This window comes from Rattus norvegicus, chromosome X (assembly GCF_036323735.1).
Source record: "Rattus norvegicus strain BN/NHsdMcwi chromosome X, GRCr8, whole genome shotgun sequence".
Classification (NCBI taxonomy): domain Eukaryota; kingdom Metazoa; phylum Chordata; class Mammalia; order Rodentia; family Muridae; genus Rattus; species Rattus norvegicus.
In genome coordinates, this window is record NC_086039.1 from 145,221,279 (window position 1) to 145,365,457 (window position 144,179).

General features: G+C 37.6%; 1 protein-coding gene across 2 annotated transcripts; it reads left to right on the forward strand.

The window, feature by feature from the left end:
* Positions 1-9,268: 9,268 nt before the first annotated feature.
* Spanxn4l (SPANX family, member N4 like) lies at positions 9,269-70,924 on the forward strand. 2 transcript variants are annotated; one of them, XR_010061287.1, is made up of 6 exons: positions 9,269-9,593; positions 37,968-38,010; positions 40,147-40,474; positions 65,093-65,269; positions 70,176-70,387; positions 70,553-70,924. XR_010061287.1 is itself a non-coding variant. In XM_039100222.2 (2 exons), the coding sequence occupies exons 1-2, from the start codon at positions 70,232-70,234 to the stop codon at positions 70,844-70,846; spliced, it is 450 nt and encodes a 149-aa protein (XP_038956150.1). In that variant the 5' UTR covers positions 69,801-70,231; the 3' UTR covers positions 70,847-70,924. The 2 variants fall into 2 exon arrangements, 1 of the variants encoding a protein (XP_038956150.1); XM_039100222.2 differs by lacking the exons at positions 9,269-9,593; positions 37,968-38,010; positions 40,147-40,474; positions 65,093-65,269 and having other exon boundaries at positions 69,801-70,387.
* The last annotated feature ends 73,255 nt before the right edge of the window (positions 70,925-144,179 follow it).

The window sequence follows — 144,179 nt, forward strand, 5'->3', positions numbered from 1 at the left end:
CTTTAAGTTTCTCCCCATTTAATTTGATATTGGCCATTGGCTTTCTGTATATTGCCTTGATCATGTTTACGTTTGTGCTTTGAATCCCTTATCTTTCAGAGAGTGATTTCTTTCTAAAAGTATTTTTTCCAGCACTTAATGAGATGGTCCTGTGGGTTTTTTTTTCCAGTTTGTTTATATGGAGGATTATGTTAATAGATTCTTGAAAGTACACTGATGATACTTTATAATTTTTAATTTTATTTTTCTTGAATATTTTATCTATTTACATTTCAAATATTATCCCCTTTCTCCCCCTCCCATACCCCCTTCTCCCTCTTCCAGCTTCTATGAGGATGCTCCCATCTACCCATCTACTCCAATCTCAACGCCCTGGCATTGCCCTACATTGTGGAAACAAGCTTTCACAGGATCAAGAGCTGTTCCTCCTATTCATGCTGGGCAATGCCATTCTCGGCTTCGTATCTAGCTGGAGTCATGGATCCCTGTATGTCTACTCATTGGTTGGTGATTTGGTCCCTGGGAGCTCTGGTGGGGTCTGGTTGGTTGATATTGTTATTCTTCCTGTGGGGTTGCAAACCCATTCTGCTCCTTCCCCTGCATGCCTGAAATGAAGCCTACTGTGTCATGGTGGATGGTGTCTTTAATATGTTGTTCTTGGATTGGGTTTGCTAGTATTTTATGGAGTATTTTCATACGAATGTTCATAAGAGAAACTAAAATTGGTCTGAAATCTCTTTCCCTGTTGAGTCTTTGTGTGATTTGGGTATCAAGGTGAGTATAGCCTCATTGAATAAGTTTGACAATGTTTCTTATGCTTCTGTTTTGTGGAATAGTTTGAGGACTTTTAGTATTACCTCTTTCTTAAAAGTGTGGTAGAATTTTTCATTAGAACTACCTGGCCCTGGGCTTATTTTATTTTATTGTATTGTTGCTGCTGGGAGAATTTTAATGATGCCTTTCTTTCCTTAGGAGATATAGAGCTATTTAGATTATTTTCTGATTTTAATTTAACTTTGGTAAGTTGTATCTGTCTAGATTATCATCCATTTCATTGTTTAACATTTGTTTTGGCAAAGTTTTCTCTTTCTATGGTGATTTTGCTAGGTACAGAAGACTGGGCTGGTATCCGTGATGTCTTAGAAACTGTAAGACATCTGCCCAGGTCCTTCTGGATTTTCAAGTGGAGAACTCTGGTGTAATTCTCATAGATCTGCCATTGCTACTTAACCTTTAGTCCTTGCAGCTTTTAATATTCTTTGTTCTTTACATTTAGTGTTTTGATAGTCATGTGGCAGAAATATTTTCTTTTTGTTTCACTCTATTTGGTGCTCTATAAGCTTCTAGTATGTTTATAATTTATAGGTATTTGTTTCTTTAGGTTGGGGAAATTGTCTTTTCTTTAAACATATCTTCTTGGCCTTTGTTAAGTTAGTAGTCTTCCTCTTCTATTCCTGTTATTTGTACATTTGGTTTTTCCATAGTGTCGCAATTTTCCTGGATGTTTTGTGTCAGAAACTACTTAGCTTTAGCATTTTCTTTGACCGATGTATCAATTTCTTCTATGGCATCTTTGATGTCTGTGATTCTCTCTTCCATCTCTTGTATGCTGTTGGTGATGCTTCTGCCTGTTGTTCCTGTTCTCTTTCCTAGGTTCTTATCTCCAGGATTTCCTCAGATTGTTTCCTTTATTGCTTCTATTTCCGTTTTCAGGTCTTGAGCAGTTTCATTCATTTCTTTCACCTGCTTGACTGTATTTTCTTGTATTTATATTTATCCATTTCCTCTTTAAGGTGCTCTACCTATTTTTATTTTCCTGTAATTCTTTAAGGGATGCATTCATTTCCTATTTAAAGGCCGCTATCATTTTCACAAGATTAGATTTCAGGTCATTTTCTTGTATTAGGTGTGTCAGGATTTTCAAAGACTGCTGAAGTAGGATAGCTGGGTTCTGGTGGTGCCATATTGCTCTAGCTTTTGTTGATTGTGTCTTTATGTTGACCTTTAGCCATCTGGTTGTTCCTAGTATTGACCAGCCTGATAGTCCCTGACAGAAGTAGACCACTGGAGCTGCAGGTAGAGTTGGTAGTCCTTGACGTCAGCAGGCCTCTGGTATTGTAGGTAGAGCTGGTTGTCCCTAGAGATAGCAGGTTTCTAGGGATGCAGGCAGAATTGGTAGACCATGATAACTTCAGGCTGCTGGTTGTTCAAAGTGGGGCAGCTCTTCAGGAATACAGGTAGAGCTGGTGTTCCCTGATGGTTGCAGGGCTCTATTTGTCCTAGATAGCAGCAGGCCTCCATAGTTGTAGATGGAGTTGTGACCCAGGTATCGAGTACAGAAGGGGCAAGGCAGAGCTCAAAGGAGCTGTTAGGAATTGGATTGGGGGTAGGGGTCTTATCTGGTGGTCACTGATGGCTGAAGATATGTGGGATTGTGGTTAGATGTATGGAACTGGCAGATGGAGCACAAAGGCATCAGGGCAGATCTCAAGGATGCTGGGCTTACCTAGGGCTCTGCAGGCAGGCTTTTGAAGCTTGAAAAACTCGTCTGGTTGGCCCTGGATGCAGTCAGAGCTGTGCTCAGGGAAATTGAGTGAAGTCTCCTTATTACATGTAAAAAACACTATCATGCATCAAGCTTTATGGCCCTGTGATTCTTACAGTCCTTTCATCCCTTCTTGCACACCATTCCCTAATTCTTAATTTTTATGTTGTTTTATACTACACTTGATCTTAGCCAAAAGGCTGAGAAGCGATTTTATGTTGTTTTATAGAGGTATCAATTGGAGTAGAGCACCTCATGCTTGTTAATTTTCTTTGTTTTATATTTTGACCTGTTGCTAATATAATGCTCTCTGCTGAGAGAGAAGCTTCTTTCATGAAGGGTTATGGTTACACTTATCTGTAGATGTAAGGATAAGTATTTGAAATGAAGTTAGAAGTTATACTGGCTTAGGAAAATTATAGTAGTAGGTTTTCCTCCAGGATACACTGCTTCATTAACCATACATAGGGGATTAGGTTTACAGTACCAAGCACAAATTCTCTCCTTTTGAGTAGGCATTAAATCAAATTATCTGGCTGTTGCTTACTTTGAGGATATAATTGTCACTATTGCATATCTTCAGGTATCTTGCTGTTCTTGTCATTGTTGTGAAAGACCCCCGGAGCGGGGAGATCCTCACTCAAGTCTCCGGATGACATGACCCCCCAAGACCTCACTTAAGACCATCCTTGCTGTAATTTACACGAGGTTTATTGATAAGAACCAGTGCACTGGGGTTGAGACTCATATCCCACACGGGGGCAGTGGAGTTAAACCCCCAGTAGCTAAGAGAAGGGGAATTTAAAGGAAGAAACCACAACCCAAGCGGGTAGGGAGGGCTTCATTGGAAAATGTCGAGAATACTAGTGAAAAATCACAAGGAGGAGCTTCCTGTTTCTCAAGATTGTTTAAGTTTATGGTCTACCAGTTCCTGGGAGAAGCTTCCTGTTTCTCAAGATTGTTGTCTAAGATTTTAATCTAACTTTATGGTCAGCTAGTTCCTGGGAGAGAATTGTCGAACCGGCTGATGTAATTGCCCATTCTATGGTCCTAGGAGAAGCTTCCTGGAACATACAATTCCAGGGAGGGCCTAACCAGTTTTTTTCTTCTACTCTGAACCTTTGTCTAGGGGGGAGGCAACCTTAAAACTTCTACCTTTCAGTTGTAGTTCATAAGTATTACAACTGGGTAAAACTTCATGGCTTTCCTCCAATGGCAGATTGATAAGTTCCCTCTGGTATATGAAAGCTAATCCTAAGTGAGGAGGTGCCCTGTTATTATATTTTTCTGCATCATTTGAATTGTGATCACTTTCTTTTGAAAAACTGTCAGAGTTTTTGTTATAGCTTATCTTGACTTTTACCTTTTCTCTTTGTCTTTGTAACTGAAACCCTTCCAAGCACCACTTCAATATATTCCCTGTTCACTCATTAGTTCTTAGACTACCGTTTTGTATCTGTGACCTTCCATTTTATTTCTAATATAAGTCAACATGTAGAAAAACCAACATGCATCTCTAGTATTTCTTCTTTTCTGAGATGGAAAATAATATCTTCTAGCATATCATAGTGTCCTGGTTTCTGTTGCTCTGCTAAAGTGTCTGGAGCATAGCAACTTGGAGATGGAAGGCTTTATCTGGTCTATGCTTTTACATCACAATTTATCAAAGGGAGTCAGGCCAGGAACTCAAACAAAGCAGGAACCTGTGGGCAGGGGCTGATGCAGATGGGTGCTGCTTACTGGCTTTCTTTTCATGGCTTTCTCATCCTGATATTCTATATAATCCAATACCACCAGATTACAGATGTTCCCATCCACAAATGCCTTACAGCCAGGTCTTTTCGAGTCATTTTCTTAATCATGGTTCTCTTCTTTCAGATGACTCTAGCTTGGGTCATGTTGATATAAACCACCATATTCACCAACATTATAAATACCAAATTCATTCTTTCCTCAACTTGCTCTGTTCTATCTTTGGCCCTGAGCCTCATTACTTTTTTTGTGTTTTCTACCTCCATCAGTGGGGAATTCTCAAAATTAAGTTAACCATTCAGACTTGGTTTTCAGCCTCTATTTATTCTTCCTATTCTTAAATATTTGGTTACTGTATTATTTTGGAATTGTTACTGGGACAAATTAACATAAACTTCCCAGTTTGCAGCAACAGAAATTTGTCACATTAAAATGTAGAATATTAAGAATAAGAAATCTGAGCCTAGCATAACTGAGACTTCATCTAGCTGCTAATGGAAAAAGCACAGAGACTCACAGCCAAACATCAGGCGGTGCTCTGAGAATGAGGGATAAAACTGAACAAGCCAGAGAGGTCAAGGATACAATAAAAAGACCTACAGATTCAACTAACCTTGTTTATGAGGCTTGACTGAGACTGAACCACCAAAGAAAGACCGTACAGGGGCTAAACCTAAATACCCTCTACATTTTAGTACATGTGCAGCTTGGTCTTCATGTGGGTCCCCTAACAATTTGAACAGGTGCTGTTCTTGACTCTGTTGTTTGACATTGAATCCCCTTCCCTTATCTGGACTGCCTGGTTGGGCCTCAGTGGGTGAGGATGTGCTTAGTCCTGTTGGGTCTATATGTCCTAGGGAGGGATGATACCCAAGGGAGCCTTACCCTTCTGTGATGAAAAGGGAGGAGGTAATAGGGGAGGGATTTTTAAGGGTGTGTTTAGGAGAAGAGTAGGGAGGGGGCTGTGATCAGGATGCAAAGTAAATGAATGAATGAATGAATGAATGAATGAATGAATGAATGAATGAAAAATAAGAATAAGAAATTAGGACCAAAGGATAAAACTAAGGCATTAGTATGGCAGTGTTTCTTTATGAAGGCTCTAAGACAGAATGTATTTTCTAGATTCTTCCACATTCCTTGATTTGTAATCAAAACATGCAATGGATGGAAGAGCCTTTCTCATATTACACAATTTTACTAATCTTTCATAGTCACCTATCTCTCTGACTCTGACTTCTTGGCTCTCTTCCACTCTCTAGGACTCTTGTGATTAAACTGGGCCACATACAGATAATCCAGAAGGTGTCTTTCTATTTTAAGGTCTGCTCATTTGAAATTTTAATGCAATCTTCCATCTAAATTCACTTGTGTACTTAAGACAGTATCTGTACTGATTCTGAACCTCAGACTGCAGACAAATTTAGGGGATCATTATTCTGCCTAAGCTAGTCATCAGGTCCTGTTTCAGTATCAATTCTTGAATGTTTCTTACTCTGTTGTTATTGTAGCATTAATACAAACTCTATAATTTGTCACTCATATTAATGAATTGCATTACAAACTAATACGTGTTCATACCTCTGACATCTTTTACTTTTTTCTTCTGTGAACTTTCAAGGATTCATATACTGGAATAAAGAGTTGGGTTATACTCATCCCTGCTTGAAAACTTGTAGGAGAACATAGAAAACCATTTTATGACACAGTATCTGTCATCTCCATTGCCATCAGTCATATTAAAACCCCTACCTTTTCTTGAGTGTACTATGCTTTCCTATACCCTTCACTTTCTTACTGTACTTCCCTGAAATCAAATCCCTGAATTTCCCAGTAACCCTATTCTGACAGTGTTTTCTTATCTACTACCAATATTTATTCTTACATGTGCTCCTACCAGTTGCTAGATGTCTCATCTGGGCTCATCCTATATTTTATACTAATTTATTATTTTATGAATCTATAATAATTTACCTTTACTAACCTATGATGTTCTCAGAAACCATGCTTAAACAGATACTTTAGGCCATTTTGCTGAATTTACATTATATATTGGATGCTTCACTGGGTTCAAATTGATATATACCTGTGTGTTTTCTGGCATGAAAATGTACATACACATATGACTAGCCTCAGAGGTCAAAAAGAGGACATCAGATCTGTTTAAATTGGAGTTATATGTGGTTGTGATTAGCCTGGCGTGCATGCCAACAGCACATTTCTGGTTCTCTGAAGAAGAACAATCAATTTAACTGCATTACCCTTTCTTCTGTCCTCACTGAGCTTTTTGAACAGTGTTTATATTGATTAACTTAGAATTTTGAAGATTAATATTTAAGCACACACATGATAATTAATTATTAATTGATTAAAAATAAATTAAAACATTAAAGGAACTAATTAGGGGACAGCTTTCCATTTTTTTAATTTCAAGTGATAAAACATCTGCATATTTTCAATCACTAAAAATATATTCAAACCTATGAATCTCAGAAATATTTCAAATAAATCAAGTTGAAATTGTAGGAAAAGGTCAAATACCCATCACATAATGTGAAAACAGGAAATAAATAATAAATAGTAAAATGACAAATTGGGTCTTATGAATTAATGCCTTAAATCTAAATTATTTAGACATGACAATTAAAATGCAGAGATTAGAAAAGTAGATTAAAAAGCTCTGTCCAGCCAGGCGATTTAATTTTAGCATATACGAGGCAGAGGCTGGTAGATCTCTGATTTTTAGGCAAATCTAATCTTCTAGGACAGCCCCAGCTACACAGAGATACCCTGTCTTGAAAACAAAACAAAAACTCTAATTCAGGTACTCATGAGAGACATACAGACAACAGATATATCAGATATGCACATCAGACAGGATATAGACAGGACAGGAACAGCAAAACTACAGACATAAAGAAGAGACATGGACAGAAGTATAGAATTCAAATTTAGGGTCACTCTTGGTCAAAATACTCTAAGAGGGAATTTCTGTTTTCATTCCTTAATGTAACTGATATATGCTATAGAATGGCATCTAACTGTAAAAAGAATGAAATCCAAATATTATGACCAAATGAAAGAACTAGGTTCTATTAATCAAAATAAGCCAGGCATAGAAAGAAATGCACCACATTACTTTTTTATGTATGGAATCTAAAAAATATAATTTTATAGAAGCTGAAAGTGAAAGTGTATCTTTTGACAATTTCATATATGTATACATTGTGTTTTGAACAGATTCACCCCATTGTCCTCTCTGTCCATGTCCCTGTATTCTTGAACTCCTATTACATTACATCTAGCACTCCTCCTATTTCCAGAACGATTTTTATTTATTCATTTACTTTTATTTTTAGTGACTCCCTGTGTTTCTTTAATATTCCTGTATGAACTTGGGTATTGGTTTATTGACTGGAGCATGGGTTATTTGCTGGTGGCTATCACTAAAGAACACTGATGCTCTTGCCCCTGTAGACACTAATTTCCAATAGCCCCTTATGCAGACTTATTTTATTGACAGTTTGACACAAGCTAGAGTCAACTGGAAGAGAGAACCCCAATTTAGGAATTGATGAAGAATTGAGGGGCTTCATTTTGTATAACCAGCCAAAACTCTGGTGGGTTCATGACTACAACAGCCATATTTTATCGAAAGCATACTATTTCACAGTATTTTCCATAAATGGTACAATTATAAGACCTTTTACATTATTAAATCTATGGAGAAGTAAATAATATGGCCACTTTACCTGCCATTTGCCTAACACAATGATATCTATATATTGCTGATAAACTACCTAGTAAGATACTAGACAGTTTGAGTTATTAGATTTGACTATAGTTGTGCATTTTATTACTTGGCTAAGACATACAATCTAATTTACCCTGGTTTTCTTGTTCTCTGTCAAATATGCTTGGGTTTTTTCCTCTCAAGTTAGAATAGCCCTAATTTATACCTGAAAATGTATGTGTTCTACTCAGGATCATATACATGGATATTAAAGTTCCTGGGATGTTATTTTTTACCATAATTGTGCCCCTATTTTGAAAGATGTCAAGAATATTTTAACAGGAGCTCTAAAGCCCACTTCTTTTCCATATTTGCTAAAGAAAATTATGTTTAAAAGTTTCCCATTTGCTAATAGCAGGTAATAGGAACCGCAGACTTTCCCAGAAAGCACAGGCACCCTTTCCTCTTTTACTTCTTCAGCTAGATCAGCAGTTCCTGCTCTACTTGAACTGTCCAGGGCTAATAACCCTAGAGATGAGGAAGAAAAAAGACACCTTACTGTTTAATAGCACTCACTGTCTGATAATCACAAAATGGTTTCTGGGTCAGTTATGTGTCCTCAAGGCAAGACCAAAATGCCAGCTCAAATAACATGGCAATTGGAATGCCTTAATAAAGTTATTTCGATAAGATGCTCAGAGCCACCTGTCTGAAAAATTGCAGCAGATTTTATCTCAGTTCCCACCTAAACTAAATGCCTTATGACATGTATTAAGTTAAGAATTGTAACTGAGTTCCATTAATGTCGGTGGTAAGTAGAAAAGTTGATAGTCCCCATAAGGATGAGTACTGTTAAGCAACTGGCTTATGAGGATGTGTGCAAAGACTACAGATACTCTGAATATGGCTTTAGCTTTGAGGAAGTTCTATTGAAATCCCCATGCCCATGGAGCTCTACTAAAAGAAAGAGTTTCAGCTAGAAATCTCATCTTAGAATTAAAGAATCAAAAAGATGGGTATGTTTTGGTTCCTTTTAATTAGCTCTCAATGCTGATGCTTACAGTTTAATGAAGATTGTTCCTTCACTTACTTTTCTGCAATTCACTGACTTAAAAACTTTGAAATAAAAGAGATTCTTTAGTAGATATATTATTTACCAGTCAACTCTGAATTTGCAGAAGGGACAACATTGTAAGCTCCCTGAAAGGCTTCTGAGGACTTGGATTTTCCTACTTAGGGTATGGAATTTTTTTCCTACTTTGATTGGGGAAGTGTTTATAAGAAAAACACCACAAAGCTATGGAATAACTAAATGTGTCTAAACAGTTAGCCTTTACTCAAGTCCAATATGTAAAACCTGTCAATATGCCTCATGTATTTAATTATAGTTCAGAGAGTGTCTATAGAACTGTGATAGAAGTTTAATAAGAATATTCTGAAGAATCATCCCCTCTCTTTTATTTTATGAGACAGGGTCTTATTTTGTAGCCTAGGCTGGCTTCAAACTTACACCAACCCTCCTGGCATCACCAGACGTTACAGGAATGAGCTACTACAATGAAGGTTAGTGATAACCTAGAAATTACAGTGTTATTTTCTTGTAGAAAGATACAATTTTATATCCAACCTAATTGTTTTTACTTTGACATTTTTCTAAACTTTTTTATCAAAAATTATCCTACTTTTAATTTTATCTTATCTTTGAACTACCTCCTTTCCATTTCCAACGGTTTCTATAGTAATTATTTAAACAATAAAACAAGTTACATATAAATATTTTAATAACAATAATAACAATAAGAAGAAGGAGAAGGAGAAGGAGAAGGAGAAGGAGAAGGAGAAGGAGAAGGAGAAGGAGAAGAAGAATGAAAGGCCCAAGTCCTTATTATGGGCAAAGTTCCCTGAATGATAGGATTATAGCCTAACCTTCAGAATCACCTATTACCAATGATTCTAATATGGGCTTGCTTTTCTGGTTCTGCTAAAACATGCCAAATTGTCTCTCATCTTACAGTCATTCTAGCTTGCTTTCCACATATCTAGAAACTCCCAAATGTTAGATTTCCATTAGAATTCATTAGACATATTTCAAGGATATTTGCTAAAATGTAAACTTCTCATAGTTGACCACCATATCCAAAGTCACAAAGAAGTATATCTTACTTAATAGGATTTTTGAAGAATTTGAATTATATGTCCATGTATGTCCATATATGCATTTTGGAGTACATGTGATGTGCCCTTGGAAGCTTCAGGAATCTGATGCTTCGGATCTGCAGTTACAGGCAGCTGGGAGCTTCCAGTAAGTGTTGGGAGTAGATTCCTATGGAAGACAAACAGAATTCTTTTTTTTTACTATCTTTTTATTAATTTTCAATCAATTATTTTATTTATTTAGATCCCAAATGATGATCCTCTCCTGTTCCCCTATTCCAGAGTTCACCCCCACCTTTCACCTCTGAGAGTGTCCCTCACCCAGGCATCTCCCTTCTGGGGCATGAAGTCTCTGCAGACTTAGGGAAATCCTGTCCCACTGAGGCCAGACAAGGCAGTCCTCTGCTAATATGTACTGAGGTCCTCAGCGACCAGAGTCCTGCTCTAAGCAGAGACACAGGAGGCCAGCCCAAACAGCACAGGAGGCTTACTCTAACCCAGGTCACATAGCTCTACCTGACTCCCAAGAGGCCTGCTCCAGTTCAAAGCTTGGAGAAAGGCAGGTATAAAAACATAAGCAACAGAAGCCAGTGTAATTTGGTAGCATCAGAACCCAGTTTTCCTACCACAGCAAGCCTTGTATATCCTAACACACCTGAAAAGCAACATTCTGACATAAAATCCCATCTCAAGAAGAGATAGGTAACTCTAACCAAGTCAGAGAAATATTTGTATGACAGGAACTTCAAGTCCCGGAAGAAAGAAATTGAAGAAGATATGAGAAGATGGAAAGATCTCCCATGCTCATGGGTCAGTAGGATCAATGTAGTGAAAATGGCCATCTTACCAAAAGCAATCTACAATTCAATGCAATCCGCATCGAAATTTCAACAAAATTCTTCACAGACATGAAAAGACATGCGATTTCTCAAATTCATATGGAAAAACAAAAACTCAGGGTAGCCCAAACAATTCTCAAAAATAAAAGAATTTCTGGGGAAATCACCATCTCTGACCTCAAGCTGTACTACAGAACTAAAACCCCATGGTATGGGTACAGAGACAGGCAGGATGATCAATGGAATAGATTGAAGAACCAGAAATGAACCCATACAACAACAGACACTTGATTTTGATAAAGAAGCCAAAATCATACAGTGGAAAAAAGGAAGCATCTTCAACAAATGGCGCTGGTCTATCTGGAGGTCTACATGTAGAAGAATGCAAATTGATCCAAATTCATCACCTTGCAGAATTCTTACATGCTGAGCCATCTTTCTAGCTTCCAAGATCTTGTATAGTTTTCATTTTTACTTACTTCATAGTGCTAGGATTAAAAGTATGTGGCCCAACAATCATTTTACTTTTTCATACATACTTCATGATTAAAAGGCATTTAGAGTGAATGCCAACCACTAAGATTTTAACATGTATCATTTTATTAATATATTCACAACAGTGCTCACTGTTTTCATACTCCTTTGATTGTAATTTAGAAACATCTGTCTTATGCACTATTTACAATGACACTTGCTATTTAGTTGTAGATCAAATTGCTGGTATTGGTAATTCAATCATTTCATCATTTCCAGCAGACCAATATATTGTGTACCTTCTATGAACTTTTTACATGGATTACATGTTGGTGATCCTTATGCATCAAGCTCAGTGGTTCATGGAGTTCCAAGTACCTATGTCATGAAGCTAACAGTGATTGCACTTGCAACTCCACGGCATCCAACACCTCCTCTGAACTCTTTAGGTATCAGCACTCACATACACATATCAACTCACAGATGAAAATACTGGAATTAATATATATATATATATGATGAAATTTTAATATGTCAGATAATACAGCATTAAAAACTAATTTATAGAGATGAGTGAAAGAGAATTATCATATGCAAAGGGGATAAAACTTTTTATTTTACCTCATTGGTAAAATGCTACAGAAGTAGGTAATTACTTATTCAATTAATCAGTAAAGTGATGACAGCTGAATTGACTAAACAATAATGTGATTACAATGCCATTGTAGGAGTCCTACTTGAATTTGTAAAATAAATAATAAATCATTACTCCATTCTGAATCATTGTACTTGTTCTGCATAACATTTTAAATGAAACAAATGTTAACTTTTTGTCATAACGATGTGTCAGATTAATTAACGATGGTACTGATAAATAGATGCCATAAGACCATTATAAAATAATTCCAAATTATCTACTTTAAAGAAACTAGTAAGCAGTCACATAAGAGGAAAAGTAGTTTGTCACATGGAACTTATAAAGCAATTTAAATTAATTAACTATATTTTTGTTGGTTTAATTTTCTGCATTACAAAAGTCAAGTGCCGCATGTTTGGCTATCATTTTTGAAAATAGTGTGTTTGGGGCTGTTGCAGACTTCTGAATTAACAGAAAGCATCCCTGTACATTGCAAGAATATTGTATGAAATTTCCTGTATAAGTATAATATAAAATAATGACATGCATCAGTACATTACTATGCTGCTTTTAAAAAACACCTTCAGGAACTCTCTGGTTTAGCGAAATTTCAAAAGTCAGGAGGTTGTTTGTGTAAGGATTGCAGTGGAGCAAGAGCCTCTCCTGTAAGTGATACTGTTTGGGTTTTGTAATTATAAGACCACTTTAATGTAGTCACTTGGCAATACTAGTAAAACATACTCCTCCACGGGGTCAATTTTATTCTGAAGTAAACATTTTACAGTTCTATAGAAGACTGGGGTGATTTCATAATAGTGTAGATTTATGTGGTTTATATGTTGATGAAGTGACAACTGTCCAGTTAGATGATTCTCGGAGATCACTTAGTATAACTCCTTTACTTTGCATATGCAAAAGTATACCCTGTTCAGGGAAGAAACTTTAAAACTGCAGTGTATCTTGGGAGATTTCTGTGAAGAAAGATATGTAATATCTATATAAATTTATAATTATATTCAGACTTGTCCAACTCACAGTAAGATATTTAGCAGAACCAGGTCACTAGTCTATTTTTTCCCATTGTGAAAACTGTACGGTATTTTCTGGGAAAATAGTACTCTGGTGGGAACAATATATTTTATTTATTTGAATTAAAAATTTTAATCTTAAGGATTCAAATTAACTGTCCTGAATTATTTTCTTCTGAATTATTTATATGTTTAAAATGAGAGTTTAATTTTATGTATTTCAGCTCATTTAAGTGAATTATATTCCTAGATAAATTCTGCTTATATTAGTTTTATAATCAGAAATTGGAAATTATCCATGACACCATTATTAAAAATAGAAATTGAACTAGTTTTCCCTCTCCTCATGGACCTTTATAATTTCTCTCAACCTCAGTGGGAATTTTCCATTGTGTTCTTGAAAAAAGTGGGCTAATTAAGAACTACTCTAAGAAATACCTTATGTTTTATGACATGCTTTGTTTTACATTTAAATATATATTAACAACCATAATTTTCTGATTACTGAAGTCACAGATATTCATTATTCTAAGTGTTGCAAATACATAACCCAACGAAAGTGGAAATAAATAAACTCCTTATATGGATGAAGCTTAAACAAAATCTGCTGTCCATTTTTGTAACTCCTTTATTATACATCAATCATTGCTACAATTTAATAGGTTCTAACCCTGTGATATATTTAATGATTATATTTGGTCATAAAATGTCATGGTTTTCCTATAATAAGTTAATATTTCTCCATAATTGTCAAAAGCTTCATATGAGGATGCCTTAATTTATATTTGAAGAAGACAAAGCTAGGAGTACAAATGAGCATAAGAAACGCTGAATGTTGTCCTTTGGTTAATTGGAAGGACAAGCTCAAGTTGATGATAAATGCAATAATTTTTTGTACCCACTAGACCATGAATACAAGAGACTTTAGGTTTTCATGTTTCAAGTCCACTAACTAGAAAGGTCAGATAAGTGCTAAAAACATCATATTTAACCTTAAAAGACAGTATTAGTACTCAAAAAATCATTCTGAAGACTTATTTTTTATAAGCCCAAGTTCCAAAATAATGTTTGCATTTATGGTATTTTCTTCTGAGCCTACATTTTACCACCAACATTTAAATAAGAATTTATTTGTTCATGTATTTATTTTAAATTGTATTTTATTAATTCTTTGAGAATTTCATATAATGTATTGGGATTAGAACCACCCTGTTCCACCTCCTAATTCTTCTCAGATGTACCTCACTTCCTTACCCACCTAACTTGATGTTCTCCTTTTTTCTATAACCTATTTGAGTCCAATTTTGCTTCTCATATACTCCTAGGTGTGGAGCCAAGTATTGGCATGTAATGGACGTGTCAGGAGCCATACCCTTAAGAAAAGTGGTCCTTTCTTTCCCAGAAGCTATCTTCTGTCAATAGGCGCCCTGTTACAGAAGGGTCTTGTAAACTTTCTCTCACTGCATCATAGATTGTTGACTGCCTTGAACTTGTGCATCTTCGTGTCATGAGTGGAGTGGTACATCAAGTCCAGAAGGCACTATTTCAGTCCAGTTTTTTCTGACATAGGTCTAGGAATCTTTCTACTTCTTTTTCTGTGCTAGATACTGAGCCTTGGTTGGGGAGTAGAGTGATACAGATGTCCCATTGTAGTGGACATCTCTAATGACAGTTTACTTTTGTCAGTGTAAGTTTCTGTATTTGATCACATTCACTATACAAAGAAGCTCCAATCATTGTGTACTGCAAAAAAGGCTTCTCTCTTGAGAGCAGCATTACTTTGTGGATTTAGAAATACAAAGTTAGGGAGGATTTTATAGTATGAATCCACATCTCTAATTGGTACTATTAATTTTTGATTTATAACCAGGAAAGTATGCTCTTAGCTATGGAGAACTACCTATGAATTAATAATTGTTTATTAAACCAATGATATATTTTGAATAGGAAATTGCTGTCAATATGTTCCTTTCTTTTTTTCTTTTAGCCTGACTCCAGCCACTTCTGAAGCTGAAGCAAGTATATGTTTCTAATACAAAGCAAGGCTGTGGTGAAAATGCTGTAAAAACAGACTCATGCATAAATCTGATTATTTCTCTTAAATGACCAACTCAGAAAAGGCTGAGTTAAAGGAATTACATAATTTTAATGTGTTTGATACATGCTGGGAAGCAGTTTACTGTAGTTGCCTTATCACAAGATTCTTTGTATGCTTGAATCTAAAAGTGTAATTTTTACTAAATGACCATTTTAAATGTAAGCAAATATGTATTTTCTTGAGCCTCTTTAAATTTTGTTTGTTTGAATTACCACCATATGAGAGGAGTGTACTAAAATCTCCAAGAAACTTACCAATTTACTTATTTATATATAACGTTTAGTTAAGTAATGTCCAAACTATTCTATTAAATGTCTCCATATCATTTTATATTTCTTTTCTTTTCTTGATGAATTGTTGGTGTATTATGTCCTTTTGATCTTCACATTGAAAGGTTTTGCCTTTTTCTTTTACCAATTCACCATTTCTCAGATTACCTTTCTTGTCTTTCATTCCTTTTCAATAACCCTTTTTTTTTCTTCCAAATGTGTTTACTGTAGGCAGTATCTTGTTGGATATTTGTTGATTTTTGAATTAATCCAACAATAAAGTCTTTATTTAATGTTTGTGGAACAGATGTTGCATGCCATTTCTATATAGGGCCAGACAGTAAACATTTTCATCTTTGTGAGCCATATGGTTCCTTTCCCTCAACTATACAATTGCAGGGTAAGAACACCCATAGACAAAATGTAGATAACATTTTGCCTATAAGACATAGTTTCAAAATTGAACCCTAGGCATATTGAACCTGGTTTGAGAGTTCAATCTGTTTACATTCATTTTAGTTACTACCATATTGGAACTTATTTCCATCATTATATTCCTTTTTTCTATGTGCTCTGAATATTTTGTTTCCCTCTTTCCTTTCATCTAGTTTGAAATTATATTATGTTCTTATTTGCATCTGTTTCTCAACATTTTTGATAGTGTTTTACAATTACTATCTCGTATGACATATCTTTTATCTTTGCAGTGCTTCATTTGTATGTTTAGTACACATAAATAGCCCATCTAACATATTCCATTTATGTTTACTTAAGGATATTTCCATCTTTATTATCACTATACTTCAATATATACCGACACCTCCATTTCACTTTTATCCACATTTCCTTCTGTTATGGTTTGAATGAGAATTTTCACCCACACTCTCAGGCATTTGAGTATGTGTTTCCTAGTTTAGGGCACTATTTAAGGAGCCTTAGGAGGTGTGGATTTGTTGGAGGAGGTGTGTCACTGGAGGTAAGCTGTGAGTGTTTAAAACCCATGCCGTCTTGAGTTTAGGCTCTCTGCTTTTTGCTTTCAGTTCAAGCAAGATTTATGAGCTCTCAGCACCCTGCTTCTGCTACTTTGCTACTATGTCACCTCACCATGAAAAATTCTTTTCCCTTTGAAACCATAAACCTAAATAAAAATTTCTTCAGTAACTTGCTTTCATGATGGTGTTTTATCACAGCAACAAACACGTAACTAATAGAGTAGACTTTGGGAGCTTAAGGCATTTCTTCTGCTTTCTGCTACACTTTTCTCCCACCAGGGAGTCTTAACCCTCTGGAACCAAAATGCCCAAATGAATTCATTCGTGGTCTTGATTCAGCCCTGGGTTAAAAAAAAAGGTAAAAAGATAAAAACCAAATGAATTCATTCTTACACAAATTACCTTTGTCCTGGTGTTTTTATCATGGCAACAGAGAAGCAATTGATACAGAGGTTTGTACCAGGAAGTGAGCTATTACCTTCAAGAATGTTACAATGTATATTTTTTGGACTAGTAGCTATGGGGCCAGGGAATGACATGTGATTTGAATAAGGTCCTAATCTTTGTGCATCAAAGTCTCAGGCATTGAGTGCTTGGTCCCTAGTTGGTGCTGCTGCTTGTGGAGGATTTGGAGGTATGGCTTTGCTGTTGAAAATACGACATTAGGGGTGGGCTTTAAGAGTTTAAGCACTTGCCTACTTTCAATTTACTCTGTTTGCTTCCTGCTTGGAAGTCAAAATGAGAGCCCTCATCTTCCTACTCTTGCCACCATAGCTGCTTCTTGCTTCCATGTTTCCCAACCATGATGGACTACTAACCTCCTGGAACCAAAAGCCAAAATAGAATTTTCCATGAGTTGTCTTCATAATGGTGTTTTTAGCAAACAAATAGGAAAGTAACTAATACACATTTTAAAACAAGTTTTATGATTTTATGTGTATGGGTGTTTTTGTCCTGCTTGTGTGTCTCTGTATTATATACAATCCTGGTGGGCACGAGAACCCGAAGAGAGCATTAGATTCACTGAACATGGAGCTACAGATAGTTGTGAGCCAACATCTGGGTACGGAGAATTGAGCATAGGTATTTACAAAGGTAACAGTTGTCCTTACTGCTTTGCCATCTTTCCTGACCAAATATTTAGGATTTAAAAAGAAAAAAATACGATACGTTTACTTAAAGATTCTGTTCTCATTCAGTAGATGTTTGTTGGTGTCTAGTCTCTTGAAATAATTGCTCAGGAAAACAATGGCTTCATGAAATTCTTAGGCAAATACCCAAGACACAATTCACAGATCACATGAACCTCAAAAGGAAGGAAGACCAAAGTGTGGGTGCTTCAGTCCTTCTTAGAAGGGGGAACAAAATACTCACAGGAGGAAATACAGGGACAAAAAGTGGAGCAGAGACTGAAGGAAAGGCCATCTAGAGACTGCCCAACCTGGGGATCCATCCCATATGCAGTCACCAAACCCAGACACTACTGGGGATACCAAGAAGTGCATGCTGACAGGAGCCTGATATAGCTGTCTCCTGAGAGACTCTGCCAGAGCCTGACAAATACAGATGCAGAATGTGGTTATATTTAACTTACAGGTGACTTACAGCTTGCGTGTATTTGGAAATTATATTTTCTTCTCCTTGGTCATCTCCCATTTCTGTCCACTACTTTTAGTTTTACAATTAAAGATATGTTCAATATAAGTCTAATTTTTAAAAGTGACTTTTCCCTGCTAAAGTTACTTTTTCTTTTTTTTCTTTCTTCTTTTAAAATTAGACATTTTTTATTTACCTTTCAAATGTTAAGCCCTCTCCCGGTTTCCCTTCTATAAGCTACCTACCCTATTCCCTCCCCTTCTTCTATGAGGGTGTTTCCCTACCCATCCACCCCGCTTCATGCCTCCCCACCCTGACATTCCCCTACACTGAGACGTCTACCCTTGGCAGGACCAAGGACTTCTCCTCCCATTGGTGCCAAACAAGGCCATCCTCTGCTACATATGCAGCTGGAGCCATGGGTCTGACCGTGTGTAGTCTTTGGGTAGGGGTTTAGTCTCTGAGAGCTCTGGTTGGTTGGTATTGTTGTTCTTATGAGGTTGCAAGCCCCATCAGCTCCTTCAGTCCTTTCTCTAATTCCTCCAACAGGGGTCCAGTTCTCATTTGGGTGGTTTCCTGCTAGAATTTGCCTCGGTATTTGTCATGCTCTGGCTGAGCCTCTCAGGAGACAACTATATCAGGCTCCTGTCAGCATGCACTTCTTGGGTTCATCAATATTGTCTAGCTTTGGTGACTGTATATATTTGGGCTGGATCCCCAGGTGGGGCAGTCTCTAAATGGCCATTGCTTCAGTCTCTGCTCCAAACTTTGTCTCCATATCCTGTCTTATGAATATTTTTGGTCCCCGTTTTAAGGAGGACTGAAGCATCCTCTCTTTGGTCATCCTTCTTCTTGAGTTTCATGTGGTGTGTGGATGGTATCTTGAGTAATCTAATACTCACTAATGTACACTTGTCAGTGAGTGCATACCAGGTGTGTTCTTTTGTGAATGAGTTACCTCATGCAGGATGATATTTTCTAGTTTCATCCATTGGCCTATTAAATTCATGATGTCATTGTTTTTGATAGCTGAGTAGTACTCCATTGTGTAGATGTGCCATATTTTCTGCATTCATTCCTCTGTTGAAGGGCATTTGGGTTCTTTTCAGCTTCTGACTATTATAAATAAGGCTGCTATGAACAGTTTTCTGGATATTTAAAACATCAGAATATCCCGAACCTTCTTATACAGTCTCAACTTGCACTGAAATAAAAATCTTCCTAATTCTACCTCCAAAGTGATAGGATCTCAGATGTGTATTGCTACTCACTGACTACTCCTTAGATTTTCAAAGTATCACTTAGTTCTATTTTTGTTTGTGGTCTATGGGTTTCTTTTGCTAGTATGTATGTGGTACAGGAAAGTATATGCACATTTACATATAGTTGTGCACATACATGTGTGTAGGTACATATGTATGTGTGTGTGAATGCACACGAATGCCTGGCATTGACATAGGCATTTTCCCTTGATTTCTCTAAACATTTCTGTTGATACTGGTTCTCTATGTGAATCCAGTGTCCTTCATTTAGCTACTATAGTTAGATAGTTTGCTTCAGGAATCCCTTTCCTCTGCCTCAGCAGTGTTGGGATTACAGGCAGGCAGCCAAATTTGGTCCATATTTATGTAGATGCTTGGGATCTGACTATGATCCTCAAGCTTGAATAGCAAAGACATTTTCTACTGAGCCATATCCTTAATATACTGTAACCTATCTTTTAAGAATTTTCTTCTGCTTGATCATTTGGTTAAATATTTAATTTGATTAAAAGAATTTGTGCTTTATATTGTATATATGAGTATTTTCCCTATATGTGTATCTGTGTATCATGTATATGCCTATTAACCATGGAGGCCAGAAAGAGAACAGCGGATTCCTGAAACTGGAGTTACAGATGGTGGTGAGTCACAATTGGGTACTGGGAATAGAATATAATTCCTCTGCAAAATCAATGGCTCTCAACCTCTAAGTCATCTCTCCAATACAAATGTTTAGTTAAAAATATATGTGTATACCTACACACACACACACACGTTGGATGTGTGTGTGTGTGTGTGCATGCGTGTGTGTGTGTGTGTGTGTGTGTGTGTGTGTGTGTGTGTGTGTAGGAAGAAACATATTCCCTGTAGCTGAAGTTAGATGGATTTTAGTGACTTTATCATGGTTGCTGGGGATCAAACTTGGTAATCTAGAAGCATAGTACTGCTCTTAACCATTGACCCATCTTTCCAGCCCTTCATTTGATTTAAATCATCTCAATTTCTCCACCATTTCATCAACTGATTTTTAAAATTTACTTATTAGACTTCTATACACATATAGAAACCATTATGATCATATCCACTCCTATTCCATTAAGATGTCTTCTAGCCCACTCCAAATCTCAAGTCCTGTTTTTTATTCCATTTTTTGTAACTTGATTAGTTCAATCTGTATGTAATTATAAATTTAAGGTTGTCCACTGAATCATGTGCAACAGCTATTCCCCAATAGCCATCAACTGCCAATGTCTCCCCAACTAATGGTGGGGCCTTCTAAGCACCTCTCCTATCCATGTTGGAATATTAACTAGCTTGATTTTATGCAGGTCTTGTGTACTTATCTACAGCTGCCAGTGATCTTGTCACAGCCATAAGACACTTTTACCACAATCCTCTCTGACCTGTGGCTTTTGCAAACTTTTTACTCTGTCTTCAGTGATGGTCCCTGAATCTTGAGGGCAAGAGGGGAGGGGTGATAAAGATGGTCCGTTTGAGCTGAGTGCTCCACTGACATTTATTCTCTGCACTTTAGTCACTTATGAATTGGTTTTTAAATTCAAAGCGATTATTTTTGTTTCACAGTCTTACAAGGCTGTAATGGAGAACATTTAAGAGTTTTTGTTATTCATGATTTTTGATAAAAAAAAAGACTAACAATTTTCATCCATCTCTTATAGCTAGTACCCTCTTGGTTCTATTAGTACTGTTAGTACTTTTAGTCCTATTAGTCTAGCCAATAGTTAACTTTAAATTATTACCTTTTTCTCTGCTTAAGCATAGATATTATTTTCAGAGATTAGATAAAGCTACATGATTTGCCTTAAACACTATTAACCTGGTTAGTATTGCAGGGCATACTATACTATGTCCCTTTTACAGGCCATCAAGCCTTCTTGTGGAAGCAGTATAATGTATCTATTCTTTATAGGTAAAGAAGTCTCAAAGTCCCCCAATAAACTCAGAAAGCAAAGGGCTAGACTGGGTGCTGACTCCATCATCTTGTATAGGAGTGTTCACAATGATCTTCAGGCTTGTCTTTCCAGTGAATATCCCTCTAAAGTTTGTAGTTGGTCGTCAGACTCCAATATGATCCACAGAACAGCAAAGTCAGACTTTATGTGGTGGAAATTTCCAGCACAGCTGTGTCTTAGGTTTTATTCTTTCCCTCCACAAGATCTTTTGATGTAGCAGCAGTATGATAAGAAAGTTAGATTTGTAGGTGTATTAAAATTGGATGATGAGATATAAAGATGTGTTTTAAATGGGCATTTCTCTGCATGATTTCCCCTAGTTCCTTCAACTACTCCTTACCTAACTTCCTCACTCCATAGATGCCCACAGCAGAAACCAAAATGTATGCAATAGACTACAAAACCAATGATAAGTTTGTCTTCAAATAGTTGGGCATTCAACTTAGATGTCATTATTTGAAATTAAGCTTTCAAGACCAAAGTTGTTTACATTTCTTGTGAACAGAAACCCTTTTATTCATTGTAACCCTAATTGTATATAAAGTTTTATTATTGGTGTCCTTTTTTCATTAGGGAAGGAAATTTTTCGTTTCAGGTAAGCAGCAGGTAAGCTGATTTTTTTTTCTCCAGGGTCCTAGAAATGAAATAAAATAGACTACAAATGTTCAGAAGAGAAAAAATGAAAAATGCCTTCTTTCAAGTAGTAACATAACTATCATATATAGGAAAAATCATAATAGACAAATAACACATATCTATATGGTATCTTCAACCATGAAATTTATTGTTTATATTTGTTGGAAAGCTTTCAAAGAATGAGTTTGTTCAAATTATCTATTTCTCAAAAGTAATTTTCTAGTGTCCACTGTAATGTCAGGTCACCTCTCCCTTTGCTCCAAATGTGTTAGAATAGTTAGCTGATTTACAGCTATTGTAACCACAACTTGAGGATTTTTCTAGAGCAATGTTCTCTGATATCACACAAGTTCTGCAGGACTAGGCTTGGAAAGGTGAATGGCCCGGCACATTTGAATTTCATTGCTGAATTTCTCCAAGGTGAAAGAGGATGAGCACCTATTACCTAGGTGATGAACAGGTGATGGGCTTCAAAGCTCTGCACCACTTAGCAATTCCTACCATGTCAAATGACCTGCCTGCTATGAAAAACTAGTCTTGACAGCAATTTAGAAAGGGAGTTAATTTGAATAGGCAGTTTAGTCTCTAATGTCTTACTAAAAACAGATTCCCTTCCTGGTGCTATCTACTCTGACTGGCCACGGTGAAAATAATGTTTAATCCAAATTATAAAAACTTGGAATAAGTAAAGGCCAGAAACCATTAAAAGCCTATTGCATTTAACATAACATTTGATTTTAATGCTCTTTTGCTTCTTCTCATTTAACCTCTTGGGTGACCTAATGTGCTCGGGCATATCAGAGTAACCAAGAGAAAAAAGAATACTTAATTGAAGTTCATAGAAATGTATATGAAAAAAGACATTTTCAAATTTTATACTTTATTAATTTTTAAATATATCTTGTTTGCATTTCATTTAATTACTTTTGTAGGACTATGTTAAGGCCAGATTTTTCTAATATACTATATGAGGTTGTGGTGTCCATTACAGCAGTAAGCAAACACATATAGCTATTATACACTTGAAATGTAGGTATCTCAAATAAAAATGTGCAAGTCTACACTCTAGCACAGCACTTGCTTGCTATGTGAAATGCTCCATGCTCCATGTCAGTAACTACATGAACAGAAGTACACTACATATATCTGAATTTGAAGACTCAATATAAATAATAGATAATTTGATATTTATATCATTTATATCTTGACATGATAATATTTCCTATATTGGATTACTCAAGTATATAGATTATATTAGTGTTGTAGTTTATCTTATTGTGGAAATTTAAATAATTAAAATTGTATTATCAGATTACTAGTCAATGCTTACAAAGGAAGATGCCTGGACATAGAGAGAAGGTTGATCAAAAGCTTTTGCTGTTACTACCCTGTCGAATGGACTTTCAAGTAATACTCCAATAAAGCTAGTTAGCTTCTAGCCCTCCATCAGGAAAAGGAGTATTGGTGTGCTGTAGTCAAACCCTAGGTCATATTTTACTGTTCATAACTTACTGTGTCTGACAAATATTCAATGCTCCATAAATATTTATTGAATTAGTAATGACTTGCAGTTGTTATATTTCATTAGCCTAAGAGCCAGAAATTTTGTCATTCATTTCAAGCTCTACAAAAATTACCTCTGTGGTATGATACAAACATTTTCATTTTTTTATTCCTGAATGATTCTTTTGCAACATTCAATTTATGATGGTAAATGAAGAATTTTGAACTCTGACATGTTTTGGTCCTATCATGTGACTCACTGTTCCTAATCTACTTGACAGATAGAATGCTAATCTCTAAGATGGCACAAGGTGCTGAGTTTAGTAAAGATGAGTTTACTATGCAGTTATATAGATACCAAAATTGATTATTTCTTTTTCATAAATATTCTAATTTGGCAAGGATTTTTGAAACACATAGGACTCCATATGTAATCACCATTATATGTGAAAATGCCCTGCCCCTTCTCTTTCTCTCTCTTCCTCTCTTTTCCCTGTTTAAAATTGAACATTTTATCAATCACTGTTGATAAAATTTATCTTTGATTTTACATCAAATGTCATTAAACCATCATGAGAAGTGCTACCATTCTAGATCAACATGTTGGGTCTTTTAGGAATGTGATGGATTATTAGACATCATAAAAAGCCTGTCAACACTTGATCCTTTCTCTGGGTTATTAAGTTCATAATGCTCTGTAAGTTCCTGCTTACATGTGTAATAGAATGTCCTACTTTAGCTCCCATAGTTTTAGTTAATGACAAAGGCGCTTAATAATATATGATAAGAAATAGATATCTTTAGCCCATTTAACATACTTTCTAGTTTTGCATTTGTGTTACAATCCTTACTGTATTTATCAGCTTATTCATACACTCTGTAGCCCTGCCCTTTATCCATTTATTATTCTATTAGTAAAGAGGCCTATAAATACTCAAGTTCTCCAAGCAGTTCCAATTGTTTTATGTTATATACTGAATACTTATTTTTGACCTCATTAAATTAGATTATTTCCTCAAAGAACTAAAAGATTACTATGGATGTGACACAACTAAATGTAACTATAAAATTAGGACATATATCATACATAAGATAAAATTCCACTGGAATTTAGAAAAGGCAAGCTAGCAGCATTTAGCATTAGAGAAAACCTTAGAGTACATCCTCACTGTCTTTTCTGTTACATTAGCACTTAGATATGGTTAAAAAGGGCAAGCAGGATGAGTACTACAAAGCCTGCTATAAAGAAAACTCAGAAGTCAAGTGAAGGAAACATCAGTACTACGCTAAGGATTGCTTTCCAGACCAAAAGTTCATAAAGTATATTTTTCAGATTATTCTCATTGTAAGGAAACTTCTGTGAGAATCCCTGCACATTGAAAATATATGAAACATGTAACTAAGTTTTGTATTTTAAGTGAATGGGCGAAAGTAAGTGACTTTCAGTAATTCAAGCACTTACTTATACATAAAGTATTGTAAAGGGCACAATTGATGTAAGAGACATCAGTTTGACTCAGGGGTCAAAGCCACTTACTGTCAAACAGTTGTCATTAAGCTCAATGACCTGAGTTCAGTTCATTTGTTGAAAGGAGAGAACTGACACATGACCTTTACTCACACTTTGGTATGTGTTCACACACACACACACACACACACACACACACACACACACACACACACACACTTTTCCAATTTAATCAAATGTAAAAAAGAAAATGGTACAGTTGAGGAATCATTTAAAGTAATATTTTAAATGCCAATACAAAAATATTGGATTGAGTACATAAATACAAGCAGACTATGACTGATTACTCCTAGTGCACCTGTGCCAGGGTTACAATCTTACCAAGCTGGTCATTATTGCAATTTACATGGTTCATAGCCTGGCAAATATGAGGATTGCTTTTTCTCCTCTGGTAACATTTGCAGCACCTTCCAGTACTGTGAAAGATGAAACTTCTTGATTGCTTAGTTTCATTATTTTCCATGACTTAAGTATGTAGTGTCTTCTTCAATAGTATCTCCTCATTAAGTTTTAGAGAAATGGTAATAGCTGCAATGACTGGAGTACCTATGGGACAGTACCAACCAACACCTCCAAAAAGTAACAATGCCCAGCACAAGCCACTTTATTTCATAGGATATTCTGTTTAGAAGGGACAATGCTCACACCCAGCATTTCGTCTGCTTGTCTGTCTGTCTGTCTATCTATCTATCTATCTATCTATCTATCTATCTATCTATCTATCTGTCTATCTATCTATCTATGTATCCATGTATCTATCTATGTATCTAATTGTATGTACATATATGTATATATGAATATGTGTGTGTGCGTGCACACATATGAAGCATCAACAGTAGTAGATTTACACATGATTGTCTAAAAGATTTTAGTATTCATTATCCTCCCTCCCCACACTGCCCCCTCCATACTGCCCTCCTATCTCCACTCCACCAAATCCTTCTTGCTTCATCATTCTCCATTCATCCTTCATCCCACCTGCATTCCACCGATTTCTTTACCTCCCTGCACGTTCCAGTTTAAACAGACATGCAAAGATTTGACACTAACATCATGTACAAGAGAGAATATCTGATGTTTATCTTTCTGGGTCTATGTTACCTGACTCAGAATGATTATTTCCAGCATCATCCATTTACCTGTAGATATTATAATTTTATTTTTCTTCGCAGGTTAATAATATTCCATTGTATAATGGAATTATACATTATCATTATACATTGATTAGTTAGTGGACATCTGACAGTGTTTCAGTATCCTGACAACTATATAAAGACCAACAATGAACAAGGACAAACAAGTACCTCTGTGATAGGAAATAGGGCCCTTTATGTATTTTGGTAGCAGCAGTGTACCTTAAACTTATGGAAGATGTATTTCTAGCTGTTTAAGGAACCTCCACACTGATTTCCATGGTGGCTTCCCTAGTTTTCATTCCCAACAAGGGGCAAGTGGCATGTTTACTTATATTCTCTTATTTTTCCTCTAATTTTCAAGTGTGTTCCTACCGTCTTCTCATACTCCCAAACTATATCCCTATAATAATCCTGGATTGTCCTAACATGATGAATTTTTTATTGAAACATTTCTTTGGGAGCAATATATTCTGGACTTCCCTATGTAAAACAGTTCATCTTCATGTATTAATAAATCCTACTTTCTTACCAAACTTAAATGAAGACTTACAGCATTGATACCTAATCAGTTTACAAATGTGTATGTGTGTTTCTGCGTGTGGTTTTACGTGTATCATGTCAAAATGTTATAAAAAAATAGGCAATGATTTCTTATGAATATGTGAGGTTTGAATTATATAGGCTATCATTGTGAACTTGACCACATATATAAAATGGATATTTACCAAAGAGACTAAAATCCTTAACACAATCCAAATTAAAGCTGCCAATCTTTTGAAACAAAATGTTAAGGATTTTTAATTACATTACGGTGAGTTGACATTGTTGACAGATTTGAAACACTTTGTCTTTGTGATGCCAACCACTTCAAAGTGTTACTTCTCCTTTGCCTTAGCTACTTTAACATGCAATGAAAAGTACAAAATAAACTGGAAATGTATTTCTGCACACTTTTAAAATCCACTCTGAAGAAGACAGCCTAACACTTCATCATGACTCACATCCTACTTGCGTCAGTGAAGAGATATCATATATTAAATTATCTGTATAATTCTATTGTATGCGTTCACCTTCTGTACAGTAGTAATACAGTGCTCATAGTTTCTTTTTCTAGTGGAATGAGTTAGCAGCTATGTTTTCACAGTAATGCCTTGTAAAGACATTGAAAACTAATGTTACAAAACAATAAATAATTTCGTCTATGTGTGAGGCTCAACTTCTATAGTCTAGTACTGCATGTGCATTATCACAACATGGAACAGTGACACACATCATATGTGTCATTCTCGTCCTCACAACCGTCTGTGAGCCAGAACATGTTTCCAAGGTAACAATGGACAACAGCAAACAAACACTTGCACTCAGTCAATTCTGAAATTGATTTAAGTTTATAATTGGCATGCTGCCAGTTTCTTAATATTCTTCCATAGCACATCAAAAGGTTACAATTCAAGTGACAAAGAGACATATTTTGACACTTTATTAAAGAAATTGCAAAGACGTATGATAAAAGAGTATATTCAAAAATGGGTATTGTATCCATTATAGCTATTCCTACATAAGATGATACTGGTTTTGTTGCTCTTGTGTTTTGTTTCATTTTGTTTTGTGAGTTTATTATCATTTATTTTTCCCATTAATTAATTATTTATTTACTTTACATCCCATCACAGCTCTTTCTCCCTCCTCTTTTCCCAATCCTTCCCTCTCTTCTCCCTGTCCTTTTCTCCTCAGAGAAGTGGACCAGCCCCATGGATATCAACCTGCCTTGGCCTATCAAGTTGCAGTAGAACTAGGCAGATCTTCTCTTGAGGCTAGACAAGGCAGCTCAGTTTGGGGAAAGGGATCCAAAGGCAGGCAACAGAGTCAGAGCAGAGCCTGCTCCTGATGTTAGGCATCACACATGAAGACTAAACAGCATTTCAGTTACATATGTGTAGGGGTCTACATCCAGCCCATGCTTGCTCCTCCATTGGTGTTTCAGTCTCTGTGAGCTCCTATGGGCTCAGGTTAGTTGATTCTGTAGATTGTCTTGTGTTGTTCTTAACCCCTATGAGTCCCTTAATCTATCTTTTCCCTCTTCCACAAGTTTTCCCATGCTCCACCTAATGTTTGTCTGTGGACCTTTGCATCTGTTTCCATCAGCGGCTGGATGAAGCCTCTCAGATGACAGTTATGGTAGGCTCCTGTCTGCAAATAGTGTCACGGATGGGATCTCTCTCATGGCACAGGTCTCAAGTTTAGCCAGTCAGTGACTGGACATTTCCTCAATTTCTGTTCCCTCTTAATCCCTGCATATCCTATAGGCATGGAAAATTGTGGGTTTAAGGTTTTGTGGCTGAGTCGTTTTTCCCATTCCACCCTTTGGACATCTTGCCTGGTTATAGGAGGTGGCTATTTCAAGTTCCATATCGCTTGTCTTAGTCAAAGATTCACTTGGATTCACTTAGTGAAGGATTTCCTTCACTAAGCATCATAACAAAGCAGCAAATTGGGGGAAAGGGTCTATTCAGCTTACGCTTCCATATCGTTGTTCATCACCAAAGGAAATCAGGACTGGAACTCAAGCAGGTCAGGAAGCAGGAGCTGATACAGAGGCCATGGAGGGATATTACTTACTGGCTTGCATCCCCTGGCTTGCTCATCTTGCTCTCTTACAGAACCCAGGACTACCAGCCCAGGGCCAGCACCACCCAAAATGGGCTGGGTCGTCCCCCCTTGATCACCAGTTGAGAAAATGCCTTACAGCTGGATCTCATGAAGGCATTTCCTCAACTGAGGCTTCTTTCTTTGTGATGACTCCAGCTTGTGTCAAATTGACACATAAAACCAGCCAGTACATCCTCTATTGCTAGGAGTCTTAACTAGGGAGACCATCATAGATTCCTTGGTATTTCTGTCATCATAGGTTTCTAGCTTTTCACAGAGATGCCACCCTCATTGGTTCCAGTTCTCTCTCCTAGATCTCTCTCCCTCCATCCTCCCCACTCTTATCCCTCCTGTTCCCCTCCCCTCTCCTTCTCCCTCTCCCAACTAGTTCCTTGCTTTCATCCACCTCTGTTGTTTACTTTATTTCCTCTTCTCAGTAAGATTCAACTATACCCCTTTGGTTACTACTTGTCACTTAGCTTCTTTGAGTCTGTGGATTGTAGCAAATTTATCCTGTACTTTATGGGTATCCACTTGAAAGTGAATACATACTACATTTGTCTTGCTGGGTCTGGTTACCTCACTTGGGATGATGTTTTCTGATTCCATCTGTTTGCCTATAAATTTCATGATGTCACTGTTTTTCATAGCAGAGTAGTATTCCATTGAGTAAATGTACGATATTTTAATCCATTCGTCAGTTGTGGGATATCTAGACAATTCAAACAATTACTGGCTATTATGAATAAAGTTACTATGGTTGAGCAAATGTCCTTTTGGCATGATGAAGCAACTTTTGGATATATACCCAAGAGTCTGTGTCTTGAGGTAGGGAGAAATAGCTACATTGATTCCCAAAGTGGTTGTAAAAGTTTGCACTCCCTCTAACAATGGAGGAGTGTCCCCATTGCTCCGTATCCTTGTCAGCATGAGCTGTTGCTTAAGTTTCTGATCTTAGTCATTCAGACAAATGTAGGGTGGAACATTACTTTAGATGCTTCCCAATCATTAGAGGCTGCTGTGTCAAAAATTCTCTTTAGATCTCTATCTCATTTTTAATGGGGTTATTTAGAGCATTGATGTCCAGTTTCTTGAGTACTTTATAAACTTTGGATATAGCCCTTTGTCAGATATAAGGTTGGTGAATATCTTTTCCCACACTGTAGTCAGCTATTTTGTAATATTCACAATGTCCTTTCCTTACAGGGACTTTGTAGTTTTGTGGGGTCCCATTAATTATTTATGTTAGTGTCTAAGCTGTTGGTGTTCTGCTCAAGAAGTTGTGTCCTGTGTCAATGAATTCAAGTGTATATCACCCACTTTCTCTTCTATCATATTTAGTATATTTGTATTTATTTCAAGGTCTTTTATTGACTTTGGCTCGAGTTTCTGCAGGTTAATAGATATGCAATTATCTGCGTTTTTCTACATGGAAACATCTAGTTCGACCAGTAGTATTTGAGGAAGATTTTTTCCCTTTGTATAGATTTTAATTTTTTTCAAAAATCAAGTGTCCTTAGGTGTGTAGGTTTACTTCTGGGTCTTCAATTCCATTTATCAACCAGTCAACTTTTATGCTAATACCATACAGTTTTTATTACTATGGCTCTGTATTACCACTTGAAATCAGGGATGGTGATAATTCCAGAAATTCTTTTATTGCCCTGTATTGTTTTAGCTACTTTGGGGGGTTTTATTTCTTCATATGACCTTTAGTACCTTTCTTTCAATATCTATAATGAGTTACATTGGAAATTAGAAGAGAATTGTGTTGAATTAAACAATTAAGTAACCTGGCCCTGGGCTTTGTGCATGTGCATGTGCCCAAGCATGCATGTGTTTGAGAGACTTTTACTGACTGCTCTAAAATCCTTAGGGGATATTGGTTTATTCAAATTGTTTACTTGAACTTGATTTAATTTGCTAAGTGATATCTATTTAAAAATCATCCATTTTGTTTAGATTTTCTAATTCTGTGGCATAGAGGTTTTTGAATAAGACCTAATGGCTATTTGGATTTCCTTTGTCTATTGTTATGCCCCCTTCCATTTCTGATTTTGCTAATTTGGATATACTCTCTACCTTTTAGTTAGTATGGGTAAGGCTTTGTCTATCTTGTGATTTTCTCAAGGAAACAATTTTGGTTCTATTGATTTTTTTGCATTGTTTTCTTTTTTATAATTGGTTGATTTTGGCCCTGATTTTGATTATTTCCTTCCTTCTACATTTCTTTAGTGTGGCTGCTTCTTTTTTTTCTGGAACACTCAGATGTACTTGTAAATTTCCTGTATGAGAACTTCTATTTTCTTTATGGATGTGCTTAGTGCTATGAACTTTCTTTCCTCTTAATACTGCTTTCACTGTGTCCCATAAGCTTGGGTGTGTTGTACATTCCCTTTTATTGAATTCCAGAAAGCCTTTAAATTCTTTCTTATTTCTTTCCTGACCCAGTCATCATTGAGTAGAAGGTCATTCAGTTTCCATGACTATGTAGGCTTTTTCTTGTTTCAGCTTTAATTCATGGTGGTCTGATAAGATAGAATAGGTTGTTTTATTTTCTTGTGTCTGCTGAGATGTGCTTTGTAACTGACTGTATAGTTAGTTTTTGGAGAAGGTTCCATGAGGTTCTCAGAAGGTATATTCTTTTGTGTTTGGGTGAAATGTTCTGTAATATCTGTTAGGTCCATTTCAGTCATGATGTCTGTTAGTTTCATTATTTCTTTGTTTAGTTTCTGTCTGGATAAGCAATCCACTAGTGAAAATAGCACATTGAAGTCTTTCACTATTAATATGTGGGATTCCATGTGTGATTTTTAAGTGTAATAATGTTTCTTTTATGAATGTGAATGCTCTTTCATTTGGGGAATAGATATTCAGAATTGAGATGTCATCTTCATGAATGTTTCCTTTGACAAGGATGAAGTATCTTTCTCCATCGTTTTTGATTAATTTTGGTTGAGAATCTATTTTTTGGATATTAGAATGGTGACCCCAGCTTGCTTCTTGTGTCTGCTTGGGAAGCCTTTTTCCTGCCCTTTAGTATAAGGAAAAAAATTTCTGAGGCGTATTTCTTTTGGGCAGCAGAAAAATATTTTCTGGGACTTGCTGTTAGGAAACTTCTATTTCTTCTATTCCTATTATTCTTAGGTTTGGTCTTGTCAGAGTGTCCCAGATTTCCTGGATATTTTGTTTCAGGAATGTTTTAGATTCAACATTTTTTTAAACTGGTATCTCAATTTCTTCTATTGTATCTTCTATGTTTGAGATTCTTCCTCCCATTTCTTGTATTCTGTTGGTGATGCTTGAGTCTGTAGTTCCCAGTTCCCATTCTCTTCCCTAGGTTTTCCATCTCCAGGATCCCTCTGTTTGTGTTTTCTTTATTGCATCTATTTTCATTTTCAGGTAATTTTTATTTTATTTTTATTTCAGTCTTATTCATTTCCTTCCTTATTATTTTCCTGTATTTCTTAACAAAATTTATTCATTTCCTCTTTAAAGGTCTCTGACACCTTCATAAGATTTTATTTAAGGCCATGTTTCTTGTTCTTTAGCTGTGTTAGGTTATCCAGGGCTTGCTTGCTATGGGAGGTTAACTGGTTTCTGGTGCTGCTATATTGCCTTAGCTCTTGTTAATGGTTTTCTTATACTCAACTTTAGCCTTCTGTTTGTTCCTAGTGCGGCAGGCCTCTGGGAATGCAGGTAGAGTTGTGGGCCAGAAAATGGAGTGTAGGAGACAGGATGCACTTTGCTGCTCTGGATTTGCCCCAAAAGTACATGACAAAGCAAGTGCCCTGGGGCAGGATAAGCCTGGTTGTCTATGTTACTGGTAGGCCCTTGAGTTATACAAGCAGAGCTGTGGGTTGGAAAATGTAGCTCAAGGGAAAGGGTTCAGCTTATCACTGCTGAGTGTGCTTATAGGGGAAACTGGCAGGCAGGGTACTCGGTGTGAAGGGGTCTCAGCCTGGATGTCTCTGGTGCCATCAGGCCTCCAGGAATTCAGGCAGAGATGTGGGCCAGACAATGGAGTGTGTAGGGGACAGAGCACCACTCACTAATGCTGGTCTTGCCCCATTGGATTAGGATACAGTTTTGATACATAGTAACTAGTGTCCTGCAACTTGTATAAAAGGATGTAAAATTGGTACAGATAAAATATAAGCTAAAATATATTGCTCATATATGTTTATATACATAGTCTATTGCTTTTAAGTTCTTTTATGCACACATCTAAATATATATTCAAATTTTGCTAAAAATTGATTGTGGAAATGATTAGAACAGTTTCCCATACTAGTGAATATCACAATTTTTCACAGTAATTTTACTTCAAACAATAGCTAAACACTAGTGTGGGCTTATTGGCATTTTTATTTATCAGAATAATGCTAGACCATAGCTAATCAGCAACAAAATTATGTGTCAATAGCATAACAACAAAGGGTTGTTTCTTTGCAAATCAATATTCAATTTGGATGTGCAGAGAGTCCTCTGCCATGCCTGAATATCCTGTTTACTTCTTTATTAACACAGGATTTCAAGGTCATTGAAATAGAAGACAAGGATGAAAACGCTATAAGAAAGCAAAGCTGTTTCAGACTAGTAGTGACATATGTCTCTTTTGCTCCCATTTCATTGCCCAGAGCTAGTCATAGTCTTGAACCTATCCCAATCTAATTATGAGAAAAGCTATAAAATGTAGGGAAATACATAGAATCTTGGTGAGAACTCCCTATGACACATCTTTGAATCTGCATATTTGAGGGCAATTACCTTTATTGGTTATACTATTATAACGTTTTCTTCTCATTAATCTTTTTGAAAATGTTCATGAGTGGTATTAATGTGAAAAAAGATTTTCAAAGGTATTAAGACCTATTATTTTCAATAAACTTATATAATTTTTCAATTTTCTTTTAAACATTTTATATGCTTTATGATAACCTAAAATTCCTAACTATATTGGGTTAGATATATTAATCATTTATTTTGTGGCTCTGCCTTTGGAATCATATTTAGAAAAGAATATATAACCACCCATGTTATCTTTTCATGTTTTATTTTATTTGAAATACTTAATTACTTCTGTGGGAAAAGATCCGCGGATCACACAGGACTGCAGACATCCCGAGGCCGCAGGACAGACTGCCACCTTTGCACTCCTCGGCCCACATCCCTGGTCCAAGGGGAAACTGCACAGTGCCTCTGGACACAGGGATATAGGAACAGATAGCCGCAGGTTCCCTTCGTTCTGGTCTGTGCCCAGGACCGAACTGATTCGGCCAAACAGCTCCCTGCACCCAAATCCCATGGGAGAGAGAGCTGGAACCTCAGAAGTGTGGATACTCCTGAAAAGTCAGAGAAGAATACCCTCTGTCCATAGTCCAGACCAAAGAGGGAATCGTGTAGTGCCAAATGTGCCTGCTGGGTGCAAGGACCTATAAGAGCAATCGGGGCAGGAAACTTTGATTCCTGCCCGCACCTAGAGCTGGAAGACAGTCTCCAGGAGCGCTGCCACAGCTGAAATCCAAGCACCTGTTCTCAGTAAAAGCTGAAAGAAAGCAAGAAAACAGTTCTACAGGAGTGCTGATACAGAGGCCTACAGCAATCTCAAGTCACTCTCAGAAGCAGCAAGACAAGCAAACATCAGAGACAACCCAATGGCTAGAGGCAAGTGCAGGAAACTAAGCTACAGAAACCAAGACTACTTGGCATCATCAGAGCCCAGTGCTCCCATCAAAGAAAATACTGGCTATCCAAACACACCAGAAAAGCAAGATTTAGATATAAAATCACATTTTTTGATAATGATAGAGGACTTTAAGAAGAGCATAAAGAACTCCCTTAGAGAAACGTAGGAAAACACAAGTAAACAAGTAGAAGCCCTTAGAGAGGAAACACAAAAATCCCTGAAAGAATTAGAGGAAAACACAACCAAACAGATGAAGGAATTGAAAATGGAAATAGAAACAATAAAGAAAGCACAAAGGGAGACAATCCTGGATATAGAAAACCAAAGGAAGAGACTAGGAGCCGTAGATACAAGCATCACCAACAGAATACAAGAGATAGAAGAGAGAATCTCAGGGGCAGAAGATACCATAGAAAACATCGACACAACTGTCAAAGATAATGTAAAACACAAAAAGTTCCTAGCCCAAAATATACAGGAAATCCAGTACACAATGAGGAGATCAAATTTAAGGATAATAGGTATAGAAGAAAGTGAAGACTCCCAACTGAAAGGGCCAGTAAATATATTCAATAAAATTATAGAAGAAAACTTCCCTAACATAAAGAAATAGGTGCCCATAAACATACAAGAAACCTAAAGAACTCCATCCAAATAGATTGGACCAGAAGAGAAATTCCTCACATCACATAATAGTTAAAACACCAAATGCACAAAACAAAGAAACAATATTAAAAGCAGTAAGGGAAAAGTGGCATATAAAGGCAGACCTGTAAGAATTACACTAGACTTCTCACCAGAGAGTATGAAAGCCAGAAGATCCTGGAAAGATGTCATACAGACCTTAAGAGAACAAATGCCAGCCTAAGTTACTGTATCCAGCAAAACTTTTTCAATTAACATAGTTGGAGAAACCAAGATATTCCGTGACAAAACCAAATTTACACAATATCTTTCTACAAATCCAGCCCTACGAAGGATAATAGATGGAAAAATCCAACAAAGGAGAGAAACTAAACCATCCAGAAATCAGGAATATAATTTCCTTGCAATGGAACCAAAAGAGAGACAAACATAATTCCACCTCTAACAATGAAAATAACAGGAAGCGGCAATCACTATTGCTTAATATCTCTCAACATCAACAGACTCAATTCCTCAATAAAAAGCCATAGACTAACAGAACGAATATGTAAAAAGGACCCAGCATTTTGCTGCATGCAGTAAGCACACCTCAGAGACAAAGACAGACACTACCTCAGAGTAAATGGATGGAAAACACCTTTCCAAGCAAATGGTCCGAAGAAACAAGCTGGAGTTGCCATTCTAATATCAAATAAAATTGCCTTTCAACCAAAAGTCATAAAAAAGATAAGGAAGGACACTTCATATTCATCAAAGGAAATATCCACCAAGATGAACTCTCAATCCTAAATATCTATGCTCCAAAGGCAAGGGCAACTACATCATAAAAGAAACCTTACTAAAGCTCAAAGCACACATTGCACCTCACATGATAATAGTAGGAGATTTCAATTCCCCACTCTCATCAATGGGCAGATCATGGAAACATAAATTAAACAGAGACTTAGAAAAACTAACAGAAGTTATGAACTAAATGGATTTAACAGATGTTTATAGAACATTTCATCCTAAAACAAAAGGATATACCTTCTTCTCAGCAACTCATGGAACCTTCTCCAAAATTGACCATATAATTGGTCACAAAACAGGCCTCAACAGATACAGGAAGATAGAAGTAATCCCATGCATCCTCTCAGATCACCATGCATTAAGACAGGTCTTCAATAACAACAATAATGACAGAAAGCACACATATACACGGAAGTTGAAAAATGCTCCACTCAGTGACAACTTGGTCAAGGAAGAAATAAATAAAGAAATTAAAGACTTCTTAGAATTTAATGAAAAGGAAGATACAACATTCCCAAACTTATGGGACACAAGGAAAGTAGTACTAAGAGGAAAATTCATAGCTTTGAGTGTCTGCAAAAAGTAACAGGAGAAGCAGAGGGAGGGGGTGTGTGTTCAGGGAAACTGGGAGGAGGGCTAACATTTGAAATGTAAAATAACCAATAAAAATAAAATAAAAGATAAAAAAATTGAATTTCAAAGCAGGAGGCAATGTGTGTCTCAGTTCAACAAGAGGCAGAATATAGCTTTTTCTCTGCCTTCTTATAATGTTTAACCCTTCTCACAGATTGAACACGACCATCCATAATTGACAAAGGAAGGACTCTATTTCATCTACTGATTCAAGTGCAAATATTTGCAGAAACATTCTCATAAACTCATTCACGAATATCATTTCACCAAAGTGATATGGATATCTTTTAGCCCAATCAGATTGACACATAGTACGGAACATCACAGGAGGTGATTACACTTAGATGTGAATGTTAAGAGATAACAATCAATGAAAAGAATTTTAGAATTATCATAATTTTTAAAACAGAGGCACTAAATTTTATCAAACATAATACAGTAATAATGAATTATTTTGAAGTATTCCTGACCTGAATTTGAATATATTTTATTCATAAATGAGAATATCACTTCTTACAACTTTAAAGAAATGTATATTTAACCATATTAAAGAAATTCATGAAATTAGAAGTTCAGAAATCATCTAGCCCATGAAAAAACAAGAAAACTGGCAGACCTTGTTAGAATAAGCCTTTTTAGAACTCTGGAGACAACCAAGCTCAGACATTATTAATCTTTGAGCAATTAGATCCTTGTTTCTGACCCATGAGAGAGAAAATTCAAGTATGAACAAGAAACCCAGGGCTTTGTAGAAGAAGAACTGGAATTAAGGCTATGCTTTCGGATTCTAATCCATGCCTTGTCCCACCTCACTTCACTAACCACTGAAGAGTGTGAATGAGGTTATAGAAACATTCCTTTAAAGCCATAGAACTAACTGTCATCTAACATGTTGTGTATGATTTGTCAGTTAAGATCACTCAATGGGAAAAAAGTTCTTAACCATTACAAATAATAAGTCCTTCTAAAATGCTTAAGGGAGTGCGTAAAACTGTAAATACAGACTTTAGAGAATAAAGAGTTGATATTAAAACCTCTGAGTTTTTTTTTACTATAAAACAACATTTTATATTTTCTAAATATATGATAAAATATGAAGTTTTTAAAGCCACTATGTGTCAAAGACTTTCCTGAAATTTTGTAAAAACATTTCATAAAGACAAAGAATACAAATAATGCAAATAACCTCAGTTCTTTCAGATTGTTTGGTAATCATAGACGCACTCTATTCCTTCGAACTTGGTAAGTTCTTTAAAACTCAGTTTGCAAAACATGAAAGCTGATGGATATTTTAAAGTTTAATTAAAAATATTGCTTAGCTATGTAGAGTAGACAAAGTATATTATCTAATGATGCAAGCACCACAGAGACCAACAATTTCCCTTTTGTTTTACTTTTCATCTGAAGTATCCAGAGCTGTCTTCCAGAAGCTAATGATGTCGCCATCCATGTAAGAAACCCATGATTATTTCAGAAAATAAAACTTCCCTTCAATATCCCAAATGTTTTTCAAAAGTCTCTATCACTTATCCTGTAAATCATTTGTAAGAATTTAGTTGTAGCTTTTATTGCTCTTTTAACTATTGCTAGTTATTCAGTCAACAAACAAGTCACTTATTCTTAGACCCTTTCTCAGTAGAAATCCTACTAACTCATCAGAGTGCATACACAGGTAGTACATGGTGATACTCCAGTGTCATCATCTCTTGAATCATCCCAAGAAACTTGGTTTTAGAATTCTTGAAGAATCACAGAAGTTCTGTTCAGTTGCTCTAGTGTAATAAGCCCAAGATTGGGCTTCTGATTTTCAATGAACTCCATTTGCAAAGCTATGAGTTTGAGAAAAAAATGTGAGGAGGAGAAAATGGAGTTTTCTGGAACTCTCTGAGCTTCACAGTGAATTAGGCAATCAGGCATTTTGAGCTTTGATTTAGGTCTTAGATGAGTGAAGTAAAAACGTTTCAGATGTAAACTTCAGTTGATAGGTATAACCCCCACCAGGCTCCAAAACAATAACACCCTTTCCTGATTACCTTCCAATGTTGTTAGGTTTGAGAAAGAAGCTTAAAAATTATTAAATATTATCCATTTTCCAGAAGCTGTCTTTATATTTATCTGTCTAGGTAGGCCAGTATTTTGCGACTATCATTATACTAAGAAAACACAGATCCAGATTCTGAGTTATTGACTAGGTAATGGAAGACAACCTGAGATTAGTGTAATAATGGAGGAAAAGAGTATTTTTTTACCTGAGGGTGATGATAGGGGTAGGTGTACAGATCTCTTAGATATGGTACCCAGTTCTTTCTTAGATAGGTGGAAAGGCTTAGAGACACATAGTCTATTCCTGTTTGCCTGTAAGTATTGGACTCCTTGATAGAGGAAGAAGATAGAAGAGCAAAGCCTCTTCAAGTGAATTACTTTCGTGTCACTTGTACAGACTTTCAGAAGACATTTGAGACAATTAAACTTCCTAGATAAAAATATCTGAGTTTATGCAGCGTTGGTTCATAGTAGCTGTCTGATCTCAACTAGCTACACAACTTCTGTAAGCTTCAGCTTTCTTTGTGAATTAGGGATAGTAAGAGTACCCAGTTGGCAGAGCTTTCTGGATTAATTAATACAACAGTATTTAATAGTTTGTTTGACATATAATGAAGTGCTAAGACATGGTAGCTTATTGTGTTTACTTGGTGTTTCAAGTTGCTTAAGACAAGATTTTATTTAGCTTGTTTCTTCTCCTTGCATTCTGCAATTTTTCATGTTTCCAAACATATCCTTAACTTCTGAATGTACTAAATAATATGCATTACAGATTTGTAAAATAATTAATGCATAAGCTTGTAGTCAAATATTATTTTAATGTTAATTTTAATTGATACATATTTGTTTCTATTTATGGCACCAAGTATGACAGTTTGATGTATACAATATCAGAGGGTCAAATGAAGGTAATTCCAGCGTTCTACTAAAATGCTTATAATTTCAATGCACTGGTCATGTTAGATCACCTTTAGTTATTTTGAAATATATATTAAAATGTTGAACACCATAGTTATTACTTTTAACTAAGTGTTTTTTATGTTTTTTCTTTAACTTTTTCTTAAAATCTAACTTTGTACTAGCATTAACTATAAACCATATTAAGTGACAATGGAAATCCCAAAGGAGCAGCATTTGAAACATAATCAACACTGAATTATGCTTGTAATTCAGGCTTTCAAGGAATCCTCACATTAAATAGCTTGCTTTTTGTTTTTCTTCTTCATTCTAGAGTGAGAAAGAACTATATATTTTCTACTAGTTAAAGGTGTTAGCTTTCAGTTTTTCAAGCCTGCCATTTGACTGAGTTAGACACACAGAGAAAAACTTGCCAAAAGTGACAGAGAGGCCGAAAGGCTTTGTTCTGGTTGCTCATGTCTCAAAGGGAAATGCTGTTCAGTAGCGTTACTCTTTAGAGTTGTATTTCTCCAGTCAGAACTTTTGAAAGTTTTTGCTTTTGTTGTTTATTTTCTTTGCTTAATCAGTCTACCTAAAAGTATCTGTAGCCCACTGCACACTCATCTGCACCATCCTCTGACTACAGGATTAAGAAAGGAAATGCAACAGGAGCAGCAGGTCTCCTGCCTCTGAGACACCGCTGGAACCTGAAGGGACCGACCAGATAAACAGTTCTCTGCACCCAAATCCCGTGGGAGGGAGAGCTAAACCTTCAGAGAGGCAGACACGCCTGGGAAACCAGAAGAGACTACACTCTGCCCACATCTCTGACTCCAGAGGAATACACCAAACGCCATCTGGGACCCGGTGCACGGGGGCTCCTGGAAAGGGCGGTGCAGGTCCTCCTGGTTGCTGCCCTCGCGGAGAGCTCATAAGCAACACCCCAGGAGCAAACTTGAGCTTCGGGACTACAGGTAAGACAAACTTTTCTGTTCCAAGCGACCTGACTGGTGGCCTCAGGACACACAGAGGCAAAATTCCTGTAGGACCGGACACTTCCAGTTTTTAGCTGGATTCCCAACCTCGCGGAACCCTGCCCACAGCAGCTCACTGCTCCCAAACCACGTGGGAGAGAGAGCTCACCACCCAGACAAGTGGGCACTCCTGAGACTGGAGAGCGGAAGAGACCACCAACACTGCCCACCCCTGCCCACATCCCTGGCCCAAGAGGAAACTGTATAAGGCCTCTGGGTTCCCTTGGATAAGGGCACAGGAGCAGCAGGTCCCCTGCATCTGAGACACCGACAGAACCTGAAAGGACCGACCAGATAAACAGTTCTCTTCACCCAAATCCCGTGGGAGGGAGCGCTAAACCTTCAGAGAGGCAGACACACCTGGGAAACCAGAAGAGACTACACTCTGCCCACATTACTGATTCCAGAGGAAGACACCAAACGACATCTGGAACCCTGGTACGCGGAAGCTCCCGGAAAGGGCGGCGCAGGTCCTCCTAGTTGCTGCCCTCATGGAGAACATACGCAACACCCCACGAGCAAACATGAGCCTCAGAACCACAGGTAAGACCAACTTTTCTGCTCCAAGCAACCTGCCTGGTGAACTCAGGTCACAGGCCCACAGGAAAAGCTGAAGACCTGTAGATAGAAAAAAACTACATGCCCGAAAGCAGAGCACTCTGTTCCCATAACTGGCTGAAAGAAAACAGGAAAACAGGTCTACAGCACTCCTGACACACAGGCTTATAGGACAGTCTAGCCACTGTCAGAAATAGCAGAACAAAGTAACATTAGAGATAATCTGATGGTGAGAGGCAAGCGCAGGAACCCAAGCAACAGAAACCAAGACTACATGGCATCAGTGGAGCCCAATTCTCCCACCAAAGCAAACACAGAATATCCAAACACACCAGAAAAGCAAGAATTAGGTTTAAAATCATATTTGATCATGATGCTGGAGGACTTCAAGAAAGACATGAAGAACTCACTTAGAGAAATGCAGGAAAACATAAATAAACAAGTAGAAGCCTACAGAGAGGAATCACAAAAATCCCTGAAAGAATTCCAGGAAAACACAATCAAACAGTTGAAGGAATTAAAAATGGAAATAGACGCAATCAAGAAAGAACACAGGGAAACAACCCTGGATATAAAAAATCAAAGGAAGAGACAAGGAGCCGTAGATATAAGCTTCACCAACAGAATACCAGAGATAGAAGAGAGAATGTCAGGAGCAGAAGATTCCATAGAAATTATCGACTTAACTATCAAAGATAATGTAAAGAGGAAAAAGCTACTGGTCCAAAACATACAGGAAATCCAGGACTCAATGAGAAGATCAAACCTAAGGATAATAGGTATAGAAGAGAGTGAAGACTCCCAGCTCAAAGAACCAGTAAATATCTTCAACAAAATCATAGAAGAAAACTTCCCTTACCTAAAAAAGGAGATACCCATAAGCATACAAGAAGCCTACAGAACTCCAAATAGATTGGACCAGAAAAGAAAATCCTCCTGTCACATAATAGTCAAAACACAAAATGCACAAAATAAAGAAAGAATATTAAAAGCAGTAAGGGAAAAAGGTCAAGTAACATATAAAGGCAGTCCTATCAGAATCACACCAGATTTTCGCCAGAGACTATGAAAGCCAGAAGATCCTGGACAGATGTCATACAGACCCTAAGAGAACACAAATGCCAGCCCAGGTTACTGTCTAATGCAAAACTCTCAATTAACATATATGGAGAAACCAAGATATTCCATGACAAAACCAAATTTACACAATATCTTTCTACAAATCCAGCACTACAAAGGATAAGAAATGGCAAAGCCCATTATAAGGAGGCAAGCTACACCCTAGAAAAAGCAAGAAACTAATCGTCTTGGCAACAAAATAAAGAGAAGAAAAGCACACAAACATAACCTTACATCCAAATATGAATATAACAGGAAGCAATAATCACTGTTCGTTAATATCTCTCAACATCAATGGTCTCAACTCCCCAATAAAAAGAGATAGATTAACAAACTGGATACACAATGAGGACCCTGCATTCTGCTGCCTACAGGAAACACACCTCAGAGACAATGACAGACACTACCTCAGAGTGAAAGGCTGGAAAACAACTTTCCAAGCAAATGGTCGGAAGAAGCAAGCTGGAGTAGCCATTCTAATATCAAATAAAATCAATTTTCAACTAAAAGTCATCAAAAAAGATAAGGAAGGACACTTCATATCCATCAAAGGAAAAATCAACCAAGATGAACTCTCAATCCTAAATATCTATGCCCCAAATAGAAGGGCACTTACATACGTAATAGAAACCTTACGAAAGCTCAAGACACACATTGCACATCACACAATAATAGTAGGAGATTTCAACACCCCACTCTCATCAATGGACAGATCATGGAAACAGAAATTAAACAGAGACGTTGACAGACTAAGAGAAGTCATGAACCAAATGGACTTAACAGATATTTATAGAACATTCTATCCTAAAGCAAAAGGATATACATTCTTCTCAGCTCCTCACGGTACTTTCTCCAAAACTGACCATATAATTGGTCAAAAAACGGGCCTCAACAGGTACGGAAAGATAGAAATAATCCCATGCGTGCTATCAGACCACCATGGCATAAAGCTTCTCTTCAATAACAATAAGGGAAGAATGCCCACATATAAGTGGAAGTTGAACAATGCTCTACTCGATAACCTGGTCAAGGAAGAAATAAAGAAATAAATTAAAGACTTCTTAGAATTTAATGAAAATGAAGGTAGAATACCCAAACTTATGTGACACGAGGAAAGCTGTGCTAAGAGGAAAACTCATAGCTCTGAGTGCCTGTAGAAAGAAACAGGAGAGATCATATGTCACTAGCTTGACAGCACACCTAAAAGCTCTAGAACAAAAAGAAGCAAATACACCCAGAAGGAGTGGAAGGCAGGAAATAATCAAACTCAGAGCTGAAATCAACCAAGTAGAAACAAAAAGGACCATAGAAAGAATCAACAGAACCAAAAGTTGGTTCTTTGAGAAAATCAACAAGATAGATAAACCCTGAGCCAGACTAACGAGAGGACACAGAGAGTGTGTCCAAATTAACAAAATCAGAAATGAAAAGGGAGACATAACTACAGATACAGAGGAAATTCAAAAATTCATCAGATCTTACTATAAAAGCCTATATTCAACAAAACTTGAAAATCTGCAGGAAATGTACAATTTCCTAGACAGATACCAGGTACCGAAGTTAAATCAGGAACAGATAAACCAGTTAAACAACCCCATAACTTCTAAGGAAATAAAAGCAGCCATTAAAGGTCTCCCAACCAAAAAGAGCCCAGGTCCAGACAGGTTTAGTGCAGAATTCTATCAGACCTTCATAGAAGACCTCATACCAATACTATCCAAACTATTCCACAAAATTGAAACAGATGAAGAGCTACCGAATTCCTTCTATGAAGCCATAATTACTCTTATACCTGAACCACACAAAGCCCCAACAAAGAAAGAGAACTTCAGACCAATTTCCCTTATGAATATCGACGCAAAGATACTCAATAAAATTCTGGCAAATCAAATCCAAAAGCACATCAAAACAATCATCCATCATGATGAAGTAGGCTTCATCCCAGGCATGAAGGGATGGTTTAATATACAGAAAACCATCAACGTGATCCATTATATAAACAAACTGAAAGAACAAAACCACATGATCATTTCATTAGATGCGGAGAAAGCATTTGACATAATTCAACACCCCTTCATGATAAAAGTCCTGGGAAGAATAGGAATTCAAGACCCATACCAAAACATAGTAAAAGCCATATACAGCAAACCAGTTGCTAACATTAAACTAAATGGAGAGAAACTTGAAACAATCCCACTAAAATCAGGGACTAGAAAAGGCTGCTCACTCTCTCCCTACTTATTCAATATAGTTCTTGAAGTTTTAGCCAGAACAATCAGACAACAAAAGGAGGTCAAGGGGATACAGATCCCAAAAGAAGAAGTCAAAATATCACTATTTGCAGATGATATGGTAGTATATATAAGTGATCCCAAAAGTTCCACCAGAGAACTATTAAAGCTGATAAACTACTTCAGCAAAGTGGCTGGGTATAAAATTTACTCAAATAAATCAATAGCCTTCCTCTACACAAAAGAGAAACAAGCCGAGAAAGAAATTAGGGAAACGACACCCTTCATAATAGACCCAAATAATATAAAGTACCTCGGTGTGACTTTAACCAAGCAAGTAAAAGATTTGTACAATAAGAACTTCAAGACACTGAAGAAAGAAATTGAAGAAGACCTCAGAAGATGGAAATATCTCCCATGCTCATGGATTGGCAGGATTAATATAGTAAAAATGGCCATTTTACCAAAAGCGATCTACAAATTCAATGCAATCCCCATCAAAATACCAATCCAATTCTTCAAAGAGTTAGACAGAACAATTTGCAAATTCATCTGGAATAACAAAAAACCCAGGATAGCTAAAACTATCCTCAACAATAAAAGGTCTTCAGGGGAATCACTGTCCCTGAACTTAAGCAGTATTATAGAGCAATAATGATAAAAACTGCATGGTATTGGTACAGAGACAGACAGATAGACCAATGGAACAGAATTGAAGACCCAGAAATGAACCCACACACCTATGGGCTCTTGATTTTTGACAAAGGAGCCAGAACCATCCAATGGAAAAAAGATAGCATTTTCAGCAAATGGTGCTGGTTCAACTGGAGGTCAACATGTAGAAGAATGCAGATCGATCCATGCTTATCACCCTGTACAAAGCTTAAGTACAAGTGGATCAAGGACCTCCACATCAAACCAGATACGCTCAAACTAATAGAAGAAAAACTAGGGCAGCATCTCGAACACATGGGCACTGGAAAAAATTTCCTGAACAAAACACCAATGGCTTATGCTCTAAGATCAAGAATCGACAAATGGGATCTCATAAAACTGCAAAGCTTCTGTAAGGCAAAGGACACTGTGGCTAGGAGAAAACGACAACCAACAGATTGGGAAAAGATCTTTACCAATCCTACAACAGATAGAGGGCTTATATCCAAAATATACAAAGAACTCAAGAAGTTAGACCGCAGGGAGACAAATAACCCTATTAAAAAATGGGGTTCAGAGCTAAACAAAGAATTCACAGCTGAGGAATGCTGAATGGCTGAGAAACACCTAAAGAAATGTTCAACATCTTTAGTCATAAGGGAAATGCAAATCAAAACAACCCTGAGATTTCACCTCACGCCAGTGAGAATGGCTCAGATCAAAAACTCAGGTGACAACAAATGCTGGCGAGGATGTGGAGAAAGAGGAACACTCCTCCATTGTTGGTGGGATTGCAGACTGGTACAACCATTCTGGAAATCAGTCTGGAGGTTCATCAGAAAATCGGACATTGAACTACTTGAGGATCCAGCTATACCTCTCTTGGGCATATACCCAAAACATGCCCCAACATATAAAAACGACATGTGCTCCACTATGTTCATAGCAGCCTTATTTATAATAGCCGGAAGCTGGAAAAAACCCAGATGCCCTTCAACAGAGGAATGGATACAGAAAACTTGGTACATCTACACAATGGAATATTACTCAGCTATCAAAAACAATGCCTTTATGAAATTCATAGGCAAATGGTTGGAAGTGGAAAATATCATCCTGAGTGAGGTAACCCAATCACAGAAAAACAGACATGGTATGCACTCATTGATAAGTACCTATTAGCCCAAATGCCTGAATTACCCTAGATGCCTAGAACAAATGAAACTCAAGACTGATGATCAAAATGTGAATGCTTCACTCCCTCTTTAAAAGGGGAACAAGAATACCCTTGGCAGGGAACAGAGAGGAAAAGATTAAAACAGAGACTGAAGGAACACCCATTCAGAGCCTGCCCCACATGTGGCCCATACATATACAGCCACCCAATTAGACAAGATGGATGAAGCAAAGAAGTGCAGGCTGACAGGAGCCGGATGTAGATCTCTACTGAGAGACACAGCCAGAATACAGCAAACACAGAGGCGTATGCCAGCAGCAAACCACTGAACTGAGAACAGGACCCCTGTTGAAGGAATCAGAGAAAGAACTGGAAGAGCTTGAAGGGGCTCGGGACCCCATATGAACAACAATGCCAAGCAACCAGAGCTTCCAGGGACTAAGCCACTACCTAAAGACTATACATGGACTGACCCTGGACTCTTACCTCATAGGTGATCCTAGTAAGATCACCAGTGGAAGGGGAAGCCCTTGGTCCTGCTAAGACTGAACCCCCAGTGATCGTGATTGTTGGGTGGAGGGCGGCAATGGGGGGAGGATGGGGAGGGGAACATCCATAAAGAAGGGGAGGGGTTAGGGGGATGTTGGCCTGTAAACTGGGAAAGGGAATAACACTTGAAATGTAAATAAGAAATACTCAAGTTAATAAAAAAATTAATAAAAAAAAAGAAATGAAATGCATGTAGGAACTAAAACTCAATCTTCCTATATAAACTAATATCAAAGCCATTCAAAATTATAAATAATTCCATAGGTTTTGTTTAAATATGTACTCTAAAAATTATGTATGACAGCAGTAAGTAGATTGCTAAAATACAAAGTGAATCTACCACATTAGAACAATGTAACCATGGTTATAGACATTCAACTTTGTAAAGTTATTTATGTTTCTTCAAATGAACTGAAAACTCTCAAAATGTCATTGATTATTTTTGTTTGCTCCAGTAACAGAAACATGATTATTTAAATGCACAATACTTGGTACACAGTAACATCACTGAAAACATTGGGGATCATGACGTCTAGGATTAGCAGACTAATTCAACATTAAGTACAGAGGTTAAAAAGATATGCACTATTACAATATATACACAGGGAATATATTAATAAGTGCATTCTCTTTACTCATGAACACACACACATACAAAACTAAATGTAATTTCACACATCATAATCTTAATGTATTTCCAAAGGATGAAGTTGGGGCAGAAAATGGTGAAAAAAATATAAGTGGGCTGATTTGGGTTTAAAAAGTGCCCCCGTTATTTTTCACATGAAGGAGTAATTAAATACACAAATTCATCCTCAAATAAAAGCCACAAAAGAAGTAGAAAATATTGGCAACAATCATTTTTATTACTTATGACAATGGCAAGACTATGCAGGAGAAGACAATGTTGACTACAGGGCTGAAAGCACAGGATGTAAATTCTCCTTTCCTATCCGGAAACCGTTTTTACACTATAGCCCAACCCAAAGATGAATAACCCCAAAAATAATTCTGTGATTTTATTTTGCTGAAGATATAGAAAATGGAATTCATGTATATGAAATTATTGCAATTCAATGAGCAGGTAATAGGAAGGAGACATGTACAAATGTAGTTGTGGATATGTTCTTTCAAACCATTTGAATCTTTGGCTGACTACTAATCAACTTGCAGATGACTTGCAAAACAGAATGAACATGAAAATTAATACAAAATAAAACAGAAAAATCAGAAACAAGGAAATTATCTCAAAAGTAATTCTAACTTGTTGCTTGACATGTTAATATATTCTACATGTTTTTCATTTTTTTATTGGATATTTTCTTTATCTACAATTCAAATTTTATCCCCTTTCTGGTTTCCCCTCCAGAAACCCCTTATTCCATTCCCCCAACCCTTGCTTCCATGAGGGTGTTGCCTCATCCACCCACGCCTCTTGCCTCCCTGTATGGGTATTCCCCTACACTGGGGCATTGAGCCTTCACAGGACAAAGGGCCTCTCCTCCCATTGATGCCCTAAAAGTCATCCTATGCTACATATGAAGCTGGAACCATGGGTCCCTCTATGTGTGGTTGGTGGTTTAGTCCCTGGGAGCTCTGGGCTGTCTGATTAGTTGATATTGTTGTTCTTTATATGAGGTTGCAAACCCCCTCTGCTACCACAGTCCTATCTCTAACTCCTCCATTGGTGACCACGTGCGCAGTTCAATGGTTTGGTTACAAGCATCTGCCTCTGGCAGAGCCTCTCAGGAGACAGCTATATCAGGTTCCTGTCAGCAAGGACTTCTCAGCATCCTCAATAGTATATGGCTTTGGTGTCTGTATATGGGATAGATCCCCATGTGTGGCAGTCTCTGGACGGCCTTTCTTCAGTCTCTGCTCCATACTTTGTCTCCATATTTCCCCCTTTTAAGAAGGACTGAAGCATCTGCATTTCAGTCTTTCTTCTTCTTGAGCTTCATGTGATCTGTAAATTGTATCTTGGGTATTGTGAGCTTTTGGGCTAATATCCACTTATCAGTGAGTACATACCATTCATGTTCTTTTGTGGCTGTGTTACCTCACTCAGGATGATATTTTCTAATTCCATCCACTTGCCTAAGAATTTCATGAAGTCATTGTTTTTTATTAATTAAGTCTTTAATGTGTTTAAAAATAAAAATATATAAAGCAAGTTAGAAAGTCATAAAAATCTATCAGTTGGGCTCTGCCTTATACAAACTAATGAATGTGTTTACCCTGACATAACTGAAATTACATATAATATATATTCTGTTATATCAGTGTTTCTTTTTTGTTGGATATATTTCTTTATTTTCATTTCAAATTTATTATTACATTTCAAATGTTATTCCCTTTCCCGGTTTCCTGCCATTGTTTTTAATAGCTGAGTAGTACTCCATTGTGTTCCACATTTTCTGTATCCTTTCCCCTGTTGAGGGACATCTTGGTTCTTCCAGCTTCTGGCTACTATAAATAAGGCTATGAACATAGTGGAGCATGTCTCCTTATTATACATTGGAGTATCTTTTGGGTATATGCACAGGATTGGTAATAGCTGGGTCCTCAGGTAATACAATGTCCAATTTTCTGAGGAACCTCCAGACTGATTTTCAGAGTAGTTGTACCAGCTTACAACCCCACCAACAATGGAGGAGTGTTCATATTTCTACATATCTTTGTCAGCATCCACTGTCACCTGAGTTACATTTTAAATAAAAACAGATACATTTATGGAGAGGGGTGGAAGAAAAAAATATGGGAATTTGGAGGTAAACATATATTTTTAAATGACAACTAAGTAGATTAAATTGCCATTATACTGCTGAAGAAAACACATAGAACCTATTTAAATTGAAGCAAACAGAAAATATAGATCCAAATAATGTTATCAAAATCTATTACACACATAATCAATTATACCAACAGGAGCATAAAAATTTTTGAGAATAATTGGAGACTAGAAAACCAAACATAAAGGCAGTTTCTACAAATGCTACATATTCTTGGTTAACATTATTTCAAACCCATGGAGATAGGACTGAATAATTCTGGAAAAAAAACGAACTGAACTGAGCAAAGAGATGATAGATTATAGGAGGACTGCTTCTCACTGCTGGCATGGAAGGTTGTAGACACAAAAAGGCAGAATGCTAAAGTAATTTAACTTGAATTCCATATATACAGCTCACGTTTTAGTTAACATGGATAATGGCAGTTATATAGAGAAATATTCATAGATAATATTAAGGGTATAATTTACTACACATATGTATATTTTCTTCCAATTTCTACAGAGAAGACTCAAACAGTCATAATCAAGGAGCAAACCTAGCACCATATATCTTGATTTCTAATATTTTCCAATAAAGTGACCCATTTAGCCCTGTCATGTGAGATGTGTGTGTTTGTGTGTGTTGTGTCTGTGTGTGTGTGTGTGTGTGTGTGTGTGTGTGTGTGTGTGTGTGTGAGAGAGAGAGAGAGAGAGAGAGAGAGTTTTATATATACACATATACATTGTGGATGCTCAGGTATTTATTACAAATTATTTCTTCATAATTTTCCCCCAAATTTTACTACTTTAAGTTCTTTCAGTTGGTTCTGGGACCTTTTAACACAGTCCTATTAAAGGAACCAAAAATGTTTACTTAAGGTGACTTGTTCTAGTTCATGAAACAGGTATTTGGAAGAACGGTATAATATATTCTAAAGACTAGAAAGTGAAAAAAATTACAAAGCAGAAAGGTATGAGTATAGCCTAAGTCAAACACAGAGGAGTCAACAGAAAGCACACAATTTTCAGCAAAAGAATTAAAAATTAACACTTAAGTTGTTGGTCTAACTGAATATTTGTATGTAAAAGAATGCAAATAGATTTATATCTATCTCCCTACAGTAAATGCAAGTCAAAGAGGATCAAAGACTTCCATGTAAAACCAGATATACTAAATCTGAAAGAAGAGAAAATAACATCTTTGAACAATTTCGTATATAAAATAACTTCCTTAAAGAATACCAGTAAGACAGGAACTAAGAGACAACTAATAAATGGGAGTTTGTAAAACTGAAGAGCTTCTGTAAGGCAAAGAACACTTTCAATAGGACAAAATGGAAGTCTACAGAAAGAGAAAAGATTGTCACAACCCCACATCTGATAGAAGGCCAATTTCCAAAATATATAAATAACTCAAGAAACTAAACATCAATGAACCAAGTAACACAATTAAAAGATAGGGTAGACATCTCAACAGAGGAATATTAAATGCTTGAGAAACACTTAAAACACGTTTAATAACCTTAATCATCAAGGGAAATTCTAATCAAAATAACTTTGTAATCCCATCCTATACCTGCCAGAATGACTGAAAACAAAATACAAGGGACAGCTCATGTTGGTGAAGATGTGGAGCCAGGGAAACCCCCCTCCATTGGCAGCAGGAAAGTAAACTTGTACAACCATTTTAGAAATCAATATGGAGGTTTCTCAGGCAATACCTCAAGACCCAGCCATACTACTCCTGAGCATATTCCCAAAGGATGCTCCATCCTACCATAAAGACACTTGCTTAACTATGTTGATAGCCTCTTTATTCATAGCCAGAAATTAGAAACAACCTACATGTTTCTCAGCTAAAATATGGATAAGAAATAAATATACATTTACACAATGGGGTATTACTCAGTTGTTTAAAAAATAATAAAATTTCCTTGGCAAATGTATAGAACCTGAAAACAAATCACCCTGAGCGAAGACCCAGAATGGCAAATGCAGTATGCATTTACTAGTAAGTGGATATTACCTCTAAAGTAAATGATAACCATACTACCATCCAGAGACCCAGAGAGACTGAGTAGCAAAAACAGCTTAAGGAGAAGACACAAGAATCTTCTTGGGTATGGAAAATAGAATAGAATTTGGGGGTGACTGGGGAACGGGAGGAATTAGATGGTAGGGGTTAGAAGGAGAGAATACTGGGAGAGATGACTAGAACTGGGGAACAATTTGAGAGCAAGGCAGAAACCTAATGCAATGTAATTTTCATGGCATCTACAAGGGTGTTATTAGCGAAGATTCTTAGTTATGGGAGACACATGGCCTGAACAGATCCTCTTTGGTAACCAGGTAAGGCCTCATGTGGAGGGATTGGGACACCAACCCAGCCACAAAACCTCCAGCCTACAGTTTGTTATGTGTGCAGAGTGTGCTTGGATCAGAGCCTAGCTTAATTGTCATCAACTATCCTTAGAGAGAGTTCATCTAGCAACTGATGGGAATAAGTGCAGAATCCCATAGCTAAGTATTAGGAGAACCTCAGAGATTTCTTCAGAGAAAAGATTGGAGGAGCCAGGGGGATCAATGATGTCACAAGGACTTGTCCCACAGAATTAACTCACTGGGCCTCACAGAGATCAGAGAGCCTGTATGGTCTGACCTAGGTCTTTGGCATATACATTATGGTTTGGAAGTTTGGTGTTTTTGTGGGATTCCTAACAGTGGTGTGGGGGCTGTCTCTGATTCTTTTGCCTTCTTTTGGGACCCTTTTCCTCCTACCGAGTTCCCTTATCCAGCCTGAATGTTAGAATATGTGCTTGGTTTTCTTGTAGCTTGTTGTGCCTTATTTGCTTGATGTCCCTGGAAGACCTGCTGTTTTCTGAAGGGAGGTGAAAGGGGGTGGATCTGGAGGAAAGGGGAACTGACTCAGGAAGGAGAGACTGGGGAAATTGGAAGGAGGGGAAACTTCAGTCTGGATGGAACATATGAGAGAATAATTGAAAATGAAAAAAAAAGTAACAAAAGATAGTTGTAGTAATAATCCAAAACTTTGTATTCATTACCACAGAAGTAAAAATAGTGGAATTTAATTCTAAATTTATTAAATGAAACTGGAATTATGTAGAATGGAAGGGGTAATGTTGCCTCCAAAGATATGTAAATCCTAAACTTCAGGACTATGTTATCTTTTATGGCAAAGAGGATATAAATATGCAGTTTAAATATCTTGAGATTGGGAAAAGTATCATGGACTACAAGCCCATGGCAAGCCAAAAGGCACTTACAAGGGTTAGAATGTAGTCAAAACAGTAAGAGAAAGAAATGCAGGAATTGCAACAGAGCTCAGATTAGTGTAATTGTTGAAAAAAGAGACGTCTATCAAACAAGAAACACAGGTAACCTCTGTATGTGTGAAAAGCAAGGAACAGGTTGTCTTTCACAACAGAGCTTCTTAAGTTTTTCCACTTGTAGGCTCATTTTACCCCAGGTATGATTTAGGTATTAGGATTAGAATTAGGACTATAAAAAAGATAAACAAATCAAACACAGATAATAAATCATAAATTATTTTAGAGTTTGATTCCGAGAGTCCACATTAAAAAACAAACCAAATCAAACCTAAATGTGATATCCTGTGCTAAGTAGACACAAGCAGAGTGCTGGGGATCATTGGCTCACCAAACTAGCTTGATAAGCTCCAGGCCAGTAAAATGAATGTGGACAGGTTCATATATATACATACATATATATATATATGTATGTATATATATCATATTAAAGAAAATTTGAATACAAAGGAGATGGATTGGTTTTTATTACAAAAAGTATTAACTATTATCTTGATAATTGAGAGTACCATCAGTATTGAAAATGAAGAGCATATTCAATATGTTATATAGATAATTAATATTTTTTATTTTATGTTCAACACTGAAAGTGCCACTTTAAATAAATACATAGCACCAAATGGCAGAAGCATGTTTTAGGACATTTCGGAAGTTATTAGAAATTCTATCTTAATCACAAACCAAACTTCATTAAAGCATTTTTTAATAAAACTCATGCTAGCAACTCAAAACCAATTTTTAAAGTCAAACATCTAATACAATACAGTCCAAAGGTAGATGTACTTATTTCATACTTACAAGCTGAGGAATGACAGTTGGAAAATATATTTCCTTTTCTAACCAGGACATATTCAGAACTGAAAGATCCACTAACATGATACTATGTTAATCAAGACAGTGTGGTTCTGATGGATAAACATCACTGAGATAGTCAACACTTAGATAAAGTAAACAAAAGATAAAGAAAAGAAGCTGGAATGTATGGCCTTATCTAAGAGAACGTGAAAATTGAATGTAATCTATTAAGGCAAAGTAGATCAATGATTACCTCTGGGTGAGAGGAGAGAGATTGTATTTCAAAGAAACATGAGAAAGATTGGAGGGGGGTAAGTAATATGGATTTTGGCTTTCCCAGTGAGCACATGACTGATAATTGTTAAAATGTCAAAAATGGATGCATTTTTCAAATGACAGTAGGAAGAAGTTCAGTAGATTTTTTGTGCTCTTGGGTAATACTAGCCTCTCCAAGCCCTTTCTGGTTGGCTTTCTCCTTATACTTAAGGGTGCTATAATCTCTGCAAGTCCATATGCACAAAACCTCCCTGCTATAAACAGTTAGATTGCTCATCTCTCTCATCACACATGAAATGGGAAGTGGGGCCTGGGGGATGACGTAAAATGCAGTAGGTAACATCTGGGTCTCATTCTCTTCCAACTCTCTCATTTGTGACACTTGGCAACAAACTATAGCTACTTTAGTCTCAGTTGTCATTACAGTAATGTGAACAGCAATCACTCACGACTTGGTGATTATTCTGAAAATCTGGTTTTTCACACAGCTCGGAATATAATAGACAAATGTAAAAATACAAGTTTCATAACTCTTGCTATATAAAAATCTGATAACTATTGCCGTATCCTCTCTGTCTTCATCAATGTTATTCCAGACCTATTTGCGTATTACTTATTTTATGGCAGAAAGGGAGTCGATGTAAGTTATGTTTTATAAATTAGGATTAATGACTACCATGCTGAAGAAATTTCATTCTAAGATGATCCTCAAAATTATTCCTTAGCTACTACAAATTTCGTGGCTTATTCTCTTAGTGTTAGTTATAAAATATGTATGTCTCGAGAGTATGTTGGAACCACTTTCCCTGCAAGACTATGTCATGAGATAGAACTGTACACGATACGTTAAAAGAGTCTAAACATGCCCCACAGCCCTTGATCATACAGATTATTTTCCATTTACACCACTGCTGTTCTGATCCCGTAGAAGGAGCAGTGAGATAGTAATATCATAGACTAGGGATACGTTTTCTTGTGAATAGAAGTTGGCTACTTCTTTGACTCAACTTTTTACTTCCTCTGTGATTGCTGCATGCTCATTTAAAAGATGGAAACTTACAAATTACACTTTTCTACCTGTACAAAGATTGAAAGGAAGGAGTAATATGAAAGATGTAATTACAATGTGCCAAAATAAGATCATTACAAGTTGTTCTTCTTTTAAAAAATTTATTTTGGATGACATTTAAATTAAATTCCATTTCAATTCAAATACAAAGAAGGAACCCACATCACTAACTAACTTTGCCAATCAGCCTGTCAATAGACTATCAAAAACTTTAACAACATAGAATTGCCTCTCTGTGATTCAAATTCCCAGGCAAAGCATGAAGCCATATCTGTGAAAGAAAAATGATCGTAAACATAGTATTCTCTTTCTATTAAAAAGGAAGAATTATAATGCAAATCTCAGCTCTATTATTATTATTATATTTTTGTACCATGATTAAAATATTGTCAATATTTTTTCTTATTTTTCCTCATACTCAGTTTTCTACATATTAGTGCCTGTTTCTAGGAATATAAAATTTGTCTTAATTGAGACCATGGCTTGAAAAGCAATGTCCTGGGGAAGAGAAATTTGCTGCTAGAAGAAAAATATGGAAGGGAGAAAATGACATGAAAGACCTTGGGTGTTCATGGAATAAAAAATGTGAAAGTCAATGCAGCTGGAAGAAAGAAAACAGTAAGAGGAGGATGGTTTTCAGGGGTAATTGTGGTTAAAAAGGTAAATGATGGGAATCATGAGAAATCAAATCATTGCTGTTAATTTCAACTTTTAAGGTGAATGATGTGGGAAAAGCCATTATCTCTTCTAAGATACTGGCAATCAGACTAGTGAAAAATGGATGAATTAAAGATACATTCTAAATCTATAGATGATAGGGGCATTTATAAAACAGTTTCACATGTAAAGGCATTCATGTTTATATTATCGGTATTAATAGTAAAAAGAAGGTAGAAATTACGCAAATTATCCTTAACTACTGATTGAATAAGCAAAATGGGGCATGTCAATGCAAAAGAATAATTTATTACATAATGTTGAAGGAATCTCTTATGCACATTACCACATATATAATCCTTAAAAACATTATGCTAAATGAAATAGCTGAAGAGAAGTCAATGTTGTTACAGAAAAGTGTTACAGAGTAGTGTTTGCCAAATGTTGGCACAGTAAGTGAATGAAGAAATTGTTAGTTATTGTTCATTGGACAATAATAGAAATCTCTTGGAATTATCCACAGCTGGTAATTGCCCTCTTTATGAATATGCTTGTTCTTAGACCTCCATCATGTCTTTTGTTACCTAATTCATGACAGGATGCGAGTCAACATACAATAAGTTGCATTTTATGCAATTTATTGCAGGGGTAATGTCATCAATAACTTGAGGCAAGATATTGCACATTTTAACTCATGTGCTCATATATGTATGTGTTGGTATGTATTTATGCATGTATATACAAAACCAAATGGCATTCACACAAATATAAGCCAATTTATGAGTTGAAATTTTCTATCACATAGGGGCAAAACGCTATTGAACTTTCTTCATGCCATCTTTCTCACACAATTAACAACGAAGAATACAGTGTTCAAAAATATGTTGTAAATATTTCATTTCTAAACATAGTATTTACCTATAGCTTCATTGTGGTGTCATTCTTTCTGAGATAAGGGCTTACTATATAGCTCTGGCTGCCTAGAACTCACTATGTAGTCCAAGTTGGGCTTGAATTCACAGGTCTATTTGCCTCTGCTACTTGAGTATTAGGATTAAAGCTATGTACCACAATGTCTTGTTTCTGGTTAGTTTTTTATAAGTCTACTTATGCAAAATTTTATTTTACTAGCTCCATGTTCAAATATATCAATCATTCCTAAATATTCAAGAGTAGAAATTCCACACAAGACTTTGTCTGCTATGATGTTAGAACTTGCAAGTAAATTTTCAGATGTAATACTGATTATAAACTTAGGTATCTTTAAGTACAATCATTTTAACAATAAGTCATCATTTTCGTCATGAACCATCCCCTCTGCATTTTCTTGTCTCTGCTTTCAAAGCAATGGCCAAGTAAAAGCACATGTAACTTAGTGATGGTTGAAGAGCTCCACATAAAAATCATTTGCACCAAGTAAGCTGTCTATCAACTTCAGTGATGTGCTAGTTTAGTATGCAACCTCTTACCATCTACAGAGAAGGTATTGCTAATTTTACACACATTTTGCACTACATGTACACTGCACACACACTCAGAGTATAGAAAGCACATAAATAAATGTTATTTAAAAATGTCCAAGTACAAATGCACTTGGATATATTCTTTGTGATAGATTTTTTTTCAGACCACCTCCAAATTACTCAACAAATGCAGATATTATCATACTGATCACAAATGTAGTTTTAGAATTCTATTCCTCCAAAGGCAATATTTCACATGAATTTAAACCAAAAAAGGGAGCCAAGCCCACTTCACACCTTCCTTCTCAGGAATGTTTCAGGAATGTCAAGCCCACTTACACCTGCTGAGAAACCGAGTCAGTTATCTGTTCTTATCAGCATACCTGCAATTTGCAGTTTAGGGTTACAGGAAACACAAGAACAATGTGAGGGTGATGACCTTAGTGAATTGATCTTGGGCCCTGCCTGGCCTTCCTGCTTGCTTGTCTTTATAAGCCACTGACAAGAAATAAAATTTGAGAGCTTGATCAGGCAATGGACTTGCTCTCCTTCTTTTCACCTCCTATCCCCCATTCTTTTGTCTCCTCCCAGGTGTCCTCTGAACCGCTGTAGGTCCGGGCAACATTTAACATGCATTGCATATTATTAGAAGTTTCAAGTTATGACAGTTTTTCATAGAAGTCTTCAATAGGCCACATAAATAACCAAAATAATAATTTTAAAGTATCTACAAAATATGAGCTTTGTGATATAAAAATTCTTTTCTCCACCAATCCTGTAGGCTACAGTGTTCAAGTTTCCAGAAAATGATCTTTCCTAGAAATTTTAACATAGGCTGTATATGCATATTGTTTTCCTAGCTCAGTTCTATCATACACTGGCAGCAACTTTGACATCTGGAAAGATTACATGTTTTAAGTTAGGATTCTTTATCCTTTATATACAGTGTGTACACTGCAGAGTTAAAAAAACAGGACAGTAGTTCCCTTTCCTTAATATAAGCCCATTGGTTTGACACTGTCTCCATTTTCAGGACACAAATGCAATGATACAATTTGAAAGAGATTTTATTATTTCCCTTTCCACCTAAATATTTTATTGAATTTTAACCAGATCTGTAGAATATATGGCTTTACCACTCTGATTTAAAGTACATTAAGTCCTTCCATATATCGTAATATATTAAGATTAGATAAAGAACTTAATATTTGCCAATTATATATATACACAAATATATGTGTGTGTGTATTAATAAGGAGTAATCTATACACACTACAATTTTTATAATACAGAAAAATGCTTTCTTTATGTGACTAGTGTTGGACTGGACCCCCCTTTCTTCTTTTCTGACTCTACCAAAATTTGTTTTCCAACCCACTAAACAAATATCAATAATTGTCACTCCTGAAGTCTCCTCTAGAGGTGGTCTAACAACTCCATTTCAAAATGGATCACCAGTGGAAGGGGAAGCCCTGGGTCCTGCTAAGACTGAACCCCCAGTGCACGTGATTGTTGGGGGGAGGGCGGCAATGGGGGGAGGGTGGGGAGGGGAACACCCATAAAGAAGGGGAGGGGGAGGGGGATGTTTGCCCGGAAACCGGGAAAGGGAATAACATTCGAAATGTAAATAAGAAATACTCAAGTTAATAAAAAAAATGGATTCACATTCAAAGGACACTTTTGTTTTAAATAAACGCACATTCATAAGATGTGTGGGTTTTTCCCTTTATTATATCTTAACAATGTCTTTCCATCTATAATGCCCAAGGGTAGCAAAAGTTGTGCTAATTTTTGGTTGTGGTAAAATGTTTTTCCCCCATCATTTTTAAAAGAATGAAGAAAAATGTTAATTGTAGTGTTTTTTCATACTGTATGCATAGGACATGTCTAAATGTCCAATGAACATATAATCTCAGTGACAAGATGTGACATGATTCTCAAGTGTAAAAAGCCTAGAGCCCAATGGATTCAAATTGTTATGCCTGTCCCTTTTTATTCATCATTCCCTGATGGATTTCTAACAGTTCAACAACCCTTTCACACGCAAATAATCCACATGCATAGTGGTTTATAAACCATTATTTCTCACTTTTGCCTAACCACCAGATAATCCTGCAGTTTTGTTCACCATCATCCAACATGGCCTGTTTGACCCACAATAGGCCAATCACTAGATGATGTGCTAATGATTAAACTCCCTCAGTTCAACTGTCCTTGTCTGGCTAACAGTTTCCTGCTAAAAATAGTCCAACTGCCTGCAACCTATTAACGGTTCCACCTGCCATATTTCAACTACCATAAAGACTTTCAGTGATTCCATCCACCACAGTTCAACTGTCCCTGTCCAGCTAGAAGTTTCTTGCTAAAAATAATCCAACTGCTTGGAACCTACTAGGAATGGTTCCACCTGCCATAGTTCAGCTACCATAAAGACTCAGTGATTCTGTTCATTACAGTTCACAGCCTGCCAACTTAGTTTCACATACTAAATATAGTCCAACTGCCTGGAACTCACCGGCTATAGCTCACCGTCATATAAGTTGTCAATGTTTCTACTCACCACAGTTTAACTGCCCATGGTCTTCTAACAATTTCACGTGCTAAATAGAGACCAATTGCCTGAGATCCACTAACTGTTCGATCTGCCATAGCCAAACACCAGATAGCACTGTTAATGGTTCAAATCATGACGGTTCAACTGTCCCATGGCTGACTGATAGTTTGATTTATTATGGTTCAACTTCTCTAGAAACTACTGCTTCTTCCACCCACCATAGTCCTGGGCTTCTTTCACCTTTCAGGACCACAAATCAGTATTTCTCCTGCTTTTACAGAGTAAGCATGGTCTCACTCAAGTGCAACAGATTTCCCCAAGACCCAGATCTTTGCAGCTCTTTTCTCATAAATAGTATTAGAGCTATCCTACAGAGACTCACTTCACCAGCCATTGAATTTCTTATTGCATAAAGCTTGGGAAGCTGCCATCTTTATTCCTATATCATGTGCTCTCTCACACACAGAAATTATGTCACCCAAATCAAGCAATAAAATATTACTACATACTTATAGTGAATAATTCATGCCAGAGCTAGAGCCTGACTTACATGTCAGGCTTCTTTCTGTAAATGGTATGAGTGGACTGCAAATGGGATGAGCAAACCTTCCAATTCAAGGTCAATTTCCTGAAGAAAGGATATTAGAATATTATCAGTTCATTTATAAACTTCAATATATATGAAGTACATATACAATAGAAAAGCTTTCAATATCTTTAGTCTACTCGATTGAGTGACCAGTTCCTTGGAGGAAATTACTGCCCCGCTTCCCTGCTGATATGACCTGTAATTTACTCTATGGAGTGGCTTTCCAAAAGTTTTCAACACTGTCAACATGGCTTTCTTCCCCTGTGGGGATAGCTTATGTTATGGACAATCTGACTGTGTAGATGACATAGATATCCCTTTCTGCTCTACTGTAAAATCACATTATCCAATTTTATATACAGTTTTTACTTTTGCTCTCTTCGTCAATTATTTTTCCTTGTGCTTAAAGAAATATTGTGTATTTATTTTTATTTTTGACAAAAAAGTATCTTGGCAGTACTTTACCCAGAAAGGAAGTACGTGGAAGACTTTCTAGAGGAAATAAAAAAGTTTATTGCTTAAAGTGGCCCTTTGCTGAATATTAGGTGGAGAGACAATATTCCCAGCATATGCACAGAAGCATAGAAACAAGAAACAACAAAAAGTATTTTTAAGCCTCACAAACCTCTTCATTCATATCTATTTGAGTGTAAGAGAGCAAGAACTTTGCAAGGGGTAGGCCTTGAAACATTTTTTAAAACAAATGCCTGTCCAAATTTTTCAAATTAATTTGAAAGGTTATAGGAAAGCCTTTAAAGATTTTTAATAGAAAGGTATCATGAACACTTTTTTTGAAAGATGGGTCAGAAGATATATGACGAAAGAGAGAGGGGTTGTTATAAGTGAGTTTTATCCTTTAAAGTAAAGCCTTTCAAGATAAAAAGAACTGTTTCAAAGTCAAATGAATGAAAGTTTGAAATCTTATGTCACAAAATGAGTTCCTGAGTACTGACAGAACACATATGCTTTAAACCGATGTCTTCTTAGTCTCCTTTTTTGACAGTTTTATTTTAAATTTAAAGAGCTCACCACTTTCCCATAATTTATTTTGTCTTTATATTGAATAATATAACTTTTATAATCTGAACATCCTCCCTGTAAATTTAATGTGCATTAGCTTTCCAGGGTCGCTCCTCACTTAGCTCAAGTAGTGTTATTTCCTTTTATCCTATAAGCACTAACCAATCGTGTTTCCAGCTACTTAGCAAGGAGTAATTAAACATGTAATTATATAAAGTAAATAACTTTTGAACACTGTGACCTGAGAGGTCAAGATATTTAAATAACAAAAATTCAAATGATTTGCGGCTGTCCTATCAAGACTGACTAAATGCTTCTCAATGTGGAAACAGACCCCCAGCATATTTTCTATCAAAAAAATTAGCAAATACTATTAAATACATTAGTAAATACATAATACACACATATGTATGCATATAATGAATATATAATATAATTTAAACAGATTTTTGTACAATTCTCCCATAGGTATATATTTATAACCAGAATTTAAAAACCATTTCATTATTCAAATAAAAGGTGATTTGATGATGAGATCAAGATTCAAAGATATTAATTTGATTTTATTACAAGGCTATAAATAGCCCAGTGTTTCAATATATTTTCATAAAAAAAATTGTCATCAAGTTAAATACTGATGCTACATGTAAGTGTTGAGAAGTTAACTAAATTATCATGTCACTTTGTGTTAGAAATAGGTTTCTGAAAATATTCCCTCTGGTTATGAGAACATTAAAAAAGCATGCATTGAGTATATTCTTCAGTGTAGGTTTTACTATTTCAACACTATGTATTGATTATCAATTCTCCAGATCACATTATACTAAAACTTATTCATACAGTGTTACACAAAATCAATCATAGTTCTCATAGATCTTTTCCCACTTAACAGGCAAGTAACCATTAAAGAAACTATTTCAATAGCAAGTATGTAATTTCAGTATAGGATTAGTTTTATTAAGATAAAGGATATTGCCTCATGGTCCATGTTAGAAATAAACCTCATCAATGACTAATAAAGAATCCTGGTTGAGGAAATTTGGTAAAGAAATGTTAGGTGAGTTCATGTCTACAATATTAGTAAAAACAAGCAAAGAAAAAAAAAACAAGCGAAGAAACAAACAAGTGAAGAAACAAATAAACAAGCAAAAAAAAAGCATAGGTATATGTGAATATTCTAGAGGAAGTAACCAGTGTGCATGGGAGTTTCATGTCAAGAAAGAATGGAACAATTTTAAAATCAAACACAGTGATCAGAGGGGAGAAGAAAAGGAGACTGGAAGGTAAGACTCTGAGAGTAACTCACAGCTGTGGAACATGTGAAGAGCTTTTATCTTGTCCAAGGTGAAGGACCAGTGATGACATTTAAGCAACAGTAAACCTCTATTTAATTGTCTTGTGCAATGTTATAGTTTGAAGCACTGTTGGAAATTGGATTGAATGAGTCACAAAGTCATGAGATCTGTAAGGAAATTATTTAAGATGTGACAAGGGGAAACCATTGCACCACAGGCAAAATTCTCCATGGTGGAAGCTTAAGAAAGCAGATTCAACTGTTATCAAGAAACAACACTGATGCAGGCCTTGGCAATGAGTTGTCAATGGATGGCTAGGAAAAATGTCCAGAATGACTCTGCATCAAAACTGCTCCAAATGTTTGCAAACTATTTACAAATTATAATTCATTCTAAATATGTAATTTTAAATAGAACTTACAAATCTATGCAGAGTTACATGAATAGTTTTGGCTGTAGACTAAATGGTCAAACTCTTATCAATCAGTTAATCCATATCACTGATTGTACCATCAAGAAATTATCAAGCCATACACTTTCTTCTATTTTCTTGTTTCATTACTCATTACCTTCCTTTCTTCTCATCCTCTAGTCTTCTGTTCCTACATACCCATATTTGGAACATACATTTCATATTACAAAAAATAGAAACTTTCAAACAGGTTCTCTGCTAAGAACCATGCCTTAAGCTAGCAATAGAGATTTAATGGCAGATCAAACTTATTTTGTGTCTTCATGAAGTTCAATATATAATACAGTAGATATTTAAAAATAAAAGACAAAATTAAACACTTTGAGAGGCTGAATTATGATTATCAGTTTATTGAGAACAGGACACATGAAACCCTATCTCAAAAGAAGAAAACAGCAAAAGAATATTTGGTGATACTATTGATACTATTGATCAGTAGCATACATGTATAATGGGCCATAAGAAAAAGAATCAAAATGTGTGGCCACTTTCGGTATGTGATGAAGTTAAAAAAAACTTAGTGGTAAAATTGTCTGTTGCCTTCCTAACTTTGTGCTTTTTGGAGATAGGACAAAATGGGTCACTGATTTTATAAGAGGGATTATTACGGGAAATACTTTGCTTTATCTACCATCTCTGGTACTTTATTTTCTATAGAATGAATAATTATATGTCTGGAAGGAAGCTTCAATGCCTTAACTATGTTATAGAATTTATTTAGACTATTGAATAGTATTTGTTTATCATAATCCCCAACTGACTCCAACATGCAAATATTCTGGTTTGAGACTATTACAGTACTTGAGATTGGAATGCTCTTTTTGACTTTGACTGTATTTTAAGCTTTGTGTATTTATTGTTCTATCCATATAGGCATTTAAAAAGAATAGTTTGAGTGGCTTGTATTAAGTTCTTTTAGATCTCACTAAGATCCATACCTTTTTTAAATTAAAAATAGTTTTTTCACACAATGTATCCTGATTATGATTTCTCCTCCCCTACTAATCTTAGTTCCTCGCTATTCCCCATCCCATCCAGAGTGATACCCTTTCTGTTTCTCACTGTTAAATGGGCATCTAATGAGTATAAAACAGAAACAAATTGAAATGGACAAAACAAACAAGCAGAAAAAAAAAGAACCAGGGTAAAAGGACAAGAATCCCATAAAAGTAGAGATACAAACATTCACATACACAGGCATCCCATAAAAACACAAAATCAGAAGCCATGCTAGGTGTCTTACCATTCCACTGCTATGATAAGACACAACAACCAATGAAACTTGTATAAAATGAATTTATTGGGATAATACTTTCAGAGGGGTGGAGTCCACGACCATCATGTCAGGGAGCATGATATGAGGCAGGCATGGCACTGAAGCAGCAGCCGACAGCTCACATACTAAAACAACAACCATGAGGCAAAGAGAGAGAAAAATAACTGTGAATGGTATGGGCTTCTGAAACGTCAAAGCCCATACCTAGTGACATACCTCCTACAACAATGCAACATTTCCTAATCCTTCTACCAACTTGGGACCAAGCATTCAAGCATATGAACCTTTGGGTGACATTATCGTTCAAATGACCACACTAGGAAAGTGTTATACCTCCTGTAATTCTAGCCTACAGATCTACTCTTGAGATAAAATATTAACCTCTTAATCTGTAAACACATTAATAAAATACACAATTTCATCACAAAATGAAAGCCAATATTTATAACCCAATCACACCTAAAAGTGGTATTGCATTTCAGTATTACTTTTATAGGTAGAAATTATATTCAAACAATAGTAGTGACTAAAGAGAAGCCTATGTGCTAACTCAGCCCCAGATTTATCAGTTCAGACACCTTCCCATGCCCAGACTGCATTCTACAGCTTACCTTCCAAGTCACAAAGCAAATTCCTTTTCCTCAATATAAACTGCTAATTCATCTCTGTTTTTTTATTTAATTTCAGCTTCCTCTTGCTTCAGCCTCCATTTTATCCCTGATGCTGCAACCTATTTTCCACTCTTCCTCCTTGACTTCAAGCATGTTCTCAGCTTGGCCCGTGTAGATTCTACTGGCTTAGACCCACAAGAATACAGGTACTACCCACACCAAGAAAACCCAATAATTATTAAAAGCAATCAAGGTAAGAAAATAACATTAATTAATTAATTTAGTGTATTATGGTTTTATTTAATGCACTGCGTTTTTTTTTTTTTTTTTTGCATGTAGCCCACTGTGAAACTTGATCTTCTTCAAATAGGTTTCAGGATCCGTGCCTAGTATGAAATAGGACCACAAAATATTAGGGCAAAATATTACAGTCACTTGATTCTGCACACATGACTTATAGCTAAGAATCATTTCTCCTGTCCATTGACAGTTATTAGTAAGGCATTTTGAAAAATACATAATGATCCCAGGAAAATATCTTGCATCAGAGACCAGGTAAAAAGAAATGCTCCTAGTAAAATGCTGCTGCTTCTGCACTGCTTGTCTGTTCTTCTCTAACTGCAGTTAGAGAAAGAATTACAGCTCTTTTTTAGGCTGTGGATTTATAACTTTGTGACTGCCTGTTGTATCTTTAAATTGCATTACAGAGTTTAATAACCCTTGTTGAACTTTTCAATAGTGCTTATAACATCCTTCAAATGATTATCTATGTTATTTTTGCAGGCAGAAATATTTTCTTCATAAAACTAACTCATTTTGTAAGAGATTAAAACTCCTATTAACATTCTAGAAAATATAGTCAGTTCTTCAAATGTTTTACAATATTTGATTGTGACAAAATGGATACCAAAGACAAAGCTGACTGAGATGGGAGCAGGAGTGTAAACAGCAAACATGCTTGTCTAGGCATCTTAAGGAGATTCTTATTCAAAATTGAGCACATTGTATGCTTGGGACTATATTCTCATGGAGTTCAAAGATTACAATACTGCAAATTTTCTTCCTCTTTTTCCCCTCAGGAGCCTACGTTTTCACAGTTTTGAATTATTTTGTGTTTTTTATTCTTTTCCTATATTTCTACAGTAGTATCTAGGTCAGCTTGCTACAACTTAATAGTTCCTAGCAGACCTGCTGGCTAGCACAGCAGTCAATCCTATGACAAGTTTACTTTCCTGGGGATAGCTATGAGACCCTCCTCCCTTTCTCTCCTGACTATTGGATCCAAAAGTCCTAAAAGCCCACAGTTTCAGACTTCTGCCACAGCTCAGTCAGTTAGCATACACTATTATTTGCCTTTTAAATTCAACTCGGTGTAAAATTACTACCAGCGATGTTATAGTCTACCAAATAACATTTTTATGTTACCAACCTAATCAGAAAATCCCAGTTCAATCAGTTTCTCAGAGCTGAGCTAGCTACAAAATGTCTTCCTATTCTACATTTTAATCTCCACCTTGAGAGAAATATGCAGAAAGGCTCTATAGGCAGCAGTTAATCTGACAGTGATTTTTTTTGCATAAAAAATTAGTTTCTAAAAAAGTATTTCTAAATTCAAAAATTCACCCCAGGAAATATAAATGCATCAACCTTTGTAGGTAGGCTTTTGCATAAGGAAAGAGTCTTTGTATTAGGTTTTCGCTTTAGAAAGAAAGAAAGGGAAAGAAAAACTGACATGTGCAACCACTTCTTACAAGTGATGGGATAGATATTTTCACTGACTCTGGTAAGCTGATCTCCTTTAACTTTGGGGACAAAGTCCTGGGATAGTTATTATGCCTCACTTTCACAGATAAGATCATGGAGTCGTAAAGAGTTCAGTATTTTCTCTAGATCACACAAGCAAAGAGTGGCTAGGTTTTGAATCTAGGTCTGCCTATGCTCTTCCTACAGAGTAGCAATGCAAGAAAGACCCTTGGGAGTCTTGATCTCTTGCCCATAGTTATCTTTATAGCCTTCACGACTTGTGTTGTTCCTCAAGTCATCATTATCTTTATTCAATTACTGTCTGATTTTCTTTAAACAATGGAGATAGATTGAGAACATAAGACTAGGGGCATAAATCATTCACTTTTTCTGTAATTCTCTACAGTTTGTATTTTGTTTTAAATTCTAAAATGCAGGTCAAAACCATATTAAATATATTGAAAAATTGTCCTGTGGCCCTCACTTTAGCAAACATTCCTCTTAGGAGAAATGAGTTAATAAAATTAAACGGGGGATAGATTTTTACCAAGTTGGATTTTATGATTTAAATACTGATCTGGCAGTGTAGTCCAGACTGTTACCGAACTCTTAGTCAAGTAACCTTTCTGCTTCAGCCTTCTAAGTGTCTGGTCCTTGGTAAAGATCAGATGTCTGGATAATTCTATTTTTTAAATTGATATGCGTGGATTAATTATATCAGAAAATCACAGAAATATAAGTTCTTGGGGATGAAGGATTTAAGCAGACACTTATAAAGAAGAGAAATAATGTTCATGTTTATGTTTTGAATTGTCTGATAGTAGTTGTTTGAATGGCTGAACTGAGTATTTGAAAGCTTCACATTGATTCAGGGAAATATGTAAACAATTCCAATAAATTTCCTTGGCTCAAATCAGGGTCATTCTTACTTTTAACAGTAATTCAAACATATCATATTATTTCTTAGGTATTTTGAATGTGTTTAATATGAGTGAGCTGTCTTGTAATTTGAGAAAAGGAATTCGTACAACTCCTCAAGTCTCTTAGTTTCTTATGTACCATAGAGTAGATGAGTCTTCACATCTCCCATAATAACACTGATTATAAGTTAGTTTAAAATTACAAACATATTTTGTGGGGATTGAGGCACAGTATCATTTCAGGTTGTTGAGATCAGTGACACATAAATAAAATTTGTAATATTATAGTATTATCTTAACATATATTTCCATGATTAGGATCGAACCCAGGCTTTCATGGTTGCTAATGTAAAGTATAATGTCTTCTCATACATGCAAAAGTTTGAGTGAATTCATGTCAAAATTGTAATTGGTATTTCCTTCTATTAGTTATAAACATGTTCTTAATTCCTCTGCAAGTGCTTCAGGTCACATTTGTAATGGCTATGAACTCCCTGTCCCTTCCTTGAAAGTTTTTTGATACATATAGAGAGAAGATATCTTCTTTGTCTGTTCTCAATATATAGATATATGCTTCCATTTCTCATATTTCATTATGGTGAAAAGGAAATGAAAAGTTTAATAATTTTGTCATGTTTAATTTTCATCCAATTATTTATGAAGTTTGGACTGCATTCAGCTACTCTAAGTTGGTAAATGGACCACATATTAGTATCTCTATAAATGCTCTTTTCTACAAAGATAGTCTGTTCTCTTTTCTAGGAATAGCTGCATCAAATCCATTACCTGGGTACAGATAAATTAAGGGTTCAGTTTTCTATATTTCACACTAATTAATTTTCAAATCCTACATAAAAATAATTTATTTGATTTTCTCCATACCTGATAAGGTTTTCATAGCTTCAATGTCTTTTTTTATTATTCTAAACAGTATAATAGGCTTATCAATAATTGAATTGTCTAGAGCATATGCTTGACCCAAATCATGTTTGGTGATATTTTCCTTCTTTTCTCTATCCACGTTCTCCTTGTGAATGTAGGAGATGAAGTGTTTTGTTTGCCTTAAGTTTTTTTCTAAATAGCTACCACAATACTGATAAGAATGTAATAAGTCAATGATAATAATTAATAATAATAGTTACTACTACCACCACCACCACCATGCAGGCAATAAGAAGGTATCAGAAGGCCTATACTTCTTTCTGAAGGCTGTGAAAAATTATTTCCTTTTTATTGTTACGACTTCTGACATGCCCCAAATTCTTTTACTGTGTCTCTCATCCATATCCAAAGCCAAACAATGCATGGTATATGGTCGTTTAGTATGCCACAGCGTTGGTTCTGACTCTTCTATCTTCTTCAACAAAGTGTGTAGGATTTATGATCTTCTTGATTCTAACGGAATATATGCTAATGTCTCTGTTTTAAGATTGGTTACTCAATAGTATTTCCAAAGTCGTCTTTGACATTGAGGGTGATAAGGTTCATGGTATCTATGAGATCTAAATTGCAAATTGAGCAAATCGGAGTTTGGTGAGAAAAGTATTAAAAAAGGAGATTTTCTTAAAACAGTGCAAAATCTTGTGTATGACCTAAACTATTTATGAGCCAAGAATTGACTCATGAGAATGAATTCTAATACAAGATATATATTATAAGGGGAAAAAATTCATGTTACCATTGGTAGTGTTTGTTTCCTTTCTTCAGACAGATCAAGAGAAAACCTGAGAATGTGGTCAATATAGAAATACATTGGTTAGATACTCATATTGAGTAAGAACATGCACTATATGAAATTCTTATGTCACACCACTTCTAGACCTCCAAAAGATTTTTTTTATTGTACACTGATAATATCTACACACCTTTCATTTTTTTGTAATAGTAGCATTATAGGGAAATATCTGTGGGAGCTTTGTAGCAAAGCCAAGGAATTAATTGCCAAAATTAATTGACCAAAAGAGGTTGATTTGATGCTGCTTTCTGGAAGGAATATTAACTGGATAAAGGGAAATCTCCTGGAAATGTGTTCCACATAATACACTGTGAATAGCTACCTGTTATAGTGAAATATTTGAGAGGAGTGAGATAGCTCACAACTCTTCTATAAATGAAATAAGGACACATGACTTTAAAAGGCCGTAAATAGTTATAAAATGCTGGACATTTGCAAGGAGTTAAAAACTATTATTAAAAGGTGAATTGGTGACTATTGAAATTCCCTTAGACGAATTTAATGCATCATATGGCCTTGAGACATAGAACATCGGGGAAGAGTTAAAGATGACTCTGAAATTACTTTAGGGTGATTATTTAAGAGCCTTTTATCTAACTAGACAGTTTAAATTCTTCATTGAAACGGTCCCCTTCCCTGGTACATAGAATTTGTAGATAAAGTAGCTTTGTGACAGCCAAGCCAAGCCAACGAACCATTGGTTGGAGGAATTTTTGTTAACCAATCGAAGCTGAAGGGTGTGGCTTCTCATTGTCTTGCAGGCTATATAAGAGAGGTCAGGCCTCCTGAGGTTAACAGTAGCTGTTAGAGCTACAGAATGACCAGTCGTGAGAATATAAGCGATTCTAGTTCTGACACACTGTCTGATCTTGACTCTGATGATGAGTCAATCACTACCACTGAAGAAGAAAGCACTACAAGCCAGACAGAAAGGCTTTGCTCTAATCGTGTGGAAACAACCGTGCATGAAAAGGTCAGACTCTCTTAGGTTTCTCGCCATGCCCCCCCAGTTCCTCACCTATTACTCCTTTCATGTCATTCACTGCTACAAACTGGTTCTCCAGCCTATTATAGCCATCATCAGGTAGACCCTATGCTTTGCTTGAAACTGGTTTAACTTGTGCCTTTCTCTTCGCAGTTCCCCAAACTAATGCAGAATATAAAATCAGTGCTTGAAAAGAATTCGGAAGGTGAAAAGAAAAGAAAACGCACCATCTTGGTCTTTTACTACCGGCAGAAGTCAAAAAAGAAACAAAATCAAGAAAAAGCAAAAGAGAAGGTCCAGAAACAAAATCAAGAAAAGGCAAAAGAAGAGGTCCCAGAAGAATCTAATACTTCATGTAGTACTGAGTCTTTATCTGAGTCATCCACAAACCCAGAATCCTCTTCATCTGTCCTTCCAAAACGTAGGCGGAAGTGGTTTTTTCTTTAGAGACCAAATATTATACCCATACATAACAATGTTTGGAAATTGTTGATTAAAATATAATAAAATGCCTTGTGAAAACTAGTTTTGTTTCAGTGTGTGTTATGTTTCATTGGTAGGAAAGGAGGAAAAGAAAACAGGAAATGATTTGAAGTGGGAGAGACACGGGATCTTTCAGGATTGTGAGGTGGGCCTACAGGGTGACAGTAAGGACAGAGAGGAGGCTAGACACTGAAGAGGAAGTTCATCAACACTTTCTTGCAGTGGAAAGGAAGAAAAGGGTTTGGTGTTTTTTGCAGCAAAGGTAGATAGGGTGAGGTATGATATTTGTGGAATAATTGACCTGATTTTTCATTCAATTGACACCTTGACCTATTTGTTTTTGCTGTACCTCAATACCAGAGATTTTATTAATTAACTGAACTTCTATAGATCAGGCTAGTTTGGAACTCACAGAGATCTGCCTGACTTTGCCTCCCAAGTGTTGGGAATAAAGGTTTGTGCTACCACCACCTGTCTCAGAGGTGGTTTATAAACACAAAGATTTATTAGAGTTGAAATCTTGAGGTTGTGAGGTCTGGGGCCCAGATTTGATGGGCATCTTCTTGCTGGTGCGGACACTGCAGAGTCCAGTGGAGAGCAGGGTATCTAATAATGAGAGGAGCATGTAGGAAGGACAGTAACATATCTGCTGTTATATCAGATAACTAATCACTAACCATGATTAATTTATTCAGAAACTAATCACCAATAAAATTTCTACATAAACCTTTCCCTTAAAACCTCAATGTAGTGAAAGATTTCAGCATGTATTTTGGTAGAGATTTTCTGAGTGTTACAAGTGTTTACAGCTCTTGAGCTTCAACTTTGTCTCTCTTCAGCTCACATCTGGGAAGGTGATATGAACAGAGTTGCTGATCACAAATTAGAATTCTTTAACCAAATTATTTAAGTCACTATTAAGTAGTTATTATTCTAAAAGTTCTATGGATTAAAAGTAATAGGACCCAAAAGTAATAAATTAATATCAAGTAATTATAAAATCATTTTTAAAGTGTGGTGCCCTATAAGATAGATTCTCTGTTAAAGACAACATTTTTTTTCTTTTTCCCAGTTGAAGTAAAAATAGGACTTTCAATGACTAAAACCCCTTATACGAGACTTAAATAGACAAAGGCTTGTAATTTCTTCTATTAATAAGCTACCTTCTCCATTACCTGTAAGGAAGTAATAATCCATTGTAGATTACTGAACATTAGTGCTGGATTCAATGCCTTTAAAACTCCATATCTAATAGCACAAAAGTTATGGGCTCTATCTTGTATCTGGTAAATACTTTGAAGTCATAACATAATATTTGGTGTACATTATTTGTTTATTATCTATTTTAACCATTTCTTTACTTCAATATACTTCATGTATATCACGTGCACATGGATATACAGACTATGTCATGAGTACTCACTGGGGTATATTCCCCTTGTGTCTTCTCACATTCTTCATAGACTATAAGAATACTTGCACCTGTTCAGATGATTCAGTATGACATTTCCCTGAAAACCATCATGGTTGAGGAAATCCATCTGTCATACTTATTCGTGACATGTAAAGGTTCCCAGACAATGCTCAAGGCTCTGCTTTAAGATAATTTCTAAAGAATATTTGATAAACTAAGGACTACTTAAATTTTGAGCATTTTAAAAAATGTTTAGCCTTCTAGTAACATGACTTCTTATAATGAGATCAAACTGAATGCTTACTTATGACTCACAGGTCACCAACAGACCAAGGAAATGATGTCACCAAAGTACAATTTTCTGAACCAGTGACTTATTAGTGATACTTACAGAAGCATGGTGAGGGGTTTTTAACTTTCAGGGACATGGGTAAATTTCAGGTAGTTAGAGTACTTTCAAGTCATGCCCCACTTTGAGTGATGACGCATACATAAATGTCTAGTCAACTTTCCACCTCTGCTATACTATAGAACCAGATATGACCACATGTTATAGGAGCAGTATTTCATGCAGCACATGAAGGCAAGAGAACAAGAATGATTGTATTTTTTGGTTTTCCCTACATTATCTTTATGGGAGAATATTAATAGGCCCAATCTTGTGAGCATCCCCACGGATAATCAAACTATTCTGATTTAAAGATGATTTAAGTCTATAACATGCCCAATGGACAGAGTTCTACTGTACTCTACACCTTTCTCTAAATCATTCTTTCTTTCCCAGTTCAAAGCTGATCCCTGAGTCTGGATGAAGTGATATCAATATATAATTTTTCTGATGAAATATCATACCATCTTACTATAACAGACATTGATATCTAGGAATTCTTGTCAATGATTAGGAACAATTATAAAAATGTTTGTTTTCAATAAATTTAAAATACTAGTATTCTGTTGGTATAAGCATGTAATACTTGCTTAAAAGCAATACCATGAACACATCATTTAACAAAGACTACTATAGCAGTAACATTACTCCAGTGGCGTATTGTCCCATCACATGGTTCTGTCCTAGCTTACAATAATAGTAAATGTGAATTTGTTTCTTTGAAATAGGATTTAAATTTAATAAGAAAGTAGGTAGTCACACCTGTAACAACTGTGCCATTATTTAATCAGTGAGATTACTTTGCCTGAAAGGCTAGTGGATTTAACATGTGGAGCCCATAGCTGGGCACGATCATTAAGTATTTTCCTCAGAAAGCTGCAAACCACCTTCTAGTAAGATGAACACTCTTTATCAAGTAAGAAACTTTGAGCTAGGGCCCAACCTGATTTCTCCTTATCTTGCAATCAGAATATATTGAATCTTTACCAGTAAAGATATACCATTGAATTTAGTGGGCACGTAATAGTGACAGTAGTCCATAGTTTGTATGGGAGCTCTGGGGGCGATCTGGGCAGCGACTTACAATTGGCATTGGTACTTTCCATGAAGTAACCTTATTTAATCAACCACCTTTTCTATTCATGTAGGGGGTATCCCCTGAATTGAACTGTCATTTTTACATGTATAGGCATAGGGTGTTGCATGATTTTCATAACCATTCTATTGGAAATCTTCTATGTTGACTCAAGCATGTCATGAATGTGCCTCATATCCCCATCCTGTGTAGAATGATTTCTTTTCCTTGCTCCCTTAAGTGCACTTATGTATCTTTACACTGTTTTTATATGTCTGTGGGTTAGAGAGTTGCAATATATAGTAAGGCACTTTTCAGAGGCTCTACAGCAAATGCAAACACCCATTCCAGGCAAGAAAAAGTGTTTCTTGAGATTCAGCAGCTACAGAGAAAATTAAAAAAAAAATATCAACAAGGCCTAATAATGCCCAAAAGGGTTTTAATATTCTATCACTTGTTTCATTAAAAATTTAATGCTTGGGACAGATGTATGGGTTTGGGGCACTGTGATATTTATCTCTGTGTAATCTACAGTCATTCTCCATGAGATATCTAGTTTCTTTCTCAGACAAACCTGGTTATTAACATGGTCCAAAACTGTATCAACTATCTCCATCTTGGTAAACTCTGTTACGCGTAATTTTATAAATGCATACTTGTTCCTTACCCGGTGTTACGGGTAAGCTCCAAGATCAACCGCTGCTAATGGCCGTCTCACCCAGCCACCCAGCCACCACGTCTAGCTTCGCCAAGCAGCCCTGGTCTTACTCAGCTCTGCCAAACACTCAGCTCTTTTTCCTCAACCACACTGAGTTTCTGGTTCACACCTTCACACACAACTTACCAACATTGCTATATAGGGTGTGTCCTGGCAATATATACATGTTTTGTAAACCTCTATGAGAAAGGTACACGATATAGTTGAAGGGGACGATTTCACCCTTAGTTCAAGCTTAATCCTTCTTTTCACCTAAACTTTTCTATCTCTATGTTTATCCTCTGATGCCCATTGCCCATGATACTTATGGAAGCCTCCAGAAATCAAGTTAAATTTGGCATTGTGCTTCTGTCGATCCTACTTGACTCTAAACCTCAGGCAACCTTGACCATCCTGTTAGGAAAGAGGTGGTTTCCTACTTATGACACCTCCTTTCTCCACAAGAGTACCCCAAGGGTACATGTAAAGATGTTCGGTGCTAATTTGTTTGTTTATGAAAGGTCTTGTTACGCATCCCTGACTCACCAGGTACTAATTATGTACCCTAGACTATCCTTAAACTTACAGAAATCAAACTTCTTTAGCATCCTCAGTACTAAGACTACAGGTATGCACCATGATGTCCTGATTCAAGTTTAATTTCAAATGCTGTGAACACGTCCCTTTGTCTGGTTTCTTTTCTGTGATCCTTGCTATAAGGAATAAGAAGCTAAAATTGTATTTCATCCTCCCAGTTTATCTACCTTTACTGCTAAATCATAGGTAAACATGAAAGATGCCTCCCACTTGTTTACTCTTTCCTAGCTCTTATTGAATTTCCTTCCTTATTTGTTCAAGTGCTTTCCTTGTAGACAGTTCAACTTAGTTTTGGCTTAATACCCAGCTAACATCTATTATAGCTTTATTACAATCCTCTTTCAATATATCTCCCCTAGCTTTTCAGTTGTTTCAATGGCCATCCACTTAATACTGCGGTGGGACTCAGTTTATTAAGGATGTGCGTTATCTCATGATGTAGAAGAAAACAATCCCATGAAAAATTCCCCATCTGTATTTCGCTCTGAAAGTCGCTCTGGACAGATGATTCCATCTGAGTTAAACGGTGTATCACTCCTACCACTACAGCAAACTGATGTTCTGTACATACCTCATAGCAAAGGTGGTCACAATGACATTTCCCCTGTGGATATGCCAACCTTCAATGAGCAAGCCTTAGTTTCATGTCACATTGCCCACAGCAAGGGACATGGAACTGTTACGAACCAGCTTCTTTGTATGGTGTGTATGATCTTGTATATGATCCCTAGCTTAATCATACTCATGAAATCCACTTTGTTGTATAAAGTAAAGCATTTACTCCTTCTGGTACTTAACAATATTATTTTACTTTTCTGGTACTTAACAATATTATTTTGCTTTGTATGATATAGTGAATAATTATGGGGTAACATACTGTATTTATGATATCACATGACCCTTTTTACAACATGAAAAAAAATGTGGTCCAACCACAGTTTCAGGATGGGCATAAAATTTCCAGGAATATACCTAAATATATAATTATGGAAACGGATTTATTTAGATTGTACTCAGTTCAGTGATGAAATTTCTTAAACTGAAACACATATATAATTTGTCTTAGCATTGTTATTTAGAAATATTAAAAAAACCACATTCTAATGACAGTGGCAAAACCAGTTTAGTTTCCCCCTAATTATTTTAGGAATGTCACTGTGCCTGTGACCAAATTAAATATGACTAGCATTTTGGGAGATTGAATTTGGAATCCTTTATCAACCTGTCCTGAATGAACAAACTTTTGAAAAAAATACTTTCATAGAGGGAAATTATTCTTAAACTAATTTTTAAATGATTTGTAATGTAACAATCTCCTTATGTATTTTAGTTTCCTGGTGGAAATAGATTTTCTCAGTTGTCATATCCTTAATTTTATTAATCACAATTAGTATATGGGAAAAGAAATGTCTTTCTTTGGCTTTGCACTATTATTTTTTATTGTCTCTTACATAATCAAAGGTACTAAGGGCATAGAGATTATTCAAGGTTTGACAGAGAACTTTCTCATTATGGAAGCACCATGTCAAGTATTGTTAGTGATTATTGACTATTTCATTAACTGAATGATTGACTTATTCAGAAATTATATCAGAGGCTAGAGAGATGGCTCAATAGATTACTGCACGCGCTGCTCTTACAGAGGACTCAGGCTTGGTTCACAGCATCTACATCAAGCAGCTCATAACTGCCAGTAATTTGAGTTTCAGAGGTTCTGATCCTCATTGCTGGCCTCTTTTGAAACCTGTGTGCAATTGCCATTTATATAGATAAGTACAAAAAATATGTATGCATAAGTAAAATATAGTACATCAAAAGTATTTAAGAAAAAAAATTCGTGGAGTTACCAGCCCCTTGCGAAGAAGTATGAGAAGAAAAGAAACACAGAGCAAAATAAGTAATCTTTTGCTCTTTTGTAAGGCTAGTAGTATCCAAAGAAAAAGATTGTAGAAATTTTCTTGGGATATTCCTATGAACAAAATGACTTATTGATTTTATTTAATATCACTCCTTCTTATGATCAGATCCCTCCATTCTCCCCCTACAATAATTCCTTTCATCTCCTATTACCTTTCCCTCTCAGCTTCATATGTTATCCTTTTTAAAAATCTCCACAGAATCTGTTATTGCTGTCTGTGTATAAATAGGCATGAGATCATTTACTGGAATATTGGCACATGGGCAACTTTTCAGTTAACTGGATAGAACTGACTCTCCTCTAGTAGCCATTGCCAATATTTCCTCATATAGGAGGATGTCATCCAACTTTCCCTTCCATGTTGAAGTTTTGGTTGGCTTGATCTTCTGTAAGTCTTGGTATTAATATGATACCAAACCAATTGGAAAATAAAATAATCCACTCATAGATAATAATGTCTGTGTATATATGATATACACAGGGGATTGAACACATGGTCTTATGCCTACTAGCCAAGATTGTATCTATAAGCCACATCCTTGACCATTAAAAACGTTTCTAAGATACAGTGTCTCTTAGATACCCAAATTTTTGATCCTCTTCTTTCAGTCCCTATCATGGTTACCTTCAATTGTCAACTTCATACTCAAAGATGGAAACTCAACTAGGGAAATGGCCCATGTGCATGTCTGTGGGAAAATTTCTTTACTAGTTGATGTAAGAGTGGCCAGCCCACTATGGGCTTTGCCACTTTTGAGTATATGGCCCTGGGCTATATAAGAAGGGTAGGTGAGCAAGACAGAGGAACCAAGCCTGGAAGCAATAGTCCTTCATGACCTCTGCTGCCAGTCCCTGTCCTAATTTCCTTTCCCTCTGTGATAAGCAATAACTAAAATAAAGTTTCCTCAAAAGTAACTTTTGCCTCGTGTTTTCTTGCAAAGGGGGAGCAAACTAAGACAATCTCCTTAAGTAGGGGGGATTCTAGACATGTGCTGCCAGTCATTAGGCATCAGTTTTCCAGTTTAACAAATTTAAAAATGGTTTCTGCTATATTTTAGATATGGTTTAAGAGAATTCTCCAACAAGACAGAGACCCAGGATAAGGGAGACCCCCAAGAATCAAATAGGGGTGAGTTTAGCTGTGATTCACAGCATTAGGGATATGGAACCTGAAGAAGCCATCTCCTGTAGTCAGGCAGGAACCACAGTGGAGTGATAAGGATGACAACCCACCTACAAAACTTTCAACCCAAAATTTATCCTATCTACAAATATGCAGGAATGGGGGATAGAGCAGAGATGAGGGAATGACCAACCAATTATGGGCCCAAATTGAGACCCATCCCATGGGCAAGTACTAATCCCTGACCCAATTTATGAATGATACTCTGTTATCTTGCAGAGACCCACAGTGAAACAGTGGCTGGAGCTTGTAGACTCTTAGAGTAGAATAGTAAGTAGGAAAGATTGTGGGGCCAGAAAGGAGAGAGGAACTCCACAGGAAGACCAATAGATCAATATTTTCAACTAACCCTTGGGGCTCTCAGAGTCTGAAACACCAACCAAAGAACATACATGGACTGGACCTAGACCTACCTGCTCATATGTAGCAGATGTGTAGTTGGTCGTCATGTGATTCCTGAACAACTGGAGCAGAGGCTACCCCAAAAGCCTATATGTGAGATTTATTCTTTAAGCTAGTCTGCCTTGTCTGGCCTCAGTAAGTGAGGATGTGCCTAGTCTCACAGAGATTTGAAGTGCTAAGATGGGAGGATACCCAGCCCCACCATCTGACAGGCTGAGAGAAGAAAAGGAGAGAGAATGGGGGATGAGGGAGAGGGTGACCAGAAGTGGGGCAGTGAGCAAAATGTAAAGTGAATAAGTGAAAAAAAAAAGAATTTGTGGTGAGATTTGTAGTACAAATAACAATTAGGAATATTAAATATTATGCAATGAAATGTAGAATCATTTGTAAATTGATTACTTGAAAGATTGTTCTCCCAGAGTTCTTGTGAGAGAGGCCTAATCTTCAATATGGAAGCTTTAGGGAGTTACGTGAAATCTGTAAGAAGCTGGGCCTAGTAAAAGTCTGGTAGGGAATACATTCATTCATAGTCATTTGGGGAAAAACCTCATTCATATTTCTCCCTCCTCTGCCCCTGCTTCTGGGATTTCCATGTCTTACATATGCTTTTTGTCCTTGTTTTGCTTTCTCCCACAAGCTGACACAGCCAAGATGCTTTTCGTCCTTGTTTTGCTTTCTCCCACAAGCTGACACAGCCAAGATGCTTTTCATTAGGTTTCTTTCATTCTGTTCACATTTTTAGCTTCCAATACCATGCACTAAATGGGCCTATTTTCTTTATAAAGTTACCCAGCTGGATATGCTTCATTATATACACTAAAATACAAACTAATAAAATTGCCTTGATAGAGTAATCTCTTTTAGAGTCTGGTAGATATGTGATTGTAATGTTATTATTAGCTACTTAGTAAAATAGCATATAGAAAAAAGAAATGGTAACGACAGTTGAATATATTGGATTGTTTTCCTTGCAAAAAGATAGTCAGGTGTACGTTTTCATCTTAAAGACAAAGTGATTATGTTTCTGGTGCCTTAGGATGAAACACATACAAAGCATATCTAGTTAACCCTTCTTGTGAAGCAATTCTAGTAAATGTGCATTTTATGTAGTATTAGTACTAAGGAAAACACTGAGTTCATAGTACCATTAGTTCTCACTAGCTATTTACAATCATGTTTGTCTTTCAACATGAAATTTCATTTCTTCCGTCTGTGTAATTGTAATTGAAGAAGAAAGAATTCTTCGGTTTATGATAAGCAATATGCTCACAATGCTTTACAGTTTGTCCTAGGAATAAGTGAAAACTCTGCTTTTATTGGGTAAACTGCATCCACCCAAATTCTTATGTGAAAGATACAGCTCAGTATACTGCAGCATGGGCTGTATTTGGAAATAGTCATTGCAGATGCATTTACTATGTTAAAACAAGTGTACACTAAAGTAAGATGACCCCCTAATCCAATATTCATAATGTTCTTACAAAAATGAATTGATGTGAAAAGAAAAGATACAAAGAGTGAAATACAATATAAGAATATATATATGCTCAACTCTCTTGTGTATATATATGTATATATACATATATACACAAGATCAGGATATTGTAGTATCTGGTCAAGGTAGTATACCTCTAAATGCAGTGATCAGGCACATTATCACAAGAAAAATAAAATCAAATATTATTAGAATAATGTTTACACATTGGCTCATATTTTACTACCTTAAAATCATTATTATGTGAAAAGTACAAGTAGATTAAACAAACAAAAAATTGAAAATCTGTGGGTCATATTCTGCTTTTGTATTGACATTGAACCCAGAATTTATTTGTAAAATATTTTAATGTACTATAAACAAGAATGAAGATGAAGAGATGTAGAAGGAAGAAGATATAGAGGACAATGGGGAGGGAGAATAAAGAAAAGAGGAGGGGTGTGAAATCAGGAAGAGAGAAAAGGTAAAATAAGACAAATATAGGAAGGGTGGAGTAAATAAAAACCATGACTTTTTTCTTAGATATATACCATTTAATTATTTTTCATTAATTTATTTATTCAGTTTACATCCTGATCACTATCCCTCTCCTCCCTCCTCCCCACACAATATCTCCCCCCTGGGTGTCCCAGCTCTGACAAATCAAGTCTCAGATGCAGGGCTAAATGCATCCTCTAAAACTGAGGACAGAAAAGGCAGTCTGGTTAGGGGAATGGGATCTGCAGACAGGCAACAGCTTTAGAGACAACCCCAGCTTCAGTTTTGGAGGCACCCACATGATAACTGAGTTGCACATCTGCTATATATGTGCAGGGAAGCCTAGGTACAGCACATTAGTGCTCTTTGATTGGTGGTTCAGTCTTTGGGGACCCTCAGGGGTCCAGGTTAGTTGACTCTGTTGATCTTCCTATGGAGTCCCTATCCCCTCTGTGTCCTTCACTACTTCCCCCCAACTCTTCGACAAGACTCCTCCAGCTCCATCCAGTGTTGGTCTGTTGGTCTCTGCATCTGTTTCAATCAGTTGCTGGGCGGAGCCTCTCAGAGGACAGCTATGCTAGGCTCCTGTGTAAAAGCATAACAAAGTATCATTAATAGTGCCAGAGATTGCTGCTTGCTCATGGGGTGGGTCTCAAGTTGAGCTAGTCATTAGTTGGCCACTCCCTCAGTCTTGCTCCATCTTTGTCCTTGTTCATCTTGTAGGCAGGATAGGTTTTGGGTCTAAGGTTTTGTTGGTGGATTTGATATCCTTATCTCTCCACTGGAAGTCCTACCTGGCTACAGAAGGTGGCCACTTCATTATTTCTATCTCCTACTGTTAGGATTCTTAGAGTCAGAGTCACCCTCACAGATACCCTAGGGCCTCCATTATCCCAGTTCTCTGATACATTCTAAAAATGTCACCCCTACCCTTACCAGCTAAGGATTCCTGTTCTCTCAACTGGCTCTTTCTCTGTGGCTCTCCCTACACCTAATCCCCACCCACCCACCAAGTTTTAAAAGGGATATCATTAAATTTGCAGGCAAATTGATGGAACTAGAAAATATCATCCTGAGTGAGGTAACCCAGACCCAAAAGGACATAGATACTATGTACTCATTTATTCATGGATATTAGCCATAAAGTACAGAATACTCATGCTATAATTACTACAGACCCTAAGACACTAAATAACAAGAAACGCCCAAGGGAAGATGCTTAACTCTTACCAGAAGAGGAAAGGGGGGAACTGGGTGGGTTCTAGAAGGCATGGGGTATCCTATGACTTTCAAAGATAAATAATTTATATTCCTGAATGGACAAAATATTTCAACCTTAGAAGTAATATAATTAGAAGAGCAATACCCGGCCAACCTAACTCTGTATAACGTTGTGAGGACGGTATCTAACATTGATGTCAGGGCCAAAATTTGAGTTGTGTACCAAGTATTAATTTAAAGTATGAAGGTTACAAAGGTAGATTCTGAGCAGCGTGGGTCATGTTTTTCTTCAACTTTCTTAAGTTTAAGGAGTCAGAAATTTTATGGTTTGAAATATATGTTATTTTATCTATTCCATTATTTGGCAAAACTCTGAGGAGCTTTTTTATTTTAAATGTTTTTCTTTTATGAGGTCCCTTGGTTATAGTATCTCTTCACATCAGTAAAACCCCAAGATAGAAGTTGGTACTAGGGATTGCATATTGTTGTGACAGGCCTGACCATGTTTTTCTTCGGAGGGATGTAGATTTGGGGACTTTAGATTAAAAAAATCAGTGGGACAATTTAAGTGGGGCTTAATGAATAACACTAGTAGAAGCATGAAATATAGTAGTGCTGAGTGTAATTTGAAATATGGGGTCTTGGCTCAAGAGGTTTTAGAGAAGAATTTTAGTATGTTGCCTAGAGATCATTCTTGTGATATTTTGGGGGGAAATGTGGCTGCTTTTCCCCCTTGTCTGAAGAGTCTGCCTGAGGCTAAAATGAAAAGATTTAGATTAACTGCATGGACAAGGAAATCTCAAAACAGTCTAGCATAGGCCCTATTCTGTGATTCACTCTTTTTTTTATCTTTATTAACTTGAGTATTTCTTATTGACATTTCGATTGTTATTCCCCTTCCCGGTTTCTGGGACAACATCCCCCTAGCCCCTCCCCCTCCCCTTCTATATGGGTGTTCCCCTCCCCATCCTCCTCCCATTACCACCCTCCCTCCAACAATCACGTTCACTGGGGGTTCAGTCTTGGCAGGACCAAGGGCTTCCCCTTCTACTGGTGCTCTTACTAGGCTATTCATTGCTACCTATGGGGTTGGAGCCCAGGGTCAGTCCATGTATAGTCTTTGGGTAGTGGCTTAGTCCCTGGAAGCTCTGGTTGCTTGGCATTGTTGTTCATATGGGGTCTCAAGCACCTTCAAGCACTTTCAGTCCTTTCTCTGATTACTTCAACAGGGGTCCCGTTCTCAGTTCAGCGGTTTGCTGCTGGCATTCGCCTCTGTATTTGCTATATTCTGGCTGTGTCTCTCAGGAGAGATCTATATCCAGTTCCTGTCAGCCTGCACTTCTTTGCTTCATCCATCTTATCTAATTGGGTGGCTGTATATGTATGGGCCACATGTGGGGCAGGCTCTGAATGAGTGTTCCTTCTGCCTCTGTTTTAAATTTTGCCTCCCTATTCCCTGCCAAGGGTATTCTTGTTCCCCTTTTAAAGAAGGAGTGAAGCATTCGCGTTTTGGTCATCCCTCTTGAGTTTCATGTGTTCTGTGCATCTAGGGTAATTCAAGCATTTGGGCTAATAGGCGCTTATCAATGATTGCATACCATGTTTTTCTGTGATTGGGTTACCTCACACAGGATGATATTATCCAGTTCCATCCCTTTGCCTATGAATTTTATAAAGTCATTGTTTTTGATAGCTGAGTAATATTCCATTGTGTAGATGTACCACATTTTCTGTATCCATTCTCTGAGGAGCTTTGAACTGAAGAGGGACATAGATTTATTTTGTTCTGTGTCAAAACTGTATTTAATCAGTATAATTTTAGAATTCTTCACTTTAGACTTTATTAGTCCTTTTTGCAATAAAGCTGATGAGAGTAAAAGATAAAGGTAGAAAAGAAACTAGTGTTATCTTCACTATCTTTGCTACCATTGAATACGTTCTGTTTAAAACTATAAGATTCTTATATGCAATGTTATTTAGAACTTGCTTGTGTAAGGACTTAAATAAAATCAAAATTTAATGACAAGAAAAAGATATTATTTTTAAAAATTATACATTATGTATATAAGAAATACTCAAGTTAATAAAAAAATTACCACATAAAAAATTATACATTAACACTTAAAGATATTTTAGCCAATAATCAAAATATAAATATCCCAATAGGAAAGCGGGGCATGGACTGAAAAGTTCAAAAGAATATGTAGCTAATTAATATACAAATAATTTTATAGGGATTAAAAATAGATTATTTGGACCCTTTACATTTGACACTAATGAAATAGAAATATCAATGTACTAAACACATGCAGGATCCCTACTTTGTGTGTGGTATGTACAAAAATTACCTATAATCATGTTACTCAAAACCTTGTTTATAATATTTGGACATCTACTTCATAAAGGATAGATTTACTGTCATTTACTGTTTCAGCAACTTTTCATCCTGAACAAAGCAAACACAAATAAAAATCCCAGGTGATCTAGAGTCAGTCTATTACAGATTTTGGTCGGAAAGCACTAAATGCAAAGTCATACACTGTAATACCTGTAAGTTCATACAGGATCTCTAAGGATATAAAGTAGGAAGGTGGTGACTTAAAATATGAATGACTTATCTAAGATAAGAGCTGCTTTTGTCTTCAAAAGATTATTACTGTGTCAGCAGGTGTTCAATGTTGTCAGACCCTTGTGGGTAGAAAAAGTACACGTAATTTACAACCAAACTACACCAAACAAAAGCTTTTAAGTTGGCCCCATCAGAATATGATACAATAAAAGAGCAATGGTGATGTCCTTCAAAAGAGCATCTTCCATTGGCTTCTAGAACTGAAGCTACCCCTGTAATCCTGCATTTATGTTGTAGAATAAAAATTGAAATTAATACTCTATGGTTAATAAGAAATGAAAATGACCCATCTAACACTTGGGGTTGGTTATGTGGAGGTTATGTGGAGGTTGTATGGTTTAAAGAGCTCTTACACTATAATGTGATTATAAGCATTGATGTATCACAAGCTGTGCCTCAAGACGGTAAGATCCTTGAATAGAGAAAGTGGAACCTGTAGTCATGCTGTTTGGAGAACAGTGGTTTAGCACTAGGCTTGTGAGGACTGTAACTTAAAATATACTTTAAAAAGATAAATATGTTTAACAAAAGTAGAAGACATTATACACATGGATTGCAGTTCATAGAAAAAAATCAAACTGAAACCAGCTTACACAGAGATGGAAGATGCTATTCAGGGTTTTTCTTTTTTTCTTTTTTTTTCCGGAGCTGGGGACCAAACCCAGGGCCTTGCGCTTGCTAGGCAAGCGCACTACCACTGAGCTAAATCCCCAACCCCGCTATTCAGGGTTTTGAGGGAGGAAAACACCAATGATCTTACCCAGCTGTGAATGCTATGAACTACACTGACAACCTGAAAGACAAGATGTGCCCATTGGTACAATAGTGTCTTCATTATTACTGAGATTACCAATTTTGTTCTCATTTGGTTTGAAGCCTTTTCCATAGAATAGAATCCATGTCTGACAGTCCACTCAGTTCAACTCTGAGGCTCTGCAGGTGGTAGGTGCTAGAGGAGAAGCTACTTCTGCAGGTTCATTTTCAAACTGATATCTAGAGTTGCCAAAATGACATACAAATTTTCATATTTATGTCAAGGTATTATTGCTGTTGTCACATCTGGTCAAAAAAGATTCTTATAGCAGTTGGTAGCAGTTATTGCAGAGTTATAACTTGGCAATATGTGGAGAATAAGTTATTACTCAACACCAAGCTCTAAACATCACCCCTTCCAAAGACTAGGGAGCACTGTAGAAAGGGGTCAGAAAGAATATAAGAACCAGAAGAATGTGTTGTGGGATCTTCTCTTGAGCTGTGACATGCGAACTTATAGCAGTTGTGATGTCTGGAACATGACTAAAGCCCAGTAACATTCCACCATGGGTGATGCTCAGAGGGACCTACTCTCCTTGTTGCTTTACTGGCAGTTAATTGCTGCAAGGGGAGATCTATAGGAAGTTACAGATAGCGTGGGGAATGAGAGATATTTTCTTTCATAGTTTAGCCATTGCTGAGTTATTCAGGCTTCTGTAAAAAACCCCTATTAATCTCATTGGATAACTGAAAAATAAAAAAGATACGAAGACAGGATTGGTTAGTAAGAACAAGATGTGTGGATGTGAGAGGGGATAACAGAATAAAATAGAAAGTAAAAATTATCAAAATATTACACACATATAGAAAATTTCATAAAGAAACAATATTATGTATAATTAAAAACACTAATAAAATGAGTAAAATACGTTTTTTTAAAAAAGAGCCAACTATAGCCAAAGTTTTTAAAACTTCACAGAGTCTCACAATTCAATAGTGTCACTGGTTAAAATGAAATGTCGATCATCTTGCCAGTCCACAACTGTGCCCAGGGTTCGGGGTGGAGCAGATCAGGTGCTCCAGTCCCAAACCCCACCCACACTGAGAGACAGCTTGGCTCCCAGAAGTTCTGTCATTACCAGGCTCATGGATGAGACACACACACACCTCGCCCCAATACCTGGCCTAACATTTCCAGTAGATAGGCACAGCCCCTCAGTTGAGGGTTGAGACCACCCACCCATCTCAAAAATTTTAAACCAGAATTGTTCCTGTCTAGAGGAAGTGCAGGGACAAAAAAAAAGGAGCAAAAACTAAACCCTAACAGTATTGCTGATGCCAAGTTTTGCTTGCAGACAGGAGCCTAGCAAGGCTGTCCTCTGAGAGGCTCTACCAGCACCAGATACTTAAAGCCAACCATTGGGCTGAGCTCAGGAACCCCAATTGGAAGGGTTAAGTGAAGGCCTGAAAGAGCCGACAGAGATTGCAACCCCATAGGAAAAACAATAATAAAACTAATCGTGCCCCATAGAGCTCCAGGGACTAAACTACCAACCTGGTCCATGGCTCCTGCTACATATATAGCGGAGGGCTGCCTCATCTGACATCAATGGGAGGGGAAGTGCTTGGTCCTGTAGAGGCTTGTGGCCCCAGAGAAGGGAGATGCTAGAGGGGTCAGCTGGGAGTGGTTGGTGGGTAAGCATCCTATTAGAGGCAAAGGGTAGGGGTATTAGGGGGGTTGTCGAGGGAACAATTGAAATGTAAATAAATAAAATATTTAAGGAAAAAAGCCAGACACAAAAGGCTAAAAAAGAAAAGAAAAAAAAGTCATATTAGGTAGGTCAGTTTGATTATCTGATTATAACTCATTTTTCCTGAATAATAATTCATAGCATTCCTATTTAATGGTTTTTAAACGGCATGTCAAAACATATATCTATAATATAGCATGCATATGTACCTAGGGCCTTAAAGCATTCTGCATCTCCAGTAGTAGAAATCAAGAAATATAAATTAAGGTTTTTTATGTAGGATTTGGCAAAAAGATACACATCAGTGAAACAATAACATATACCATTTTAAATTATAAACTCTGCTTACAATACCAATTCCAATGCCATCCACTTTGGTGTCTGTGGACAAGTCATATAAATTCTCTAAGCCTCCGTTTTGTTATCAATAATATAGAACTAAAAAATTCTCCTCATTATGTTACTAGGAGAGTAAGAGATGGTAATACATGTAAAGTGCTTAGACAATTGTCTGGTATGTGGTAAAGATTTGCTAAATGTTGTTATATATGTCATTAATGCTAAATTCTATGAGCAAGTGCTTCGGGTGATGGCATGGTGGTAGGGAACTATGAGGGAGTCTTGAAAGGTCTGAGTGAGATGTTATTGTCATGGCAGTAACATGGCTGAGGAAAAAAAACAGAGAAGGGGCATGTCAGAAAGAGCACAGCTACAGAGAATAAGGAGGATCTGAACACATGACTGAATCCAGTTAATTAACATGGTGATAAACGAATAAGATAGATCTAATGCCTAAGAGGCAAAATGAATTATTCTCAAAAGCATATATTCTCATATATTTTCTGAGGATTATACAATCTTTTCACTGACCTGTCTCCAGGCCACACCTTGGAAAGGAAGGCAATGTTTTTGACAGCCGATTCCCTGTGTAGAGACTTGCTGTGAGACACAGTTTTTCTTTAAATACATAGCTTTTGTTAATGTTTCTGTTAAGTTAGTTTAAAATGTTCAACATTTCAGAACTAAAGCATAGCTTTGGAAGCTATATATGAATTTTGAGGCTTTTATAGCCAATTCCTATGCTAAATTTCTGAATAAAATGGTAAGGTATAAAAATTCATTTTATTCCACTGTAGGATAATTTAGACTTGATTATAAAAGCACATATGGTTATCTTTAAATTCAATGAATGGATTTGTAGTTTATAGAATGCCAGCTTTCAAAGATTTGGGTAAAAAAAATCACACATCTGGATGGATGATATATAGTTGTGACAAAATTGCTTTTTCCTTCAGCCCCTGGAGCAAAGAACATGATTTGTTTCAGCAGAGACTGTGTGGCATTTTCATCTTCATATCTTTGTATTAAAAGCAACTTTATTTTGATTTCCAAGTGCATCCTGACAAGTTTTCTTAACATCTTGTTTTATTGTTTCCTTAGTTAATTTAAAGTTGCTGATTTTAAATAAATCTGAAAGAAAATCTTGGGAATGAAGGAATTTTCAGTAGCATACTCTTAAACTAAATGGTAGCTGTTTCGAGTTTTAATGTTGGCAGCATATTCATTAAATCATATTTATTTGCTGACTATTTTTAAAGATGTTCTATTTAACTATACAAAGTAGTGATTATCGTCGTGGCTTATTTATACATTGTAAGGTCTACTGATCATATTCACTACTTTGCCATTATCAAATAGGGGTTTCGTAGTGAAAGCAGGAGCAACGGTTCACCCATAATTGGCTAAAATGAAGAAAAAATATCAAACTGAAGTATCATCAGTGATTTGTATCCATCAATGATCTATCAATGGATAACAATGGGAACAAAAATGAGTCCATTTTGGAATAATTGGTATTTTGACAGCTGGCAACTTTTAAGCAGGGGAACATTACTAGAAGCAAATCACAGGAGGTTTGACACATGAAGTGAAAATTACTACTGTATAGAAATGGTCAGGATCTTTTGGGAATTTGAATTTGTCTGAAGTTGTCTGAAGGAAGGAAGAACTAAACTTGTTGAGACGACTGCGTTCTACTCACCATGTTGTTCTTGTCAAACACTTCGTGTCATTTATTCCTAGTAATCGTCATGTGGATGCTGATATTATTACCTCCATCTTTGAGATGAAAATGAAAGAGTAAAGGAATGTGTTAGTGATCATCACTCCATATTCTGTTTCTGCATCTTTCCAGAACTTGAACGCCCAGATCTCCACTAGCAATTCAATAAGATCCTCCTATCCTCTGCTCTGGCAGTCACATACGGTGTTAGCATTTGGTGAATAAAAATCTAATCTTAAGATCGCATTGACTTGCCTGTGTTCCACTTCCAGACAGTCTACTGGATAAACAATAATAGAAAATCTACTTTGGCAATACCAATAACATTCATCCTCTGGGGACTGTGATGATTCCCAGAAAGAAGGCATAAGTCACAAAGCCCCTGAGGTAGGTTGAATTGATGTTCTGAGTCAGGATTTATAAATGTGGGGAAATAGTTCTTTTAAAAGACAATGACAAAGAGAAACCTTTTTAATGTGTGCCAGATACAGTCATGATTTTGAGTAAATGTTTGCTGGTAACCATACTTAGGTGGGAACATCTGCCAACTGATGAGCTCCCTGGAGTTTTCACAGGGGAATTTATTTAGGGAACACAACTCCAAGTGATTCCCAAAGAGAAACGTTAGTTAAAAATGCCTTGATTATATTTCTTCCATTTTTTACACATCTAAAGGACTAAGCAAATGCTTTCCAGGCAGACAAAACTGCTTCTTCATACTGTCTCCTGAGCATTGATTTGTATGTACTCACTATGTGTTGAAGTCTGCAAATAACTCACATGCTAAGATATCCAAAATCAGTGTACTACTCCATATGCCTGTAATAGTAACTCATTGCTCTTTTAAATTCCCTCTCTCTCTCTCTCTCTCTCTCTCTCTCTCTCTCTCTCTCTCTCTCTCTCTCTCTTTCTCTCTCTCTTACACACACACACACACACACACACACACACACACACACACACACACACACACACACCTTCCCTTCAAAGATGTCTTATGAGTTTGTTTTGAAGTTTCAAGTGTCCTGTGGGTGAAATGGAAAGGTAAGCATCCTTTGGAAAGTCAGTTGTGTTGGATGGTGCTTTGCTGGGGAAAACACTTGAAGGGACATTTTCCTGAAGTAGACTCAGGTGAAAGACTAAGGCAGAAGGAATGTTTAGCTGAAGCAGACACAGGAGAGAGGACGTTCTGCTAAAGCAAGCACATGAAAGGACATGTGATAAAGGATTCTTTGCTAACCACATGCATGTATTAATGTGCCTTACATTGCATAGTTGACCTCGATTTGTCAAGACTCCCCTGACTTGGGCTGATTGGATGCATGTGCTGAGCCAAGTCCCATGCTGAGGACATGTGATGTTTGGAAGGTATAAGAAAAACTTGTCAGAGCGACAACTTGACTTTCTGGCACAGCTAGCTGTGCAATGCTTGTGGCTCTGTAATCTTGGCTGATCTTCATTTTCCTGAGACAGGCACAGCTGAGAATTTCTCCTGGTGTCCATTCAGAGTCTCTTCTGCTTAATTGAGTCAAGGCTGAGACCTGGCTATCTCTGCCAGGTCTCTGCTACCACTGTTGCTAACCCAACTCTGCTGAACTATACTGCTGGTGTATCCTTGAAGTGTTTGTGAGTGGATTGAGTGGTCACTGCCTGCTGACCTGTGAACTGAACTGTTGATTTCCAGACACTGACAGGAATTCCTCCAAAGAACCTTTCTAAACAGGTCCACTTCCCCCATATCTTTTCCATTTTACTACCATTACCTCTGGTGGGTGGTGCGCTACAATGGAGGTTAAAGTGGTTAAGAACCATCATTAAAAGTAGGATTTAAAAAAATTAAAATTATACATGGGCTTTATTATTATCAATGTCTCACATTCCTCAGAACTCTAAATCAAACTTAATTGACCAGAAAAGCTGTAGTCTCAGAGTACCATAAATTTGCAAGAAACTGGAAAAAAAAATCCTAGTTATCCTTTCTATTCCAGGTAAGTGTTATGGGATGTAGTTCGATCAAGTTAGCTGTCTTTTAAGTACATCAGGATTCTTTCCATTCTGTCTCATTACCTATACTGAAGTCACCATAGTAGATATTATCTATCATTGGTTGAATTTTCTTCAAATGTTGTCCTATATATTACAAAATTAGACTAATTTCTCCTTGCAGCTTCATAAGTCCTTCTTTTCTGACCTCTGTAACCAAGAGACTCATTGAAAAACTCCAGGTAACTTCAAACCTTTATTTTTTAATGTTCCATTCATCTTAATTTTTAAATTCTAAACTGGCAGAACCCTGAGGGGATCAATTCCCTCATACATTTCTTAAATGAGATGTAGTTTTCCACACATACTGCAGAGGTTAGAGGTGAAGTAGATGGCTGTCCTGATATTCATTAACACTCACAAATCATTTTCATTATTTTCTACTTTACAATCTAGGCATCTACTGAAGTTCCTAACATTGAAGTATGTTCTGCCATGCACCCACTTTTCTCATGCCTTTCATCTTCTGTCTTTTTCATCAGTTTTCCTCATTAACTAAACACTTCAGGTCCTGAATCACTGCCCTTTTCTCTCCCTTACTTCCTGCACTTTGCTCTATCAACTCAACTTTTGTAGACATTCATTTAATGTTTAGATCCTTTATCAGTTATATTTTCTCTGTATCACAGATAAGCCACTCTTTAATGCTCATGAACTATACAACAAATTGAACATGTTACAACCACCTGTAACAATACTCAATATGTTACATCCACCTGTAACCATACTATCAGCATTTCATTCTCTACTATTTTTCTATAGCATTATTCATTCTCGGATAAGTTTTTTTTCCATTTTGGTTTTCCTAAAGATTTCATCTGTATTGTTTTACTGTCTTCTTACTTATTAATATAATCAGGTTCATAAGACAGTTTATATCAGCATGAAAATGTATTATACACATGTCCTCTTTGAAAATTAAGTAACTTCTTTTTTTTAATTCTTTCAAACCAGATGTACCTCTAGCTATTTTCTCCATATTTTCCCTTCTCCTAGTATCAAACTTCTAGAAAATTCTGTGACCATCTCTCACTTCATATTTTTCCCTAAAATTACACTATTTGGCTTATATTAAATGATTTCTATCCTTTCATTTTCTCTTTCTCTTCCTACCCATTTTATTAGCTATTAGTGTCCCTACTCCTCACCTCTGAAAAGCTTCCCAATTTTGACGTTTTGTAATCTTCTATTCTACAGTAAGTTTCTGTCTTCAACTCTTTTGGCTATATTACATCACATGGAAGAGTATGTTTAATGGAAAAAGGCTAAACCCTTGTGTTTCCACCAGAGCTGTGTAAAGGTTTCAGGTTCTCTGTATTTTTATAAGTATGCAGCATTTCTTTTTGAAAATGTTTATTACTATAGCCATTCTAGTAGGTATGAAGTAGTATCTCACCTCATATGTTTTTTTTTGCATTTTCTTGGTGATTGATGATGTAGAACATTTTTATTTTTAATCTATTTCATGGCTCTTCATATATCGTCTTCATATCATCTTGGAGAAAGGTCTATTCGGATATGTATTAGCCAAATTTTTGTTCTGAAAAGAATGCCCACACTTAATATAAAAAAGAGATTTATTTTGGTTTATGACTTCAGAAGTTTCAACCTATGTTCTTTGGCTTCATTAGCTTTGACCTGTAGTGAGACAGGATATGTATTGAGCAGTGCTGCTTACTTTGTAGTGGCTAAGAAGCAGAGGTGGGGAGGAAGGGAGGGAGGAAGGAAGAGAAGGAGGAAGGAAGAAAGATGGGGGACAGGGAGAGGGGACCTTTAATTTATCCTTTAATTTATATCCTTGAACTGGGTTCTTCACCCTAGAAGAGCCATCATTTCCCAATAGCATTATTAGGTGGAATCTAAACTTTCAAGACTCATAGAGTCATGTAAATTTCAAACTCTAACATACCTTCTGCATATCATATTCTTATAATATGGTTAAGGAGTTTTATATTTTCTGTGTATTCTGTGTATTAAATATTCTCTAAAGAATAACTTGAAAATACTTTTCTCCACTTTGTAGATTTTTTTCTCTTTCTTTCTAGTAATATGAAACACTGGAACTTTTAGTTTAAAAATATTTTGTTTCTTGAAACATTCATGTTTATATTGTTTTAATTAAATCCACTCCCAATCTGTCTCCTATAATTTCTTCCAGATCCCATCCACATATCCTTCCAAATTTCATGTAGTTTTCTTCTAACCACTAAGTCCAAGTAGTTTTTCCAGTATTTACACGGATATAGGACCAATTACTAGAAAATAAACAACCTACACAGGGCTGCATCCCTGAAGAGAATTAATGTTCCCCTCCCCCAATAACTGTCAACTTTCAGTAGCTATCAGAAGTGGAATACCATGAGCCTCTCCTCTATTCATACAAGAACTTTAGCTCTCTTGATATTATGTTGGTATTATGCATACAGCAATTACTACTATGAATTCATTTGTGTATGTCCAATAGTCCTTTCCCTTCTCTGGCTCTTATAATCTTTCAGATCCACTCTTTTATAATGATCTGTACACCTTGGGAGGAGGGGTTATGCTACGGATATCTTATTTACTTCTGAGCACTCCACTATAACATATTCTGTGAACTTTGACCAGTTGAGAGTCTCTGTATCATCTACCACCCAATGTGAAAAGGATCTTATGAGAGCTGATAGTGTCTTTAGTTATAATGAGAAATATTTAGAAGGCACTTTCACAATATGTATAGTAGAAGGACTAAGACCTACCAGCCATGGATTCTTTACTCAATAATACCAGCCATGAGCTCAGTTTTGAGGAGCAAGGCCTTAATTTTCATTATAAAACAGTTATGCCTAAGGATTCCTGACACTGTTCCCCAAATGGACTTACCTTTCTAGGCCTGTCATTATCATAGCTCACAGGGATAACAACTTGGTAAAAATGATTACGTTTCTCTACTGGCAACATTCATAGCATCTTCTTGCACTATGAAAACTAACCAGATGAGTATCAACTTAATGTATTTCTTGTAAGTAAAGTGTATTGTTTCTTCTGCATAGGATCTTACCATTATGGTCTATTTGGTAACTAGGAGCAATGGCAATAGCTTATATTGTTTTGGAGGTCCCTGAAACCCCTTTGATCAAGAACTCAAAAGTAGGTTTCCTGAATATGACACTATTTTTTCACTTTTTCAATAATTCTTTTTGATTTACATTTTCCAATCTTTTTCCTTTTTTCAATTTATTTTTAAGAGTGTCATATAATATATTTTGGTCATATTCTTCCTCCTCCCATGCTCCCTCTTTAACCACCTACTTTCATATTCTTTCTCTTTCTTAAAACACACACACACACACACACACACACAAAACAAACAAACAAACAAACAAACAAACAACAACAACAACAACATAAAAAAACCCTGTACATAAAAACAAAGCCAAACCAAAGAATCCATGGAGGCCATTTTGTGCTGGTCAACTATTCCTAGACTTAGTCTCACACTACTGGAGAAAACCATTTTCCATTTCGAAGAAGGTGTCAGTTGCAGATAGCTTCTGGTATAGGGACAGCATTTTGTGTCCACTTTAACCTTCTCAGTTCTGGGATTATATCTGGTTTGATCTTCTGGGGAGATCTTTTATATGTTATCACAGTCCCTGTAAGTTCATATGTGTATAAGACCTCTTGAATGTGGAAGACCCTGTTCCCTTGGAATTACCAAACACCCACGACTCTTAAAATCTTTATGCCCTCCTCTTGTACAGAGATCCCTGAACCTTGAAGTGAGGAGTGTGATGCAAGTATCCAATTAATGGCTGAGTACTCCAAACCCTCTTATTATATACAGTAGTGCATCTCAGTATTAATTCCCATTTACTCCAAGAAGCTTCTCTGATAAGCATTCAGTAATGTGCATAATTACAGACATAGCATGAGGTAATTAGGAGTAATTTTGTTACTATACTCATTTATCATAGTTATTGTAGTAGGTTTCCCATAGGGCCCATGACCAAAGTAACCTTATGTTATTGGCCTCACTAAAAGTGTCAGAAATGGGTTCCATCTCATAGAGTGGGCCTTAAATCTAATCAAAGAGTGCTTGTTTAGTCCCAATTACCTTTGTGCCATTATTGCACTGGTGGAATTGTATCTTTCCAGCTACTGTAGCCCACAGGATAATTGTCTTAGGGTTTTACAATGTGAACAGACACTATAAAGAAGGCATGTCATGTAAAGGACAGCATTTAATGGGAGATGGCACAAAGGTTCAGAGGTTCAGTCCATTATCATTAAGGTGGGAGTACGATAGCATCTAGCTAGACGTGATGTAGGCAGAGTTGAGAGATCTGCATATTCATCTGAAGACTGCTAGTGGAAGGCTGACTTCTAGAAAGCTAGGGTAAGGCTCTTAAGCCTACATCCTTAGTGACACACCTACTCTGAAAAGACCACACCTCCTAATACTGCCACTCCCTGGGCCAAGCATATAAAAACCGTCACATTCCACTTCCAGGCCCCTATAGGCTTGTTTAAACATAAGAACCTATGGGGGAATATATCTAACCACAGCATAATAAAAAGTGCATGTAGTCCAACTTCCAAATTCCCTATAGTCTTTATCAACATCAACAATGTTAAAAGTCCAAAGTTCAAAGTTTCTCCTCAGATTCATCCAATCACTTAACTGTAATCCCCTAAAGCAAGACAGGAAACCTGCTTGGCAAACTCCAAATTCTGTATCTCCATGTGAAAATGGTCTTCACATCTCCAACTCCTTTTTCATCTTTCTTGACTGCAACAAACTTCTTTTCCTGGCCTGGTTCCGCTCCCTGTTAGCAGCATTCCTCAGCAGATAGCCCATGGCTCTGACATTTCAAACATCTTGGGGGTTCAAATTATCTTCAGTGTTACAGATTTTTATTCCAACTTTTGGAATCTACACATGATCTTCTGGGCCCCTCCAAAAATCTGGGATCTCATCTTCATCACTGCTGTCTGTAGCACTCTAGGCTCTGGTTGACTCCATTCCATTGCTTCTGCTGTTCATGGTGATCATCCCATGGTACTATCATCTTCAAAATTCTGGGGTCTTCAGCTGCAATTAGGCTTCACCAATAGCCTCTCATAGGTTCTCTTCATGGTGTCAATCCTGAACTCCTTTGCATGACCCCTTCAGTCCTGGGCTGTCAACTGCAACTGGAGCTGACTGCACCTTCACTAATGGCCTTCCATGGCCTCTCACAGTGCCAAGCCTTAGCTATTCTTCATGACACCTTCATACCTTCAAAAGCAATGACTCATAAACATTACCAAGTACAGCTGCAACATGAGGTACAACTTTGGCTATCTCTGGAACACAGCTTCTTTGTACTCTCAGAAAACACTTCCCAGGAGTTTTCACCTCAGTGATGCTAGTCTCTTCTTAATCACTGCTAATTTCTTAGCTCCAGCCAACCAGCATCAATTCACCCAGTAGCCACTTCTATTTCCTAAAGCCAGAGTCACAGAGCTGGAGCTGTCAGGTTCTGCTGCTTTCTGGGGCTGGATCATGTCCCACCCTACCCCCACTTATTCTATTACCAACTTTCTGTTTTCTGACTCCCTTTCTGTCTAAGCTTGACTTTCTTGGAATTTGCACTGTAGAATGACCTTGAACTCAGTGATCTGCATGACTCTGTCTCCTCTAATGCTGTAATACTGGGATTAAAGGCACGTACCACAATGCCTGGATTTAAGCTTTTCTTGACCTAGAACCTGCTTTCTCCCAGGCTGGCCTTGAATTTAGAGATCTGCTTGGCTTTGTCTTTTGGAATTAAAAGTGTGTATCACCATGCCTGGAACTAAACATAGCTGAATGGGATCTTGCCCTCAAATCCCTTAACCTATTATCTCCTAGAACACAGGATTCAGTTTGTTTCACTTCCTGGTGCTCTTTTAACACTAGAAGCATATATTTTATATTTTTCCTGTCTAAGCGTGATACTATGAGGTCCAAATCAAACCTCTTCTGAGACCCCTTGAATGAAACTCACAGAGGCAGTGATAGATGCAAAAGCAAGAGGATCTTTATTGTTCCAATATGTTGGGGTCACCCTGCTTCAGGAGATGACCTTGAGAATATTCTGATGAAGGATTATATACTTTTCAAACAGTCAGGGCAGACTTCAAATAATTGGGGCAGAATTTAAACAATGGTAACTAGGCAGGGTACTATGTACTACTAATGGAGTGAGGCTACCTTCAAACTGACTCAGTGTACTGTTTAGGGACTTTCCAAAAGGTTGGGAGTCACAGGTGGCTTTGTTTAACAGTTTGACTGACAGCTGGTCCAGGAACTAAACTAGCTCTTTTCCTTCCTGTAAGGGAGGGGTCCTTGTGCCTGGAGGTTTGTTGTGAAATTTTCCCACTGGGTTTAGATTGATCCCAATTTTGGCTCTTTCATCCCCTCCTTCTTTTAGCATAGCTTCAATCTTGAAGCTCATGTTCTTGATTTCCTGCTTTCATATATGTATTTCATATATATATTTCATATATATATGTGTGTGTTTGTGTGTGTGTGTGTGTGTGTGTGTGTTTTAAAATCAGTAACTGACTGTATTGATTCATTCTGTTATAAAAGCTACCAAGTGGTTTAAAATACAGGGGTCAAAAGTCAGAATTACAAGTAAAATTATCAAAGGTCCCAGCAAGATGGAAATCAAGGCAGTGAACCAGGGGGATTTATTAAACCAGGATTCAAACCATCCTTGGTCTTGTTCTCTTTCTCTTTTTCTCTTAGCAAGTCCTTCTCTAATTTTGGCCATGGAATCTTTAACTACTCCTGAGTAGTCTACATAAAAAATAGCATTCTTCCTGAAGGGCTGCACAGAGACATCCTTGCTGGAAGAACAAGATGTCTAGGTCATGTTAGTTGTATAAGACCACCTCAGAAAGAGAGAACAATGACTTGTAAATGGGAGATGGAAGTCTTAATTCTTTCAATATCTGCATCTATAGCTATTCTGAGTTTTTGATATCTCTGTCTCTGGAGTACTAAGGAAATGGCCGGGCCGCAGTGGCCACATTTGCTGTGACCAGACCCAGCCCTAGTAGCAAAGACATAGTTATAGCTACAGGCTCTCCTTTGTCTTGGTGGTGTCTGTCCTATCTATCCAGCATTTCTTCAAAAGGGTGGTATATTAGCCTTGGGATTAACAATATTAAATAGAGAAAACTTTTGTCTGGTCCAATTCTTGTGTGTGAACACAAGGTATGAGGCCCGTGGAACAAGCCCATCATTCATTCTGAGGCAGTATAATGTATGAAGCTCGGTAACCTGGGGAATAGGTATTGTTGCACAGAGACTGGAAGGACAGTGGGACCTTCTCCAGACAGAGTCTAATACCCTTCACCACATATAAGCTAAGACTTATTCCCAATTTTTGAGCCCACCTACACAAAGATGATATATTGGACAGGGTGGTATTTGAGGAGATAAAAGCAATGACCTCATAATAAGGAGGTGATATATCATGGCAGAGCGAGCAAGAGTTAGTGGCCCAAGGGTTAGATTCATTCAGCATATGAAGGTTTTTTTTTTTTTGATGAGGTCAGTCAAAGGGGCTGAGTCAGGTGGATACTGGGTTGGATCTCCTAAAACATGGGGGGGAGCTACCTTATGGGCTGACTGACTCATGGAAGGGGGCAGGTTCCAGTGGTTTCGATAGCACAATAGCCATTTATTTGTTGGGTCCCATTGAAGTAGTTGGAACTTCTACCCTGAGCTGGACAGTGTAAAGGAGCTCATCATCATACCAGCGTTTATAGAGTCTGAGCCCCCAGGTTTCTTCCTTAAGCCAGCTACTGTTAACCTTCTTCCCTGGTTTAGTGAAGCTTACAAGAAGTTGTTGTCGGCCCTGGATTGACAGGGAGAGGTTGTTAGATCTGTTTTGCAGTTAGTGGCCTTGGTTAGGTTTCTCCTGACTGTAATCAGGTCCCGGGAGGAGAATGGGCCCCAGTAACTATCTCCAGTAGTCTCTCGCATTGCCAACTGCCACAGTAGAAGTACTGATTGCTCCTGGTAGGCCTGTCCCAGGGGCAGACATAGACTGGGGTATTATGAAGGCAGCATTGAGTGTCAGGTCAGCCATAGCCAAGCTGCAAATCTCCCAGACCCAGGATTTCCCTTGGTATATTTGAGAGTAGAAGAAGGCTGTTTAACTTAGTCCTGTCAACCATGGGTATATACCAAGTCTAGTCCCGCAGCCAATTGACACAGCTCAAAAGCAAGCATTGGCCACCAGGTGTAAGGGGGGTGATTCTCAGTCACCTTGAATACCTCATTTCCTATAAGTGTCAAAGTCATACTCCAGGTGGACTTGGCAGGCTGGTGGGGGTTTGTCCTTTAGGTCATCCCCTCAGCTGGAAGCAGGGCCAGGATCAGGATGATTCTCGGCAGGAAAAGGAGTTAGATTTTTCATAGGCTGTCGAGTGAGCTTGATCTTCAGAGGATTCTCTGTGCACGACACAGTTCAATGTCCATTCCAAGAGGGATTTTCAACTGGGGGTGGGCAGGTAACTGACTTTACATGAGAGGCGTATATCCAGGCTGCAATTCCGTCCACCTTTATAGCTGTTGGCATGGTTAGGAGGACCAAGTAGGGGACCTCCCACCGAGGTTCTAAAGACTAGGGCATGTGCCGGCAGACATATACAGCATCTCAAATTTGAAGCTGATGGGGTACTTCCATAGTCTCTGGGACATAAAGAGCAGACAAATTGGACCAGATCTCCCTTTGAACTGTCTGAAGGGCTATCAACCTCTTTATGAATTCATGGTCACCGGGGTTTGTAATTTCAAAGTCTTGTCCAGAAGCTACCAACAGGGTGGGCCCCCATAGAGAATCTCAAAGGGGGTCAAATTTAGCTGGTAAGGGGTGTTCCAGGCTTGGAACAGGGCCAATGGAGGAAACAGGGCCAATGGAGGAAGCACTATCCAGTCACTGTCTGTCTCTAAGATCAATTTCGTCAAGGTCTCTTTTAGAGTTCTATTCATCCTTTCTACCTATCCTGAATTGTGCACAAAGAAGTTTCTAATAATCCCCTGACTTATCTGAGATACAAAGACAGGCCCATTATCTGATCCTATTCCCTTAGGTGCTCCAAACCTGGGGAAAATGCCCTCCAATATCTTCTTTGCCACCATTGCAGCAGTCTCCTTTTTGGTGGGGAAGGCTTCCACCCAATCTGAAAAGGTATCTATAAAAACTACTAAGTATTTCCTCTGGGGGGGGGTACTGCCAGCTCTTAGTCCAGGCATTTATCCCCCTTTTCTTTGTCTTTATTAGTTGGACCATAATTGTGGCTGGCTCTTTGCTACTGAAGACAGATTTGCGCTTTCTTGGCTGAGGCTCTATAATACTACTCGCTCAGTTCTATCAGCAGCTGCTTAGTGCCCCTGAGACTGTCTTCCTCAGTCTCTGCTGTGATTAAAAGGTCATCTACATATTACAGAAGGGTCATTTGTGGGTTAGACTCATGATAGATGGCAAGGTCACAATGTAGGGCCTCATTTGAAGAGGGTTGGCTAATTCTTGAAGCCCTGGTTCAGCCTGATCCAGGTGACCTGTCTGCGATCCCCCTCTTGGATCTTTTCATTCAAAAACAAAGTACTCCTGGATTTGGGGAGTCAAGGTTAGGCAGAAGAAGGCATCTTTGAGATCTTGGTATTGGATCCTGGTAGGTGAATGAATTCAGCAGGGTACTGTAGGGTGTATGTGGGCAGTTCACCAATTTACCTCATGTAGGTCCTGCACTGGGTGATAGTGCTGGGTGCCAGGTTTCTTGGAAAGAAAGGCATGTTCTATGCTGAACTACATCTCCTCAGGATTCCCAAGTCCAGAAGCCTGTTAATGTGAAGACGGATCCCCTCCTGAGCCTCTTGAGACATGGGGTACTGGTGCACGAATATTGGAATAGTCATGGCCTTCAGTTCTACATGAATGGAGGACTGGTTGGTAGCCTTCCCCATGCCTGCTATTTTAGTCCAAGCATGGGGGTAATTTTGGAGTCACCAGTCCACGTTTTCGGGCATCTCCTTGGTATTCTCATTTTGTATTCATCTTCCACACTTATGGACTCCCCCTTGGGACCTGTGATGGTAGGGCCCTCTGGGAAGAAGTGGATCTGAGTACCCATTTTAGTAAGTAAGTCTCAGCCAAGAAGAGGGTAAGGGTATTCAGGTATGGCCATAAAAATGTGGGATACCTGGCCCACACCTAGATCAATAGATCTTGGGGTAGTCCATGAATATTGTTTAGTCCCTATGGCTCCCTGAACCCAAGATTTTTTCTTTGAATGGGATACCTCTGTTTGGAGGAGGAGAGAGTGTTATGCCCCTGTATCCAGCAAAAACTGGGTGGAGTTCCCCTCTACTTTCAGAGTTACCCTGAATTCTAGGAGGGGCTTAGAACCCTGTCCCCGCTAGTTACTCTCTTCTTCTAGAGTTAAGACACTTTGGGTCTGTAAGCCATCTTCCTTCTTTCTTGCCCCTTTTGCCTGCTTTATCTTGTTTGGACAATTTTTTAACCCAGTGGCCATGTTCTTTGCAATAGGCATGGTCTTTCTCAAGTGGAACTCTTTGTTTCCTTACTTGTGGTAGAGATTCAGGTTGCCTTCTGTTTTCTCTAGCCACCACTGTCTGGATCCTTTCTAAGTTTCTATCTTGATGCTTTTCTCTTTGCAGTTCCCTTTCTTCTGCTTCTTTCTGTTTCCTGTCTTTTCTTCTTCTGTTTGTCTATTGTGGTGAACTTTCTCAGCTTCCTGTACTAGCCCTCACAAAGACTTATCTTATAAACTTTCTAACTTCTGGTACTTCCTCTTTATGTCCCTGGCAGCCTGATGTATAAATGCCAAAGTCAGTGTGGCCCTATGCTCTTCAGCCCTAGGATCACAGGGTATATACTGGTGGAAAGCTTCCATAAGTCATTCTAGGAAGCCTGAAGGAATTCATCAGGGCCCTGCCATACCTCTCATACCTTAGTCAAATTAGTGGGTCATTTTGCGTACCCTTGAGACCTGCCAAAAGAGCCTAGTGACAGACTTTCAAGTGCTTCTTACCCCTAACTCATTGTAGTCCCACTCAGGCCTCCTGAGTGGAAATCCTTTGTCTATGTCAGTAGGATTCAGGTTATTCTTGGAGTGTTTTCTTAGCCTCAAGGAGAATTCATTCCTTATCCTTGATGGTAAAGAGGACCCGTAAAAGCTGCTGACAGTCTTCCTAAGTAGGCTGGTATGTGAAAAGAGTGGACTTTATTAGATTAGTGAGGCCCTTGGGATTTTCTAAGAAGGGTGGATGCAGAGCCTGCCAGCTGTAATGGTCAGAGGTAGAAAATGGCCAATATTGCATGGCCTGATTGCCAGTTGCATGTGCAGGCCCAAAGGCCCCCAAGGGGAGGGACAAATTAGTATCAGGGGACACACCTCTCCAGCTTCATGTCCCCATGGCAGAACCTCCTCTAGGGGGTGTAGGTAAAGTGGCACAGGGAATGGAGCCAGTTTAGCATCAGCCCCTACTTGGTGCTCTCACAGTGCACTGGGGGCAAGAGAGGGTGGTTATGGGGGTGGAGGATCAAGTAAGAGAAGGTCTGTAGCCCCTGATTCATGGAGAACCTCAATCTTCTTCTCCGAGTCAGCCAGCAGCTCAGACTGAGTCTTGGAAGTCAGAACCCTGCTAGAGAGAAATCCCCCGAGCAGGGGGATTAGTTATGAGCTCTTTCCAAACAATTATATAGATTTGGTCCAGAAGACTGGAAAATCTAGATTCAAGTCCCAGGATCTTACATTTGACATCCATATTTATAGGGAAGTAAAATGTTCTTTCCTGGGGCCAATTGAACTGAAAACCTGGCCACTCAGATGTGCACAGTGTCTGGAGTTTCTTTTTTCTTTATATCTACTGACAAATTATGCGCATGTCCCTTGACCTCATGCTCTAAAACCAGGCTCTGAGGAGTGGTAGACAGCTTCTGTCCCATGTCCAAAAATTTTATCAGTCTAAGTCCAAGAACACAAGGAAAAACAAGAACACAAAAAATAAACAACTAGCACTCAGACCAAGTGTCCTTTCCACTAAAAAAAGAACTAGCACACAGACAAAGTGCCCTTCCCATGGGCAGAGTACACAGACTGGCCCATCCCTGCCACAGACAGAATGATATAGACACAAGGAAGACACAGACAATCACTTCCTGCCACGGATGGAATAACTCAGACAATCTGCCCTTGCCATGGGCGAAATACCCACAAATTCTCCCCTGCCACCAACAAAATACACACAGATCTTGTGACTTTGCTGGCCCAAGCTGGAACCAAAATCCTGGTGATCCTGCCGGCCCCAGCCAGAACCAAAGTCTTGTTACTGAGGCTCTCTGAGCCTCCTGACACTTGCAAGCATGAACCAAACTGAAAGCCTAACACAAAGAAATTAGATAGAGGAAAGACAGAAAACCATGATACTTCCTCAAGCAATTGTTCCCCTGATCCACAGCCCTCCTGTGGGTCCCTCACAAGAGGGGAGATTCTCGGCCAATGCGCCAAATATGAGGTCCTAGTCAAACCTTTTCCAGGCCCCTTTAAATGAGACTCACGGAGGCAGTGATAGATGAAAAAGCAAGAGGAGCTTTATTGTTCCAACACGTTGGGATTGTCCTGCTTTGGGAGGGAGATGACTCTGAGCAGACTCTAACAGGGGATTATATGCTTTACAGATAATCAGGGCAGGATTTGAACAATTGGGGAAGATTTTGAACAATGGTAGCTAGGCAGAGTATTATGTGCTACTAATGGAATGAGGCAACCTTCAAACTGACTCAGTGTACAGTTTTGTAACTTTTTAAGGTGAGAGGGGTCAGTTGGAAATCACGGGTTGCTTTATTTAACACTTTAGCTAGCAGCTGTTCCAGAAAATAAACTGGTAATTTTCTTCCTGGAAGGGAGAGGTCCTTGTGCTTGGAGGTTTGTGGTGTATTTTCCCCACTGGCCATAGATTATCCCCAACTCTGGTGTTTCCACTACACTTGTTTAAAATGCTTTTTATGAAACTTAACAAGAGGACAAAGTCTCTGCTGGGCTTTTTCGGATGCAATTAATATAAATCTCTTTACCATAAACTCAGGTAGATTCTTCAGACAAGGGCAAAAGGCAACCACATTCTTTACCACAATACCACAAAGCCACACTCTAGGCCACATACTGAAATTCTTCTCCACTGAACCCTCTTGGGCCAGGTCTGCACAATTCAAATCAATCTCAGCAACAAAGTCTTTCATAGTCTTACTAGGATTAAGCACTACTTTAAGCATTCCACTGCTTTTCAAATCCAAAGTCCCCAAATCCACATTCTTTCAGACAAAAGCATTATCAGGCCTATCAAAGAAATACCCCAGTCCCTGGTACCAACTTCTGTCTTATTTAGGGTTTTACTGATGTGAGCAGATACCATGACCATGGCAAGTCTTGTAAGGACAACATTTCATTGGGGCTAGCTTACAGGTTCAGAGGTGCAGTTCATTAACATGCATGTTGGAGTATGGCAGCATCTAGGCAGACATGGTGCAGGCAGAGCTGAGAGATCTACATCTCCCTCTGAAGGCTACTAGTGGAAGACTCACTTCCAGGCAGCTGTGGTGAGGTTCTTGAGCCCAATGCCACAGTGACATACCTATAAGACCACATCTTCTAATAATGCCACTCCCTGATCCAAGCATATACAAGTCATCACAGGAATATTGATAATAACTTTTCTCTTCTGCCATAAGATATAGTGACTTCTAGCACAATGCATACTCGTTGCTAAGGTCAAGCTTCTAGTTGAACACCAGTTTGATTTCTCCATATTTTACAGCATATGTATATGATGTTTTCATCAATAAGGTATTACTTTTGATTGTGGAGGATAACCAAGTATCTTTGGTAATAATTTGGAATGTTTTAGGTGATCTATGGGACTCTTTTGACCAATAAGTCAAAAAGATTCAACCCATTGCTGGTACTGTAATTTTTATTTGGTAATATGTATAGTTGGAATATTATATAGTAGCTCTGTTTAAATTTCTTTACATATGTTAGAGTTTAGAAAGCTTAGTAAGTTTACATATACCTTTTCAAAACTTCCTTAATGTTAGTTCAAACTCCCCATATTTGCTACTTTACCTTGTTCCATGCTTCCTTCCAATTTAATTCTCCTATGCCTTTCCATTTATCTCATTATAACATCATAATGTATTTGTCCTTACTTATAAGATCTCCTCATTGGTGGTTCCTTACTAGTTAAGTGACCTCTGCAGATATTCTGAATGAATCACACATATCTAAAATATAGAGGTTAACATTCACATATAAGAGAAAATATACTATATTTATCTATTTTTTTCTTCATTGATGATGACATAATTTTTCTAGATACAGTAGTCTGGGCTGGTATCTTAAGTATCTCATAGCATGTAGAATACTTATCAGTCTTTTTGGGCATTCAGAATTTCCCTTAAAAGGTCAAATGCCATTATAAAGTGTCTCCCATTATGGATAATCTGTTTGGATTTTTTTCCTTGCTGCTTTTAATACCCTTTCTTTGTCCTGAACATTTAGCATTCTTATTTTGTTTTATGGACAGCTTATTCTCTGCTTCACTTTATTTGATATTCTGTACATCTCTTGTATCTTAGTGGACATATATGTTTTTTGATTGAGGAAATTTTCTATGACTCTCTTAATGACATGATTTTCTGTGTCTTTTGTGGGATGACACATTGGTAAAAAGCACGGTCTATTCTTACAGATGACTCAGTTACAATTCAGTGGGAATTGTAACTACACCTTCATGATAGCACACAACAGTCATTTAACTAATCCCAAGGCCTCCTAGAGTACCAGGCATACACCTAGTCCACATGCACATTTGTAGAAAAAGCACCCATAAACAAAACAAAACTAAACTAAACTAAAACACAATGAGAAATATCTCTTTTATTCCATTCAATCTGTTCATGCAATTTATCTCTGAGCTTTTATTTTTGACATCTTGTGTTTTTTTCATTTTGCGTTTTAATTCACTCTAGCTCTTCTTCAGAAATTCATTTGTTAAATTTTACTTTCATATCTTGCAATGTTTTTATTATTTTGTTCAATCATTTGTTTTCATGGTCTTTATTCATTTTCATATCTTCATTAAGGTCTTTGGAGATGTTCATAATTACTATTTTTTTTCTTTTTCCGGAGCTGGGGACCGAACCCAGGGCCTTGCGCTTGCTAGGCAAGCGCTCTACCACTGAGCTAAATCCCCAACCCCCATAATTACTATTTTGAAGTACTTAAATTACGCTTCAGCTACATTATTTTGGCCACAGTAATATGCAACAGTGGTACTTTTGTCTCACATTTTCTACTTTGTGATTTTGTTCTGGGATCTGGCATCTGTAGTTTTGACATGGGTAGCATTTCTTGGGGTGAATATCTGGTCTCACATTTGCTGGCTAGGTAAACACAATATCCTTGGTTGCTATTACTCCAATCTGACAGATGTGGACCAACACAATGATTCTTGATTTACAGTCTAGGGACTGATCCTGATTTTTAGAGTTCAGACTGTGGTTCCAGATCTGAAGTTCAGATTCATATAGCTCTGTGTGAATTAACCACTAACTGCCAATAGCTATTCAGGGATGGGTTAAGTCTCATGATCTTTTCCTCCATACATGATGTAAATAATGTACAAGAGCTCGGACTTGTGTAATTACAGTGAAGCTTCCCATAGCTGCTGTGTGTTCATGAGTGCAATGACCATGCAATATCCAGAATATAACTTTTTCATAGCATTCTTTCCTATTTTTCTGCTCTTTAATTCATTCTGTCCCCTCCTTTGCAATTTTCTCTGCATCTTGGAGTGGGGGAAATAGATGTTCTATTTAAGTATGAGCACTCATGGTCACTTCTCCATACTTTGACTAGCTATTATTTATTATTTTTTTCTTTTAAACACAATTTGCTTTTTGTATTGTTATTATATTTTATAATTTCAAATATGTACATTTTTGCATGCACACTGACAACACTTACCTCATAGCTTCCTACCACACCATCCATATTTCCAACTCCCAACAAATACTTCTGGTACATCCATGTCTATTTGCTTTGTTACCCACTAAACTTAACCAGGAACATCTATGTGCCCATCATTTCAGAGCTATTGATTGATGGTAGGTGAATTCATCAGAAGGTACAGAAGGAAAGATAGTGAATTCTGTACCATGATTTTTCCAGAGTCAATAATTCAGTGGTAAAAACTAGGGACCCGTGTCCTCCATTCCTTGATTGATTTCAAGAAATTGAAATCATGTATGGGCCTGGTGCTGGTAACTCCATTTAGTTAATGATTATGGCAGTTATATAAATTCTAGGGGATGATATTTCGTGATTTTCACCTTATAGTTTTGGTTTTGCACACTTTCTGGCCCTCTTCTGCAAGTTACTTTGAGCCTTACAGGGGTGCTATACTTGACTTGTTCAGAACTAGGCTTATACCTACAACTTATTTTCTGCATTTGTGTAACCAGGAGTTGTTTCATTCAACACTATTCATTAGAAAAAAATGCTTCTCTAATTAAGGCTGGGTGCCATTTTGTGTATGAGTATAGGCATAGTTTTAAAAGCAGTATGCTCTTAGGTCAGATTAACTGGGCATCAGAAATATGTTCCTTGTGTGGTTTGCAAGAAAATGGTTGAAACTGTTAAAAGTCAAACTTCTAAAAGGCCCTAAGGTCATGAGAGTGGAAGAGCTGGCCCTGCCCCTTCCTAGCTTCAGCACTTTATAGAGGACCTTTCCTGGGCAAAACAGTAGAGCTGACTATGGAGTAGGGACATTGAATAAATTGGCCCTGATATTTCAGTATGGTGCCATGGATAAGGGAGTGATGCGTGTCTCTCCTTACCACCTGCAGCAGGCTAGAGAGCTGGCTCTAAGTTTATGCAAGCTGGAGGAGAGCTGGCCCTGCCCTTTGCCAGCTTCAATACTGTGTGAGCTAGACAGGGCAGTACTGGAGAGCTTTCCCTGGTGATGTGGGTGTGGAAGAGCAGGAGGGAAAACTACCTCCACTGCCACCTAGGCCATGATCCTGGGCCTTGAGTTGGTCCACTCCAACATCTACCCCATCTAAGAACTGCTGGAGCATCTGAAGGGGCCCATACAGCAGATCCAAAGCTCCAGAATCTCCATGACACAGAGCAACAAGAGGATAGCTGACAGGAGTCACAGTGATGGTCAAGAATTGATATAGTATTGTAGCAGAAACCAGAAGCTTAGAAACAGACCAATGACTCATCACAATGAACATTGAAAGTAAAGAAGTGTGAAAATACTGTGGCACACTACAGCTTCCACGATGAATTTTTTGTTTTTGTTTTGTCTGTTCCTTTTAAAATTCTTTTTTAGTTTTATGTCTTATTTTCTTCGGGGGATAGGTTGCAAAGGCAGATATAGAGGGACAGGTGGATGAGTGCTATAGCTGTACCAGTTTTCTCTAGTGGAAATTTCCCCAATAGGTAGTAGAATTCTATGGGGCCATCTCTAGATACATACATTCAGACATACACACACACACACACACACACACACACACACACACACACACACACACATATGAATAAGTGGACTTAGTAAGTTGCATATGTGTGTGTGTATGTGTGTGTGTGCGTGTATTCATATATATGTGAGAATATTAAAGCAGAAGAGGTAGTGACTTTGATAGCAAGTAAAGAAGAAGAGGGGAGGAGTTGAAGTGAGGGGAGAAATACAGTAGTAAAACAATGAGATCCCTCCAATTATAAAAGGAAGTTAAAAATACAAATAAATTAGAAATACAGATTATAAGAAACAATACTCTGTACCCTTGTAAGGGATCGCAGATACTGAACTGCCAACCAAGGAGCATACAAGGGCTACAGCTAGAATTCCCACACATATGTAGCAGATGTGCAACTTGGTCTTCATACGGGTCCACCAAAAACTGGAGGAGAGGCCTACCCTAACTCTGTTGGCTACATGTGGATCCTGTTCCTCTAAGTGAGCTGCCTTGACTGAGCTCAGTGGGAGAGGGTGTCCCTAGTCCTGCAATGACTCGAGGTGACAGGCTGGGTTAGTACGCATGAGGGACTTCCCTATTCTTAGAAGTGAAGAAGAGGGGGAACAGGAGGAATGGTTATATGAGGCTGGAACTGGGAAGAAAAGGGGGCTGGCTGTGATCAGGAAGTAAAACGAATAAATAAATAAATAAATGATAATAGTAAAAATACTTACTGTTTTATACACACAAATACAAGAGCCTAGTACTGCTTTTCTACTTGCAGATTTGCATAACATTTAGACTTTCTTCAAAATTCATTGTTTAAAAACTATTTTTTTTTGGTTCTTTTTTTCAGAGCTGGGGACCGAACCCAGGGCCTTGTGCTTCCTAGGTAAGCGCTCTACCACTGAGCTAAATCCTCAGCCCCTTAAAAACTATTTTTAAAAGTCATTTTTTGTTACCATTATTATTTTGTTTTGTTTGGAGCACTGAATATCCTAAGTAAGCACTTTATTACTGAGCAAATTCTCAGGACAAATGCACATTCCCCAAAACTTCAGTTGTTTAACCAACATTTCTTGAATACTGTCTGTTAGCAAATATCTGGATTGATAAGCACTAGGAATTAGTTTTTTAAAAAACATTTGAATTTCTTAAATATCTTTATCTATATCAAGGGCAAGAGGGCATGGAGGATATAGATAGATAGAGATTTATAGAGAGAATAGCAATAGATAGCAATATATCACACAGGAGCTATTTCTATATATATGAGTATTTTGCCTGCATGTATGTATGGGCACCATATACATGTCCAGTGTTCATGCAATGTAAAACGCTCATACATTCCTGAAGACAACATTGTATCAATTCTGTCACTGGAGTGTACACAGGGCTACCATGTGGGATGCTGAGAACTGAACCCAGGTCGTCTGCAAGAATAGTTGATCCTTTTAACTACGGAGTTGCTTTTAGACAGGTTAATGACCAATTGCCATCTTTTTACCATCAATTCCCCTTTTTTGTGCCCCTCATTCTACTGGTACTCCCATCCCTAATAGGTCCCCTTCCTACTTTCATGTCTTTATTTTGGGTATGACCCACTGAGTTTACTTAATAAAATCCCTCTTAAAATTTTTTCAATGTGTATTCCCTTTTCAGACAAATGGGTATATTACAGAAGCATATTTAAATGTGTTTGGGTAAAACTTCAGGGACTCTTGATTTTCCAATTGCAAAGTACAGCTTCATTCTTTTAGTAAGATTGAAGATTCATCACAATGAGCTAGAGTTAATGAACCAAGCATTTAAGTAAAGGTAACAGCATTGATTAATGATAATGATAAAGTGGTCTAACACTTCTGTACCAGTGTGTTAAAGATGCACAAATCATTTAAATGAATAAAAATGTTCAGCCTCCAACAGGGCCATGTATAAAAATTATTCCATGATTCATAAAAAACAAAAATAAAGATATTTCCTTATTCTAATGGCAAATTACTTGTCAGTTATCTGAAAATAGAGATAGAGAGATGCAGGAATAAGCAAAATGGAGTTATGCTCTTCAAGTCTTTTAGGTATTCAGTATTGCAAAATGAGATTCAAATACAATATGAATATAGGGTAAAAATAAATCAAAGGAATTATATTACGTGCTTTTCAAGAAACCCCCTCCCAAAAGAGAAGACACTTATAAGAGTTTGTAAAGATGTGGAGATATAATTATGTATATCATTAGATTTACTACCTGATTCCCTGTCTAAAGTTATACCCATATTAACACCTATAAACATGCGAATGCATAAGCATATATACATGTGGACCATCATAGACAGCATTATCACTCTATCTCTAGCTGATTGATATCCTGTTAATTCCTTCAGTGTTGAGAAAAGTGGGACATTAATCACTCTAATAATGGAATACATCAGCTATTGAAACAGCAAAGCTCCTTTTAGGAGAAAAAATGGCATACATTGAATTTATAGCAGAACAAATCCTCAAGAAGCTGAACATGTTCATATTCATTTTTTGGGCATCCAACACTGTAGAATTACTGGAGAAGAATGGTCCATGTTGACTCCTGCAAAGACCTTTGTTTAGATTTACTTTTTTAAAATTCTGATTCTATATTTAGAAAACCATGCAGTAATAATCTTCATAACACTTCATATACTCATAAGCAGGTCAAAGAATATTTTTTCTAAAAAGTAAACCTACAGAGTTTATAAGAGGCTTGATTGTTTCATTTTACCAGGAACGTAAGATTTGTTTTTGTTGTATGTGTGTGTGTGTGTGTGTGTGTGTGTGTGTGTGTGTGTTTTGTTGTTTTTGTTTTTATTTTTATTTTGTTGTTCTTTGGTCTTTGTTCATTTTGTGTGTTTTCCTTTCTTTATTTTTAAATTTTTTATTGGATATATTTCTTTACTTACATTCAAATATTATTCACCTTCCCAGTTTCCTGTCCATAAGCCCCCATCTCCTCCCCTCCCCCTCCCCCATAGACATATTCCCCCCATACATCCCCCTTACTGCCCCCATATTCCCCTGCACTGGGGGTCCAACCTTGGCAGGACCAAGGTCTTCCCCTTCCACTGGTGCCCCAACAAGGTTATTCTCTGCTACATGTGAAGATGGAGCCCTGGGACAGTCCATGTACAGTCTTTGGGTAGTGGTTTAGTCCCTGGAAGCTCTGGTTGGTTGGCATTGTTGTTTTTAAGGGGTTGCAAGCTCCTTTAAGTCTTTCAATATTTCCTCTAATTCCTACCAGAAGTGTCCTGTTCTCAGTTCAGTGGTTTGCTGCTAGCATTGAACTCTGTATTGGACATGCTCTGGATATGTCTTTCAGGAGAGATCTATATCCAATCCCTTTTAACATTCAATTTTTAGCTTCATCAATCTTATCTAGTTTTGGTGGCACATATGTGTGTGTGTGTGTGTGTGTGTGTGTGTGTGTGTGTGTGTGTGTATGTGTATATGTGTAATGTGTATGTGTATATGTATATGTATGTATGTATGTATATATATATGTATATATATGTGTATATATATATATATATGCAACATGTTGGGCAGGCTTTGAATGGCCATTCCTTCAGTCAATGCTCTAAACTTTGCCTCCATATCCCCTCCTATGGATAATTTTTCCCCTTCTAAGAAGGAGTGGGAGCATCCACATTTTGGTCTTCCTTCTTGTTGAGCTCCCTGTGGTCTGTGGATTGCATCGTGGCTAATTTGAGCTTTTTGGCTAGTATTCACTTATCAATGAGGGCATACAAAGTATGTTTTTCTGTGATCGAGTTACCTTACTCAGGATGATGTTTTCTTGTTCATTCCATTTGCCTATGAATTTCATGAAGTCATTGTTTTTGATAGCTGAGTAGTACTCAATTGTATAGATGTACCACATTTTTTAAATCCATTCCTCTGTTGAAGGGCATCTAGGTTCTTTCCAGATTCTGGATACTATAAATAAGGCTGGTATGAATATAGTGGAGCGGGCTGGAGAGATGGCTCAGCCGTTAAAGGCTAGGCTCACAACCAAAAATGAATATAGTGGAGCATGTGTCTTAGTTGTATGTTGGAACATCTTTTGGGTATATGTCCAAGAGAGGTATATCTGGGTCCTCAGGCAGTTCAATGTCCAGTTTTCTGAGGAACCTCCAGACTGATTTCCAGAATGGTTGTACCAGTCTGCAATCCCACCAACAAGGGAGGAGTGTTCCTCTTTCTCCGCATCCTGGCCAGCATTTGCTGTCACCTGAGTTTTTTTATCTTAGCCATTCTGAGGAGTGTGAGGTAAAGTCTCAGGGTTGCTTGGATTTGCATTTCCCTGATGACTAAGGATGTTAGGTGCTTTTGGCCATTTGATAATCCTCAGCTGAGAATGTTTTGTTTATCTCTGTATCCCATTTTTCAATAGGGTTATTTGGCTCTCTGGAGTCTAACTTCTTGAGTTCTTTGTGTATTTTGGATATTAGCCCTCTATCAGATGTAGGATTGGTAAAGATCTTTTCCCAATCTGTTGATTGTCATTTTGTCCTAATAACAGTATCTTTTGCCTTACAGAAGCTTTGTAATTTTATGAGGTCTCATTTGTTGATTCTTGATCTTAGAGTATAAGCCATTGGTGCTTTGTTCAGGAAATTTTCCCCAGTGCCCATGTGTTTGAGACTCTTCCCCATTTTTTCTTCTATTAGTTTGAGTGTATCTGGTTTAATGTGGAGGTCCTTTGATCCACTTGACCTTAAACTTTGTACATGTTTACAAGAATGAATTGATTTGCAATCTTCTACATGCTGACCTCCAGTTGAGCCAGCAGCATTTGTTGAAAATGCTATCTTTCTTCCATTGCATGGTTTTAGCTCCTTTGTCAAAGATCAAGTGACCATAGGTGTGTGGGTTCATTTCTGGGTCTTCAATTCTGTTCCACTGATCTATCTGCCTGTCTCTGTACCAATACCATACAGTTTTTATGACTATTGCTCTGTAATACTGCTTGAAGTCAGGGATTGTGATTTCCCCAGAAGTTCTTTTATTGTTGAGGATAGTTTTAGCTATCCTGGGTTTTTTTTTATTCCAAATCAATTTGCAAATCGCCTTTTCTATCTCTATAAAGAATTGAATAGGAATCTTCTTCTGAGATCTTTCTCAATTTCTTTCTTCAGAGATTTGAAGTTCTTGCCATACAGATCTTTCACTTGCTTGGTTAAAGTCACACCAAGATATCTTATATTATTTGGGAGTATTGTGAAGGGTGTCATTTCCTTAACTTCTTTCTCAGCCTGTTTATCCTTTGAGTAGAAGAAAGCTACTGTTAATTTAATTTAATTTACTTTGATTAACTTTTAATTTCCCGTGAAACCATGAAAGGAGATTTCAAAAATAAACAGTTGCAGAACAGTAATTATCACAAAGTTGCTTAGTAATCCCAGACACAAAAATAAGTTCTCTCCCTCCCATTCTGCACAGGTATTATGCATGTACATGTTCACACATTGTATATATTCACATATATGTATTGCTGTAAAGATTAAAAAGGATTATTTGCTATCAGTTCTTGCGGGCTGTATCTGATCACTCTGGCTTCTACTCTACCATGTGGTCCACAAGCCATCGTCTTCTGGATGTCTCCCTTTCAGCTGCCCTCTCCGTGCAGTCCCCTAGGCAGTATTTACCATGTGGCGTGTACACACACACACACACACACACACACACACACACACACACACACACCTCATTCTGCGGGCTCCTGTATGTTCTCACTCCCCATGTGCAACAGAACTAGATTTGCAAACTCCAACTCCTTCTCAGCCATTTTTTTTTACATACTATCCTCTTTAGCCCGGTAAATCAAAGTTCCAGAAACTTGAAATTTAGCAATTAATTTTACATTTTAAATTTCCAATCTACAATACAGCCACACAGGGAATTCACTGCCAATTAATAAAATTTTAAACCCCCCACCTAGACAAGACAAAAATCAACCCATTCTACCTGGATCTGCATCATCCTGTTCTGTTGACTCCATCTTGATTTTTTTTCTCCCTCCTCTTCCTCCTCCCTCCTTCTTAGACTAACCCCTGCCTAACCTTCTTCTCATCCAATAATAGGCTATGCCTTATCCTGGACCCACCTTTCTGTATAATGATATCATCCTACATATATGGACAGCAATTACTTAATATTCCTACTTAAAAAGATTCCACTCATGATAATACTAGCTTATTAGTTTACTACTTTATTTGTTATAGACATAACTTATTTATAACAAAAAATGCATTTTCCTTACAGGTAGAAATAACTTAAATGCTGCTGTTCTTAGCAATTAAGGCAATAATCCTAATGATAACAATCTTCTTTACACACTTATAATGTGAAATTTTATATACATCTTAATACATCATATTAGAGGACAAATGCTATTAAATACTCCATTTGGATGGGATCTCATAAAACTGCAAAGCTTCTGTAAGGCAAAGGACACTGTGGTTAGGACAAAACGGCAACCAACAGATTGGGAAAAGATCTTTACCAACCCTACAACAGATAGAGGCCTTATATCCAAAATATACAAAGAACTCAAGAAGTTAGACCGCAGGGAAACAAATAACCCTATTAAAAAATGGGGTTCAGAGCTAAACAAAGAATTCACAGCTGAGGAATGCCGAATGGCTGAGAAACACCTAAAGAAATGTTCAACATCTTTAGTCATAAGGGAAATGCAAATCAAAACAACCCTGAGATTTCACCTCACACCAGTGCGATTGGCTAAGATCAAAAACTCAGGTGACAGCAGATGCTGGCGAGGTTGTGGAGAAAGAGGAACACTCCTCCATTGTTGGTGGGATTGCAGACTGGTAAAACCATTCTGGAAATCAGTCTGGAGGTTCCTCAGAAAATTGGACATTGAACTGCCTGAGGATCCAGCTATACCTCTCTTGGGCATATACCCAAAAGATGCCTCAACATATAAAAGACACGTGCTCCACTATGTTCATCGCAGCCTTATTTATAATAGCCAGAAAATGGAAAGAACCCAGATGCCCTTCAACAGAGGAATGGATACAGAAAATGTGGTACATCTACACAATGGAATACTACTCAGCTATCAAAAACAACGAGTTTATGAAATTCGTAGGCAAATGGTTGGAACTGGAAAATATCATCCTGAGTGAACTAACCCAATCACAGAAAGACATACATGGTATGCACTCATTGATAAGTGGCTATTAGCCCAAATGCTTGAATTACCCTAGATCCCTAGAACAAACGAAACTCAAGACGGATGATCAAAATGTGAATGCTTCACTCCTTCTTTAAATGAGGAAAAAGAATACCCTTGGCAGGGAAGGGAGAGGCAAAGATTAAAACAGAGACTGAAGGAACACCCATTCAGAGCCTGTCCCACATTTGGCCCATACATATACAGCCACCCAATTGGACTAGATGGATGAAGCAAAGAAGTGCAGACCGACAGGAGCCGGATGTAGATCGCTCCTGAGAGACACAGCCAGAATACAGCAAATACAGAGGCGAATGCCAGCAGCAAACCACTGAACTGAGAATAGGTCCCCTATTGAAGGAATCAGAGAAAGAACTGGAAGAGCTTGAAGGGGCTCGAGACCCCAAAAGTACAACAATGCCAAGCAACCAGAGCTTCCAGGGACTAAGCCACTACCTAAAGACTATACATGGACTGACCCTGGACTCTGACCCCATAGGTAGCAATGAATATCCTAGTAAGAGCACCAGTGGAAGGGGAAGCCCTGGGTCCTGCTAAGACTGAACCCCCAGTGAACTAGTCTATGGGGGGAGGGCGGCAATGGTGGGAGGGTTGGGAGGGGAACACCCATAAGGAAGGGGAGGGGGGAGGGGGATGTTTGCCCGGAAACCGGGAAAGGGAATAACACTCGAAATGTATATAAGAAATACTCAAGTTAATAAAAAAAAAAAAAGGAAAAAAAAATAAATACTCCATTTGGAAATGATCAATTCAAGTTCATAAAGGAGGCAGTTTGTTCAAGCTCACTGGTTAAATTTCTATTCATTATATTTACCTGACCAGTCAAATAAATAATTTTCTTGAAGGTATCTCTGTTTTGTTTTTCCACTACTATTGTTGGGACCCAGGGTCTTGCAAATTACCATTAAAAATCTCTAGCACTGATTTCCATACACAGCCCTTCTCTAGTGTATTATTCGTTGATTCAGTAAATATTAGTTGAATACATACTATATTACTGAAATAATTAAAGGTAATGGTATTGTAATATCTATCATAATAAAATAAATATTTTCATTACTCAACACTCTTGTAGGGGAAATCAATTACTTCACATAATACCACCAAGTCATAATAATGAAGAAAAATGAACACATTAAAATGAAACACAATTTACAAAAAGAGAATGATATTACATAGTAGGTGATTGAATAAGGCTTCTGTATATGTGACAAAAGTAGAGGAGAGAGATAAACAAAGAAAGTGAAATTATCCCAAGTAGAGATAACAGAAAGTACCTAGTCCTAAAGTCTGATCATGATTAACAAACTCAAGAAGGGGTCAAACATTAATATTCCTAAACCACAGTTGATAGAGGGTAAAGTAGTATAAGACAAAGTCAGATTATGTTCAGTTACCTGAAAATTTGTTTCTTTTATAATGATGTATTATAGTACATATGTATTATAGTATAGAATCCAGGTATACTTTATTCAGTAATATTGATTCATAATAAGAAGTAAATTAGTGTTATTATTTGAGCAGAATTATTAATGAAATAGTTTAAAGATGTATATAAATTAAAATATAAGAGAAACACTTGATATTTATCAAGACATGATTATTGGAGCCTGAATGGGAATGCAATTTTTCCAACTATGATAGATTAGCACTTTTGTTTGGGAGTCAGCAAACATTTTTGGTAAAGAATTTTTTCTGTGTAACCATTGTATGCCTTATAGTCTCAATTTCAGCTTCTGAACTCCTCTTGTACCATAGCACAAAAATATACAAATAAGATGTACAAATGAGTATGTGTTTTCCAAGCAATACCATACAGCAAAGTTAAAATGTTGGCTCATATGATAAAGTACTTGCTGCACAAACATGAAGACCTAAGCTCATATTTCTAGAAGTCACATAAAAGCCCATGTGTGATAATATAAAACAGTTTGGTGGCAGAAGAGCAGGATGTTACTGGTAGGTCAACAGACAGCCAATTTTGGCAAATCAGTGAGCTCCAAGATATTCTGTTTCTCTGATTTATCAGGCACATACTACACTATATACCAAGACCAGTAAACAAGATACTTTCAGGGTCACTCATCTAATTATTTGTAAGAAGACCAAGTCTTTGAATAAAGGTATTGTGAATTTTTCTAGAATCTCTACTATATATTTGTAATTTATTCTGAAACTTACAAATAGCCATTTTTTACTATATTCTCCCTACGAGAAAAATCTTATGTGTTTACGGATTATTAAACTATTCCTCAAGCCACTAAGACGTCCACATCACTATAAGTTATCTTCATTAGATCTTGATCAAGATATACTTGTGTTCACAGTCCTACCTACTTGAGTACTAGAATCAGCTGAAATAGTATAACCTCGCTTGAAAGTCCATTATCTTCTACACCATAAAAATAATATGTATGAAAAACAAAAGTGATCATCTTTTGGTTTCTTTCATCCCCTTTGACTCTTACAATTTTTATGCCTCCTTTGCCCCAATATTCCCTGAATTCTGAGGGGAGGAATTTGATGGGGACCTCTAATTTAGATTCCCTCTCTGAATAATGTTTGGCTGTAGGGCACTGCATCAATATCCATCTGCTGCTGGAGAAGGCCTCCCTGATGATGACTCTATAAGGCACCAATCTACATAATTAATTAAAAATAATTAAAATAAAGTTTTAAAACACGTAAAAAATGAAAACTATTTTAAATAGAATAAACTTTATATATATATATATATATATATATATATATATATGAATGAAAAGCAGAGGCACAAATTAAATAGCATTCAAACACTTTTCCTAGATCACAAAACTGTATCAGATCTCATGTTAAAGATTTTTAAGCTAGAAGTATTTTAAAGGTTTTTGTTTATTTTCATTAATCATTTTATTCATTTACATTTCAAATATCCCCTTTCCCAGTTAGCCCTCCACACCCCCCTATTCCATCCCCCTCTCCACTCTCCCCTTTACCTCTATGAGAGTGCTCCTCCACTCTCATCCACTCTGCCTCACCCCTCAAGCATCCCACTACACTTGGGCATCAAGCCTCCCTCCCTTCCCATTGATGTTAAATAAGGCCATCCTATGCTACATATGTATCTGGAGCCATAGATCTCTTCATGTACAGTCTTTGGTTGGTGGTTTAGTCCCTGAGATCTCTGGGTGGTCCGGTTAGTTGATATTGTTCTTCCTATGGGGTTGCAATACCCTTTAGCTCCTTCAGTCCTTCATCTAGCTCTTCCATTAGGGTCCCTGGCCTCAGTTGGATGGTTGGCTGTGAGAATCTGCATTTGGATTGGTCAGATGCTGGTAGAAACTCTTAGGGAACAGCCCTATATTAACATTTGGATACTAATTTAGCTTGAAGCCATTTTATATCCATTACTAGGGAATTGCCAAATATAGTTAAGAAAGAAAGAATAAAAGAAAGGAAGGAAGGAAGGATGGAAGGAAGGAAGGGAGGGAGGGAGGAAGGAAAGGAAGGGGGAGAGAGAGAGAGAGAGAGAGAGAGAGAGAGAGAGAGAGAAAGAAAGAAAGAAAGAAAGAAAGAAAGAAAGAAAGAAAGAAAGAAAGAAAATATAATGAGGTTGCATTAGCATTCTGAACTTCAACTCCATAGTGGGGTACCACAAACAAGACCTATACCCTACCACTGAGAAATGAAAGTGAACACAAAGCCACATTCATAACCAAAAGTTATTTGCAATAGAAATAAGCTTTCTCCAATATACTGTCAATAGGTATGTCCAGCACACTCTAGACCCAGGTGTAGTTAGTGTCTTAGTCATGGTTTCTATTCCTGCACAAACATCATGCCCATGAAGCAAGTTGGAGAGGAAAGGGTTTATTCAGTTTACTTCCACATTGATGTTTCATCACCAAAGGAAGTCAGGACTGGAATTCAAGCAGGGTAGGAAGCAGGAGCTGATGTAGAGGCCGTGGAGGGATGTTTTTACTGGCTTGCTCAGCTTGCTTTCTTATAGAACCCAAGACCATCAGCCCAGAGACGGCACCACCCACAATGGGCTGGGTCCTCCCACCTTGACCACTAGTTGAGACAATGCCTTACAGCTGGGTCTCATGAAGGTATTTCCACAACTGAGGCTCCTTTTCTGTGATAACTCAAGCTTATGTCAAGTTGACATACAAAACTACCCAATACAATAAACACCTTGTCAACTTGACACACAAAGACATCACTACTAAAACCCTTACTTTGTTATTCATCTTTAAGATCTAAATAACTTTGAGAGTCCCACAATCTTTACATACTAAAGTTCAATCCCTTTAAAATATCCAATATCTTTAACATTCAACGTCTTTTTAAAATTCAAAGTCTCTTAACTATGGACTCCACTAAAATACTTTCCTACTTGAAGAGTGAAAAATATTAGGGCACAGTAACAATCAAAACCATAGTCAAACTCTTAACTTTTCAATGTCTGTGATCCACCAACAATCTCCTAGGCTCCTCCAAGGGCTTGGGCCACTTCTCCAGCTCTGACTCTTGTAGCGCACACCTTATCTTCTAGGCTCCAGCTGCCTGTTTTCCACTGCTGCTGCTGCTCTTTGTGGTCATCTCATGGTACCCGCATTTCCAAAACACTGCTGACTTCCATTGCAGCTAGGATTGACCAATAGCTTCTCACAGGCTCATTTCATGGTGCCAAGCCTCAACTCCTTTGCATGACCCCTTCATGCCTTCAAAACCAATACCACCTGGGTGACTATTACACACTACCAAGTCCACCCACAGCATAAGGTACAACCTTGGCTATCTCTGGAACAAGGACTCTTTGTGCTCTCAAACACTTTCCAGAAGATTTCACCTCAATGATGCTGGTCTCTCTCTCTCTCTCTCTCTCTCTCTCTCTCTCTCTCTCTCTCTCTCTCTCTTCATCTTTATTAACGTGGGTATTTCTTATTTACATTTCAATTGTTATTCCCTTTCCCTGTTTCCCAGCCAACATCCCCCTAACCCCTCCCCCTCCCCTTCTTATGGGTGTTCCCCTCCCCACCCTCCTGCCATTAGCGCCCCCCCCAACCATCCAGTTCACTGGGGGTTCACTCTTGGCAGAACCAAGGGCTTCCCCTTCCACTGGTGCTCTTACTAGGATATTCATTGCTACCTATGAGGTTGGAGTCCAGGATCAGTCCATGTATAGTCTTTGGGTAGTGGCTTAGTCTCTGGAAGCTCTGGTTGCTTGGCATTGTTGTTCATATGGGGTATCAAGCCCCTTCAAGCTTTTTCAGTCCTTTCTAAGATTCCTTCAACAGGGGTCCTGTTCTCAGTTCAGTAGTTTAATGATGGCATTTGCGCATGTATTTGCTGTATTCTGGCTGTGTCTCTCAGGAGATATCTACATCCGGTTCCTGTCGGCCTGCACTTCTTTGCTTCATCCATCTTATCCAGTTTGATGACTGTATATGTATGGGCCACATGTGGGGCAGGCTCTGAATGGGTGTTCCTTCTGCCTCTTTTCTACGCTTTGGCTCCCTATTCCCTCCCAAGTGTATTATTGTTCCCCTTAAAAAGAAGGAGTGAAGCATTCAAATTTTGGTCATCTTTCTTCCATTTTATGTGTTCTGTGCATCTAGGGCAATTCGAGCATTTGGGCTAATATCCACTTATCAATGAGTGCATACCATGTTTTTTTTTTTTTTTTCTGTGATTGGGTTACCTCACTCAGGATGATATTCTCCAGTTCCAACCATTTGCCTACGAATTTCATAAAGTCATTGTTTTTGATAGCTGAGTAATATTCCATTGTGTAGATGTACCACATTTTCTGTATCCATTCCTCTGTTGAAGGGCATCTGGGTTCTTTCCAGCTTCTGGCTATTATAAATAAGGCTGCGATGAACATAGTGGAGCACGTGTCTTTTTTATATGTTGGGGCATCTTTTGGGTATATGCCCAAGAGAGGTATACCTGGGTCCTCAGGTAGTGCAATGGCCAATTTTCTGAGGAACCTCCAGACTGATTTCCAGAATGGTTGTACCAGTCTGCAATCCCACCAACAATGGAGGAGTGTTCCTCTTTCTCTACATCCTCGTCAGCATCTGCTGTCACCTGAGTTTTTGATCTTAGCCATTCCCACTGGTGTGAGGTGAAATTTCAGCGTTGTTTTGATTTGCATTTCCTTATGACTAAAGATGTTGAACAATTTTTTAGGTGTTTTTCAGCCATTCGGCACTCCTCAGCTGTGAATTCTTTGTTTAGCTCTGAACCCCATTTTTAATAGGGTTATTTGTCTCCCTGCAGTCTAACTTCTTGAGTTCTTTGTATATTTTGGATATAAACCCTCTTTCAGTTGTAGGATTGGTAAAGATCTTTTCCCAATCTGTTGGTTGTTGTTTTGTCCTAACAACAGTGTCCTTTGCCTTACAGAAGCTTTGCAGTTTTATGAGATCCCATTTGTGGATTCTTGATCGTAGAGCATATGCCATTAGTGTTTTGTTCAGGAAATTTTCTCCAGTGCCCATGTGTTGGAGGTTCTTCCACACTTTTTCTTCTATTAGTTTGAGTGTACCTGGTTTGATGTGGAGGTCCTTGATCCATTTGGACTTAAACTACAGGGTGATGAGCATTGGTTGATCTGCATTCTTCTACATGCTGACCTACAGTTGAACCAGCACCATTTGCTGAAAATGCTATCTTTTTTCCATTGGATGGCTTCAGCATCTTTGTCAAAAATCAAATCACCATAGGTGTGTGGTTTCATTTCTGGGTTTTCAATTCTATTCCACTGGTCTATCTGTCTGTCTCTGTACCAATACCATGCAGTTTTTATCACTATTGCTCTGTAGTACTGCTGGGGTTCAGCGATAGTGATTCCACTGGAAGTCCTTTAATTGTTGAGGATAGTTTTAGCTATCCTGGGTTTTTTTTTGTTATTCCAGATGAATTTGCAAATTGTTTTGTCTAACTCTTTGAAGAATTGGATTGGTATTTTGATGGAGATTGCATTGATTCTGTAGATCGCTTTTGGTAAAATGGCCATTTTTACTATATTAATCTTGCCAATCGGGAAGTCCCACACCCGCGGATCCCGGCCCGCAGCAGCTCTCTGCTCCCAGACCCTGTGGGAAAGAGACCTCACCGCCTGGTCAGGTGGGCACTCCTAAGGCTGCAGAGTGGAAGAGACCACCAACACTGCCCACCCCTCCCCACATCCCTGGCCCAAGAGGAAACTGTATAAGGCCTCTGGGCTCCCGTGGGGGAGGGCCCAGGAGCGGCAGGACACCTGCCTGAGACACCGCCAGAACCTGAAGGAAACAGACCAGATAAACAGTTCTCTGACCCCAAATCCCGTGGGAGGGAGAGCTAAACCCTCAGAGAGGCAGACACGCCTGGGAAACCAGAAGAGACTGCACTCTGCATACACATCTCAGACGCCAGAGGAAAACACCAAAGGCCATCTGGAACCCTGGTGCACTGAAGCTCCCGGGAGGGGCAGCGCAGGTATTCCTGGTTGCTGCCGCCACAGAGAGCCCGTGGGGAGCACCCCGCGAGCGAACTTGAGCCTCGGGACCACAGGTAAGACCAACCTTTCTGCTGCAAGAAAGCTGCCTGGCGAACTCAAGACACAGGCCCACAGGAACAGCTGAAGACCTGTAGAGAGGAAAACTACACGCCCGAAAGCAGAACACTCTGTCCCCATAACTGACTGAAAGAGAGGAAAACAGGTCTACAGCACTCCTGACACACAGGCTTATAGTACAGTCTAGCCACTGTCAGAAATAGCAGAACAAAGTAACACTAGAGATAATCTGATGGCGAGAGGCAAGGGCAGGAACCCAAGCAACAGAAACCAAGACTACATGGCATCATCGGAGCCCAATTCTCCCACCAAAACAAACATGGAATATCCAAACACACCAGAAAAGCAAGATGTGGTTTCAAAATCATATTTGATCATGATGCTGGAGGACTTCAAGAAAGACATGAAGAACTCCCTTAGGGAAACACAGGAAAACATTTATAAACAAGTAGAAGCCTACAGAGAGGAATCGCAAAAATCCCTGAAAGAATTCCAGGAAAACACAATCAAACAGTTGAAGGAACTAAAAATGGAAATAGAAGCAATCAAGAAAGAACACATGGAAACAACCCTGGATATAGAAAACCAAAAGAAGAGACAAGGAGCTGTAGATACAAGCCTCACCAACAGAATACAAGAGATGGAAGAGAGAATCTCAGGAGCAGAAGATTCAATAGAAATCATTGACTCAACAGTCAAAGATAATGTAAAGCAGAAAAAGCTACTGGTCCAAAACATACAGGAAATCCAGGACTCAATGAGAAGATCAAACCTAAGGATAATAGGTATAGAAGAGAGTGAAGACTCCCAGCTCAAAGGACCAGTAAATATCTTCAACAAAATCATAGAAGAAAACTTCCCTAACCTAAAAAAAGAGATACCCATAGGCATACAAGAAGCTTACAGAACTCCAAATAGATTGGACCAGAAAAGAAACACCTCCCGTCACATAATAGTCAAAACACCAAACGCACAAAATAAAGAAAGAATATTAAAAGCAGTAAGGGAAAAAGGTCAAGTAACATATAAAGGCAGACGTATCAGAATCACACCAGACTTCTCGCCAGAAACTATGAAGGCCAGAAGATCCTGGACTGATGTCATACAGACCCTAAGAGAACACAAATGCCAGCCCAGGTTACTGTATCCTGCAAAACTCTCAATTAACATAGATGGAGAAACCAAGATATTCCGTGACAAAACCAAATTTACACAATATCTTTCTACAAATCCAGCACTACAAAGGATAATAAATGGTAAAGCCCAACATAAGGAGGCAAGCTATACCCTAGAAGAAGCAAGAAACTAATCGTCTTGGCAACAAAAGAAAGAGAATGAAAGCACACAAACATAACCTCACATCCAAATATGAATATAACGGGAAGAAATAATCACTATTCCTTAATATCTCTCAACATCAATGGCCTCAACTCCCCAATAAAAAGACATAGATTAACAAACTGCGTACGCAACGAGGACCCTGCATTCTGCTGTCTACAGGAAACACACCTCAGAGACAAAGACAGACATTACCTCAGAGTGAAAGGCTGGAAAACAATTTTCCAAGCAAATGGTCAGAAGAAGAAGCTGGAGTAGCCATTCTAATATCAAATAAAATCAATTTTCAACTAAAAGTCATCAAAAAAGATAAGGAAAACACTTCATATTCATCAAAGGAAAAATCCACCAAGATGAACTCTCAATCCTAAATATCTATGCCCCAAATACAAGGGCACCTACATACGTAAAAGAAACCTTACTAAAGCTCAAAACACACATTGCACCTCACACAATAATAGTGGGAGATTTCAACACCCCACTCTCATCAATGGACAGATCATGGAAACAGAAATTAAACAGTGATGTCGACAGACTAAGAGAAGTCATGAGCCAAATGGACTTAACGGATATTTATAGAACATTCTATCCTAAAGCAAAAGGATATACCTTCTTCTCAGCTCCTCATGGTACTTTCTCCAAAATTGACCATATAATTGGTCAAAAAACGGGCCTCAATAGGTACAGAAAGATAGAAATAATCCCATGCGTGCTATCAGACCACCACGGCCTAAAACTGGTCTTCAATAACAATCAAGGAAGAATGCCCACATATACTTGGAAATTGAACAATGCTCTACTCAATGATAACCTGGTCAAGGAAGAAATAAAGAAAGAAATTAAAAACTTTTTAGAATTTAATGAAAATGAAGGTACAACATACCCAAACTTATAGGACACAATGAAAGCTGTGCTAAGAGGAAAACTCATAGCGCTGAGTGCCTGCAGAAAGAAACAGGAAAGAGCATATGTCAGCAGCTTGACAGCACACCTAAAAGCTCTAGGACAAAAAGAAGCAAATACACCCAGGAGGAGTAGAAGGCAGGAAATAATCAAACTCAGAGTGGAAATCAACCAAGTAGAAACAAAAAGGACCATAGAAAGAATCAACAGAACCAAAAGTTGGTTCTTTGAGAAAATCAACAAGATAGATAAACCCTTAGCCAGACTAACGAGAGGACACAGAGAGTGCGTCCAAATTAACAAAATCAGAAATGAAAAGGGAGACATAACAACAGATTCAGAGGAAATTCAAAAAAATCATAAGATCTTACTATAAAAACCTATATTCAACAAAACTTGAAAATCTTCAGGAAATGGACAATTTCCTAGACAGATAGATACCAGGTACCGAAGTTAAATCAGTAACAGATAACACAGTTAAACAACCCCATAACTGCTAAGGAAATAGAAGCAGTCATTAAAGGTCTCCCAACCAAAAAGAGCCCAGGTCCAGACGGGTTTAGTGCAGAATTCTATCAAACCTTCATAGAAGACCTCATACCAATATTATCCAAACTATTCCACAAAATTGAAACAGATGGATCACTACCGAATACCTTCTATGAAGCCACAGTTACTCTTATACCTAAACCACAGAAAGACACAACAAAGAAAGAGAACTTCAGACCAATTTCCCTTATGAATATCGACGCAAAAATACTCAACAAAATTCTGGCAAACCGAATCCAAGAGCACATCAAAACAATCATCCACCATGACCAGGTAGGCTTCATCCCAGGCATGCAAGGATGGTTTAATATATGGAAAACCATCAACGTGATCCATTATATAAACAAACTGAAAGAACAAAACCACATGATCATTTCATTAGACGCTGAGAAAGCATTTGACAAAATTCAACACCCCTTCATGATAAAAGTCCTGGAAAGAATAGGAATTCAAGGCCCATACCTAAACATAGTAAAAGCCATATACAGCAAACCAGTTGCTAACATTAAACTAAATGGAGAGAAACTTGAAGCAATCCCACTAAAATCAGGGACTAGACAAGGCTGCCCACTCTCTCCCTACTTATTCAATATAGTTCTTGAAGTTCTAGCCAGAGCAATCAGACAACAAAAGGAGGTCAAGGGGATACAGATCGGAAAAGAAGACGTCAAAATATCACTATTTGCAGATGATATGATAGTATATTTAAGTGATCCCAAAAGTTCCACCAGAGAACTACTAAAGCTGATAAACAACTTCAGCAAAGTGGCTGGGTATAAAATTAACTCAAATAAATCAGTTGCCTTCCTCTATACAAAAGAGAAACAAGCCGAGAAAGAAATTAGGGAAACGACACCCTTCATAATAGACCCAAATAATATAAAGTACCTCGGTGTGACTTTAACCAAGCAAGTAAAAGATCTGTACAATAAGAACTTCAAGACACTGAAGAAGGAAATTGAAGAAGACCTCAGAAGATGGAAAGATCTCCCATGCTCATGGATTGGCAGGATTAATATAGTAAAAATGGCCATTTTACCAAAAGCGATCTACAGATTCAATGCAATCCCCATCAAAATACCAATCCAATTCTTCAAAGAGTTAGACAGAACAATTTGCAAATTCATCTGGAATAACAAAAAACCCAGTATAGCTAAAGCTATCCTCAACAATAAAAGGACTTCAGGGGGAATCACTATCCCTGAACTCAAGCAGTATTACAGAGCAATAGTGATAAAAACTGCATGGTATTGGTACAGAGACAGACAGATAGACCAATGGAATAGAATTGAAGACCCAGAAATGAACCTACATACCTATGGTCACTTGATTTTTGACAAAGGAGCCAAAACCATCCAATGGAAAAAAGATAGCATTTTCAGCAAATGGTGCTGGTTCAACTGGAGGGCAACATGTAGAAGAATGCAGATCGATCCATGCTTATCACCCTGTACAAAGCTTAAGTCCAAGTGGATCAAGGACCTCCACATCAAACCAGAGACACTCAAACTAATAGAAGAAAAACTAGGGAAGCATCTGGAACACATGGGCACTAGAAAAAATTTCCTGAACAAAACACCAATGTCTTAAGCTCTAAGATCAAGAATGGACAAATGGGATCTCATAAAACTGCAAAGCTTCTGTAAGGCAAAGGACACTGTGGTTAGGACAAAACGGCAACCAACAGATTGGGAAAAGATCTTTACCAATCCTACAACAGATAGAGGCCTTATATCCAAAATATACAAAGAACTCAAGAAGTTAGACCGCAGGGAAACAAATAACCGTATTAAAAAATGGGGCTCAGAGCTAAACAAAGAATTCACAGCTGAGGAATGCCGAATGGCTGAGAAACACCTAAAGAAATGTTCAACATCTTTAGTCATTAGGGAAATGCAAATCAAAACAACCCTGAGATTTCACCTCACACCAGTGAGAATGGCTAAGATCAAAAACTCAGGGGACAGCAGATGCTGGCGAGGATGTGGAGAAAGAGGAACACTCCTCCATTGTTGGTGGGATTGCAGACTAGTACAACCATTCTGGAAATCATTCTGGAGGATCCTCAGAAAATTGGACATTGAACTGCCTGAGGATCCAGCTATACCTCTCTTGGGCATATACCCAAAAGATGCCCCAACATATAAAAAAGACACGTGCTCCACTATGTTCATTGCAGCCTTATTTATAATAGCCAGAAGCTGGAAAGAACCCAGATGCCCTTCAACAGAGGAATGGATACAGAAAATGTGGTACATCTCCACAATGGAATATTACTCAGCTATCAAAAACAACGACTTTATGAAATTCGTAGGCAAATGGTTGGAACTGGAAAACATCATCCTGAGTGAGCTATCCCAATCACAGATAGACATACATGGTATGCACTCATTGATAAGTGGCTAGTAGCCCAAATGCTTGAATTACCCTAGATGCCTAAACAAATGAAACTCAAGACGGATGATCAAAACGTGAATGCTTCACTCCTTCTTTAAAAGGGGAACAAGAATACCCTTGGCAGGGAAGAGAGAGGCAAAGATTAAAACAGAGACTGAAGGAACACCCATTCAGAGCCTGCCCCACATGTGGCCCATACATATACAGCCACCCAATTAGACAAGATGGATGAAGCAAAGAAGTGCAGACCGACAGGAGCCGGATGTAGATCGCTCCTGAGAGACACAGCCAGAATACAGCAAATACAGAGACGAATACCAGCAGCATACCACTGAACTGAGAATAGAACCCCCGTTGAAGGAATCAGAGAAAGAACTGGAAGAGCTTGAAGGGGCTCGAGACCCCATATGTACAACAATGCCAAGCAACCAGAGCTTCCAGGGACTAAGCCACTACCTAAAGACTATACATGGACTGACCCTGGACTCTGACCTCATAGGTAGCAATGAATATCCTAGTAAGAGCACCAGTGGAAGGGGAAGCCCTTGGTCCTGCTAAGACTGAACCCCCAGTGAACTAGACTGTTGGGGGGAGGGCGGCAATGGGGGGAGGGTTGGGAGGGGAACACCCATAAGGAAGCGGAGGGTGGAAGAGGATGTTTGCCTGGATACCGGGAAAGGGAATAACAGTCGAAATGTATATAAGAAATACTCAAGTTAATAAAAAAAAAACTATAACAGTGAAGAAATTTTTATATGAGTGTACTTAACACTGCAACAATAAAAAGAGCAATGCAAATACTAAAAAAAAAAAAATCTTGCCAATCCATGAGCATGGGACGTCTTTCCATCTTCTGAGATCTTTTTCAATTTCTTTCTTCGGTGGCTTGAAGTTCTTCCCATACAGATCTTTCACTTGCTTGGTTAAAGTCACACCAAGGCATTTTATATTATTTGGGACTATTATGAAGGGTGTCTTTTCCCTAATTTCTTTCTCGGCTTGTTTCTCTTTTGTGTAGAGGAAGGCTACTGATTTATTTGAGTTAATTTTATACCCAGCCACTTTGCTGAAGTTGTTTATCAGCTTTAGTAGTTCTCTGGTGGAACTTTTGGGATCACTTAAATATACTATCATATCATCTGCAAATAGTGATATTTTGACTTCTTCTTTTCCGATCTGTATCCCCTTGACCTCCTTTTGTTGTCTGATTGCTCTGGCTAGAACTTCAAGAACTATACTGAATAAGTAGGGAGAGAGTGGGCAGCCTTGTCTAGTCCCTGATTTTAGCGGGATTGCTTCAAGTTTCTCTCCATTTAGTTTAATGTTAGCAACTGGTTTGCAGTATATGGCTTTAACTATGTTTAGGTATGGGCCTTGAATTCCTATTCTTTCCAGGACTTTTATCATGAACGGGTGTAGAATTTTGTCAAATGCTTTCTCAGCATCTAATGCAATGATCATGTGGTTTTGTTCTTTCAGTTTGTTTATATAATGGATCACGTTGATGGTTTTCCGTATATTAAACCATCCCTGCATGCCTGGGATGAAGCCTACTTGATCATGGTGGATGATTGTTTTGATGTGCTCTTGGATTCGGTTTGCCAGAATTTCATTGAGTGTTTTTGTGTCGATCTTCATAAGGGAAATTGGTCTGAATTTCTCTTTGTTTGTTGGATCTTTGTGTGGTTTAAGTATAACAGTAACTGAGGCTTCATAGAAGGAATTCAGTAGTGCTCCATCTGTTTCAATTTTGTGGAATAGTTTGGATAGTATTGGTATGAGGTCTTCTGTGAAGGTCTGATAGATTTCTGCACTGAACCCATCTGGACCTGGGCTCTTTTTGGCTGGGATACCTTTAATGACTGCTTCTATTTCGTTAGGAGTTATGGGGTTGTTTAAATGGTTTATCTGTTCCTGATTTAACTTTGGTACCTGGTATCTATCTAGGAAATTGTCCATTTCCTGCAGATTTTCAAGTTTTGTTGAACATAGGCTTTTGTAGTAGGATCTGATGATTTTTTGAATTTCCTCTGATTTTGTTGTTATATCTCCCTTTTCATTTTTGATTTTGTTAATTTGGACACACTCTCTGTGTCCTCTGGTTAGTCTGGCTAAGGGTTTAGCTATTTTGTTGATTTTCTCAAAGACACAGCTTTTAGTTCTGTTGATTCTTTGTATAATCTTTTTTTTTCTACTTGGTTGATTTCAGCTCTGAGTTTATTTCCTGCCTTCTACTCCTCCTGGGTGTATTTGCTTCTTTTTGTTCTAGAGCTTTTAGGTGTGTTGAAAAGCTGTTGTTATACACTCTCTCCTGTTTCTTTCTGCAGGCACTCAGAGCTATGAGTTTTCCTCTTAGCACAGCTTTCATTGTGTCCCACAAGTCTGGGTATGTTGTACCTTCATTTTCATGAACGTCTAAGAAATCTTTAATTTCTTTCTTTATTTCTTCTTTAACCAGTTCATCATTGAGTAGAGCACCGTTCAACTTCCATGTATATATGGGTGTTCTTTTCTTATTGTTATTGAAAACCAGATGCTGGTCTCTTCTTAATCACTGCTAATTTCTTAGCTCCAACTGACCAGTATCAATATTCCCGACAACTCAAAGGTTCGTTTTAGTAGTTCTGGTATCTTGTTAATCACAGGTGATTCTTCAGCTCCAGGTAACCAAAACCACAGTATCTTCATAAGCAAAAAAAGACATGGTCATGACAAGTGTCTTTATTCTTCCCTCTGAAATTTCAGAAGCCATGACTCCATCTCCTGCACTGTTCTCAACATTATCTTCCAAGCTCCAAAAAATGTTAACATTCCAATAGCTCTTCTAACTCAAAGTTCCAAAGTTCTTCCACAGTCCCCCCCAAAATGTGGTCAAGTTGTCACAAGAATACCCCAGTCCTGGTACCAACTTCTGTCTTAGTAAGGGTTTTATTGATATGAACAGACACCATGACCAAATTTCATAAGGGACAACATTTAATTGGGGCTGGCTTACAGGTTAAGAGGTCAGTCTATTATCCTCAAGTCAGGAGCATGGCAGCATCCAGGCAGGCATGGTGCAGGAGGAGCTGAGTTCTACATCTTCACCCGAAGGAAGCTGGGTACAGATTGAGCATCCACAGACAGCTAGAAGAATGGTCTCCAAGCCCACCCCCATACAATGACACACTTCCACCAACAAGGCCAAACCCTCTAATAGTGCCACTCCCTGGGTCAAGCATATGCAAACCATCACAGTTGACCAACACAAAATTGACTCCAATTTCTTTTCTTTCTTTTATTTCTGTGGTATTTGTTTTGGTATTTTTTGTCATATTGATTTTCAGTTTTGAAGTTAGCTTGTTCATTTAGATTTTATCTCTTTTTCTTCTTTTTTCCTTGGGTCTTCTGTGGATCAGCCCACTCTCCAGCATTCTTTTCTGCTTGTGATCTAAATCAATATGAGTGCCTCATGGACTCAGTGCCCAGATGCGTGGCTTCTCTTCAGAAAGAGTTGTGTCACTTCTGTTCAAAATGCATCTGTATAATCTTAGGTCTTACCATTGCCCAACCTTAAGAGGTTAAAAGATGTGGTTTTCCATGTACTTACAAAGGGGAGTAGATCAGGAACGTGAGCCCCATTGCATCCTGTCTATGTGTCTTTTATACATTAGGAAAAGGGATGTACAAATATTATAGCTCATTATTCTTTTTGACTACAAGATATTCATAATTTCTATTTTTATTAATATAATTTTTACTGGATTTTTTATTTGCATATCAAATGTTATCCCCTTTTCCCGTTTCCTGTCCATAAGCCTCCTATCCCATCCTCTCTCCCTCTTCTTCTTTGAGGGTGTTCCTCCACCCATCTACCCACTCAACCCTTCCCGCCTCCCTGCCTAGACATTCTCTTACACTGATGGGTTGAGCCTTGGCAGGACCAAAACTTCTCCTCCCATTGGTGTCTGTCATAGTTAGGGTCATATTGCTATGAACAGACACCATGACCAGTGTGAGTTTTACAAAGGGCAACATTTGATTGGGGCTGACTTACAGGTTCAGAGGTTCAGTCCATTATCATCAAGGCAGGAGCATCACAGCATCCAGACAGGCATGGTGTATGAGAAGCTGAGTTCTACATCTTCACAAGAATGAAGCCAGGGGTAGTCTGAACATCCTCAGGCAGTTAGGAAGAGGGTGTCTAAGCCCAATCCCAAAGTGACACACTTCATCTAACAAAGCAACACCTTCTAATAGTGTCACTCCCTGGGCTAAGCATATGCAAACCATCACAGTGCCAAAAAATGGCATCCTCTGCTACATACTCAGCTGAAGCCATTGGTCTGTCCATGTGTACTCTTTGGATGGTGGTTTAGTCCCTGGGAGATTTGATTGGTTGGTACTGATGTTCTTATGGGGTTGTAAACCCCTTAAGCTCCTTCAATCCTTTCTCTAACTCCTCCATTTAAGACCACATTCTCAGCTCAATGGTTGGCTACGAGCCTCTTCCTCTGTACTTGTCATGCTCTGGCAAGGCCTCTCAGGAGAAGGCTATATTATGCTGCACTTCTTAGCATCAGCAATATTGTCTGGGTTTGGTGACTATATTTGTATGGGCTGGTTTCCTAGGTGGGGCAGTCTCTAGGTGGCCTTTCCTTCAGTCTCTGCATTTTCTTTGTCTCCATATATCCTCCTATTACTATATTTGTTCCCCCTTCTAAGAAGGACCGAAGCATCCACACTTTGGTCATCCTTCTTCCTGAGCTTCACATGGTCTCTGGATTGTATCTTGGGCAAACCAAGCTTTTGGACTAATAACCACTTAGCAGTGAGTGCATACCATGTATGTATTCTGTGATTGGGTTACTTCACTCAGGATGATATTTTCTAGTTCCATCCATTTGCCTATGAATTTCATGATATCATTGATTTTTATAACTGATTAGTATCCCATTGTGTAGATGTACCACATTTTCTGAATCCATTCTTCTGTTGAAGGACATCTGGGTTCTTTCCAGATTCTGGCTATTATAAATAAGGCTGCTATGAACATAGTGGAGCATGTGTCCTTTTTATATGTTGGACCATCTTTTGAGTAAAAGCCCAGAAGTGTATAGCTGAGTCCTCACATAGTACTATGCTCAATTTTCTGAGGAACCTATACACTGGTTTTCAGAGTGGTTGTACCAGCTTGCAATCCCACTAGCAATAGAAGAGTGCTCCTCTTTCTCCACATCCTTGCCAGCATCTGTTGTCACCTGAGTTTTTTTATCTTAGCCATTCTGGCTGGTGTGAGTGGATTCTCAGGTTTGTATTGATTTGCATTTTCCTGAAGACTAAGGATGTTGAACATTTCTTTAGGTACTTCTCAGCCATTCAAAATTCCTCAGTTGAGAATTCTTTGTTTAGCTCTATACCCCAGTTTTTATAAAGTTATTTGGTTCTCAGGAGTCTAACTTCTTGAGTTCTTCATATATATTAGATATTAGCCCTCTATCAGATGTAGGATTGGTAAAGATCTTTTCCCACACTGTTGGCTGCCAATTTGTCCTAATGACAGTTTCCTTTGCTGCAACAGAAGCTTTGCAATTTTACGAGGTCCCATTTGTCAGTTCTTGATTTTAGAGGATAAGCCGTTGATGTTCTGTTCATGAAATTTTCCCTAGTGCCCATGTGTTCGAGGCCCTTTCCCAATTTCTCTTTTATTAGTTTCAGTGCATCTAGTTTTATATGAAGGTCCTTGATCCACTTAGACTTGAGCTTTGTACAGGTTGATGAGAATGGATTGATTTCCACTCTTCTACATTCTGACCTCCACTTGAACCAGTACCATTTGTTGAAAATGCTATCTTTTCTTCACTGGATGGTTATATCTCCTTTGTCAAAGACCAAGTGACCAATAGTGTGTGGATTCATTTCTGAGTCTGCAGTTTTGTTCCATCAATCTACCTGCCTGTCTCTGTACCAATACCATACAGCTTTTATCACTATTGCTCTGAATACTGCTTGAAGTCAGGGCTGGTGATTCCCCTTGAAGTTCTTTTATTGTTGAGGATAGTTTTCACTATCCTTGGATTTTCGTTACTCCAAATGAATGCAAATTGCTCTTTCTAACTCTATGAAGAATTGAGTTGGAATTTCGATGGAGATTGCGTTGAATCTGTAGATTTCTATTGGCAAAATGGCCATTTTTCCTATATTAATCCTGCCAATCCTTGAGCATGGGAATTCTTTCCATCTGAGATCTTCTTCAATTTCTTTCTTCAGAGATCTCAAGTTCTTGTCCTACAGTTCTTTTGCTTGCTTGGTGAGAATCACACTGTGGTATTTTATGTTAATTGTGACTATTGTGGAGGTTGTTGTTTCCCTAATTTCTTTCTTAGCCTGTTTATGCCTTGAGTAGAGGAAGACTATTGATTTGTTTGAGTTAATCTTATATTCAGACACTTTGCTGAAGTTGTTTATAAGGGTTAGTAGTTCACTGGTGGAATTTTTGGGGTCACTTAAATATACTATCATATCATCTGCAAATAATAATATTTTGACTTCTGCCTTTCCAATGTTTTGTTGTCTGATTGCTCTGGCTAGGATTTTGAGTACTATATTGAAGAAGCAGGGAGAAAGTGGAAGCCTTGTCTATTTGCTGATTTTAGTGGGATTGCTTCAAGTTTCTCTCCATTTAGTTTGATGTTGTGTATACACTGTTTTTACTATATTTAGGTATGGGCCTTGAATTTATGATCTTTCCAAGTCTTAACATGAAGGGGTGTTTAATTTTTTCAAATACTTTCTCAGTATCTAATGAGATATCATGAGTTTTTTCTTTGTTTTGAGTTTGCTTATATAGTGGATTATGTTGATGAATTTCTGTATATTGAACCATCCTTTCATCCCTAGGATTAAGCCTACTTGATCATGATGGATGATCATTTTGATTTATTATTGGATTCAGTTTGTGAGAAATTTATTGAGTATTTTTGCATCAAAATTTTAAGGGAAATTGGTCTAAAGTTCTCCTTCTTTGTTGGGTCTTTGTGTGGTTTAGGTATAGGAGTAATTGTGGCTTCATAGAAGGAATTCGGTAGTTCTCTGTCTGTTTCAATTTTGTGGAATAGTTTGCATAGTATTGGTATAAGGTCTGCTATGAAGGTCTGATAGAATTCTGCACAAAATCCATCTGATCCTGGGCTCTTTTTGGTTCGGAGACTTTTAATAGCTACTTCTATTTCTTTAGGAGTTATAGGATTGTTTAGATGGTTTATCTGATCCTGACTTAACTGGTACATGATATCTGTGTAGAAAATTGTCCACTTCATCCAGATTTTCCAGGTTTTTTTTTTTGAGTATAGGCATTTGTAGTAGCATCTGATGGTTTTTTTAATTTTCCCATTTTCTGTTGTTATATCTCCCTTTTCATTTCTGATTTTGTTAATTTGGATACTCTCTCTGTGCCCTCTGGTTAGTCTGGCTAAGGATTTATCTATCTGTTGATTTTCTCAAGGAACCAGCTACTGGTTTTGTTGATACTTTGTATAGTTCTTTATGTTTATATTTGGTTGACTTCAGCCTTTAGTTTGATTATTTCATGCAATCTACTCCTCTTGGGTGTATTTTCCTTCTTTTTGTTCAGCTTCTTGGTGTGCTGTCAAGGTGCTAGTGTATGCTCTCTCCAGTTTGTTTTTGGAGGTACTCAGAACCATATTGTGTCCCATAAGTTTGGGTATGTTGTGCCTTCATTTTCATTAAATTCTAAAAAGTACTTAATTTCTTTTTATTTCTTCCTTGAGTATCATTGAGTAGAGGATTGTTCAGCTTCCATGATTATGTGGGCTTTCTGACATTTTTGTTGTTATTGAAGGCCAGCCTTAATCTGTGGTGATCTTATAGGATTCATGGGATTATTTCAGTCTTCTTATATCAGTTAAGTCCTGTTTTGTGACTGATTATATGGTCAGTTTTGGAGAAGGTACCATGAGATGCTGAGAAGAAGGTATGTTCTTTAGTTTTATGATGGAACTTCTAAGAAAATATCTGGAAAAATCTGAACACATGACAAAAATCTATTTTCATTAAACTGCACATAAATATACATAGGCAACTTCTTTGTTATTTCTACTTTTTTGTTACAGGTATGAAAATGCCTACAATCATCTGAGTAGGAATGTATATTATGTTAAAAAGAATTTAAATTATGCTTTTCTCACAAACCTCAATTGAAACAGAAAATGGAGAAAATGATGGTATTATATTTTCAGATATGTGAAAATAATACAATCTAAGAGTTGCATTCACAGTTGGAAATATAGAAAGTACAGAATATATGGTGTCTTTTAGTATATTCAGAAGTCGTTTGAATGACATTTAAATTTACTGATATGTCCAGCAAAGGTAAGCTATACCGAAAGGGGAAAGATAGACTAAACTGATATTGCATACTTAATAAATCTTCATAGCTTTTAAAATTAATCGCAAAAGTCAAATCATTCAATACTCTTAAAGACCAGATAATTAGTATAAAAATTGTTTCCCAATAGTAATAATTTTGGTCTAGTTCTGCACTACATTTAAAAAAGAGAGAGCAATTTATTGAAAGGAGAGTTGTTTAAATGTAAGTCAGTTTCTATTTAAACAAGAAAGATATGAGTTCACTTGTAGTTTTATATATATGAAAAACAATGAAGTTAAGGTTTTTAAAAAGGTAAAAGCAACATCTACTTGTGTTTTAAAAGCACATAGTCTTTAATATCTGTTGAGTACTAAGAAACAAAATTCAGCAGGTAAAATTCTGCCACTGAAGGAAACAAGACAATAGAAAACAAAAATAAGAGATATGATAAGTTAATATAAATGTAAAACCACATTATTTTGACATCCTAACTTATTTTTTACAAATGAGGGTTCAATACTAATAATTTGTATCTACAATTCTAGATCACAATAATACATACTAATGGAAATTAAAGAGTACAAATAGGGAAAGAAGAAACCAAACTCTCCCTATTTACAGATGATATTGCTACTATACATTAGAAATACAAAAAAAAGTCTACAGAATACTAGAAAAGATAGATAAATTCCTCACTGTGGCAGGATACAGAATAAACTTGCCCAACCACCACAAAAATATATAGAGAAGGAGACCATGGACATACTCATTTATAACAGCCTCAAAAATATAAGATATCTAGAAATAAACCTAATGAAAGAAGTGATGGACCTCTACAAAATTCTATTGAATAATGGTTATTATTGATGATTGCTTCTCTGATTCCTTTATTGATTTGTGCTGTTTCTGATATAATATCAAAATCTCAAGATTTGTCATTAAATTTTTTTCATTTTTTCCTTCGTTTATTTAGTGTTATCTGTAAAGACAGACTCTATTCAATGAAATTTAATAATTTCTAAAATAAACTCACAATAAGTTATCTTCCTTACAATGATTACCTCTTTATATTGAATGAAGTCATACAGAGAATAAGAAACAAGAAACTCACTGAAACATTTACAATGTACACATCAGATAAAGGATTAAACTTCTGGATATAAAAAAACCCCAACAATTAAACCCATATTTTGATAGTTTGTATATGCTTGGCCTGGGAAGTGGCACTATTAGAAGATGTGGCCTTGTTGAAGTAGGTGTGTTACTGTGGAAATTGTCTTAAGATCCTCATCCTAGCAGTCTGGAAGCTAGTATTCTACTAGTAGCCTTCAGATGAAGATTTAGAACTCCCAACAAAGCCTGCACCATGCTGACCTACGTGATGCCATGCTCTTGCCTGGATGATTATGGACTGAACCTCTGAACCTGTGTCTGTTCACAGAAGTAAAACCCTAACTAAGACAGAAGGTGGTACAGGGAGTGGGGTATTACTGTGATAGGCCTGACCATGCTTTTGCCTGGAAGAGTGTGGACTTATGGGACTTTGAATTTGGAAAGCAGTGGAATGCTTTAAGTGGGCCTTAATGAGTCATCCTGGAAGAAATCTGGAAGATTTTGTTGCTGTGAATGATTTGATCTGGGCAAGCTTGGCCCAAGAGGTTTCAGTGGAGAAGAACTTCAGTATGTGGCCCAGAGACATTTTTTTGTAGAATTTTGGTGAAGAATGTGGCTATCTTTGGTCATTGTCTGAAGAATCTGCCTGAGGCTAAGGTGAAGAGAATCAGGCTAATTGCATTGACAAAGGACGTCTCAAGAATGTCCATCATTGACTTTGTTCTCTTGTTGAGTCTCATGAGCATTTTAAGCAAACATAGCAAGCTGAGAAAGGAAACATTTAAAATATATGGTTTGAGTATTAAAGGGGCTTTAATTAAAGGAGTAGTGACCTTGGGGAAAGATCCCACCCAGCAAAGTTTAGGTCCCAGCTTAATAGAACAAGTCTTTAATCCCAGAAGGCAAAGGCAAGCAGATCTCTATGCTCAAGGCCAGTCTTAAACAGAGCAGGTTCTAAGTGAATTAAAGCTTAAGCCCAGGCATGGTGGCACATGCCTTTAATGCCAGCATTACAGGAGAGAGAAACATGCAGATCTCTGAGTTCAAGGTCAATCTACAGAACAAGTTTGAGGATAGCCAAGCTTATGCAGTTAAGTAGTTGGAAAATAAAGCTGGTGATAATATCATAGGACAAGGGGGCAGGCTGTTACAGCTCCATCAAGCAGCAGAGCTTGACAGCTTTGGCCATGTTGCTCTGACTTTAGAGTCAAGAGGAAAAGGAGACTACTGGGACCATTGATGCTGGTCAGCTGGAGCTAAGAAATTAGCTGTGATTTAAGAGGAGACCAGCATCTAGCATCACTGAGGTGAAATCTTCTGGGAAGTATTTTCTGACAGCACAAAGAAGCTGTGTTCCAGAGGTAGCCAAGGTTTTACCACATGCTGCAGCTGAACTTGGTAGTGTTGAAAAGTCACCCGGGTGGTACTGGTTTTGAAGGCATGAAGGGGTCATGGAGAGCCTCTGAGGCTTAGTACTGTGAGAGGTCATGGAAAGCCATTGGTGAAGGCGCAGCCCCAGTTGAGTTTGACAGGGTTCATGTAAAGTTGAAGGTTGGCACTATGAAGTGAGTCTTTGAGAGGCTGTTGTTGAAGCCTAGTTAAAGCAGAAGACCCCAGTGTATTAGCGATTTCAGAACCATGAGATGATCATCAAGAACAGATGCAGCAGTGGATTGCATCAACCAGAGGCTAGAGTGCTACAGTGGGCACAGCTGGAGATGTGATCCAAGCCCTTTGAAGGATCCCTGTAGATTATGTTTGGATCCCAGGCAATGAAACAAGAAGGTAGAACACTGAAGCTGTCATGGCGACCTTAAGTTCTTTGAGAAGCCAGAGCCATGGAATACCTGCGGATGAATGCTGCTAACAGAGAATGGAATCTTCCCAGGAGAAAGAGGTTTCCTTCCACAGTCAACAAAGATGAAAAAGGAGTTAGAGATCTGAAGATTGTTTTGAGAGTAGAACTAGAGATGCAAAGTTTGGAGTTTGTCCAGCTGGTTTCCTGTCCTGCTTTGGGGATTATATTTAAGTGATTGGATGAATCTCAGAAGAGTCTTTGAACTTTTGACTTTTAACATTGTTAAAACATTGCTTATAGACTATGGGGACTTTGAAAGTTGGACAAAACATATTTTTTATTATGCTATATGTAGGCGTGGCCCCCATAGATTCATATGTTTGAACAAGTTTATGGGGGCCAGGGAGTGGAATGTGATGGCTTGTATATACTTAGCCCAGGGAGATCCTCAATTAGAAGGTGTGGCCCTGTTGGAGTAGGTGTGTGTGGCCTTGTTGGAGTGGGTGTGTCATTGTGCTTATAGGCTTTACAACCCTCATCCTAGCTGCCTGGAAGCCAGTATTCTACAAGCAGCCTTCAGATGAATAGGTAGTTCTATCAGTTCTGCCTGCACCATGCCTGCCTGGATGATGCCATGCTCATGCCTTTATGATTATGGAGTAAACCCTTCAACTTGTAAGCCAGCCCCAGTTAAGTGACTTATAAGACAGCTCTTATAAGGTGTCTTGGTCATGGTGTCTGCTTACAGCAGTAATAAGACACATAAGTATATGCCAAACAAGTCAACAAGAGATTAGGGGACATTTTAAACAGAAAAGTAGAAAATTGAACAATGGGGTGTCTTAGTTAGGGTTTCCATTGCTATGAAGAGACACCATGACCAAAGCAACACTTATAAAGGCAAACAGTTAACTGGGGCTGGCTTACAGTTTCAGAGTTTTACTCCATTATCATAATGGCAGCAAACATAGCATGCAGAAAGACATGGTTCTGGAGAAGCCAGGTGAGATTTCTACCTTTTGATCCAAAGGCAGACAGAAGGAGACTATGTCCACACTGGGCATACCTTCAGCATGTATAAGACCTCAAAGCCCACAGCCATAGTGACACACTTCTTCTAACAAGGCCACACCTCTTAATAGTGCCCCTCCTTATGGGCCAAGTACTCATACACATGAGTCTACAGGGACTATACCTATCCAAACCACCACAGGGAATTATTAACAAAATGAAGGATACCTATAACATGAATAAATATGCAGTTTTTAATCAATGAATTTACATAAGCTAAAATGATTTGCTACTTATATATACACTATATACATTCTCTCATATATTTTAAATAACAGTTGGATTACATGTAATGTGTAATAAAGCACAAAAAATGGGTAAAACCTGATGTACTCTGTTGTTCATAGAATAATATTTACAGTATTGATTTAGTTTAAGTGTTTGGCTGAATATACATGTACAAATAAAAACTGAGTGTATATATAATAAGTTTATATATATGTGGTCCTTCATATATAACATTTCTCTTCCTTCTGCATAGGCATCATTCACATTTGTAACTATTTTAGTCTTTAAATAAACCAGTGGAAAATATTTGTTATTCTCGTGGGCTTTACTTATTGAAATAATTTTATTCCATTCATCTCCTCTATAGTTCTTTACCAAACACTCATCTCTGCCTTACAAGGTCTTCTTTTGAAGCACAAAACTGAAGGAACCCTCTCCCTTTTATCATTTGTATTGCTCCTAGCATTTATCATTTATATGTAATCTCTCTCTCTCCTCTCTCCTCTCTCTCTCTCTCTCTCTCTCTCTCTCTCCCTCTCTCTCTCTCTCTCTCTCTCTCTCTCTCTCTCTCCCTCTCTCTCTCTCTCTCTCTCTCTCTCTGTGTGTGTGTGTGTGTGTGTGTGTGTGTATGTATGTGTGTGTTTCACTTGCATGGGTATCTATGTCCCACAAATATGAAGCACCTATGGAAGCAAGAAGAGAGCATCAGATCCCCTGGAACTGGAGTTGTAGATGATTGTGAGCTGCCATGTGATTGCTGGGAATTGAAACGAGGAAGTCTCAAGAGTAGCTGGTGTTCTTAACCATCATGTCTTCAGCTCTATTTGGTTTAAGCTTTCATTTTTCTTTCATTTCTTTTCTATTTTCCTAGTAATGATGTGGTAATAAAAGGAAAGGTAAAATATTATTCTTTAAATGTAAGTGTCTAACAACTTCATCCCTCGCTCAGTTCCAAAGAAGGGTACCTTTGTCTCTCTCTTACTATTCCAAGTTGGACAGCCTCAGTTCTCTTATCATCTTGAAAAATGTTCTATTCTAAATAGATTTTATTGTTCATTCTTCTTAACTACACCCCCGAATTAGTAGACTGACTGTTAATTACTGTGCTGAAATGTTTATTACTCTCTCTCTCATTCTACTCACTGTACACTGCCTTATGCAGCCAAAGATAGGATTTGTTCCTTGGGAAAATGACACAAATTATACTGTGACTCACACAGAGTTTACCATTGACATTAAACCAGATGTCTTCTACAGTTGCTATTACTAAATTATGCTTCCCAATATGGATATGTGCATTAGATTTTTGATCCTGAGTATTAGGTGACTTTCACTTAAATTCATTTTGATGTGTTTTGCACATCATAAAACCCTATCAATATGTATGTGTATTTTTTGCAGTTATATTGTTTATTCCTGTGACAGATGCCTTTATTAGAGATTATAATTTCTATAATTTGCAAACAATTAGAACAGCAGTTCTCAACCTAGGGAGTCAAACAGTCCTTTCACAGGGGTTGTCTAAGACCACCGAAAATATATGTATTTCCAGTATGATTCATAGCAGTAGAAAAATTACACCTATGAGTAGCAACAAAAATAATTTTACAGTTGGGGATCACCACGATATGAGAACTATTTCAAGGGTCATAGCATTAGGAAGGTTGAGAACCATTACAGTAGAATGTGATTTGTTTAGATAGTCTACATTTCTATAGTCTTCCTTTTTAAATACAAGCTCAATATGTATGTGTATTAATATTCAGTCATCTAAACCACTTGTTCTCCCTTTTCCTTTGCATTGTCTTTCAATGAATACTTAAATGTTTTCTACAAATTTCTAAAACTCTTCATAACCAGATAGTGTTTTGTACTAAGGAGTTTGATGTTATCACATTATAATCTAAAAAAATTAAATGATCAAATGATTACAGTGTCAAAGGAAAAAATCTGTACCAACCAAGCAGAAGTTAGGGACAAGCTATGCTTGGAATCTGACCAAAGGGGAAGGCCGGAGCTATATGGAACTCACAAGGACTGTCTTTTTTCAGAGCATTAAAAAAATGGAGAAGCAGTGCATTCCAAAAATTGTGTTTTATTAATCTTTTGCAAGTACAAGAAACTGGGGCATGATGGAACTTTTGAACTTTCCCGTCAGCAGCAAAAGGGTAATGTTTGTGATTGCTGCTTGGCAAAAAGCAGGTTTCTTCTTCCTAAAGGTTGCAAATTAACCTTCTTCACTACTGATTAGATGACACTGAGATTACAGGGTTTTACTCTTTGATTTTGTCACTTCTGTGTCATGTGTCGACAAGAATATTTGTTGCTCAAGATGTAGAATGATTTACTAATGCTGGTCAATAGACGGATCACTATTTCCTATCACTACCTTAATGCAGAAAGTGGCCAAGAGGTCACTGAGAATGCATTAGAGCTGAAATACAAATGATGAAATTTCATATTGCCTCTGCTGAGTTCTGGAGAAAAGAAAACCATTTAGTTGCTGACATTTTGCTACAGAGAGATTATTCATTATTTTTAAATGAGTAGCTTTGTTGTATCTCACTGATAACACATCTGTTGTATAACAGCTTCTTCCAAGATTGAAACATATGCAGAAAGCTTCTTAAGCAGAATGGTAAATAAACCAAAGAAGCTTCAGGAAGGCCATTCCCTAACAGGATAAGCAATAAAAGCTGAATTCCCTTTAGAGAGAAGGCAGGTGAGCTACAAAGAAGAATCTGAGACCAGAGAACTCTGTAGAAGGAGAACCAGCAGAGTTGCCTGAGAAAGATTTAGACTGAGTCACTTGGAAGGGACACGCTTCAACTTTTGAGCTGCCTGTAGGTAATGTCTTATGTTCCCAGCTTTTGTGAGTTCTCTCCCGTGCTGGAGTGGGCTTTGATGATACAGCCGTGTGAGTCAGTTCTGTTCCTATAAGTAACCCTCAGCCACATTCCTCTAAGTAACCCCAAGAAAACTCATTGGTTCAGCAAGCTAGACTTTGGTGGTATCTGGTCGGTCATGGATTCCCTATCAGGGAGGGATGAATAGCAGTG

Excerpts from the sequence above, each read along its gene's own strand:
- Spanxn4l (XM_039100222.2), top strand. The coding sequence starts at position 70,232 with ATGACCAGTCGTGAGAATATAAGCGATTCTAGTTCTGACACACTGTCT. Across the intron at positions 70,388-70,552 it reads AAACAACCGTGCATGAAAAG|TTCCCCAAACTAATGCAGAA; the intron begins GTCAGACTCTCT and ends TTCTCTTCGCAG.